This window comes from Cydia splendana, chromosome Z (assembly GCF_910591565.1).
Source record: "Cydia splendana chromosome Z, ilCydSple1.2, whole genome shotgun sequence".
NCBI classification, from domain to species: domain Eukaryota; kingdom Metazoa; phylum Arthropoda; class Insecta; order Lepidoptera; family Tortricidae; genus Cydia; species Cydia splendana.
The window spans coordinates 35181484-35325662 of record NC_085987.1 but is presented as its reverse complement, the minus strand read 5'-3'; the positions used below and the strand labels follow the sequence as shown (position 1 = coordinate 35325662).

Genomic DNA, 144179 nt, shown 5'->3' with positions numbered 1-144179 from the left:
GCTCTTCTGCGTCAAATCCGGTAGTTCTGATTTATTTATGATGTTGGCCCAAGTTTGTGACCTTGAGCGACGAACGCAACTTTGTCAAAAATCGAAAAACCTGCGAAAATTTCGGTTTTTATTTAGTTTTGGGCGATTCTAACCCTAAAGGACTAGTTTTTGATAGTACCTTCCTTAGACGTTTTTAAAGAAGACTATGCTACAATACGAGATTAGAACTGTCTCTGTAGATTGAATAGTTTCCGATGAAAATCATATATAACTTGCCCTAGTTGCTAAGAGCAGGAAGAAATATAGCTTAGATTGGACCTGGGGATCCGACCCTTTCTCCTCCCTTTTTGGGGGGTAGGTACGGTACGATATCGTGGCTACCGCGCCAAATCAGCTTTGTTTGACCTTAGGAATAATCGTGCCAAGCGGCATCGCCTGAGTCAAAAGTGCATACTCACTGCACTCACTTAGCTTACGAGCTCAATTTCAAAAAAATCTAAATTTTGAAAGCGTTTATCTCGGAAACTATTCAATCTACAGAGACAGTTCTAATCTCGTATTGTAGCAAATTTAGTCTTCTTTAAAAACGTCTAAGGAAGGTACTATCATAAACTAGTCCTTTAGGGTTAGAATCGCTCAAAACTAAACAAAAACCGAAATTTTCGCAGGTTATTCGATTTTTAACAAAGTTGCGTTCGGCGCTCGAGGTCACCAACTTGGATTATTCATTGGACCAACATCATAAATAAGTCTGCAAAAAATCAGAACTACCGGATTTGACGCAAACGCTAAATGTATAAGTAAAGTCACGGTTAACCTTACACGCGTTTTACCTAACTGAAATTAATTTTGAATAATTAAGTAGTGAAATCTAGTTTTCACCAAGGTTCTATGAGGAAGTTACTACTACAAAGTTTTGACTAAAAAACCCCAGTTAAAACTAGTTTTCACCAAACCGTTTCGGAAAACTAGTTTTAACTAGGGAAAACGCGTTTTCATTTAAAACTGGTTTTTACGCTAGCATATAAAAAACATTTATAAAAACATACACGAAACGAGTCGTCCTAGAGCGCATGTGCAAAGCAGCGGACATTAGATTGAAGCAACTAAGACCTTCCTTTAAAATATGATTCTACATATAGTCTATGTATAGGCATCCTCTAGTCTTATAATAAATAAATGTTACCGTGTATTAACTAACCCAATATGTGATAGGGTAAAGTAAAAGAAGATTTAAAGGGTAAAGTGCGATTTGCGGCGCATGCGCGCTCTTTAATGATTTGTCGCACCCCAGCGAAACAGTTTCGTGCCTCGCCGACACGTGCGAGGTAAGTAACTATACAGTGCTCACTACATAAGTATGAATTAATTTAGACTAGATTTATGCCCAGTAATGGGATGTGTATATACACTGTTTAGGATCAAACAGACTTAAATGAAGGAGAGTCCATTTTTTCCGAATTAATCATGAGCTCGCCGAAACTCAGTGAAAGATGTCCGAGCAGCATGAGCAATGGCAAGAAACTCTTAACCAACGACTCAAAGGAGGATTCCCTAGATAATTCAGTAAGTACTTACATTATTTATTCTTATTTAGGTATTTCATTACTTAATTAGCATCAGTTACAGACTTATAGAGTATTTCAGAGTTACTAGTCTATTGGACTAATTGATTTATAATCTCGAAAAATTCTCAAGAAGTTTTCATGACTGCGGGGAAAAACACAATAAAAAGGGAACTGTAACACGTTGGCCGAATGGTTCCTTAGATGTGGCCGACGAAAACAATTTACTCCACTGCTATATTTCAATGTCATGTCATGATCAAGACTAAACCCCTGCACTTAATCTGTTCGGAAAGGAAGAGTCGTGGAATGTATTGGACTCCATACATTCCACGACTCTTCTCTTTCCGCACAGACTCTAGAATATTTATATTGCAATCAGGGTACCTATATAAAAGAGGTATAAAAAGAGTGAACGGGTTGCTTAAGCGCAGTAATATGAATTAGCTCATCATTTTCCTGTTTGTTTACTTCAGATTAGAGATTCAATAAAGTCAGAGAGACCGGGGGGCGGAGGCGGTGGGAGCGGGGGTGCATCCAAGAGCGAGGAAGACTGCCGGCGCAGGACTATCATCGTCGAGAAAAAGAACGGCAGCTACGGGTTCACCCTCCAAAGCTACGGAATTCACTACAAAAAGGTAAATAGCATTTGACTTAACAGAGGGACATCGTCACTAAAGTGACAAAGCGCTTTAAATAAAGATTTAAACAAATACTATGGGAAGGTACATTGTACATATATTTCATAGTGCTATTGCGAATGTAGGTATGCGTAGACATCTCGAAATTATAAGCCTGCGGCTAGCTGGGCGCACTGTGCGAAATCTCAAATCAAATATACTTAAAAGAAAATGTAATACAATACCTAGTTAATAAAATAAAATTTAAAAAATCCCCTACGCTATTTGCCAAACAAATCAATTTTTGGAAAGCCGTTGCTGGATCAATTTCTATCAATTAAACATAGCTAAGAATCACCGCAAGAAAAGAATCACTTTCACGTAAAAAAAACGCATCGAAATCGGTCCATCCGTTGGAGAGCCACGATGCCACAGACAGACATCGTAAAGCCGCAGTCTTAGTCCTTCTAAAAGATTCCGGGCACTAAGCTTAGACCTACTACGTACCTACCTACGTACCAAAATACAATGTTTTATATTTAATATATATATACTGACTTCTTTAAAAACATTTTCCATTGAAATAAAGCCCATAAAATGTGTTTCTTGATATGATTTCAGGAACAAGAAATAGAAGTAATAACTTATGTAGACCACGTGGAGGCGGATGGGCCGGCGGCGGCATCAGGCATGCGTGAGGGCGACGTCATCCTGTCCATCAACGGCAGCGACGTGGAGCGCGCCGACCACGCTGCCATCGTCGATGCCATTAACGCCTGCGACTCCCGCATGCGCATGGTCGTCATATTCGAGGACTGCGTCCGCAAGGTCGAGCTCCATCTCAAATACATTAACATACAACGAGCCATACAATCTAAATTGCGAGAACTAGAGCAATTAACCGTTCGTGAGCGCCAGCTGTTCGACACCAATTGGAAGACACACAGTTTACCCTCGCAAAAGAAAAAGTCTTCCCCGACCGACGTTTCTTCCGATAACGAAGAGAACAATCCGACGGACAACATCAATGGCACTTACTGCCGGCCGACGCTTTCCAGCGAAAACGTCACTGCTGCTAAACCTCCGCAGCCCAGTGTGTTTATGTACCAGTACTTGGATACCCGCTATGGTGCCTGTATCATACAACCTAACATAAGGACTGGTAGTTTCGTAATAACGGTCGGCTCCCCTAGAAACAGACGGGAGTGCCATCATTATGTTGTTAAAACTCCGAACGAATGCCATAGAGCGTCCGAGAATCACAATAATGAATATAAATCAGCAGGTGGGAAACATTCAAAATCACATAGAAACAGTCACAGTCACAGTTGTACCCCATGCATGCCTGCTTACAACAATCAAGACGCGAATAGCCTCGAAGCTTATGATTTAGCAAGTCCCTGTTGTGATCCGCATTGCGTGCCAAATTCAAGAAAGAAAATAAGGCGAAAGAAAGAATGCTCCAAGGAACACAAACGTAAAGAAAAATACCAGCAAATAGATAAATCAACACAAAAGCCGGATGGTTTTTCCAACTCGCGTACAAAAAAAGTGTGTTCATCCGGACAGTGTTCGAGTCGTTATCGTTATTTGACCACGGAATCCACACAGACTAGTCAATGTAGCCTGCAGTCATACGCCACAAGCAACGCGACCGCACCATGTGACAATTCAGTCTCTAGTTACAGTACTTCCTTAAGTAGTGACACACTTTTTTGGGATAATGATCGATCTGAAGCAAAATCATCACCAAAGATACAATATCAAAGTTCTCACCAACACGTCAAGCCGAAATCGTGGGACAACCTCACTACGAAAGCTTTTGGTGGCTATGGTTTTGGATACGGTTATTTAGATACAACTGCAAAACATGCCAATCGATCCAAGAGCCACGGGCGCAGTCACAGCGGGCGTAGCACACAAAGCCATCACGAGTACCAACATCAAACACAAGAAAAACACACTCACCGCCAGTGTTCTACGTCTCATCACTACCAATCGTATGGTAGGAATCATAATCACTGTGCGCCCACTAAATCTACTGAGAGTCTTATCGTGGTGCCGAAATATCAACTTGAAAGCAGCGGCTCGGAAAGTCGCTTGGCTTGTGACTGCGGGGAGTCCTTAGAATACTACCGGAAGGTCAGTGCTGCAAAGAATTCTGCCGACAGTCACACTGGATACTATTCCCATCATTTTATATATCCAACCCATTCTTACAAAAAAAAGGACTCAAACGTTAGCTCTGAAATAACCAGGCTTTAAATGTAGCTTTCGTGAGATTTTAGTAAAATTGTACCTCTAGTAATTGATAAAATTAAGTAAATAGACATTAGGAATAGATGATTTGTACTTTGTTAAATATTTACAAGTTAACGATCGAAGAACGTGGTGCAAGAAGCTTATTTAGAACTAGGTATTTGGCGAGAAATTCATGTACCTACTTTGGACTACTCAAACTCATGCAACTAATAACTAGTACATTTTAACTGCTTTTAACTTGTTTACTGTTTGAATAATATTTTAAGTCAAATCGTTGTTTTATTTGGATATTCCACAGTTTAGGCAGGGCGGACACGCCATAGACAATCTACCGTCGCGGGGTAAAGTAATTAATGGGGTAGGTAGGTACATGCACGAAATTTTCGAAAGATGTCAATCGATTCTATTTCCCGTACAAGTGTTTCTAATAAAGCTACTAACTGTTGAACTCCAGATACTTCCAAAATATGAAAAGACCGGGCGAGCTAAAACAGCCTAAGTATACAAAAAGCGTCAGACCGTCAGAGTAAACGGCCTTTATAAGCTTTTTGTTATTAACATCGAATAAAAATGCGTTAAGTGCTTAATTTCCCCACTTCCCACCCACCTAAGGTTCAATATCGTATATACAGCGAACTGTCACCATAAGAGCTAGCTAGAACACGATGTTGCTTTGACATCACATATCGCAATTTTCGACCTTAATGCATTGTGAATAATGTCTAACAACATATCAACGGGCAGGGAAATAAATTCCTTGGCTGTATCTTATAAAAAATTCATAAAAAATATTTCTTAGGTTACAATATTGTTCAATAATACCCCCAAGCAACTAATGGAGCTTCCTTTCCTTCTTTCTTATCGAACCGCACAGCAAGCAAGTTATCAGTTCAGTTCAGTTCAATACCAGTTGCTAGTGCATATAAAAGGGCTAATATTTTATTTTACAGTTTTTTAAGCCAGTTTTTCTTTTTTTTTAGTTAATTTTTATCTAATCGTCATTGAAATACTTACTAAATACCTAAGTCAGTTTAGTTCGGTAGGTACAAGTTCTTAATGTTTTTGGAAGGTATTTTTATCGTTATAAATAATTAGGGCGAGCGAAGCGAGCCCTATCACTATTCGACAATCTATGCATTCTTGTGGTACACTTTACGGAAAAACTACTGCACTGTTAGGTTTGTGATTTAACATAGTAATTCAAATTCATGTCTAGATGTGTTATCAAACATAAAAATATCATTTTATAAACCTAAAAAAATAAAATAAAGGAATAACACTTTGTATTACTACTACCGCCATCTGTTGGAGAAGTGATGAAATTAACATTCGTGCTAATGTTAAGTAATTATTTGTTTTTCTGACAGATGGCATTAGTAGTAAAAAAAATGGACATTCTTACATAAATTGTAAAGCCCCACAGTAAGCTCAAGAAGGCTTGTGTTGTGGGTACTCACTCAAACAACGATACCTAATGTGGTGTTTTCAATTTCAATATTGTCGATGGTGCTTACGCCATTAACAACGATGAATACAAGAGTGGGTTAAAATTTTGGATTCTGACCCACCGCGCTTCGCTCGGATTGATTCACAATTTAGCAATTAAACGTTTCTGTGAATACTAGAACGGAACATTCAATCTTGCTGTATTTTCACTGATGAGCACTTAGGAGAGTACGAGTGTGGTTTGAGAAGTAGCTTGGTTCGATAGAAATTCAGGATCTGATTTTAGCTGGCAGAAGAATAAAAGACGATGAGAATTATATGAAGCCATAAGCATCTCAACTGAGTGAGTTCTTCACATTTTTCATAAGGCTTGGTTTCATAAAAAGTACACAACATTCCTCAACTCATTTGTTTTCAGGTCGAACCAAGTTACTTATCAAACCGCCCTAGTAGCACCCAAGATAGAGCTGATGCTGAACCCTGGCAGTACCTAGTGGAGCTCGGATTTAGTGCAACATAGACATACGCTGTTTTGGACATCCGACTCGTAATGATGATCACTTGGTAGAGCAGTACCCAAGATACCTGATGCTGAATCCTGGGAGTACCTTGTGGAGCTCAGGTTTTATACAACATAGGCACACGCTGTTTTGGTCATCCGACTTGTCTTGATGAGTACTTAGGAAAGTAGTACCCAAGATAGAGCTGATGCTGAACCCTGGCTGTACCTAGTGGAACTCAGGTTTGGTGGAACATAGGCACACGCTGTTTTAGTCATTCGACACGTCTTGATTAGCACTTGGGAGAGCAGTACCCAAGATAGAGCTGATGCTGAACACTGGCTGTACCTAGTGGAACTCTGGTTTGGTGCAATATAAGCACAAGCTGTTTTGGTCATCCGACACGTCTTAATGAGCACTTGGAAGAGCAGTACCCACGATAGAGCTGATGCTGAACCCTGGCTGTACCTAGTGGTTCTCAAGTTTGGTGCAACATAGACATACGCTGTTTTAGACATCTGACTCATCAGGATGAGCTCTTGGTACAGCAGTACCCAATATAGAGCTGATGCTGAACCCTGGCAGTACCTAGTGGAACTCAGGTTCGGCGCAATATAGGCACACGCTGGTCATCCAACACGTCTTGATGAGCACTTAGAAGAGTAGTATCCAAGATAGAGCTGTTGCTGAACCCTGGCAGTATCTATTGGAACTCAGGTTTGGCGCAACATAGGCACACGCTGTTTTGGTCATCCGACTCATCTTGATGAGCACTTAGGAGAGTAGTACCTAAGATAGAGCTGATGCTGAACCTTGGCAGTACCTATTGGAACTCAAGTTTGTAGCAACATAGGCAAACGCTGTTTTGGTCATTTCACTCGTCTTGATGAGCACTTAGGAGAGCAAATTATTTGTGTGTTTATATGCGGAGCAGCGTGATTACCGCCAGTAGGTGTCCAGACGGGATAGTTTTTCGCTCAATTGTGTGGTGTGGACGCAAAAATAAATTCAAGGACATTGACTCGCTGACCCAACATTATGTAGGAAAGCCAGTTGGCTTCCTTACCAAAAAGTACAGGGCGACCGCGTAGGATGTAATAAGCGCTTATGAAATTGTATATTACGTGTGGATGATATTGGCAATTTGATTTTGTCGTCTGGACACGTTTTTAATGGACAAAGTAAAAGCTGTAACAGACAGGCGTACCGTACAGCGACCGGGGTCCGTTTAGTATATTTCTTTCTTGTTCTCATTTATAGCATTACGTACCCACTCGATCGAACATGGAACAAGCGTCGGACTGGATCAAAGTCGCGGTCCGGTACGTTTAGGTAGAAAAACTCCGCGAGCCCTTACAAAGCTCTGCTTTTTGCTAGTTAAAAACTTGCCTATAAATAGTAATTAATCATGAGTTGCCTAATTTCTCATGCGCTTAATATCTAAAACTATTCGCTATCGCCGAAATTGGGTGGGTGAACTTATATCAATAGTGGGTTCATCTTGGGTTGCGGGTCGCGAGTATGGGTCAAACGGCGGACAGTGCGCTGGCACGCGCATTTCGGCAGAGCGTCGTCGCGTCCCAGAACGTCGGCATGCGTCCTGCGCGCGCACCCTACCCGCCGCGGCCCATGCCCGCGCGCGTGCGGCCCGTCTGCGCCGCCCGCACCGCTCTACTGATCTTCGCCACCATCGGCACTTTGAGAGCCGCCCGAATACCACCCGACACCCAGCAAGTATGAATATTTATTTATCCCCTGTAATTTTAATTTCGGTTTTCCGAAATGTCGATTAGTTTGTTATTTTATAATGGTACAATGTATCTAGTCCACCTGTTGAAGTTATTGGCGATTCTGCAATAAGAATTGGAATTAGGGTGTAAAATATTGAGACTCTCAACTCATAGTATGTAAAAAATAAAAACTTACCTACTTCAGCTACTTATACTTAGGTACCTACATACAATTTAATGTGACGCCAACTGTTATTATACATACAAGAATAAGCTAAGCACAAAATTCTCATAAACTAAAATCTATGTTATATATGAAAATAAAAGTTACCAAGGCTGGCAGTGCCCAGGGCTGGGATATAATCAGCGTTTTCTGCATTCTTGGTAGAGGCCATAACCATTAGGCCACCCAGATCACGGCAGTCCCTGATTGATTCCGTGATTTACACATTTTAGGTTAAAATCGTGTGTCAAGAGCGTGTGAGCCAGAGGTGCTGGGTTTGGCAGCTTGCAGTTGGAGACATCCACCTCGCCGAAAAGAAACTACACCGGGTCCCACCGCAGTACGCATGCGGCATAAGCAACTCTCAAACATCTCTTGACCATAAACAAATATTAGTAAGTAACTTTTGACATACCTATATAATTACTCCTAAGCTCTTAACTCACAAAAGAGCACAAAACTGCCATGCGAATTGTGATTTAAGATTTACAGACCTATGGTGCTTAATGTATTTGACCGGTGTTGGGAAAATTATGTCACAGTAAATATTACATAGGTTGGACGCCCATAACCCGATAATCCTGATAGTATTACATTTAAAAAATATCAACATAAGTCCCATTTTGGCTTTACAATTTAGTGATATTGTAGTACAAATCAACTTTTCTTAAATAAGTAGGTTTTTTCACAAAGCGCCTGCCGCGCGAAATTGGCAACTAACACAGCGAGCAAATCCAGAGGTGAGCGGTCAAACCCGATAATTCGAGCAAATGGGTTTTTGTAATTGGACTATATATGTGACGTAATTGGAATTCATATTTAAATGAGAAAATATCTAAGACTTATCGTCATTGAAATTATGTAGTTCGTTCGATCACGTTCGATTGATTAGTACAGAGTTTGCCAAAAGGCGTTTCCACCTCTTTATTTTGAAATATAGGACATTGTACATCTCGTCAACTGAGCGTTTTCCGCCTACACGTTGTATAACTTGTTATTACTTGCTTTTAGGTTCATTTGGCTCCTTCCTGTAATTTAAATTCATGCTCGTTATTAAGGTCGGTATAAAAAATAAGAAACTAATAAATACCTATATTCCTAATAGTTATTTGTTTTACAAGGGGGTAAAGTTGTTGTTTAACCGCTCGTGTTAATATTGACATCTGAGCAAGCGAGATATTCCATAATTGAACCATGAGCGTTGCGAGGGTTTCAAGACACGAGGGTTAAACAAATTTTGACACCGAGTGAAACACAAAAATTTCACCACACCAACGCGAGGAAAATCCTAACCGTAAAATTTCGTACATAATCAAACCAAATCAAATCTAAATTAACGTTATTAACCATTTTTCATTCAAAATCATCATTTATAAGTCAATTCTACCAGCCAAAATAAGGACACAACTCAAATTTGCATCAGATTTCAATGCCCCACGTGTGGACACAATGCAACCTTCTCATAAGTTATTGAACAATCAAGAGAGCCTTTACCAGCTGGTGTAGTGAAAAATAATGCCCTTCCCAGTTCACATTCATAAGTTAAAATAGATTCATACAATACAATTCGGTCGCGGATATAACAAAATGCTGAACGATAAAGTAAGTAACTTGGAAGTGGCTATCTTAGCCGGTGACCTGAATTTAGAGATGGACGTAGTTACCTACATAGAGGGGCGTTATCAACACTAAAACCAGATAATATTTGCGGCAGTTATATTATGTATTTTCTAGATTTCAATAGGTAAGGCATTTATTGTAATTGTAATCCACAAAAATGTATTTTTGATATAATGTAGGAATGTAGGTAATTCTCAACGGGTAGCGATATTTTCGGTACAACACGAAGCAGTGTGAGTATCAGGTACAGTACACCGAAACAAGGTGAATGTTGGAAGGAAGTTGCTTTTAAATGTGCATCTTAGACGTATGTTTGCCTTTACGCGGGAATCTTCTACACTCTACAGCAGCGGTTCTCAATCTTTTTTTTGATGGAACCCTTTTGGAAAGCGAAATACTTGATGGAACCCTACAAGTGTGTTTTTTGCATAGTAAAATTTTTCGAGGCGACTAAAGCATAGTGTTCTAAATTCTTGCGGAACTCCTGCAGGGGTGTCGCGGAACCCTAGGGTTCCGCGGAACACACTTAGAGTATGGCTGGGTCAAACAGATCACTGTGTTATGTCTTTTCTGTAGACATACACAATAGTTAAGGGCTATAAAGGTTAATTTTCTTATTTAACCCTTATCCACGTGAAAAGGTCCTCCTTTTATTTAGATAACTATGATAAAATCATTGCTTACATGCCCATAAGCTGTTAACTATTGCCCACAGGAGAGAAAAATGTGCTGTTCGCGATAACACCCTAGTTTTCTCTCCTGTGGGCAATAGTTAACAGCTTGTGGGCATGTAAGTAATGATTCTATCATAGTTCTTTAAATAAAAGGAGGACCTTTTCACGTGGATAAGGGTTAAATAAGAAAATTAACCTTTATAGCCCTTAACTCTTGTGTATGTCTACAGGAAAGACATAACACAGTGATCTGTTTGACCCGGCTGCTCTACAGTAATAGGTAAAAATCTGTAAAACCATAAAGTAGTATTTTAACATTTCTAAGTACAGTTGGAGCTTACTACCTATTTTAATTCATAGTAAATTATACCTTTTTAGGGTTCCGTACTCAAAGGGTAAAAACGGGACCCCATTACTAAGACTCCACTGTCCTTCTGTCTGTCTGTCTGTCACCAGGCTGTATCTCATGAACCGTGATAGCTAGACAGTTGAAATTTTCACAGATTATGTATTTCTGTTGCCGCCCATACAACCATTTCCAGTCGCCGTTACGACGCGGTGTTGACACATCTTGTGTCGACACCGTCTGTTTCGGTCACAATTCCAGTCGCAGAGTCGTCGCCGTGTCGACACAGTTACCAGAAATGGGGAAGGGTCGACACATGACACAAAGTGACATAAAGTGTGGTCGCCGTGTGCACACATTGTTTCGGGTTTGCGACTACTTTATGCCAAAATCATTCGTTCATTCGTTCATTTTGTTCCTGTCAAATGGAAACTGTCAGATGGAAAAATACTTAAATAAAAATAAGTGACATTAATACGCCATAACGGATTACAAGACGTAATTATATATTGTTTGCATTTATATTACAATAGAACTTAAATTATTATGGGGAATTAAACTGCTCGAGTGATTTGATAAACTAAGTGTAATATAATCAACGCGCCACCACATTGTTTTAGTTTAGCCGGAAATGAAATTGTTTACTTCTCAGTGCCTGTGTTCATAACTATATTATTTGAAGCATTTTTAGTACTTCGATGCGTATACTATACTTAAATAACAGAAATAACGCTTTACATACTACGAAACTTGTTAATTATGATGTATTAATATGGTTTAAGGCTGAGAAATATTGCAGTCACAAAGTAGTTGCAATGTTTCGACTTTGTGTCGACTCTGTGTTGACACATGACACGCGCTGTCAAAAGTAATAACAAAGTTACTGGTATGTTACTGGATTTGCAAAATGGCTCCTTATGTTGATTCGTTTTCAGATATTCTCAAAGTGTAAAAATGCCGTGGTCAGAGATGGGCATTAATCGATTAACTGTTTATTCGACTTCGAATGGAATAAAAAAAGTTAATTCTCAAATTTTAATCGCGATTAGTTTAGTCGACCTAACATAGATTGAAATTGAATTAATCTGAATATTAATCGAATAAATTATCGATTAAATCTCGATTGAAAGTTGACAGGGGGCCATTTTTGTACGTAAAAATAATAGAAATGTCTTGCATGCAGATGGTAGCAAAACACTTTGTCATAAAAGTCGAGATGGGTGTCGATATATAGGTTTTAGGGAGTGCCGATTTCGAAAATAATGACCATTTTGGAATCCGAAATGGCGGCCATGCACTGTGTCATAAAAGTCGTCATGGATGTCGTTTTATACGTTTTAGGGGGCCCCAATTTTGAAAATGATGACCATTTTGGAATCCAAAATGGCGGCCATGCACTATGCCATAAAAGTCGTCATGGGTGTCGTTTTATAGGTTTTAGGGGGCGCAGATTTCGAAAATGATGACCATTTTGGATTCCAAGATGGCGGCCATGCACTATGTCATAAAAGTCGTCATGGATGTCGTTTTATAGGTTTTAGGGGGTCCCGATTTAGAAAATGATGACCATTTTGAAATCCAAAATGGCGGCCATGCACTATGTCATAAAAGTCGTCATGGGTGTCGTTTTATAGGTTTTGGGTGGCGCAGATTTAGAAAATGATAACCATTTTGGATTCCAAAATGGCGGCCATGCACTATGTCATAAAAGTCGTCATGGGTGTCGTTTTATAGGTTTTAGGGGTCGCAGATTTCGAAAATGATGACCATTTTGGATTCCAAGATGGCGGCCATGCACTATGTCATAAAAGTCGTCATGTATGTCGTTTTATAGGTTTTAGGGGGCCCCGCTTTCGAAAATGATGACCATTTTGGAATCCAAAATGGCGGCCATGCACTATGTCATAAGAGTCGTCATGGGTGTCGTTTTATAGGTTTTGGGGGGCGCAGATTTCGAAAATGATAACATTTTCAATTTAAAAATGGCGGCAATGCACTATGTCATAAAAGTCGTCATGGATATCGTTTTATAGGTTTTAGGGGGCGCAGATTTCGAAAATTATGAATATTTTGGATTCCAAGATGGCGGCCATGCACTATGTCATAAAAGTCGTCATGGATGTCGTTTTATAGGTTTTAGGGGGCGCAGATTTCGAAAATGATAACATTTTCAATTTCAAAATGGCGGCAATGCACTATGTCATAAAAGTCGTCATGGATATCGTTTTATAGGTTTTAGGGGGTGCAGATTTCGAAAATGATGACTATTTTGGATTCCACTTTTATGACAATACGTAGCCGCCATCTTGGATTATAAAATGATCATCGTTTTCGAATTCTGCACTCCCTAAAACCTATAAATCGACATCCGTGACGACGCAAGTTATCTTTATTTTCAGATCTAACAAATTGCTACAGAATACAAAGGACAAAAAAGAAGCGAGGAGGTAATGATTAGTAATGAAACAAGCAAAAATACAGATGATTCCTCGACGCAATTGGGTGATTCTTAAATTGTGTCCAGATTTTTTTTGTCATAAAAGTTTTTATTTTTCACATATTACTCTCACAAGTTCCGTGACATTTCGACCTTGTAATTTTTTAAGTAAATGTTTTTGTTTATCTATGAGGATCTCACTAGAATAGTATAATCAAGGTATGTTTATATTTGATGAATGAAATAGTAACGCAAAAAAAAAATATATTTGTGTCTTATATTCCTGCCGAAGACTTTTATTTTACCTTTTCCTTCTACACAAGTTTGGCCAAGTAATAAGAATTTAGGGCTCTCAATTTTATTTTGACTTCTACAACAGTAAAGCTACGAGGCCATGTTTGGTATCGTTTTCGTATAAATTCGCAGTACCAAATTTAGTTAAGGTATCACATTGACACCATTCCGAAGTAAAAACATATAAACTTATTAAAATACTTTCTTTTAAACTCCTCTTCACGCTTAAACTGCTGAACAGTTTTAATTTAAATTTGGTACACATATATTTTGAGTCCCGAGACAGGATATAATAAGTTATCTCAAAAATCATCCTTTAAAGGTGTGAAATGAGGTGTAGGGGGAATTCAGAATTGACTTCTTGAAGTTAATACCGTTTAAGTTTAGGTTTGAAGTCATGTTTTTTCATCATTTTTAACTAAATCAAAGATGTAGACCATCCCTAATTTCATATAAATCGGTTCAGCGGTTATTGATTTCCCGTACAAATTTCCACGCCACTTTTCACACCTTCAAAAGATGATTTTGGTTATAAGATCTATCCTATGTCCTGTTCCGGGACGCAAACTATTTCTATACCAAATTTCAACGAAATCGGTTCAGCGGTTAAGCGTCAAGAAGAGTTTCAAAAAAACCGGCCAAGTGCGAGTCGGACTCGCGTATTAAGGGTTCCGTACATTAAGTCCGACTCGCGCTTGACTGCACATTTCTAATAGGTTTTCCTGTCATCTATAGGTAAAGAACTATTTTGTGTATTCAGACGGACATACATACAGACGCACGAGTGATCCTATAAGGGTTCCGTTTTTTCCTTTTGAGGTACGGAACCCTAAAAAGATTTATTTTTATTTTGTGGAATGGTGTCAATGTGATATCTTAAATGGATTCAGCACCCCAGATTTATACGAAAACGATACCAAACACGGCCTAGCACCTTCACTGATATAGATATATCAAGATAAAATTGAGAGCCCTAAATAAACTTTCAAGAGCGGATATCTCAAAAACTATTCAACATATCGAAAAAATTGACTGAATAAACTTGTAACAAATTAAATTAACTTTCATTTTGTATAAGTGGCCATGTCGCTGAGATGCATAGTTTCCGAGATATAATCGAAAAACGGGAAAATGGGACCTTCAAAGCCCCCTCTCTCCCCCCCCCGCTCAAGGGCTACGGCCGGGGACTTTTGATATGTTCACCTCCTAACTTGTCAAACCGAGTTACGGAGTCAAAAATTGTGTTCCGAGCATTTCCCTCTACAACTTTTGGAGCATTCGTTGCCTGACCTAAGTAGCTTATTGAATTTCTTTAAAAACTTTTCTGTAAAAGGTTGACGGGTGTTGGGTGTTTATATGGTTTCGGTCGATTATTATCATTTGCATTGCCCATGATGACTAGAATTACGAGCACACGAGACACTAATAGTAGTTTGACAAACCTTGGTTTTCAAGAGGTATTTTATATTGACATTTGCTGTCACAAATTTGCTGTCAGATTTAGTCGCAAACCGCACGCAAAGTGCACACAAATGTGTCGACACCTTGTTACGGAAAAGTGTAGACACGGCGACGACACTTTGTTTCGAAACAATTCTAGACACATTGTGTGGACTCTGTTACGACACATCTGACATTTAGTTACCACTTTGTGATTCTGCGACTGGAATGGTTATATGGGCGCTATAACAACAAATACTAAAAAGTACCGAACCCTCGGTGGGCGAGTCCGACTCGCACTTGTCAGGTTTTTTTGAAGTGAAAACTTCTTTAGCGGCGCTGTGCACTTTTTGTTGAAAAAATGTTAAACTCGTAACAGGTGTCACGTGACCGTAAGACGTGACGTCACGTGTGAAGGACACTGTTACAATGAGTTTTTCTTTATTGGTTTAAATGTCATCTAGTGGTATCTGGTTGCTGCTGTTAGGGCTGAACCCCTGGAGCCTGGCTCCCGCGGGCCGGGTGTCGGCGGGCCGGATTGGAACGCGTCGGGGGCCGGATTTGGCCCTGCCCTGGTCTAAATGAATAATGTGATTATTCTTTTAATTTCTTGGACAAAAATAGGGAGTTACCGCTGGCCGTCGCGACACGATAAATAAGAATACTAGCAATAAGCAGAGCTTTGTAAGGGCTCGCGGAGTTTTTCTACCTAAACGTACCGGACCGCGACTTTGATCCAATCCGAGGCTTGTTTCATGTTCGATCGAGTGGGTACAAATAAGTCCGTTAAGAACGCAGCTATAAGTGAGAGCAAGAAAGAAATATACTAAGCGGACCCCGGTTGCTGTCCGGTACGCCTGTCTGTTACAGCTTTTACTTTGCCCATTAAAAACGTGTCCAGACGACAAAATCAAATTGCCAATATCATCCACACGTAATATACAATTTCATAAGCGCTTATTACATCCTACACGGTCGCCCAGTACTTTTTGTAAGGAAGCCAACTGGCTTTCCTAATACATAATGTTGGGTCAGCGAGTCAATGTCCTTGAATTTATTTTTGCGTCCACAGTCCTTACCACACTATTGAGTGAAAAACTATCCCGTCTGGACACCTACTGGCGGTAATCACGCTTAGGGCATGCAGTACCGGTTCCGGTACCAAGAATTTAATTTCCCGGTTCTGGGCATGGCCGGAACCGGGATTCCCGGTTCTTCCCGGTCCTTAAGGCATATTAAGATTATACTTAAGAAATTGTTTGTGTTAGTGTAAAATCTTTATGAATGACTTATTTTCATATAAATTATTACATACGTATTGATAAATGACTTATTTTATCAAAAAATCTAGCGTTCCAACCAGTGGCGGATTTGCAGTCTTTGCCGCCCTAGGCCCCAGGCCCTGTAACTGCCCCTTTCTCAGCGCCCATCATATTGACTACATTTTTAGTTATTTCTTGTTATCATCAGCGAATTTTTTGTCACAATTCGCCGCCCCTAATATCTTGCCGCCCTAGGCCCGGGCCTATTTGGCCTTAGGGCAAATCCGCCACTGGTTCCAACCTATTTTACGAAACCAACCGGCACACGGCCCTCTACATTTTGAGACTTTGCCTATGCTCGCTCACATTTTTGTAAATCTTCCGCTACGCCCCTTTGGAAATTCCCAATAATCACTACAAGTAAATATTATTGCACGCGCTTTCATCGCAAAACCTTGGCTATAGGCTAGACTCTAGCCTATTGCTGGTGGCTCTAGCCGCTAGAGCCACCAGCCCCGCGAATCGCTGGTTTGCCTCCGCCTGATGGGCATGGCTTTACGAGCTACACGGGAGGCCCCGTAGTCGATGCACTCAGCACTATGACGGCACGGCATACAGAAATTAAAAAATCAACCCGACAACGGAATTTTTTCATATAAAACCAACTTCCTAGAAAGAAAGAAGAATATTCGAATATACCTAATATCCTACTTACTTAAGATTAAAAAGTTGTTAAAAAATATAGCTTCCGTCACCGTCCTAAGTCACCCGAGCCAAAACGTAATATCTATTGGAATACCTACTTTACTTGGTTAATTTGTCGGGTTATTTGGGTCCCCCGTTTCATAGCAACATTATTAAATGTGATTTAATGTCCCGAGCTAAAGTACTAGTATTAAAATGGGAATAAATACGCATACTGATGAGAACCGGGAAGTACCGGTACCGGGTCTTCAGTACCGGTTCTTTCGATTCAATGAAACTCCCGGGAATTCCCGGGAATTTGAGAACCGGGAATTCCCGGGAGCATGCCCTAATCACGCTGCTCCGCACATAAACACACACACACAGTTCCACTAGGTACAGCCAGGGTTCAGCATCAGCTCTATATTGGGTACTGCTCTTCTAAGTGCTCATTAAGACGTGTCAGATGGCCAAAACATAATGTGCCTTTGTTGCACCAAACCCCAATTCCGCTAGGAACTGCCAGGGTTCTGGGTCATTTTGTTTAACTGCACACCGACGTTGCTATTGGCGCGCAGTCGGCGTGCAGCTCCCATACAAGTTGCAGTCGTGTATCGGCCCTAAGTCACTGAAGTTTGTATTAATATAGGTACTTATCTTTATTTATAATTTTAGCAGTTCCAAGCAATAGTAACACTAAAAGCGCCATTAATTAATTACGTAAGACAATTTTTGCCAGTTTTTGACCCCCTTCCACCTCCTATATTGCCATATATTACGTAAGAATCTAAAGTAAAAATGAGTACAGGATTGGTTTGTTTTAGTGTGTATTTTTGAAAAAAATATTTTTCTGAATGTTTATTTGTACCTGAACTTTTGGTACTTGAGCTCGTTTAAGCTAACTCTGCACGTGTTTGATTAGCATAGAGTGTGGAAGTATTGTTATTATTTTAAACGTCATAATTTCATATAAATTTAAAAAATCGCATCTTTGCGATCTTACGTAAGAACTATGAAAACCCCCTCCCAACCCCTTGTAAGAAAAAATAAGATATGTTCGACCCCCCTCCACCCCAAAATCGTCTTACGTAATAAATTAATGGCGCCAAAACTGTTTCTCGAACTGAAAATACCAGATGTAAGTTTGCTAACACAACATGACTGAATTGACTGATCAGTTCATCTGCGTTACAAAACATACGAGTAAATTGACCTCCGCAGTGAATATACAGCAAGATTGATTATTCTAGTAGGTATTCACAGAAACTTAATTGCTCAATTGGGGATCAAACTAAGCGAAGCGAGGTGGGTCTGAATCCAAAATTTTAACTCACTTTTGTATTCATCATTGTTAATTAGGGTGGAGCGAAATCCAAAATCCAAATATAGCAATGGAACCCCTCTAAAAGGATGTCTAGTTTTTTATTATTTAAGGGAAAAATAATAAAAAAAATATTGGTATATACTTTTAGCCCTCTACTATTCGATTATATATAGCAATATATGTATATTTTTAATAAATTTAATTTATGCTTATTTTTTTTAAAACAAGTTTTATTCATTAAATAACATCTTTTTCTTACAGATATACTCGATTCCTATACTTATTTTTGTTTATAACGTATATTTTTATGACACGGTAAAACCACGTAAATAGGGATTTTATGGAAAATGCCCTTCAACCCGGATATTGTGCACAAATTGGAGTTTACAACCCATAACAGAATCGTGAAAACTATTTTGAACATGATAAGATAATAAAAAGAATACAAATATAAGTATATATATGCCTAACATACACGTGTGAACATGACCCAAAAAGGGCGTAAGCGACGCCGAAGGGCGAAATTTGACGCTTATTTAAACATATAAGTAACCCTATTTTTGCAGTAAAATGATACTTTTCGTAATCAATAACATCGTTACTTTGACACAAGAATGTCAAAAAAAATAACTCATATATTTTTTTTACACTGTAGCATTTTCCTTGTTTAGCATGAAATTGCTGTTTAATATGAAATTTTGAAATTATATTATTTCATAAATATTGAAAAATGCACTAAAATTTTGGTAATAACTTATTATACGCTTATTAAGTATTATATAATTTCAATAAAATGTATACATATTAGTGAAATAGTATATTTTAATAATTGATGAAAATGTACCTTTATTTTATTCTTTAGCGGCTGAGTAGAGGGCTAAAAGTAGTGTTGATTTTGAAACTTGATATAATCACTATAATCTACATGACAAACTGCAACTTTTGGTACCGGTTTCACATTGATAATCAAATTTTTTTTTTCCATCCAGGACGCTCCACCCTATTGTTAATGGCGTAAGCGCCATCGACATTATTGAAATAGAAAACACCACATAGTACCCACAACACAAGCCTTCTTGAGCTTACTGTGGGGCTTAGTCAATTTGTATAACAATGTCCAATATTTATTTATTTATTTACTACTAACGCCATCTGTTAGAGAAATCAATAATTAACATTAGCACAAATGTTAATTCATTAATTCGCCAACAGATGGCGCTAGTAGTAATACAAAGTGTTATTACTTTATTTTATTTTTTTAGGTTTAAAAATGATATTTTTATATTTGATAATACATCTAGACATGAATTTAAATTACTATGTTAAATCTCAAACCTAACAGTGCAGTAGTTTTTCCGTAAAGTGTACCACAAGAATGCATAGTTTGTCGAATAGTGATAGGGCTCGCTTCGCTCGCCCTAATAATGTTTGGCATTCCGTGAAAGTGCTTTCAAGTTCCCGCACTCATACACGAATAAATTTATTTCTGCAAGCAAGGAATTTGATTTCTGTAGCATTTAGCATCCTGTCACAGCCGGCTTTCATATTGATTGTCACTGTGATAAACTGATAAAGTAGGAAATGATATACACAGTACAGAATTCAAACTTTTTTAGTGTTGGTGCGGTGCGTCTTATCTTACGATTTTCTCGTCATGCAATCGGCGGCAATTAAGTTTCGTTTGAATATATTTGAAAGATAAAGTTCTCTTTGCCAAGGTTGGCCTTATTACCTTGACCTTTTTTGTCGACCTACTAAACCATACTAAACGTTATCGTAAATAGGCCAATCGATATTTGATTGTGGCAACACGTTCCTCATTGAGAAGGCGTACTTATGTTATTTACAAGGTTTCATATAAAACCATATAAATTATAAATTAGGTATTATTTGAATTTTGAACATAATAAAAAAAGCATTAGCACCTATTTCTTTCAACTTTTCAGGATTGCACGCTAACTAATTGAAACAAACTGGCAAAAAGGTAGAGAATTTGTGAAGTTTACTCCTTAAAAATCAATTTTCATATAGGTACAGTGTTGAAAAAATTTTAGGGGCCTGGAGGGAAAGTGCCTTAAAACCTTTAGTTAGCTCATTTTACTTAAAGGAAACATTCTTTTATTTAAAAAAAGAAACAAAACTGCGTTCAAAGGCTTTTACATTCGCTTGTCTCGCCCGGGATTCGAACCGACTAAAAATAAAATAAACACGCGCTATTTTATTCTACTAGTCGATACAGTTAATATTAATGATAACATTTCTCCAAGAAACATTAGGTCTAACACTCGTCTGTCGGACAAAATATCCATAAAATCGAATATTTAGTAACCAAGAATATTTTTAGACAAGTGAAATTGAAAAAATAGTAGTTTGTGTTACAAGGGATCAAAATGATTTATTTCCATCAAGAGCGTACATTGAATCCTGAATGAAGCGATGGATTCTAAAGTAGAATCCTGAGCGTAATGAGGGATTTAAGTGTTAACGCCCAAGACGAAATCATTTTGATACCGTGTGACACATACTGCTTTTTACATCAACTATGAGGAAAATAAAAAAATCTTAGTGTTGACACAATCATATTTATTCAGTTTCCACAGAACTCCGCCATTGTAGAAATTACACTCAATTAATTTGAATTAATTTAAGCTAAAAAAAGAATGCAAAAAATAACAACAACAGTGTCCTAGAACAGAAAAGTGAGCAGGGAGGAAAAGTGCCACTTTAATCCCTCCTAGCGGGGAAGAAAAAGCCCTTTTCCGAATAGGTGATGTGAAAAAATCTTTGAATGCAGTTTTTTCTTTTTAAAAATAAAAGAATGTTTCATTTAAGTAAAATGAGCTAAGGTCCCTTAGAACGCGAGTTGAGTCACACTCTCACACTTGGCCAGTTATTTTCATTGGCGTTATTTATAAAATCTGTCACTTTGACTTACCTATGTATTTGTAAAGGGTAAAAAATAATTTAACAAAATCAGGCCCGTAAAGTTTTATGAATACGGGGGATATAGACAACAAAAGAACAATCCAAAATACATTTTTGATTTCCATATGTTTTTGATAGGTCTATTCACCTGGCAACGATGTTACGGTGACAACATGTAAAAAGACCATACATCTACCAATGGACTCTTTGAGCGACTGGAGCTTGGATTACCAGACAGAATCAAGGCAACGCAGACAGGCTTCGTTCAGGGGACGGTTCAGAGGACAGACGCAGTCTCAATACTTGGCAATCGATCAAGGGTCAAAGGATGACGGCAAAGCTGAAGCTATTTCTGCAGCAGATACGTCTAAAGCTGTTGTCAGTAAGTATCTAATGTAAAATGGTCTAAATTTTATATTAAAGGAAAAAATTGAAAAAGTTAAGCTTCCGGATGGACTAAATAAATAAAAAATCCCGACGTTTTTACCACGGCTCAAGAGAGCATGGAGTCCGGTTGGCAACTAATCCCTAGACTTGGTATGCCAGGTACTAGGTAGTTTTAGCGACTGCCATCTGACCTTCCAACCCAGAGGGTAAACTAGGCCTTATTGGGATTAGTCAGGTTTCTAGACTTATCTTGGTCTAACTCTATCAATCTATTACTAGAACGAAACGGGGATTCATTATTGTTGTTCATTTTACAGGTGGCAAAAGCGGTATGGGACAAGCTCAGAGTCAGTCAATGTATGATCCTAGTTGCGATGAATGTGTTGACCGTTTCGTACCTGGCGCAGAAAGTTTACGACGTCCAACAGGGGGACCTGGTGGTGGGAACTGGGATCAAGGAGGGGGTCCGGGTAGTTATGGAGGTGGGCCAGGTAGCCGAGCAGGACCAGGAAGTTATGGTGGAGGACAAGGTAGTGTAGAACGTGGCCCAGGTAGTTACGGAGGGGGGCCGGGTATCCATGGTGGAGGACCGGGCACTTATGCTGGTGGCCCCGGTAGCCATGGAGGGGGACCAGGAAGTTATGGAGGGGGCCCAGATAGTTACGGAGGTGGACCGGGTAGTTACGGAGGTGGGCCGGGTAGTGTAGGAGGTGGCTCAGGAAGTTATGGAGGTGGTCCGGGTAGTGTAGGTGGTGGTCCGGGTAGTTATGGAGGTGTCCCGGGTAGTGTAGGTGGGCCGGGTAGTGTAGGTGGTGGCCCGGGTAGTTATGGAGTAGGTCCGGGTAGTGCAGGAGGTAGACCGGGTATCCAAGGAGGGGGGCCGGGTAGTTATGGAGGTGGGCCAGGTAGTTTTGGGGGTGTTCCGGGTAGTATAGGAGGTGGACCGGGTAGTATAGGAGGTGGACCGGCTAGTATAAAAGGTGGACCGGGTAGTATAGGAGGTGGGCCGGGTAATATAGGAGGTGGACCGGGTATCCATGGAGGAGGACCTGGTAGTTACGGTGGCGGGCCAGGTAGTGTAGCTGGTGGTCCGGGTAGTTATGGAGCTGGTCCGGGTAGCATGGGAGGTGGGCCGGGTAGCGTTGGTGGTGGTCCGGGTGGTGTAGGAGGTAGCCCTGGTATCCAAGGAGGGGGACCGGGTAGTTATGGAGGTGGGCCAGGTAGTGTAGTGGGCGGTACGGGTAGTATAGGAGGTGGACCGGGTATCCAAGGAGGAGGACCTGGTAGCTACGGTGGCGGGCCGGGTGGTGTAGGAGGCGGTTCGGGTAGTTATGGAAGAGGACCGGGGATACAAGACGGGGGACCGGGTAGTTATGGAGGTGGGCCAGGTAGTGTAGGTGGTCCGGGTAGTGTAGGTGGTGGACCGGGTATCCAAGGAGGAGGACCGGGTAGTTACGGAGGCGGGCCCGGTAATATAGGAGGTGGACCGGGTATCCAAGGTGGTGGACCAGGTATCCAAGGATGGGGACCTGGTAGTTATGGAGGTGGACCAGGTAGTGTAGGAGGTGGTCCGGGTAGTGTAGGAGGTGGACCGGGTATCCAAGGAGGGGGACCGGGCAGTTATGGAGGTGGGCCAGGTAGTTTTGGGGGTGGTCCGGGAAGTTATGGAGGTGGTCCGAGTCTCTCAGGAGGGGGACCGGGTAGTTATGGAAGTGGACCAGGTACACCCTTTTTTACTCCATTCTTTGGTAAAGATTTGTCCCTTATGACAGGAATTGCACCGGGCGTTCGACAAGGGTCGACCATTTTTTGCTGTGTCGTAGGTCCGAATCCTCCCCAATACATAGGAACAGGTGGAGATGGATCCGGCATTAACGTCAACACAAGCCCGACTATATTTAACATGGGAGGGAACAACCAACCAGGCGCACCAGGTAGTCCAGAATGGAATAATCAGCCTGGCGGACAGGGTACTTATCAACCTGGGGGACAGGGTAGTCACCAACCTGGCGGACAGGACGGTTATCAACCTGGGGGTCAGGGTATTATTCAACCTGGGGTACAGGGTACTTATCAACCTGGGGGACAGGGTACTTACCAACCTGAGGGACAAGGTAATTATCCACCTGGGGGACAGGGTACTTATCAACCTGGGGGACAGGGTAGTAATCAACCTGGGGGACAGGGTACTTATCAACCTGGCGGTCAGGGTGCTTATCAACCAGGGGGACAGGGTAGTAATCAACCTGGGGGACAGGGTGCTTATCAACCTGGAGCACAGGGTAGTAATCAACTTGGGGGACAGGGTACTTATCAACCTGGCGGACAGGGTACTTATCAACCAGGAGGACAGGATACTTATCAACCAGGAGGACAGGATACTTTTCAACCTGGGGGACATGGTAGTAATCAACCTGGGGGACAGGGACCTTATCAACCTGGCGGGCAGGGTACTTATCAACCTGGCGGACCGGGTGGTAATCAACCTGGGGGACTGGGTAGTAATCAACCTGGGGGACAGGGTACTTATCAACCCGGGGGACAGGGCAGTTATCAACCCGGGGGACAGGGCAGTTATCAACCTGGGGGACAGGGCAGTTATCAACCTGGGGGACAGGGTACTTATCAACCTGGGGGACAGGGTACTTATCAACCTGGGGGACAGGGTACTTATCAACCCGGGGGACAGGGTACTTATCAACCCGGGGGACAGGGTAGTTATCAACCTGGGGGACAGGGTAGTAATCAACCTGGGGGACAGGGTACCTATCAACCTGGGGGACAGGGTACTTATCACCCTGAGGGACAAGGTACTTATCCACCTGGAGGACAGGGTAGTTATCAACCTGGGGGACATGGTAGTAATCAACCTGGGGGACAGGGACCTTATCAACCTGGCGGGCAGGGTACTTATCAACCTGGCGGACCGGGTGGTAATCAACCTGGGGGACTGGGTAGTAATCAACCTGGGGGACAGGGTGCTTATCAACCTGGGGGACAGGGTACTTATCAACCTGGCGGACAGGGTGCTTATCAACCTGGGGGACAGGGTAGTTATCAACCAAGCGGTCCGGGTACTCCAGGCTGGAACAATCAACCAGGCGGACAGGGTACTTCAGAATGGAACAATCAACCTGGCGCATCGAGTAGTCCTGGATGGAACAATCAACCTATTGGCCAGGGCAGTAATCAACCCGGGGGACAGGGCAGTTATCAACCAAGCGGACCGGGTACTCCAGGGTGGAACAATCAACCAGGCGGACAGGGTACTTATCAACCGAGTGGACCGGGTACTTCAGGTTGGAACAATCAGCCTGGCGGACAGGGCAGCAATCAACCCGGGGGACAGGGTAGTTATCAACCAAGCGGACCTGGTACTCCAGGGTGGAATAATCAACCAGACGGACAGGGTAGTAATCAACCGAGTGGACCGGGTACTTCAGGATGGAACAATCAACCTGACGGACAGGGAAATGAACTGACAGTGAGTGACTATTTTTTCATTGCCTGTAATTTTGTCGCAGATCCGAATAATGTTAATTATAACAATTTACTTACATATTTTAAAGTTAGCAACTTTAACGTTTAGGTTGTGACAACTCAACAGTTCCTACACTAGAGTAATGTAAATTGGATGTAGAATGTTAGCACGGGCTGGTAACACCATGAGAACCACCATGCTATTAAGAGTATTGTTTACTGGACTCCTACTGGTAGTAAATGATATTCAATAAAAATAAGTAGTAGTATTAAAACACTATTTTATAGCTACAAGTAGAAGTCAAAATGATCTATCTCGCCCTAGTAGACTAGGCCCTAGTCCTTTTAGCAACTCTAGAACCTACCACTACGACCCTTTTTAACCGACTTCAAAAAAGGAGAAAGTTATCCATTCGATCGTATTATTTAGTACTTGTAATTGCTCTTCTGTAACAGTTACATACAGCATTGTACAATAATGTTGTTTCTTTTTTTCAGGTTCCTGATACTAGTGGAAACCAAAGTAAGACCATTACACCCTATTTTCCGATACCTTACCTAACACATAGGTACTTCATCAGAAAGGTTTGATGCTCTGAACGCCATGTTTGATCTCAGCTTTAATCGGTCGGCGGGTTGGCAACTCGGGCCCGATCTACAATACTTATTTTTTGCAAAAATAGCTAATTAATTGATTGGCTAGTTTTGCTTTCCGCGTAAATAGATGAAAATAGTAGGTTTACGAAAATGCTACGTTTATTAATATTATAAAAAACAACGGGTTGCACTCCGGGAGTGCCGCCAGAAGTGAAAACTCAATGACATTGTAACAGTTTTTCGACCAGGTCACGTGTCCGTCTTACGAAGCGTCTTACGTCTTACGCTGTCGCGAGGTTAACATTTTTTCCCCATCACAAAAAGTGCACAGCGCCGCTATAGAAGTTTTCACTTCAAAAATCGAATATTGTGGTCTGGCAAATTACTTCCTCAGCATTAGGTACATAATATAATATTTATATCAGGTTAGGCCCAAATAACGAGGATTTCCGTACCTACTTGAACACTAAACATATACTTTTGTTTCAGGTCCACCACAAAACGTGATTGATCCAAATTCTATAGCAGCTGACGGAGATGATTCTCAAGCAGAATCGAGTATTACACAAAACGCAAACGGAACCATGGCTATAGCTTCTTCCAACGGAGGAAATAATAAAGGTCGGGCCAAAACACAAGTCAGCGGGACATACGCAGGAAGTGGCACATTTCAAGCTCAAGCTGATATAAGTGACGAAAGTAAAGGAGCACAAAGTGAAGTATCAGGAGGAAAACACGGCGCAATCAGTATTGCTCAAGGACATAGCAGGAATAGTAAATCACAAGCAAATGTTAATCTTGGCTCTGAAACAGGCTCTTTAACCTCGGGTGCTCAAAGCGATGGAGTAATGCATTCATCTAATACCCAGGTCCAAGGTGGAGTTAAAGGAGGATCAGCGGAGGCCCAAGCTCGTGGTCCAGGAAGTACTTCTTCCCAGGCTCAGATCGGTTTTACCCCATTTAAAGATAACGATAAAGCAAATCATGACCTATTTAAAACCCCATTTGTAGGCGCTGGTAAAGCATCTTCTCATTCTAACGGGCGTATAGGAGAGTCACAATCACAGCTGGAAGGCACATTCAAATATGGAATCAAATATACTGGAGCAGCTCAGTCTGGAGCTAGCTTGGATAAAGATGCAGTATTCGCCAGTCGACTACCTTTCAACAAAATCGACGTTTTTGATAAAAGCGATGTTAATATAAACGTTGATGACACAGAGAGACCACCAGATGTAACACCTTTGCCTTTGCCCGACATAAATGACGTACAAAACAATGTTCTAAATATAACCGAAAAACCACAGGACCAGTCTAGAAGCATAATGGCCAGTCATAGCCACCTGGATCACCATATGAGCAATGAGAACAAAGCAGTTCCCACAAGCCCGCCACCAGCAGGAAACACACGATCGTTCCAGCCGCCATATGCAAATAATAACGATTTCGACTATACGAGTGATAAAGAAGATAATCCTACAGAAGAATACGATGCAGACGGGGGGTTTGGCCCTGAAGGTACTGACCCGGTGGATGGAGAGTACAACTATGATGACTTTGGAAAAGACACCGAGACACATCAATCTCTGCATAGTCCGAGCAGAAAAAGTTTCGAAATCAAACAAAGTACTGGTGGAAATACGCAACACATTGTATTAGGAGCCTTGCATGGTCAAGACGCTGTAATAACACAAAAAAATACTGATCCAAGACCAGACGAAAGCAGAATCTATCTGCCCGGCGAGAGTGTACCCGGAACCGGAGGTTATACCATACCCGTCGGATTTACAGGGAGCGTCAAATCAGTGGCTTCCAAGCAAAACACTTACGTCATTGGTTCGAGACGTTCTCCATCACAAGCTCAAACAGTGTCAATAACTCCTGGAAGTGGTAAAGTGAAATACGTGTATCCTAACCCTAACGTGCCGCCTCACGGGAAATATGTAGCGCCAAAGAACTTGCGATCTTACTCTAATAACAATAAAGATGATAACAACAGATATGTCTCAGTATCAAAGACAATAACCGGAGATTTAGACGGGGAAAATAATATAAGAAAACAATACTCACACACATATTACACGAAATCATCATCTTGCGGATATTTTACTTTTACTTGCACTATGGTCAGTGGACCCAGTGGTAGAAAAAAAGTATGCAAACCTAAAATGCCCACCAACCCCGATGGGACACCCATGAGATGTTGAAAATTCCAGAAATAAATCTAGCTGAATTATTAACTACTGTTTAATTTTTAATTCCGTTCAATGTGTAAAATTTTTACAAAATATTTGATTTTATACATTTATTGTTAAATGCAATCTCACAATATAGAAGCATTCCTTATGCAATGCAATTACAACAGGAATGTTTCGACTATCCAACATTAGTTACATGAAGACAATAAGTCATTATTAGTTTTTTTTAATTTCTGTGGAGTGTAGGCACGTAAATAGATAATTTTAGAAAAACATATCGTTGAAATTTTCAAGTATTTTACTAAGATTTCTATTCAGTTAATATTACAACATTCGTAACAAATGTAACAATATTCTCATCCGTAAGTTTTATTGTATTAACTTAAAGATATACCTATGTAAGTATAAAAGTATATAGTAAGACCTTGTAAGTTAAGGTGTCTTCTGCTCACGGCCCAATTTGAACAGTGCTTGTAAGTTGTCACAGCGATACGATACATCGGTAATCGGTATGTCAGTGTCAAAAATGACCTCTCTTCAACCGAAAACGTCACTTTTGACGGTGAACGATCGGTATCGTGTCGCTGTGACATCTTATAACCATTGTTCGAATTGGGCCGTCGGAGCCGTTGGTCGTTACTGAAAATTATCCAAATCTAAACTTTCCCTACAATAAGGCAAACCGTCTATTATCTTACAATGACAATACTTAATGCGATGTTCTCAACAACAATCATATAACGTGAATGTCATTGCAGAAGTGCTTAGCTGGGTCAAATTTCAGTAGCCGATTAATTAGTTAATTTGTAATAATTTAAGATATGGTTATTGTCACTTATACAAATGTGTTTAGGTACCTACTTTTTAAACTAAGTATTAAAATATATTTTTAACATATCTCAATCTTTAATTTAATTTTGTTGTTGTAGGTACTTAATATAATATTAATAAGTACCTTCTTACTCCTTTATCTCTATATTTTTGGGTCTTAACTTAGGGTTTTAATTGTGAGTATAATAGTAGTTTATGTGACTGCTACATAATGAAAGGCATTAAAACTCGAGTGTGGGTTTAGGAAACGAACGCAGTGAGTTTCATAATAGTAGCACACGAGTGTTTTAATGTCTAATTATGTACAGTTACATACATTGCTTTATCTATACACATGTTATAAACTTTCTATGATATATTCACTAACCTCATATTACAGCCGACATTGGGGCACTTCGCTCTCTGGCGGAACTCGCGGATATAAGGTGGTGTCTCCGAAATATCTATATCGTACATTTTACACGAAACTTTTGTTATAATTACTTTAAAAAACACAAAACAAATTATTTTTTACTTACAAACTAATTAAAATATAAAATGTACGTCAAATGGCGGCAAATGAAAACTTTTTTCACGCACGTCACGCATCCGTATTTTTTATATTCAGAGACAAACTATAGTCAGTCCATGAAAAGTCCTCAGCGGATTTGATAGCCCACGCAGTGCACGTGTTATTTTAATCGTCAAACTTCTATGAAATTATGACGTATAAAATGACACTTGCACTGCGTAGGCTATCAAATCCGCTGCAGACTTTTCTTGGTCCGACTCTAGAGTCGGGGTCGATTGCCATATCGTTCGATATCGACTAACATGCGAGTTTTGTCAATATTGATGACTTGTATGCAATTGTCATTTGATTTCGAATAAAACGTCATCTCGAATGTCGACTGATATTAGAATAGGGGTCAAATCAAATTGCTTTTCTTTTCAAAGATGTTCGAAATTTGAATGCATTACCAAATCGATTTTGATATAGGCCCCGTGCATGAACGGGGGCAGCATAGGAGCCGTCAGATTTTTGGCGCGAGGCGTAAATGTGTCGTTTATGCTTCCGATGTAGCCCACAAGATGGCAGAACCTACTATGCACAAGGAAACGTACCGACTAGAACGGTAGATGGTAGCACTTGCTTTGGCAATGTACATGGGCACATAGGTTTCCGATTCAGGCCACAAGATGGCAGACCCTCCATCGCGCACGGTCCCAATAGTAATGAAGCTATTACAAGATTTTCACAGATAAGAAACTTGCTGCAACAAAACAGTTTATCGTAATGTGGGCCATTATTTACGGATTTTGAAGGCATCATAGAGGGTTTATGATATATTTTGTGTGTAGATAAAAGTACATTATATAAGCATTAAGTAGGTATACTTATTATTATCTACACCGTATAAAACAAAGTCCCCCGCCGCTTCTGTCTGTGTGTTTGTATGTTCGCGATAAACTCAAAAACTACTGAACGGATTTGCATGCGGTTTCCACCTATCAATAGAGCGATTCTTGGGGAAGGTTTAGGTGTACAATTTGTTAAGGTTTTGTGTAACCCGTGTGAAGCGGGGTCGCTAGTTTTCTATAAAAAAGTAAAATCCGGTACCTACCTATCATCACCGCTCGTCTCATTCGTTCGTTTCTTATTTTGTATCATTCTGTATGAATACTCGTACCAATTGCGGTGGTTATAAGCTATGTTTGTTAAATATCAATCCAACAGTAAGAAGAGTATCAGCTCTTCCAAAATGATGTAGGTACCTAAGGCATTTTTAACATAAAATGGATTTTTTGGCAAAATGCGTACAGGGTTTTTAAAATTACTTATTAATTTAATAGTTATAGGCCATAATTGTGTGAAAGGTGTGATAGTATGATGTATTGTAAGAGAGAACTTTGTGGGATTGCTTTATTCTAACAATAAAAAAACAAGTTTATTTGATACAATTTATTGACATGAATTAAGTACATTCATATATGACCAAGATACATTTTTTAAATCACATTGACGTGTAAAATCGATTACACTCAAATACCTAATAGTATTTTTTATTTAAGAAACGTGAGTATATAATGCAATGTATATATTACATGATATTACCAATCGACAATCGTACATGTACAAACAGGTCAAAACAACTAGACGAATAATTGTTCTCTTAATGTCGTCTACAACGTTACAGCCGGCCTAGCCAAGGTTACAATCGCCATCGCTTCGACAACGAAAAGCTTTATGTCTCTCTATCACTCTTTCATATTAGTGCGACAGTGACAGTTGCGTTTCGATCGCTACGGAGCGTAAGCGATTGGCATCTTGGCTACGCGGCCTGATAATCGCTTACGATTTGCAATACATTGCGGCATTTAATCGATCGATTGAATTCGTTTCTCCTAATAAGCCAGCAATTATTTAAAATCGCATGCCATTTGTTGCAACGACTTGTAGAAGCCTTAATAGTGTGTGACCCACCACAGATGACTGCGGTAGTGGGGTGGTGCGAGCGTTTCCAATTGGTGCGTAAAATTTTCTATCGGCTTTCTAATTGGTGGATTTTTTCCTCGCACACCGTTCCACTAACTCGCTCAGTGTTGGAGGATGCTCACCCTTATCGTAGGGAGCGACTCCTCACATTTAATATTACAGCTTGTTAAGTGTATCTATATTGTACAGAACTAGACGCGACTAGTTATGCAAGAAAATATGCCCTCGGCCTGCTAAAGTCGTATATCTAACTATGAGAAGTTTATTTACTTGTTTCAATGAATGGCGAAATACAGGCGTACCCGGTCAAATTGTTCAAGTTTAAATTTTATAGGGCAAGTGCGCCATGGTAGAAACTTAGGAGTGTTTACACAGTTCTGGCTATATATGAACAAAAAGTAAAATAAAGATTAATGAAATGGTCTAAATAAAAGTCAAGAAGACTACCTAGGTACCTCAGATGATTATGTATTTTAGAATCGTCTTGGATATAAGTTGAGCGTGCATTGAAATTTAAGAATGAAATCTGGAGTCACGAATATTTTTGTCGACAAAACCAAAGAGAAATAAATAAGTTTATTTCTCTATGACTAAACGTATTTGTCGTTGCAATTGTTATGAAATCTTACAAATATAAATATAAATTTCTTATATTACAACATGTAAGAAGTAAGAACTCATAATTGTTCGTGAATGGATGTCACAGATATTTAACTGTTAAGTATGAATGACGACTGACGAGTATAAGGTGAATTTCACATTTCAAAACATTATGGAATGGTTACATAAACATTAACATTGAAATTGGAATGCAAGAAGATACAGTACACCGTAGATATTGTATTACAAAGGTAAATGCACATAATAACGATATCACATTTAGGTAAATATGAAATTTGGATTAAAAAAAATATTTCATAATTTCAGGATTCAACGATTATAAAAAACAGCGATCATTCGTAGTGAGGCAACAGTGGGATAACTGTAGGTAGGTAGGTAGTCCAGTAAATGAGTAAAATTTTAGAAAGAGCAGTTTTTTTAAAGCATGTACGTTTATATAGTTGGCAAACCAATTTGTCAGTCAGTAAGAACCAGGAAAACTATACCCATCCTTTTCTTTTGGGTGCTAGTACTAGTGTAAGACAAAGATAGTATGATTCTCTGTCTATGATTGAAATGACACAGACTGTCCTTTGACAAACATTATATACCAATCTATATTTGCCAAAATGAAAACAGTTCTAGTTGTAACCAATAATCATGTTGTTTTGGGAAGAACTTAATGGGACTGCGTGAATACTACCTACCTATGTACATCTTATCCAACTCTTATATTATAGCTTACCATTTCATTCATTTTACGTATGAGGAGTGTCTTTTGAAAAGGAAATATTTCAATTTTTTTAACTACAAATACAGTTCAGATTAAAACAGTAAATTAAGTACTCGCTCACAAAGAAACAGTTTGATAATGGCTACTCGCATTCGTCGGACTTGGACAGCTGCAAGTTAAGGCAACGGGCAACACTGCTGGCTCTATGATGCCGTGAGCCCTGAATACCAACCCTTTATGAAGACCCAGGAATGTTTATTAAATATAAATTATATTACTTACTTATATTGAATTAGAAATATCAGTAAAACATTATAATAATTATTGTAATGTAAATATTATTTTTATCATAGATTAATTTTAAATCTCCAATATTAATATTCATAATTAAGTACGTAGGATCGACTATTTACATGATAAATTAACAGTTTAAAATTTATTTTCTAGCAGTTCATATCACTACTACGCCTAAAAAAACTAAGTTTGTATTATTATGTTATCATAAAATGTATTATTTTTATTTACGAAATTATACGCAGGTGTTTAATTTCAAACATGATTTCAACACATTTATAGGTATAAAAACTGCGCTTCGCGTAGTCATATCATATGTTAACACTAAAATGGCAACACATGTAACGGACTATTATAGCTGAATTACGCTATGGGAACGCATAATCTGGTACACATTCTTATCGACGCAGCGTAACCCTTCCCTGGTGGGAAAGCAGGCGTTCCTGTACGGGCACAGGGTGCCTCTAATAATGTATTGAATCAGTCCTTTTAGAAACTGATTGGAGGATAATTTAATTCATCCCCTACATTGAGCATAGTACATAAAGTAATGATTACAGATTTTTTTCAGTCAGCTTGCCTAACCTAACTAACGTAGGCATGATCTTGACATTAGTTTGTGGCATATAAAACAGATGATTTGATAGTACTAGAACTTTAAAAGGCCGTGCCAGGATAAGCTAAGTGATTCTGCCTGAAATATATCTCCACGTTCAACCACAGCTAAAACATAATATAGCTTGTCGGTGGGTGTATCACTGATAAAAAAATGAAGCGGTTTCTAACGTGGAAGTACATAAAAAATTGAAAAGTAATACATAAGTAATGAAAATATAATTATTGTCATTTAATCATCTTATCTCTATCTAAAATCGGTTAGCTAGAAAAAAAATCTAATTTAGTTTTTGTTACAAAAAACTATAAAGTTTAGGAGGCTGATAAGTTTAATTACTAATCGCCATATAGCCACACCATCCATAAAAATTAGTTTATCAGAATTATTAGTTGTTCAGTAGTTTTCCAGTGTTCTAATAAATTCCTCTGGGGCCCATTTATCAACCGGTATTAGTCTAATATTATTAGTGTGTTGCCATGGTAACTCATACGATTTGACAGTTCATGGACTAATAATATTAGTCTAATACCGTTCGAGAAATGGGCCCCTGTTCTCCTTGTACCATTTTTACATGTCTCTGTTTGGCCCGATAGTTGACTGGTAGAGAATGCCATTAAGTGCGCCATTTGTATATTATTTTTATGTTTTGTGCAATAAAATATAATGAAATAAATAATAAAAATTACAAGCCCAATCTCGAGTGGGGCAAAATCACTTAGAGCTTATCCTGTAACGGCCTTTCCAAGGGCTCACTGTCTTATTTATAGTATTTATTAAGTTCAATAACAATTTAAATCATATTCGTTGGAAACCGAATTGCATTTGTTTTGTGTCGTTCAATTTTTAAACAAAACATAATCAACTAAATTTTCTACAATAATATTCAACACTAAGTTTCTAATTTCACTCTTAAATTTTGGACTTTTTTTCTAGTGTGGTTGGGCCTAACGAGGATAATGGATCTCTAGGAAATAGTTAAGTAAGTACGTGAATAAAAATCAATAATGTATGAAATACAAGCTTATTCGGTGGATGAACAGGTACTTTTGGTCAAAATTACTATGAATCTAGATGACATACCTATATTTAACTACCACAAAAATATAATTTAAAAAGTATGGGGTACATTTGTATTATATTCAGCATCGAATGGCAATTTCAATTGTCGCATTATAGAATCTGCAGAACATGTTTCACATACACACACACTAAAAATACTTACATAGATCACACGAAACGTGTTATATATAAACACACAAGAGTAAACCATAATAACATATTTCAACCTTTAATGAGATCATTTCAAATTACTTAAATAAAAACAAACAATTAAATATACTTATGGAGATTCATAAAATGGCGAGAATTTGTTATTAAATACTGTATAAGGAACTTTTAATTAGTCTTCGGAAACACCCTCTGCATTCAAACCGTAAGCGCAGCACACGGTTGAGCAAGGCCGAAACATTACAAGTATAGGTAGGTACTTGTTGATAATAAGTACATAATAACCATTAAAAGCAAATATTATTTGAAAAAGTTAACTTAAAAAAGGAATGCATATGCTTTTTGGATTGATGTCTACAAAATTAATCTCATTTTAGTGATACTAATCAAATACACACAAAGATATACGTACTTTTACATCAATAGGTACTCTAATTATGTCATTTATGTATTTAGAAAAGGATTAAAATGATTAAAACACTGCCTTCAAAATACTTTTGTACATAATCAGGTAAATTAAATTTGAAACACCAATTCCGTTAGTACTAGAAAAGAGGTCGATAATAGTAAGTCTTTAATCGTGTAAATCTGAACATATATCTATCAAAATTATCCTATGCCCTTTAAAATCACTAATGTGTATCTTCCGTTTATTTTTCATTGAACATAGTAGAAAAAAATAACTTTATTTTTAGGATACCTTTATACATATTGTAATTAAAATAACTGCAGCATTTACCTACTCCTCCTCCTACTACTACAGCACTCGTATCATTCAGAGTATATTGCCAAGTACTAGCTAATATAATATTATGAGCATTTTTGGTTGTAGCTTGTATGTATCTTTGTGTTCCATAATAAAGTATAGTTACAAATATGCGTAATATTTATAATTTGATAAAATGTCAACAATATCAACAACTGATCCATACAGTTCAAAATTCTTGAACAGTAAAAATGGAAGTTGGACAAGTTTTTTCTCAACATTGAATGATAGAATCGTTGGTGAGTAATACTAATCCAATGCTAAAATATGTCATAAACAAGAGCTCAAAAAAGGTCTCATGTTTTGAAAGTTTGCAAACATGGACATACCCTGTAATTTAACTTTCAGTAAATTAAAATAATATATAAATGTTCATAATCAAAAACAAGTCTCCCAGCTCAAAAAATTGTGAGATCTGATATAGGTATGACCAAGTGCATAGCGTAGGTAGACTGACTCAGTAAAAAATAATGGTTTTCTTGAGCCGGTATCATAGAGAAATATGGTAAGACAAGAGTGCTCACTCCATTCATCAGTTTTGGTACCAAAAATATTAGTATTTTCATAGTCGACATCTAGCATCGAGTAGCGGAATTATCAGTACTTTAAGTAGCAGTAGTAGTACTGTCAAATGACAATAGATGTAGCACCGACCGGAAACTCTAATCTCAACAACATAAGACTTTCCGTCGGTGCTACATCTATTGTCACTTGACAGTACTACTACTACTACTAATGCTTAAAGTACTGATAATTCCGCTACTCGATGCTGGATGTCGACTATGAAAATACTAATATATTTGGTACCCTAACTGATGTATGGAGTGAGCACTCTTGTCTTACTATACTTCTCTATGTCGGTATTCATAGTAATCTAATTTCAGAGTCATTTATATGTATACAGATGACATTATTAACATAAGAATAAGAATAGCTCACCCTTTCCGAGCTCTGATTTTAAAGGAAATTACACGTTTGTACAGTCAGTATCAAATAGATAGTGACGGCCAAAGTGGCCAAATATATATAGTAACACACCTTTGTTACTCTAGAAACAATGATATTTGGCCACGTTGGGCGTCACTAGTTATTTGACGCTGACTTTACAAACTGTATACCTAGTCATCATCACAACAGATCAAAAGATTAGTCAAAAATAAATGAACGGAACTTACAAGTGTCATTAGTCAAAGGTATAACCTTTTTTGCTGCGATCACGACTGTACCAACGTGGTCGTAAATTGTTTGAATCGTAAAGAAGACTATAGCCTAAAATAAATTATAATACCGCTAGTTTTAGGTGCTGGAAAAGTTCACTAGTAATTAAGTTTTGATAAGTAGCAATAATATCAGATGTATTAGAATCACAGGATAGTCAGGTTAAGCTGCCTTCAGACGTTTTAATCGTTCCTTCTCCATGTGGTCTACAGGCGGCTCGCGCTCGAATGACACCAGTTCCAGTGCTAAAAAAGGATAACTACATTAATTTGTTACAATATTATATTTACTCATATATGTATAATGTTGCAAGTAGGATAGTACAGTAAAGTGTAATAATATGTGTGTAGACAACTTACTCAAAAATATGTCCCATAGTTCTTAACCCGTGGAGCGCCCTAGCAAGACACGTGTGATGTTAACTCAATTTGGGTCGTAGCGACTTAGTATCAGACGTGTGTTACTAGAGATCAATATGGGTCAAATTGCTTTGCATCAATTTGTTGTATGGTGGATGTTTGACGGGTTAATTCGCTGACATAAGAGCTATGGGACATATTTTTGAGATGATATGTGCATTGTGCACCCATATTTTTACACTTGACTGTACTAGATTATAGAGACTTTCAGTGTGACCTGTGTATGTACAAGGGAATAACTACCGTAATAGGTATTATAGTGTTCTTAAGCCTGTGGCCACAATAGTGCGCGATCAGCGACAGCATCAGCTGATGGCGGCTGTACAAAGAATTATTACTTATAACGGTTCTTAGACCACGTGTTGCGATACCATATTCAATATTTTTGTAAAGAACAATGTACTTACACCTTTACTATTCAACAAGCTTTATAGGTATATTCTATTTTTTTCCATAAGTATCTTGCTGAAGATTTGGCACAACAGTCTTGAAGTAAATACAAAACTTAAACCCAGCTATGGGTACTAATCTTCTTTACAACACCCCGGTTTGGATGAATCGATTGACACCCCAGAGTAAATAACCAATCAATTTAGACGTTACGATCGAACACATGAGACCATACAAAAAACCAGCTTAAACCATAACTCTTCCGGTTTTGGTAAAAATTGCTCGTCTTGTGCATTCAGACTACCTGTTGTAACAGCGCCTACATCATTAGGATAAGCTAGGACGGCGCTTTTTTAATAAGTTCAAAAAAGCATAGCATGGATCTGTCACCGTGAGCTCACGCACCCGTTTCGACTGACTGTCGCCCAGGCCGGTCTATGTGAATCGTACATAAGAAGTATACGCAATGACCCCCGAATCCAAACGTAACGATCAATGACTCACCGGTCTCGGTGAGCGTGGGTGTATCGTTGAAGAAGCGCCAGGCGGGCGCGTGCGGCGGCGGCGGCGCGGGCGCCGGCGGCTCGTCGCCGCACAGCCGCCGCGCCGCCAGCTGCCGGCTCACGTGCCGCGCCAGCAGGGACCACTTCTCGAAGTTCACGCGGTTACCGCCCAATCTGAATGTAATTCCATTACTTACAATCAAATTGCCTCCTAATATTTTCTAACTACATAGTACTGTGCGAAGAAGATGGATAACGGGAATTAATATATTATAACGCAGCCATTCTCTAAGTGTGTTCCGCGGAACCCCTGCAAGGGTTCCGCAAGAATTTAGAACACTATGCTTTAATAGCCTCGAAAAATTTTACTATGCAAAAAACACACTTGTTTTATTGTAGGGTTCCATCAAGTATTTCGCTTTCCAAAAGGGTTCCGTCAAAAAAAAGATTGAGAACCGCTGTTATAACGGATATTAAATAATTATTGTTTGTACCTACTGTTATCATATTTATCATCCTATCATGTTTTAGCAATGTGATTTGAAGTTTGAATTTAGGAATATATGTGTATATACATACATACATAGATATCTATTTGCTCCATATTAGTTTGAAATAGAGATGGGCCCAAAATTCGGTATACATATTTGACAAGTTTTCCAATGTTTCTATTCGATCGAATTATTCGATTAAAGTGCCAAGTATTCGGCAAATATTTTTTATTATTTTTGTCTTGTTGCAATATTGTATAATGTAAGTTCTTCCAGAACTTTTCAAGTGTTCTCATCTATCAGGTTACGTTTTGCCGTTGTCATTAAAACACATGTGAGACATATATGTTCAATTGAATCCATAGGATGTTTAGATTTGGAGAAAATTTGTTTTAGAGTCCTTTGCTTTTTGAGCTGTTTGTTTCCAAGGATTTACCTAGTAGCGATTCATATTTAAGTGTTTTCAAATGGTTTATTATAATGACTCAAATTGTAAGATTTTAACCAAACATTCGGCCGAATATTCGTATTCGACATAGGTACTCCATACTTATTCGGCCCATCTCTAGTTTGAAAGTTCAAACCTAAAACTAATAGTCCAAGAGGAATCAACGAGTTGACCTACCTAAAAAGTATTTCCTCACAGTAAGCATCATGCCAAGGAGGATAAAGTCAGCCAACAACAAAATTCTACGAAAAATAAAGTTTACGTTAATAAGTATGTTAGTGTTAAACTTTTCCCACAGCAAACAAATGTACAGTTGACTTACTTTGATGAGGAGCCTTGATTAGCAAAATGCAGGTCCCTGCAAGTGACGGACAGCAATGGCACGGCAGTTTCAGTAGGTGCAGCCGCTAGCGCTGCTCGATATCTACGGTTAAAATATTCAACTATTTATTTTTCACCATTGTTTTGTAAACAAAATACATTCTCGAGACAAAACTAGAACTAGCAGAAAATAATGGAATAAGAAATGTAAATAGATACAAACGGCTGAGATGGGCGGGTCACTTTGAAAAAGTGTCTGATATGAGAGCTGCAAATATTGTGACTAGATGGACGCCATAAGAGAAAAGTCCCAGAGGAGAGCCAAAGAAAATAAGGGTAGATTGTGTCGAGGAAGATCTTAGCAAGGAACACCAACTCGAAAAAAGCTCTCCAAGGATCCCACAAAGGGCTGCAGCTGCAGCGCCAACGGAAAAAAAACCGGGCAAGTGCGAGTTGGACTCGCGTTTCTAGGGTTCCGTACATAAGTCCGACTCACGCTTGACTGCACATATCTAATAGGTTTTCCTACCATATATAGGTAAAGAACAATTTTGTGTATAATTTCGGAGATAAAGGGGGGGGGGGGGTCATTTTTCGGCTATTTTCTTAAACAACTTCGAACCTATGTATTTTAAAATTATAAAAAAAACATGTCCATCTTTGGGTCACTAATTTACATATGTGTACCAAATTTCAACTTATTCCGAGAAAATAGGCTGTGACAGACGAACAGACAGACAGACGCACGAGTGATCCGATAAGGGTTCCGTTTTTTCCTTTTGAGGTACGGAACCCTAAAAATAGATATAAGTAATTTAAAATTACCTTGCGTGGTTGCCACTAGGTTCAACACATAATTCCAACTGACGCAGTTGCTGGCCGCAGACTCCAGACGTGCGGCTCCACTGTAAACAATTAATTACCAACAAATTAATGGCATTATTCTTAAACGGACCTAACTTTGTCAAAACTAACAAACTGTTGAAATAGTTTGTCCTATCCATCATTTCAACATTTGTGTTTGTACGAGATAACAAGGCTTAGATAAAGGTTTCTCCAGCATAAAGCGCGATGGACGGTAAAATAAATGAAGTCACCCCTTTCTTCTTGCCTTTCGATTTTTTGCTTTGCGTTGCCTTTAGATAATAATCACGTGGTACTAATGCGACAATAGAGTCGTTACATCGTCCGCGTAAGACCAATGTAAGTACTGCAGCTGTCATTTTGTTTTTTCATTTTTATTTCTTATGGCGTTATTCATAACCAGGGCCGGATTAACCCTAAGTCAAAGTAGGCAACTGCCTAGGGGCCCCGCCTCGGCTAGGGGGCCCCGGCGGCTCAGCGCGCACCAAATAAAATGTTGTTCCATAGGGTCAAAATTCATGAGTAAATTTTTTATTCTTATAATAATGAGTATGCTTTGTTATTATTTTTTTTCGATCCATTCTTTAAATTAATGAAATACTGTAATAAAATTGAAGCAATACGTTACAGTTTACGGGGCGTATTCTGCGTACCTGTTGTAAAGTTGTAATAATAGAGGTTTTCAGGAAAAATGGTTCACTTTTTTTCGATCAACCAACAACTTTTGGGTTATTTCGACTCAGAATCACGGGGACTACGGATTAAAACAAAGAAAAAGAAAGAAGACGAACGTGTCCCCAGTTTTTCATAGGAATGCTCGACCTTCGGCCTCACTTTTTACCTCAATTTACCATTGGTTTGTGTTCCACATCTCCTCTACTTCAGCTTAGCCTTTGGCCTCGCTGCGCCAACTTAATACAACTTTTAATACAATGGACATTGGTTCGTGTCTGTGCTCAACTATTTATCCTGAAGCCTATGAAGCACGGCTTTGACTTCGCATGAAAGCTCGCCTCACTGGGGCACTTCGGACTTTAGGTGTAGATGAAGATCGATACCCGGCCTTTTAACACGCTTTCACAATTTGCGATATTGTTAATAAAAAATTTCGCGCTCGCTGCGCTCGCGTTTATTTTTGGTTCTTTACTTGACCCTGCATCATCTACATGTTAGCTTGGCCAAGAAAAGTCTGCAATTCTTTTGATAGCATACGCAGTGCAAGTGTTATTTATATGTCATAATTTCATAGAAGTTTTGACGTTTAAAATAATACTTGCACTGCGAGTGCTATCAAAATTGTTGCAGGCTTATCTTGGTCTAACTCTAGTAATTTAAGTAATTCTAACATACGGAAGTTCTTTATTATTAGGTTGATTCTAATTATGAGGCTCGGCGTTTGGTCTTATGGTCGGACAATCGCTGTTCAGCCTCGCAAAATATTAACTAAGTATTGAGAAAATCAACTTTGCGGCACTAGTTGAGCTTAGCCTTTAGCCTCGCTTAAAATTTGCCATTAGAGGTAGATAGGAAAGTGACGCTGAAGCTCACATCTTTGGTATTCCACTGCGAATTGGCCTTAAGCCTAAAGGGCTCTCCCCACACTTGACGCGACGCGGAATCGGCCAAAACCGATAGAATAAAGCTTTATGTCCACGCAATAAGAGCGAAAAAGACATCGTTCTATTTGGATCAGCTCGGCCGACGCCTGAAGATTGAAATTAAAAACGCAAACTTTTTTCCCTGTGTTGAATATGCTGTGTGCAGAATTGACTGTAGGGGGGCCCGAACCTCGCACTGCCTAGGGGCCCCGACATGCTTAATCCGGCCCTGTTCATAACGCGCTACAAGCCTCAATTAGCTATTAATCGTTTGTCTTAATCTACCATTTTGACTTATGCATTTGCGAGAAATGGATAAAACAAATGAACTAATTGGGGCTTGTAAAGTTTTATGAATAAGGGGGCAACTATTATTCCTTTTCAAATGCAATGGAGATAGAAATAGTCGGGCAAGCAAGTTTCGACAGGGACAGAATGATAAAAATAATCTCCTTCCCCTTTTGGGGTTTACAATACTAGAATAAGAAAGGCAGTATGATCCTCTCTTCTATGTTCCACTGACAAACGACTCTTGCCAAGCTTGTAATGAATAATGCTGTAGAATTTGTTGAAGGTTGTATAATATAATATTACCGTTTTCTTAAGACGTGTTACTGGAGACATATTCAGAGCACTAATGATGGCCATGAGGGAGTTGAAATTTCCAAGGTTGAAACATTCTCTAGCCGTCATAACCCACTGTTCTATTACTCGAGCTCTGTATTTGCTTTTTACGGCCTGCAAACAAATTAAATAATAAATAATATAATTATACTAAACATTTGATGAGAAACTCGTGAAGGCCGAGAACGACAAGTCCAGTAAGTACCTAGACTTGGCTCACGAGATAACCGCCATGTGGGATGTTGATTCGACGATCCCGATAGTCGTTTCAGTGAACGGTCTAATAGCGAAGAGTCTCGACCAACATCTTGAGAGACTCTCGCTAGGTGGTTGGATCATGGGTCAGCTGCAGAAGGCGGTGATCTTGGGTGCCCCTTAATACGCCAAACATTAATTGTCATAATATGAATTCGCATAACAGATTTGGCATAACATAATTGTTCATAACATTCAACAGGCATAATAATAAAAAAGCATAATACATATTGCGCATAATAATGAATCCGTATAATTGAAAAATGCATAACATTAATAACTATAACTGTAACTGTCACAAAATGAATTAGCATAATTTGATATAGCGAGCGAATTAGATGGATCAGGGCAGGGCAGCCTTAGCCTTCGATGTTAGGTTTTTTTCTAACAGCCCTATATGAGATATATTCACATCCTAATTAACTCGTCATAACTAATTAAATACATAAAACAATATATGCAATCAAAATTACATTTGTCAGTACCTACCTATAATATGTAAATAGAACCTAAACCTATAAATCCGTTAGATGGAATAACCGTCCGTCCGCCCAAATTAAATTTAAATTGGCTGCAATTGCTTCCAAATACCGCTTTTTGGTGACAACAATATTTTTACTTCCTTGTATATTTATACCATTTAACAATTATGCAAAGTAACGTTATGCTTATTACAAATATCCCATGTCATCGTTATGACAATTTACGATATGCGCATTAACATTATGCGTACTCAGTTATGCGGAATAATGTTATGCGTCATATATGTTATGCTAATTTGTATTAGGAGTATAACGTTATGCGAATTAACCTTTTGGACGCCAATGACCGATATATCCGCACCGCAGGTCCAACGCCAAAGACGGATTAATCTTTCACAGACCACAGAGCAACATAGACCTACGTGCATATGCATAAAGTTCAATTTCAGTTTTGACACTTCGGTGGCGTCCGAGTGGCAGCTTTTGTGTTTGACATCGCGTCGAAAAGGTTAATATAGACCCGGTGATCTTGGACACGGCGCGGATAGTCCGCCAGTTCCTCTCTCTGCAGCCCTGACCACCGGTAACTTGCGCCTTGCCCCGCATGGTGTATTTTTGTAAGTGTTTTTATATTTTCCTTTTATATTCATATTATAAACCTCTAAGAAATTAAATGAATAAAGGAATAAACATTTAGATAATTAATTGTTTAATTAATATCAAACCTTTAGAATATCAGTTGCGCATAAGTAGCTGAGTCTATTAAACCAGTCAGCGTAAGCTTCCAGATTTCTTGTGCTCTTCATGTCAATGTGGTGCAGATTGATGGGTGTCTTCCCACAAGAAGAAGTTGGTTGTTGTGGCTGTGTCGGAGCAAAAGTTTGCACAAATTCCTCTGGACCAACAAATGACAGTCGATGTAACTCAACTATAGTCAATTGGTTTGCCAGCTCAGCTGGTGTTAAACCAAGTGTAAGAATATCTCCCTGTTAACAAATGAATAAATACTGCTTTTAGAGAAGGTTTAGATAAAATATGCCTATAAGCGTAGATTATGCGTTTTTTTTTTACCTGAGCTAACTGTTCTACAGATGTCACTTGAGGTATTTCAACCAATGTTTCTTCGTACTGCTCAAGTGCTGTTAATTTATCCAGAAGTTTCTCTAGCATTGTTGATACTTCCACCCTTACTGAAGACATGTGTTCTGCTGCACATCTATACAAATAATTTTCTTTACAAAAAAAAAGAAAACTGACATCAAAAAGGATAAAATAAAATATTATTCGTTTTTAAGTACCTATATGCATTACCAACTGGGTCAAACACATCTCTGTGTTCGCGTCTTTCCTGTAGACATACACAAAAGTTAAGGGCTATAAAGGTTAATTTTCTTATTTAACCATTATCCACGTGAAAAGGTCCTCCATTTATTTAGAGAACTATGATAAAATCATTACCTACATGCCCACAAGCTGTTAACTATTGCCCACAGGAGAGAAAAATGTACAGTTCGCGCGAACACACTAGTTTTCTCTCCTGTGGTCAATAGTTAACAGCTTGTGGGCATGTAGGTAATGATTTTATCATAGTTCTCTAAATAAAGGACCTTTTCACGTGGATAATGGTTAAATAAGAAAACTAACCTTTATAGCCTTTAACTTTTGTGTATGTCTACAGGAAAGACGCGAACACAGAGATCTGTTTGACCCAACTGAAATGTTTGAAGTCGGTGCCAAGCCAAATAGTAACAATACAACTATTTAAAAATTATAATTTACCTTTGTGTAATATTCCGAACAAGTGCCATAACTCTATCGTCACGGAAGTCATAGGGGAACATACTGGTCCACTGTGTCAACACTCTCACTAGTGCTCTCATGTCTGTTAACTCTTTTTCTACTAGATCTTTCACTTCCGCCCTTCCCTGTACACATTAAAATTATTACTTCCATCATAAAGTAATTAATGGTATTTGTTAATAATAAAAGGCAAGCCCTGCTAAAATAAAACATATAACAAATACTATTAGTTAAAGGGTGAAATACTCTAGTGAAATATGCTATGTTAAATTTGTGGGATGTTATATTTGATTCATTCATCATTATGTAGGTACTTTGGAATTCAAATAACAATGACACCTCTAAATAATTAACACTTTCGGTGCCGGGCGCACGGTTTCCAGTAAAAAATGAACACAAATACATGTTCTTGGCAGTGAATTTGTTAATTATTATCAACTACAAAATGATTGACAATAGAAAATTTTATCAATAACACTACAACATCACAAGGGCTCATCTTAACTTAAAATGATAAAAAATATATAATGATACTTGCAATCTTGTCATATGTTTTAAAGTAGCGTTTACACAGCTTTCCAAGTAATTCGTGAGGCTTAATAAAAAGTCGGGAACACAATAGGAATGTGAATGTATAGGATTTGTTTGCTCCAGGCCTCAGCATGTCTACCAGTGAATCCAAGGGAGCACTAACAAGCTGCCCATCTTTATACTCAAGATCCGTCTTCTCCACTGGGCAATTCACAAATGTTGTTAGTGTCTTTACACCCACAGCCTGCAACTATAAGGAGAAAGAAGATGACAGTATTGCACATATTAAGCATTTGAAAACAAGTGACAAATATTTATCTACAAATTAATAGTTATTGATTACCTGTGTAGCATCTCCTTTCTGTGTGACAAAATTTAAACCACCATTCATAACAAGATGTTTACAAGAGTTTTCTGTCATAAACTTATTGCCTCTCACCATGGAATAATAATCATCATTCTGTAATCAATTAGTAAAAAATAGTGTTAAATTTTAAACAATGCTGTTTATAAGATTATAATAAATAGATGCAATTGCGTAACAAAATGTTAACTTACATCATAGTAAGAGAGTCCAGTGCCATGCAAGAGAGCTGGGTCAGGTGGAAGAGGAGCATGGTCGGTGGGTGGTGGGGGGACGGGGGCCGGGTCGCTGGGGGGTGGTGGCACCTTAATGTTACACCCGCTACATGATGCTTCATTCAGCTTACTTGCGTAGTAATACATCGCCATTCAATTCCTCAAAAGCAGGCCAACACTAAGCTTCAGTAGCTTACTGGCACACTTTTAGTTAACAGACCCATTGGGCTATCTAAAAGCATAATGCAACAATTACCTCGGCGCAGCACCAATTAGTTACATAAAAACAATTATTAATTATGCTACCATAATAGCACTTATATAATGATTGCAATGCAAATGCGATATTATAAAATACTACACATTTTATCGTTTTTTTCCATTACATACTAAACATTATATTACTTATTAGATATTTACATGTATTAATAAATATTTGTACCTACTCCATCTGGCAAAAGACTAATGATAGAGAAACAAATTCATCGACTAATACATATCGACATAATTAAGCAGTGCGATCAATTTTCTCTGGTAGGTCACTTCAATGAATAAGGTGTACAAAAGAAATATAATTGAAAAAAATGATGATAGTCTTATTAAAGTATATAAGGAATTATTGATAATACAATACAGAAGGTGAAAGTTGTCACCAACTACCGCGACCACAATCTACCTTAAAAATCACGCCTCAGTATGTTTCTTCAAATTCCTCGAAGCACAGATCTATTTTAAATAAACCAAGGAATAATAATTCACAAACAAATTTGTTCACTTTATTTAGATTTCTCTGAATTTAATACTTTTTTACACAAAATAGCGCCAACCGAGAGCACTCTTGTTTTTTTTCTTTTTTGTATTGTTTGTATTAAATGTTGCCATAAGCAAAAAAGCTGAATCATAGACAAAGTAACAAGAACATGACATTTTGAAAACAAGGAATATTATACTACTCTTTGGAGTACCTATAAGTTGAACAACATTATTCGTGTTGCATCTCTTTTCTTTATGGAAAACGAATGTGATGCTGTGATGTAAAGTAGTAAGAGGGAGAAAGAGCTTTCTCCCTCTTACTTATGGGTGCGTCCCACAATGACCTTGGTGCGGTGCGCCACACCCATAAGTGAGAGCGAGTAAGAGATATCTCTTTCTGTGAGACTGTGACAAGCATAGATATAATATACTTAAAGATTACGTCTAAGCGAGCTGTCACTGTGACCACTTTTGTTTAGTGTACGATTAACAATGTAACTCCACCTTGCTGTAGCCATGTCGATAAAGTCATATCGATAAACTATCGACATTTCTTGCAATTTGAATTTTACTTCAAAGGTTTAACGATACCTAAAATTAACAAAACGCTTTTATTCTTTATTGTGGTTATCAGATTACAATTCTATCGTCACGCCCCAGCAGGGAACCAAGGGAAAGTTCAGATATTTAATTAAAATACATATATACCTACTAAAATATGTGTTCCGCAATAATTGAATTATTTTATTATATTCTAATATATTCATTATCCATTAGCATTTCAATTATGTTTATGTTTAACGAAGATATTAAAGCTTCAATTAAAAGCTATTTCGTATATATAACATGATTAAAATCGACTTTTCACATCCCTAAAAGAGCACACATATACGTTTTTACGCACACATACACAACCAGGCGGCTTAGCACGGTAGCGTTTTTATCCCTTGTCACCATGCCTGTCACGTTCTAACAAGTATGTAAGTGCGAAAGGGACGCGCATAGTGATAGTCGATAAAAATGGAACCGTGCTGAGCCCGCTGGTTCCACCTAAAACGATAACACCTTGATTTGAAGTCCATCTTGTCAGCAGTATGGTTGTCCTTTTTTGACAAATGACATTTTTAAAAGAGCGAGGAGAGAGAAATGATAGTAGTTGCTGCGCCGTCAAAGATAACCATAGAGGAACAATAACATAGAGATGACACGGGGGAGGGGCCAAACGACCGAACGAGATGCACTTATGGAAATTTCAGTAGGAGTAGCAGAGAAAGCGGTATTGCTTGTCCTTGTCACAGTCTCACTTTTTGTTTGTTCTCCACCAAAAATTTAGTATAGTTAAATGGTGGGCAACAAATAACCCGACCGAATTACGTAGATTGTTTTTGGTATGTTGTCAGGAATGTGAAAACGTGTTTTTAATATTGTCGCTTTGCTTATGTTTTGTCCCTCACGGAGGCACGCGTATAGCTCATCTATGTAATACTAGGTCTATGAAGATAACAGACAACGTTGGGGCCTTGGTGACAAGGACAAACAATAATAGCGCTTTCTCTGCTACTCCTAATACTCCCACTGAAGATACATAAGACTATCCCATTCGGTCATTTCCCCCCACCGCTCATGCCTGATCCAGTTATACTAGATCATGAATCTAGGATATACCTGGATCTGGCATGAGTGGTGGGGGTAACTGACAGAACGGGATAGTCTTATGTATCTTTCAGTAGGAGTAGCAGAGAAAGCGGTATTATTGCTTGTCCTAGTCACAGTCTGACTTTTTGTTTGTTCCCCACCTTTTTATTAGTATGGAGAATGGTGGGCAACAAATGAATACGACCAATCACAGTGTCGCATTTGCGTATGTTTTGTCCCTCTCGGAGGCACGCGTATACCACTTCTATACGATCCTACCTTCTATGTACTAGATTCATGCTCTGAAGCAAATGGAATCCCTATTTCCCTCTGAAGAATATGCGCATGCTGCTTGTGCAAGTGTGAACCCAGAATTCCAAGATGCACTTTAAATATAGCCGGTCAAACAACTTTGTCAGTAAAAGGCGCCATATCCAAAAATTCTTTGGGACGATAAATCTTTAAAATTTGCCGCTTATTTCTACTGACGGAAATAGCATGATAGACTATAGCAGCAGAGAAGAATCGGAAGAACAATACCATAAATAATATTGGACAAAAATCGCAAAATTCAAACATTGTTTTGAAGTTTCACTCCTCGTACATCGATTTTATGACAAATACGCGGTTGCTATTTGCAACTTGTAAACAACTGAAATATTATATTCTGTTAGTTATTGATTACGTCTAAAGAAAACGAGTTTCAAAAATAATGCGCTGAAAGGCTTTCCTTAATACTTGTATTATTTCGATTAAAAACGTATTTAGTTGTTAGTTTTAACAGGAAGCTGCCGTTTATATCAAAATATGTTGAACGGAGATGGAAAACGTTCAATACACACAAATGTTACAACTTTACCCGCTATTGAAACCATACAAAGGAATGTTCGCCGAGCTCCCACAATGTATACAAGGTATATTTTATCAACGTAACTGTTACTCACCTATAGAGCGTAATTTATTAATAGACTATTACTAGTACTACCTATAGTAGAAGTGGTATTAAAGTAACGTATTCATAGTTCAAGAGCTATAAACATTTTTGGTATGTGTATATACCTACTTAAATAGATCGTCGTCGTCGGGGTCGTCCGGTAGTTTGAAGGCCCAGAGGGCCTATTGCAAAAATTGAAATCGATTTTTCGTTATCTGCCTCTCTATCCCTCGAATATGCAAGAACGATAGAGAGGCAGATAAAGAAATTTGAAAAAAAAACTAATCGCTGAATTCCCTCAAGCATAATGTTGCTCATTTTTATGGTTCCGTAGTCAACTAGGAACCCTTATAGTTTCGCCATGTCCATCCGAGGCTTTGCTTCGTGATCGTTAAGCCCCCCCAGACTATGTGCGTGAATCGCGGCGCGACGTCGCGGAGCGAACATATCGCGAAGTTGACGTATGACTCCACACTCGCACACTTCACGGCGATTTAGCAGTTTGGTTTGCGGCAAGATGGCGGAAAAGCATCAGCTGATCGAGTTTAACTGTTAGTTATCTATGGCATCATATGTGATTTAGCTGTTTTTCCATTTTGTTTTCTTGTGAAACCGTAAAATATAGCTGCTTAATATAATATTATCATAATATAATTAATATTTACCTTGCCACATAAGAGCCAAAATAGTGTGTAATGTGGAGTCTTGCAAGTTCGCGCTTCGCGTCTCCTTTGACGCGGGCCGAAATAAATAAAAAATCGGGCAAGTGCGAGTCGGACTCGCGCACGAAGGGTTCCGTACCATATAAAAAAAAAACAAAAAAAAAGCAAAAAAAAAACGGTCACCCATCCAAGTACTGACCACTCCCGACGTTGCTTAACTTTGGTCAAAAATCACGTTTGTTGTATGGGAGCCCCATTTAAATCTTTATTTTATTATGTTTTTAGTATTTGTTGTTATAGCGGCAACAGAAATACATCATCTGTGAAAATTTCAACTGTCTAGCTATCACGGTTCGTGAGATACAGCCTGGTGACAGACGGACGGACGGACGGACGGACGGAGAGTCTTAGTAATAGGGTCCCGTTTTACCCTTTGGGTACGGAACCCTAAAAACGGAGAACAAGGCGCGAAGGCGTGAACAATCTGCGAAATCGACGCCACACTCGCGTTCGCGGCTTTGCCCGCGATTCACGCGCATAGTCTGGAGGGGGCTTTAGTGCTAGAAAGCTGAAATTTGGCATGGATATATACAAGGTGTCCCAAGAAGTAGTGATATACTGAAGCTGGGAGGTAGAGGACCTAGAGGGCTATCTGAATCACCCCCATGTATGTTCCGCGATTTTTTTTTTTTTTTAAATTCCATTCTTAAGCCTCCTCCACACTCGTGCGCGAATCGCGGCGCAAAGCCGCGAACGCGAGTGTGGAGTCCTGAACGCAGACCTGCGAAATCGACTCCACACTCGCGTTCGCGGCTTCGCCCGCGATTCACGCGCATAGTCTGGAGGGGGCTTTAGGTCTAATAGATAATTCACGTCACCATAAATAAAAATCTCATCGTACTCGGCGATAGGTGAAAAATTAAAAAACTCATAACTCCGAAAATACGAAAAATCGCGGAACATACATGGGGGTGATTCAGATAGCCCTCTAGGTCCTCTACCTCCCAGCTTCAGTATATCGCTACTTCTTGGGACACCTTGTATATAACTCAACCAATCCAAAAAAGTCGTTAAATAAAATCTAAAATATGTTTTTAGGGTACCTCCCATACAAAATGGACTTTTTTGAATTTTTTATCGTCGCTTTAAGATGAAGAACTCGCGAATCGCGGGAAACCGGATTAATCCCAATAATCCCTAGATTTTTATTTTATATTTTATTATAGGATATTAGTACAATAATTGCCTAAGTCCTACAGTAAGCTCAATAAGGCTTTTGTGGTACTTAGACAACGATATATATTAATCCCCCTTATTCATAAACGCGCTACAAATCTCAATTAGCTAATAATCGTTTGTCTTTATCTGTCATTTTGACTTATGTATCTGTAAGAAAGGGAGAAAACATTATTTAAGTAAATCAGGCCCGTAAAGTTTTTTTCATCACACTTGCTCGGAAAAGATGTATTTACACGTAGGGCTTGCGGGCGGGAAATTGAATTTTTCGCCCTAGGGCGGAAAAAATCTTTTCCGAGCAAGTGTGATGAAAAACACTTATTTACACGTAGGGCTTGCGGGCGGGAAATTGAAATTTTCGCCCTAGGGCGGAAAAGTGTTTTATACAGAAGTTTGTTTTTATTAATTCTCCTTTTTTTCCTTACAAGTGTGATGAAAAACATTGTGTGTGCCACGGGCGGTAAAGAAATTCCGAACTCGTGAACATTTTAAGCCCTCGCTTCGCGTCGGGCTTAAAATTGACACTCGTTCGTAATTTCTTATTTCCCGCCCTTAATACACAATGTACTAATGAATAAGGGGGATAGAAAACACCCATGACTCAGGAATAAATATCCGTGCTCATCACATTAAATGTCCTTACCGGGATTTCAACCCGGGGCCATCGGCTTCATAGGCAGGGTCACTACCCACTATAGGCTAGACAGGTCGTCAAAATAGTATATATACCTACCCTCTGTCCTTAGACAAAAGGAAATACTTCTCAATTATAATTGCGGCTGGCAGCGTAGTATTCTTTCAAGAACGTTCAATGATAGTTGTCCTTATATAAAGTAACTAACATAAATCAAATACACCATACTTGCACTGATCTCACCTAGACTTAAGCAAGCATACACCCCTGAGACTCGAACGGGAGCAGGGACACAAATTGTAACCGATAACTATGAAAATAAATAATTCTGATTCTGATTCTGATTATTCTTTCAACTGGCTACATGGTCAAGACGAAAAAAGTTTTCGAAATTTGACCGCAAAATCGTAATTGCTTTAGTAATAAAACTATTGATTGCGCCAATTCTGGCGATTAGCTCCACGAGCGGACCCGATAGGCTCCCCCGGGAAGCTGTGGCAAGGCTAGACAAAACTTGGAAGAAGGAAAGGAATAAAATTTTTACCGTCTGCTGCGACCAAACAAAATGAGAGGTGTATTTTCTGCACTCTAAGTGAAACCTGTTACTTACCTAAGTATAGTCTGTCCGTTTTTCTAATTTCTATGATCAAGTACGCCCTAGTAAATGTATCGAACTTGATCTTCTAAATCGGACGGGTTATACATTTGATGCATACTTATTTTTCAGAAAGCCTCGTGATATACCATTTCATCTGCCACATAGAAAGTTATTGGATAAAATAGAATATGTGAAGCAAGAACCACAACCCTTGGTAAATGTTGGCGATTCATTGAATTTAAAAACTTCATGATTTATTGGATACTAAAATACCTTATTATTTATGGTATTGATTACAGACTGGTTTTGCTGAAGCCCAAGAAGAAAGATTTAGGAGAGAAAGGAAACAAACTACATTACTATTGGAACCTATCAACTTGGATGACGCTATCGGTAAGTTTAATACTACCAAGTAAGTTTTTGGTTAGGTAGTAGTACCTGCCAAAAAGTGTAATGTAGCGGGCTTCTTTTGAAATCAGCTGATATTTAGCTATTTTACGTGCATCTTGATGCTGCAAGATACATTTCAAGCTGACGCTCAAATTAAGAAAAAGAAACCGTAGTTACACAACGACGGCCGCAAAAATATCTGACACGATCTTATTCGTAGAGCCAAGACGTTGCCACATATTTTTGCAGCCTTCGAAAAGAAACATATTATTGCAGGTGACTGTGCGACTAAAATTTCTATCAACACAAGTACAATATAATAAATAACGCACCCTTTTGTTGGTTTATTAGGTAAAAGAAAGAAATTGCTTAAAATAAAGGAAGAAACACCTGTTCAGGTAGATCAGGAGACAGGCAAGACCGAAGACCCTCTAAAGGTAAAACCTGTAGTCAGGTCCCAAAAGGAAGTCATCGACTATGTAAGAAATAACCCCAAGTGTGGGTTCCTTTACATGATATACGCAGTCCACCCTGAAAATGTGTATTTTACACCGTACTACCTAAAGTAAGTATATTTAGTTTTGTAATAGGTATAGGTACCATTTTTGCTTTAAAATACCTTTTCACCTCAGCAGCTCGAACAAGAGTACTTTGCTTCTTAAAAACAGTGAGCAAAATGCGATTTTGCTCACTGAGTCATTTTGTCTCACTCAGTGAGCAAAATCGCATTTTGCTCACTGAGTATGTCTTAGTCAGTGAGCAAAATGCGATTTTGCTCACTGAGTGAGACAAAATGACATTCAAGTGACCTTTATAGTCAAATGTCATTTCAACATGCGGGGTCTAATACAAGTTCGATATACTTGGGTTCTATTATCTCTGTCCCTCTAGGTATGTTCTCACTGCTTAGGGTGAAAAATTTTGTGTACTACACGAGATCAAAGTTATTTACATCTCGTGCGCTTTTGAATCCCTTACTACGCTCAAGATTCTAAATTAGATTCACTCGCTACGCTCGTGAATCTATTATAGAATCTTTCGCTTGCACGGGACTCAAAATAGCACTCGAAGAAATATCAAACTTTGATCTCTTGTTGTACAAATAACTATTAACTGTGCTCAATGTGAAGGAGTTCGGTATATCTGTATTTTACCCTGTTTAATAATAATTAAGTAAATAAAGGTACATATATATACAAGCAAGACATTAAGCCAACACGGGTAACTTTTCCACCAAAAGCGGCCCTTTTTGCTCATGAGTGTAAATAACGTAATTTTGTCATAGTAAATTTTTAGGGTTCCAACAAATCCATATAGTTTCGCCATGTTCGTTTGTCTGTCCGTCCTCGGCTTAGCTCACTGACCGCAAGTGCTAGAGAAAGCTGCAATTTAATAAATTTTTGACCTTCAATGAAAAAGGCAATTTTTAAGTTTTCGGAAAAAGTGATTACTTCTGTAGTAAAAAGACGTACAAAGAGCTGCGGAGGTACTCCCTTTTGCGTGATGTAGGTACCTACATGATAACATTGATAACCACTAACACCCCCCAAGCCAATTAAGAGTTTATTGTGACGGATGGGTGGCTACGGAACCCTATACTGAGCATGGCCCAAGGTGCTTAATGATCAGTTTTGTTTATTTATTATTGTAGGTAAAAGAGCCGTTTATTAGTTAGAAACTAATAGTTTTTCCAATGTGATCAATATTAATGGTGTATATTTCATTTAGCGTGGTCCCTTATGAAGAGATCGACAAAAAGAACTATCTGACGATCAGTCCTTGCGGAGTAACGCATTTCACTAACGAAATGCAGTTCACAGCTCTTCCTGCGTGGGAACAGGAGTACACTATATTCGTTAAACTTACAGACGTAAGAAAATCTGATCATATCTGTCACACTAACCATATCGTAGTATTCAATCATAAGTACCTATCATAACATCATTGTTTAAAACAATATTGTGTTGTAGTTGTTGAGCGCTGGTGGCCTAGCGGTAAGAGCGAGCGACTTCCAATCAGGAAGTCGCGGGCTCGAATCCCGGCTCGTACTAAAGAGTTTTTCGAAATTTATGTACGAAGTATCATTTGATATTTAATTACCAGTCGCTTTTCGGTGAAGGAAAACATCGTGAGGAAACCGGACTAATCCTAATAAGACCTAGTTTCCCCTCTGGGTTGGAAGGTCAGATGGCGTCGCTTTCGTAAAAACTAGTGCCTACGTCCATTCCTCTATGAGCTGTATCAAAATGCTGAGATAACGCGAGGAAGAAGATGATGTGTTGTAGTTGTAAAGTTTGGATTTTGAGTACCTACTTTCCTACCGTTTTGGCTAAAGGTTGTCGCACACCAAAAAGCGCACCAGATGGGCATCGCCTCCAGCTGACCCGCTAAATATTCTTTGTTTTCTTCGCTTCTATACTATAACGCATACTTAATAGCATCGGAACAGCATTGGTAAGCGGTGCATTGACAACTTACCGTAGACTGGCGCATACATATTGCTGTCACTGCGTTTGCGTCTTACTGTCGGCGCGGGGACGGCGCGCGGACACCCATGGCTTCACCCTGCGGCTTAGGCGCCGCTGTCGCATAGGCACTGTCGTAACCGTGCCTACATTTTCCGTTAATTGCTTACGTATGGTTAACAGCCTAGTTGACGGTGAGCCAGTGAGTTGGGGCGGCGCTGGTCTGGTGTTGAACTTTTTGGTGTGCTACAACCACTACAGGGTGATTTTTGGGTCGTGATCCAGAACCACTTTTTCTGACTCTGTAAATGATCCACATTATCATATGGTAGTATTTGATTAAAAGATAATTACTTTAATTATTCTTATTTTTCAAGTAAAATTAATGTTATACTAAGTAATTATGGTCACCCTATGACTTTTGACATACGCTGTATAGAAAGCGACAAGACGTCACATTGAGTAGGGTCACCAAATTGTATGCAAAAATGTTTTTTCCTACTTGTCATCTGGGTAATAATCATCATTATTGGTGATAAACAATAATTAACAACATCATTAGGCTCATCTTTGGATTCGGTATGATGTCTGGCTCTCTTGCTCCACGACCCCTAAATCACCCTGTATATGTGTAGGTAATAGGTAATTGCCTAAATAAGATTGACTTTAAACAAAATTAAGTAGTCACACTTCTATAATTATATAAATAAATTACATGGACGTCGCCAAGGGGAGGGGGAGGGGCATTTTAGTTTAAAATTTCCCATACAACCATTTCCAGTCGCCGTTACGACGCGGTGTTGACACATCTTGTGTCGACACCGTCTGTTTCGGTCACAATTCCAGTCGCAGAGTCGTCGCCGTGTCGACACAGTTACCAGAAATGGGGAAGGGTCGACACATGACACAAAGTGACATAAAGTGTGGTCGCCGTGTGCACACATTGTTTCGGGTTTGCGACTACTTTATGCCAAAATCATTCGTTCATTCGTTCATTTTGTTCCTGTCAAATGGAAACTGTCAGATGGAAAAATACTTAAATAAAAATAAGTGACATTAATACGCCATCTCTTAAACGGATTACAAGACGTAATTATATATTGTTTGCATTTATATTACAATATGACTTAAATTATTATGGGGAATTAAACTGCTCGAGTGATTTGATAAACTAAGTGTAATATAATCAACGCGCCACCACATTGTTGTAGTTTAGCCGGAAATGAAATTGTTTACTTCTCAGTGCCTGTGTTCATAACTATATTATTTGAAGCATTTTTAGTACTTCGATGCGTATACTATACTTAAATAACAGAAATAACGCTTTACATACTACCAAACTTGTTAATTATGATGTATAAATATGGTTTAAGGCTGAGAAATATTGCAGTCACAAAGTAGTTGCAATGTTTCGACTTTGTGTCGACTCTGTGTTGACACATGACACGCGCTGTCAAAAGTAATAACAAAGTTACTGGATTTGCAAAATGGCTCCTTGTGTTGATTTGTTTTCAGATATTCTCAAAGTGTAAAAATGCCGTGGTCAGAGATGGGCATTAATCGATTAACTGTTTATTCGACTAATTAATGGAATAAAAAAAGTTAATTCTCAAATTTTAATCGCGATTAGTTTAGTCGACCTAACATAGATTGAAATTGAATTAATCTGAATAGTAATGGAATAAATTATCGATTAAATCTCGATTGAAAGTTGACAGGGGGCCATTTTTGTACGTAAAAATAATAGAAATGTCTTGCATGCAGATGGTAGCAAAACACTTTGTCATAAAAGTCGAGATGGGTGTCGATATATAGGTTTTAGGGAGTGCCGATTTCGAAAATAATGATCATTTTGGAATCCGAAATGGCGGCCATGCACTGTGTCATAAAAGTCGTCATGGATGTCGTTTTATACGTTTTAGGGGGCCCCAATTTTGAAAATGATGACCATTTTGGAATCCAAAATGGCGGCCATGCACTATGTCATAAAAGTCGTCATGGGTGTCGTTTTATAGGTTTTGGGGGGCGCAGATTTAGAAAATGATAACCATTTTGGATTCCAAAATGGCGGCCATGCACTATGTCATAAAAGTCGTCATGGGTGTCGTTTTATAGGTTTTAGAGGGCGCAGATTTCGAAAATGATGACCATTTTGGATTCCAAGATGGCGGCCATGCACTATGTCATAAAAGTCGTCATGTATGTCGTTTTATAGGTTTTAGGGGGCCCCGCTTTCGAAAATGATGACCATTTTGGAATCCAAAATGGCGGCCATGCACTATGTCATAAAAGTCGTCATGGGTGTCGTTTTATAGGTTTTGGGGGGCGCAGATTTAGAAAATGATAACCATTTTGGATTCCAAAATGGCGGCCATGCACTATGTCATAAAAGTCGTCATGGGTGTCGTTTTATAGGTTTTAGAGGGCGCAGATTTCGAAAATGATGACCATTTTGGATTCCAAGATGGCGGCCATGCACTATGTCATAAAAGTCGTCATGTATGTCGTTTTATAGGTTTTAGGGGGCCCCGCTTTCGAAAATGATGACCATTTTGGAATCCAAAATGGCGGCCATGCACTATGTCATAAAAGTCGTCATGGGTGTCGTTTTATAGGTTTTGGGGGGCGCAGATTTAGAAAATGATAACCATTTTGGATTCCAAAATGGCGGCCATGCACTATGTCATAAAAGTCGTCATGGGTGTCGTTTTATAGGTTTTGGGGGGCGCAGATTTAGAAAATGATAACCATTTTGGATTCCAAAATGGCGGCCATGCACTATGTCATAAAAGTCGTCATGGGTGTCGTTTTATAGGTTTTGGGGGGCGCAGATTTAGAAAATGATAACCATTTTGGATTCCAAAATGGCGGCCATGCACTATGCCATAAAAGTCGTCATGGGTGTCGTTTTATAGGTTTTAGGGGGCGCAGAATTTGAAAATGATAACCATTTTGGATTCCAAGATGGCGGCCATGCACTATGTCATAAAAGTCGTCATGTATGTCGTTTTATAGGTTTTAGGGGGCCCCGCTTTCGAAAATGATGACCATTTTGGAATCCAAAATGGCGGCCATGCACTATGTCATAAAAGTCGTCATGGGTGTCGTTTTATAGGTTTTGGGGGGCGCAGATTTCGAAAATGATAACATTTTCAATTTAAAAATGGCGGCAATGCACTATGTCATAAAAGTCGTCATGGATATCGTTTTATAGGTTTTAGGGGGCGCAGATTTCGAAAATGATGACTATTTTGGATTCCAAGATGGCGGCCATGCACTATGTCATAAAAGTCGTCATGGATGTCGTTTTATAGGTTTTAGGGGGCGCAGATTTCGAAAATGACGACTATTATGGATTCCACTTTTATGACAAAATACGTAGCCGCCATCTTGGATTATAAAATGATCATCGTTTTCGAATTCTGCACTCCCTAAAACCTATAAATCGACATCCGTGACGACGCAAGTTATCTGTATTTTCAGATCTAACAAATTGCTACAGAATACAAAGGACAAAAAAGAAGCGAGGAGGTAATGAAACAAGCAAAAATACAGATGATTCCTCGACGCAATTGGGTGATTCTTAAATTGTGTCCAGATTTTTTTTGTCATAAAAGTTTATATTTTTCACATATTACTCTCACAAGTTCCGTGACATTTCGACCTTGTAATTTTTTAAGTAAATGTTTTTGTTTATCTATGAGGATCTCACTAGAATAGTATAATCACAGATCATATAAATCAAGGTATGTTTATATTTGATGAATGAAATAGTAACGCAAAAAAAAAATATATTTGTGTCTTATATTCCTGCCGAAGACTTTTATTTTACCTTTTCCTTCTACACAAGTTTGGCCAAGTAATAAGAATTTAGGGCTCTCAATTTTATTTTGACTTCTACAACAGTAAAGCTACGAGGCCATGTTTGGTATCGTTTTCGTATAAATTCGCAGTACCAAATTTAGTTAAGGTATCACATTGACACCATTCCGAAGTAAAAACATATAAACTTATTAAAATACTTTCTTTTAAACTCATCTTCACGCTTAAACTGCTGAACAGTTTTAATTTAAATTTGGTACACATATATTTTGAGTCCCGAGACAGGATATAATAAGTTATCTCAAAAATCAACCTTTAAAGGTGTGAAATGAGGTGTAGGGGGGAATTCACTAATTGACTTCTTGAAGTTAATACTGTTTAAGTTTAGGTTTGAAGTCATGTTTTTTCATCATTTTTAACTAAATCAAAGATGTAGACCATCCCAAATTTCATATAAATCGGTTCAGCGGTTATTGATTTCCCGTACAAATTTCCACGCCACTTTTCACACCTTCAAAAGATGATTTTGGTTATAAGATCTATCCTATGTCCTGTTCCGGGACGCAAACTATTTCTATACCAAATTTCAACGAAATCGGTTCAGCGGTTAAGCGTCAAGAAGAGTTTCAAAAAAACCGGCCAAGTGCGAGTCGGACTCGCGTATTAAGGGTTCCGTACATTAAGTCCGACTCGCGCTTGACTGCACATTTCTAATAGGTTTTCCTGTCATCTATAGGTAAAGAACTATTTTGTGTATTCAGACGGACATACATACAGACGCACGAGTGATCCTATAAGGGTTCCGTTTTTTCCTTTTGAGGTACGGAACCCTAAAAAGATTTATTTTTATTTTGTGGAATGGTGTCAATGTGATATCTTAAATGGATTCAGCACCCCAGATTTATACGAAAACGATACCAAACACGGCCTAGCACCTTCACTGATATAGATATATCAAGATAAAATTGAGAGCCCTAAATAAACTTTCAAGAGCGGATATCTCAAAAACTATTCAACATATCGAAAAAATTGACGAATAAACTTGTAACAAATTAAATTAACTTTCATTTTGTATAAGTGGCCATGTCGCTGAGATGCATAGTTTCCGAGATATAATCGAAAAACGGGAAAATGGGACCTTCAAAGCCCCCTCTCTCCCCCCCGCTCAAGGGCTACGGCCGGGGACTTTTGATATGTTCACCTCCTAACTTGTCAAACCGAGTTACGGAGTCAAAAATTGTGTTCCGAGCATTTCCCTCTACAACTTTTGGAGCATTCGTTGCCTGACCTAAGTAGCTTATTGAATTTCTTTAAAAACTTTTCTGTAACAGGTTGACGGGTGTTGGGTGTTTATATGGTTTCGGTCGATTATTATCATTTGCATTGCCCATGATGACTTACTAGAATTACGAGCACACGAGACACTAATAGTAGTTTGACAAACCTTGGTTTTCAAGAGGTATTTTATATTGACATTTGCTGTCACAAATTTGCTGTCAGATTTAGTCGCAAACCGCACACAAATGTGTCGACACCTTGTTACGGAAAAGTGTAGACACGGCGACGACACTTTGTTTCGAAACAATTCTAGACACATTGTGTGGACTCTGTTACGACACATCTGACATTTAGTTACCACTTTGTGATTCTGCGACTGGAATGGTTATATGGGTTTATACTCGGAGGCAGCTGACTCCCCCTGCCACCCCCTGGCGACACCCCTGATAAATTTAGTAACTGAAGTAGATGTCATATATTAAAGAAAAAGTGACGAAGCCTCCATTGGTGAGGGTCGGATCCGGCACTTTTTCTTTAATATATAACATCTATTTCAGTTTAGGTATCTCCTTATTTTTTTGTTTTTTGTTTCGGTTGTCCTGCCCCAATCCACATTTGTGAAGAAGTGCCATTCTGTCATTATTCGTGTTTCAATTGTTACTTCACAGATAAAGTTTTTCCGTGTTTACCGGTATTGGAAAGCCTTTTATGTCTGGAGGAAATCGTTATTATTCAGAAAATATAATAAGACACGGAACAAACTGGCCAAGGAATTATTTACTTCAACACCGGTTCTCGGTAAAGCTCTTCTCAACATTCAGGCCATGTGCTGTGATATGTACATGAAAAGTTTCGCAGATATATCTCGCGACATGGACACTGCTTTTTTCTACTTCATAGAAGTGGAGGTAAGCACAATAAAATGTAGGTATACATGTAAGTGCACAGGGGCGGCGTTAGGCGTAGGCGACGTGGGCCGCCGCCTACGGCCTCGCGGTGTAAGTAACGCGCCCAAATGGTGTATGTGTCGGCGGCCGATCGTAAGATCAGGCATATCGTGAAATTCCTAGGCATATCGTGAAACGTGAAAATATTTCACTCGTTCCCCGAGTCGACGGAGCCCCGCTACGCGGGGCTCCTATTTCTGGGCAGTTTGCCCTTCGGGCATCTGAAGCAACCTAACGAACCTATCCTACCTATATATTGGTTTGATGTGACTATCGTCAAAACATTACACAGGAACATTACGATCTGCCTGATCGTACGATCGGCCTACGACATATGCACAGTTTGGCCACTAGAGGGCCTCGCAAAATTTGCCTTCCCTACATTAAATTTAGTTTTGCGTTGCGCCGCCACTGTACGCCGCCAAAGGGCCCTTTGAACGCAAAGGACCCTTTAAAAATACCTACAGCAACGTTTATAGCTAAATTTGTGTTATGCCCCTGACCCCCTGATAACCTAACTAACGTGCGTAACGTGCTTAATCTTGCTAGCATATGCCTAACTTGCACTCCCACACACTCGTCACCGTCGATGGAGTCTTCTCATCACTTGTTTTTGTTTCAAGTAGAAAAACTACTATATAAATTATAATCTGAAATAAATGTCAATGACTACTAAGAAAAAGTACCTAGTGCCGCGATAGCAGAGGACGCTGGTCGCTGGTTCGATTCCAGCCGGGGGCACTGGAGGCCTTGGTCACTTTTTCTTAGTATATGACATTTATTTCAGTTTATAATTCCTTATTAGTTATAAAACCTAAGGCTACACGGTAAAAGCTACACGGTAACTGGTAAAAGTGATCGATACGATAATGAATGAAGATAAAGCTCATTTAAGGCCAGTTGCACCAACCACATTTAACGGACTGATTAACGTCCATCAGCAGTGTAGTTAGTATGAAACCTCCCATACAATAAAATTAAGAAACGCTTTAACGGTGACAGACGGTTTGGTGCAACCGACCATTAGTTATACAATTCTCACTAATCAATCGTTACCCACTGTTTGACAGGTGCAAAGGCTCGAGTATATAAGAGGGAAGCTAATAGAATACAGAGCAGTTGTATTGGACATTTTAACCCAAGCATGTCATGCTGCTCTCTACTTGAAAGGCTTCGTATACGACGACAGGAATATACCTCCATTCCAAATTATCAGAGGCAAACCCACAGGCGGCATGTCGTACACGGAAAAAGCGAACAAAAGGAAATATTGCGAACGACTCGCATGGTAAACAACAGTTTTGATTCTCAGTTGGAACAAGTTTCCCGTATAGGATGAGTACCTTTTCCCTATTATAAATGTAGAGAGTATGAGTAATAGTTGCGCTTAGTTTATCAGGTATGAGGGTGCACCTTTTCGTTCTGATTGCAAAAAATAAATCGGTCATATTTCATCGGATAGAGGTCGTTGAGGCACTGGATCCGATGGAGCCACTTGCCCCACATGTAACGTGAAACGTGATTTCCATTACCTATGATTATTTTTAAGGTTAACCGACCTTGTAAAAATGTTCCAGTTTTATAATGTTATCTGACTATATGACTAACTACATGCTGTATCGTCTAACTAAGAGATCTAATGACATGATAGCAAGTTTGCTGCGAACCCATCTTGAGTTTACTCCCAGTGAAGACCGGTTATTGGGCAGCGAGGTGGATGAAGTCCTCGAAGTTATACCAAGAGTAACCAATACATGTAAGGTGTGTAATAGGTAAAATACATTATCTCAATTGCCCACAAATCCAGTTAAGCCAATTTTCCATCAAACGGTAATAATTAATGCATGCGGCAAAACAAGGCGGTTACATGCTAAATAATGTTTTAACTGAAAAGGGACCTCATTTGCCGTAATTTTTATTGGAAAGCAGAATTATCTATCTGAATCTATTGATGCAATACATTCACATTTAGGGTTCCGTACCCAAAGGGCAAAAACGGGACCCTATTACTAAGACTCCACTGTCCGTCTGTCTGTCTATCTGTCTCATGAACCGTGATACTTAGCTGAAATTTTCACAGATTATGTATTTCTGTTGCCGCTACGAGTATAACAACAAATACTAAAAAGTACGGAGCCCTCGTTGGGCGAGTCGGACTCGCACTTGTCCGGTATTTTAATATAGGTACTTACTTCAATTTAACTATGTTTTAGTGGGCGCTGTTTCAAGTGGACGCTTATATTTTGCCAGACGGAACATTTGAACTCAATCCTAGTGAAGAAATTGTATTCACACATTTTGAGAAAATCACTAACGCGTGGGATGAAAGTGTTCGAACTTTTCACAATTATTTAAATGAGGAAACCTTGCAAATATTCGTCCAGCCCACAATTATGGGCAAGCAAGTTGAATGGTCAGCAGGAGTTTCGCCAAATTTGTATTTCTTAATGAACCAAGACAAGAAGATGTTGGATGATATCACTTATATACCCAATTCCATTCGATCTGCTTACGCCCACGTTGGGAAATTCCTTCAACGATTGGTACCTTTTATGGAAAACTTCAAGGAGGCAATTGAAATGGATACAGATCTGATAATGAATGAACGAGATCTCGAAGCATTTAGAAAACTTGCCGACAGGCTTAATAAACAGATGGAGGTCATAGAAGATGTCGTCAGTTACCAACCCCTGGGGATGATATTCTTATGCTTGTGTCCATTCCAAGAGCTATTTAGACCTCAACCACGAAGACTTTTCGATGTGATCGTTGCTACAACTCCAGAGTAAGTTTATGATTAATAACAACTGTAGATACTTATACAAATTGCAGTGTACACTTGTAAAGGCAGGATCTGTACTGAAATAATTGTCTTTACAGTACGTCTGGTGCTCCATTACGACACCCTGTGTTATAATAAGCACAATACGTAACTACGTCGAAAATTTAAAGGGCCATATGTACTGTAAAACGTTGTGCGATACACGTGCGAATAGGTAATTCGCAACTCGTGTCGATTTAAAAACTCCCTGCAGTCGTGTTTTAATAATCGCCATTCGTTGCTGATTCCATATTTTTCGCACTTCTATCGTAAATATAACCAGTGATCGGAATTGGGTGAGCTAAAATATCTATTATTCTTCGCAAGAGGACATAATATAGAGTATAATTACAACCGGGTATAAATATATTTTTCTTGAATACCGGGTATTCGATATTTATCCCAGTACTCTAAAAAGTCTAAAACATACATGTATCTACTTAACAAACATATTCTGAAACATTGACATGATCTATGAGAAAATCCTAAAAGATAAAAAGTTTGACGAAAATGCTACCCAATGTAACTAAAAATAGTTGTAGCTTTTAGATTAACATGTAACATCCCGTACTGTAAAGGGGCCCACTGATTAACAGTCCGCCGGACAGTATTGGCCTGTCAGTTGTTCGGAACTGTCAAAATATTGTTCTAACTGACAGGCCGATACCGTCCGGCGGACTGTTAAGTACAAACATGTATTTTTAACCCTTAAGTAAAAACATGTATTTTTAACAATACGACTATTAAGTACCCGGGTAAATGTTGAATACCCGGTATTCATGAAATAAAAATATTTTTCTACTCGGTTGTATGTGGTTGTATATTATGTCCTCTTGCTAAGAATAGGTATTTTAGCTCACCCAATACCGATCTCTGTAAATAACTATTGTTACAGAATCGGTCGTGCGTGTATTGACGAAATAGTAGCTGGAGCCGAGAGTATTAATGAAGACATATCGAAGGAGCCAGAGACTGCAGCGGAGCTGGTTGAATTCAACTTCATGCTTGACACCTTGGAAAGCAGGTTGGCGCACCTAGAGGAGCGGCTGGAGTATCTCCGTGAGTTGTACGATCTCATGGGAGAGTTCAACATCCCCATCGCAGCTGATGATATGACTGAATATCTAGGTAAGTAGTCTACTATTATTCAGAGTGTGTATATAAACTATTTCTTGTTGTTATTCTGTCCCATCGGCCAGGAGTAGCATAGTTTGTTAGAAGAACTGCTGTACCATGTTCTACAAATGTGCTTGGTAGATGTCCCATTATGGAAAGGCCATATAATTACCAAAAAATTCAATTTGGTTCATTTAAAATACGAAAAACTAGTAATTTAAGAGTGACCCAGGAGACCGTAACCATGGCAACTAGTGACAAGAAAAAGTTGATTCACCCAACGCAGGCAGAACTATTGAAAACATCACTATTTTAAGGGTTAAGTGCGACGCTCGTAACATTGCGACAAAACGTGGACCTCCAAGTAGAAGCCCGAAGCAAATTAGCGGGCATGTTTGCCAGCCAGATCGGGAAGGATATAATGGACCTCATGATGGATGTGAACAAACTTAGAGAGGAAGTCTCGGTAACAACTCTGTTATAATAATTCTACCAATAACACTAATACTTATAATACTTTACACCATGCATGAAATAAAGCACCAGATAATTATTAGAAAAACACAGATAGGAGTTATTTTTAAACACAAGTTATATTTAATAAATCGGATAGAAATATAAAAAGTAGGTGAGTTGACCGTGACGTCACGATGTAATGTTTCATATAAATTCCACATTAGCAAATCGTTTTGACAGTTCTAAAAAAGTAACTGATTTGACTAGTAGGAAAATACCCTATAATTAAAGGTTGTCTGTTTAATGTTCGGCGTTAGTTGTTGGTACTCAAAAACAGCTCATATTACCTTATTCCGAAATCATTATTTCCGGCAACTCACTCCTTAGCTTCTTTTCGAATTACGGCATTAAATAATTTTCATATATATGACAAACGAAAATGACAAAACACATGCAGCACATAGCGACGCAAAGCAAATAATACTCGTAAACCACGAAGTAAATTAAGTAAGAACAGGGGTACCAAGTTCCGTTAAACGACATTTACGCGGACAAAGTTGCAACCAGCATGATTTTCGGATTACATACCTATATATAAATAAAACTATCTTAAATATTTATAGCAACCGTGGTTATATGACATTAATTCTGACATGGATCAAGTAATGGAAGTACTCGATGACTTCACCGAAAAACTAGCTGTCTGCACTGCAAGAGACAAACAAATGCGAGAGTGGCAGAAAATTTTCAAGGTAAGGTTTTTTAACAGGAACGCTATAGAGATAATTAATTTTAGATTCTACCAAAGAGTTATTGATTATAATAGAGAGGTGTTTATGAAAAAAACGTGACCCCTAGTTTGACAGCCGAAACAGATGATTTCTGTACTGGGCCCCACAGAAACTGGGTGTTGAATGTGTGTTGTGGCCACTAAATTGTCAAACATTAATTTATGACAATCAGATTTACCGCATCATGTACGAAGCCGTACAGTGCCATCACGAATAGCTGTCAAATTCAGAATAAAAATCGTCTGAAGTACGATTTTATACGGGTGGAGTCGGAGCGCATTTCACTTTTGTACGGCCGCAAGCTGGTCGGCTCCACTCGGACTCGGTCGGATCGGGGCGGACTCCATCGCTTCCGCCATACATAATGTCGGTATAGGCATGTTGAAAATGCGCTCCAGTGCGGCCCGACTTCAGCCGATCATTATTAGACTGCACATCCAAATCAATACTGTTGATGCTATTCAACTAAGTAACTAACCAGCAATAGAGAGTTGAACCTTATATTTTTTAGATTCCGCCAGCAAGAATGGAGCAACTCGAGGAGGCTATAAACGATGTCAAGCTCAGACAGTTATTATGGAAATCCTCTAAAGAATTTAACGAATTTTTCACACAATTGTACGTTATTGTTTCACCATATTTTAAGTAGATAGCTTTTTGAGATGTTAATGAAATGAGTTCAACAATCTCACAATAATAGGCACCTAAGCAGATGCCCCGGTTTTGGCCACCTTAGCACCCTCTTTGCCCAGTTGGAATTTTAATAAATAAATAGTAAACTATAATATTTAGAAAAAATACGTTTTAAAGCGTTGTATGTTGTATATTTAGTAACGAATTGAGCTTGTAATTATATATTTAAATGTATTTTATTTTACGTATTACTTGTTTGATTGTAGGTATGAACAGCCATTTAACACGATCAACGTCGACGATGTGCAAAACACAACAATCAACTTTGGAAAAATTTTCAATCAGCTGGATAAAGGCTTACCTCCTAATAAAATTCTGCCGACTTGTAAAGCAAGAATAGATATAGTAAAAGAAAAGGTTAACTTACAAAACATAATTTACGTATTGTAAAGATAACTAGTGTTAGGTTTTAATTTACCTCGATATACAAAGTTCACAACTGCGTTGGGAGCTTAATATACCTACGGGATATATTTTGTTTACTTCCACTTCCGACTTCCGAAAAAGAGGAGGGTAGACGACAAATGCCGTAGATGATTATAGTTATGAAAAAAAAAATACTGAATGTTCATTCTGTACATGACCTCAGGTGCATGTGAGTACCGAAACCAATTTCAACACTTACGTTTTAGCTGCCTGTGATGACTTACCTACGCAACCCTGCGCTTAAACCACGCCATTGGGTTAAAATTGAGGACATACTGAAAGTTCGCATCACACCAGATATTGTCATTACGTTAAATAAACTAGAAGAATGGAAAGCATTTCAGCACCCCGATGAACTGATGGAGGTGGCTGGCCAGGCTAGCTCGGAGGCCGGGCTCGAAGCTTTACTTAAGAAGGTACTCTATTAGATATAATGCTTATGCTTTTATTATATCGAAGTTTAATGGATCTTAAATATTTTGATAGCTCTTGGTAATAAATAATAAGCACTAGAACATTACCTTTGTTTTGGATCCGACAATAGTTCTGAATACATATTATTGGAAATTATGATAATACTAACGGAGTTTCATTATCATTACTCATATTTACAATTGAAGTGCTCTGGCGTAATAAGAAACACGTACAGTCAACGGTAAAAATATGGGTGTACAAATCATTTCAAAAATATGTCCCATAACTCTTATGTCAGTGAATTAAGAACGATGGGACATATTTTTGAGTAAGTTGTCTACACCCATATTTTTACCGTTGACTGTACCTATGAATCTATCTATACTTATCTATTATTTGTATTAAACTACGAGTATCAGTGATGGTTCATTGGTCCTACTGATGTAGCTAATTTAAAATGTTTTATCTTATTCTGTGATTTAATTTTAGGTGGAAGACATATGGCAATGCCTGGAACTGCCTGTGTTGCTCCACAAGGATGCACGCGACGTATTCGTCCTTGGTGGTTTAGAGGAAATCCAAGCTGCTGTGGACGAGAGTAACATCCACATCAGTACTATCCTGAGTTCAAGGAATTGTGGTCCTATAAAAAGTAGAGTCGAAGAATGGGCCAAGAATTTGGATATATTCGCGAAAACATTGGTAAGTATGTTTTATTCTTAATAATGTAAAACAGTACAATCAAGGAGAACGAACAGAAGAAAGCCGAATATTTTGGAATTGTTTCGTAATCGATTTCGAGCTACATTAGATGTAAGATCGACCACGCCGCTGCTAAAGAAGACGTAGACGCACCGTTGACGCCGCAAAATAGGTATATGACGTAAACGCGGCGTATGCTCCGCGTGAAGTTTACTGTGGCCAGTCCTTAACTGTGAAAATAAAGAGGGGTGGGTATTTTATCTTTTGTACTTTTTCCTAACTAGAATTAATATTACAGTTATTGAGAGCTGGGTTTGAAGTTAAAACCTTCCGTGTTTTGTGTCTAAATTATAACCAGTATTGTTTACTATTGGATTGAATAATATTATATTATTCACATCAACTTGGAATTTATGTTAATAGGAAGAATGGTTCGCATGCCAACAAACATGGATTTATTTGGAGGTTATCTTCTCCGCCCCCGATATCCAAAGACAACTGCCCAATGAAACTAGGCTGTTCACTATTGTCGACAAATCCTGGAAAGACATTATGCGTAAAACTGCCAAGGTAAGCTAAATTATCAATGGCTGCTATTTAACTGATCACCAGATTTAGTAAAATTTAATACCAAAAAAATCTATTTTACCACACAAAATTATAACACCATTTTAATGTGAAATGATTACCAATTTTATTACATTTTACTATCCTATTAAAGGAAATGACACCAAACTAATCATTATTAACCCAATAATAGTAAATGATTACCAAATTTCAAACCCCATTTTAATGTGAAATGATAACCAAATTTTTACATCTTGCTATCCTAATAAAGAAAATGACACCAAAATAATCATTGTAAACCCAAAAATAGTAAATGACCACCAAAATTAGAACTCCATTTTAATGTAAAATTATAACCAAATTTTTAAATCTTGCTATCCTATTAAAGCAAATTACTCCAAAATAATCAGTGTAAACCCAAAACCGGGCAAGTGCGAGTCGGACTCGCACACGAAGGGTTCCGTACCATAATGCGAAAAACGGCAAAAAAAAAACACGGTCACTCATCCAAGTACTGACCCCGCCCGACGTTGCTTAACTTCGGTCAAAAATCACGTTTGTTGTATGGGAGCCCCACTTAAATCTTTATTTTATTCTGTTTTTAGTATTTGTTGTTATAGCGGCAACAGAAATACATCATCTGTGAAAATTTCAACTGTCACGGTTCGTGAGTTACAGCCTGGTGACAGACGGACGGACGGACGGACAGACGGACGGACGGACGGACAGCGGAGTCTTAGTAATAGGGTCCCGTTTTACCCTTTGGGTACGGAACCCTAAAAATAGTAAATGACCACCAAAATTGTAACCACATTTTAATTAAAAATGTGCAAATATTTAATATATCGTTATCCTATTAAATTAATTAATCCACTTCGTCACCTTTTTCTAGTAGCATTTCATTTCTGTAACAGTCGCAGTTCTAACCTAACCTAACCCACTTTTGTAGTAGCATTTCGTTTCTGTAAGGGTCGCAGTTCAAACCTAACCTAACCCACTTTTCTAGTAGCATTTCTTTTCTGCAAGGGTCGCAGTTCAAACCTAAGCTAACCCACTTTTCTAGTAGCATTTCTTTTCTGTAAGGGTCGCAGTTTAAACCTAACCTAACCCACTTTTCTAGTAGCATTTCGTTTCTGTAAGGGTCGCAGTTCAAACCTAACCTAACCCACTTTTCTGATAGCAGTTTGTTTCTGTAAGGGTCGCAGTTCAAACCTAACCTAATTCACTTTTCTAGTAGCATTTAGTTTCTATAAGGGTCGCAGTTCCAACCTAACCTAACCCACTTTTCTAGTAGCATTTCGTTTCTATAAGGGTCGCAGTTCAAACCTAACCTAACCCACGTTTTTAGCAGCATTTCGTTTCTGTAAGGGTTGCAGTTCAAACCTCACTTTTCTAGTAGCATTTCGTTTCTGTGTGGGTCGCAGTCCAAATCTAACCTATTAACCCACTTTTCTAGTAGCATTTCGTTTCTGTATGGGTCGCAGTTGAAACCTAACCTAACCCACTTTTCTAGTAGCATTTCAGTTCTGGGAGGATCGCAGTTCTAACCTAACCCATTTTTCTAGTACCATTTCGTTTCTGTAAGGGTCGCAGTGCTAACCTAGCCTAACCCACTTAACTGATAGCAGTTCAAACTGATAGCAGTTTAACCTACTTTTCTAGTAGCATAACGAAATGCTACTAGAAAAGTAGGTTAGGTTAGGTAGGTATGCGGTGCGGGGTACGGGGGGTTGAGCGGGAGGGGCAGTTGAGTAATTTTGGCATCAGTTCACTTTATTTCGTAATATGTATACATTTTTTGGTAATCATAGTGGTTTTTTTAGGTGAAAATATCGCATTAATTTGGTCTTCAAGATTTGGTGATCATTAATGATTTTTGGTGATCATTAATTATATTTGGTATTTGAATACAATTTGAAGTGCAGTCGTAATTAAAACGGTGGTACTTTTGTATTTTTAGGCCTTATTTTTTTGGTGTTCAGTAATTTTTTTTGGTAAGCATGATTTTTTCATTTAGGGTACCAAAGTATTTTTTGGTGGTCATTATATTTGTAGCCATTATTAATAGATAGGTAATCTACTCTAATATGCAATACACAACAACGCAATAGTGCTGCGTGCACCACAGTTAGTAACAGAAGTAAAAAATCGATAGAGGTGTTCAAAATTATCAGCCTCATATTATTGTTAACAGGATAAGAACATAATTATTGTGCTTTTGAACATTTCGCTTGCTCTAACTGTTTTTACTGCGATAAAACGATTAGATTTTCTAGATGAGATTTTTGACTAGGTGGTACCTAGTAGGTACCATTAAGAAATAAAACTATTGAAACGGATTATATCACGTATATTGAATTCATAGTATTCATACTACATCCCGACGTTTCGAACCCTTTACAGCGTTCGTGGTCAACGTCGTGGAAACGTAGTATGAATTCAATATACGCGATATAATCCGTTTCAATAGTTTTATTTCATGAGTAACTATCGCGGTAACCGGAGACAATATTAGGTACTATTAGTTAAAATTAAAAACATTTTAGACCCAAAATCTTTAATAACATATGTGCACAATAACAATCTGTAATGTACCTATGCGTAGGTCCCATTGGCTATGCCAGCTGCCACTCAACCAAACCTCTGCGAAGAGTTTGTGCGAAACAATGAAATGCTTGACCAGATCATGAAGTGCTTGGAGGCGTATTTGGAAACCAAACGTGTTGCGTTCCCAAGATTTTTCTTCTTGTCCAACGACGAGTTGTTGGAAATTCTGGCACAGGTAGAGAACTACAACTATCTTTTTTCACTAGAAGGATTTTATATATTATGATATTTATAATTGAAGGTTCCAATAACATATTTATAATCTCTAATTAATCCAATATAACACAATTATAATCTACTGACCTACGTTTGCAATAGATCTTATGTGCTGACAAGGTCATCCCACAATGCCAAAATGTCACTCACTCAATGATAGGTGTAATTTGAATACCTCTAATTCTAACAAATAAATTTGGTAAATTAATACGATCGATAGATGAATAATTGTACTTCATCAGAAAACCTTGTATATAAAACCTAATATATACATTACTCATACATCTTTCAGACGCGTAATCCACACGCAGTGCAGCCACACTTACGCAAATGCTTCGACGCGATGGCTAAGCTCGAATTCTTAGTGAAACTCCCAGAGAGCGAGATGGAAGTAACAGAAGACGGTACTCTTGTGGAGAGGGAGATGTCTTTCCAAACTCGAGACAAGTTGCAAGCGCAACTCGCTAAGACAGCCAAAACAGATGACCTCACCACCGACATCATTGCGATGCTGTCACCAGAAGGAGAGAGGGTTAACTTGGGCAAGGTAATCACTAATCAGCATACCCCGGGGTTTGGAGTGCGGGAATTTATACTAGCCAAAACATAGTTAAAATCACCGTCCTTTCGCTTAAACTACGTCCAAATTTAGGTACAACCCACAAAAATGTGTAATTTTTTTACATACCTTCTGTCAAAAAGAAAAGTAATTCATTTGAATGAAAAAAGTTGAGGATGGATCCTTTTTTTTACATTTACGTACGGAAAATTACGTTTAATTTACCTAACTCTAAGAATCATAACTTTACAGGGTGGCCAAAAAATGGGTGCATTCCCGTTGCCAGGGAAGTTTTGATATTATACTGAACAACTTTTACTATGGAAGCAACCCCGAACCGCGAAAAAAAAATATTTTTCACATCACCTATTCGAAAAAGGGCTTTCTCTTCCCCGCTAGGAGGGATCAAAGTGGCACTTTTCTTCCCTGCTAGGAGGGATCAAAGTTGTACTTTTCTGTTCTAGGACACGATTTTTCTTTCTTGCATAAGTACTATTTTTTGTGGTCAAATAATACATATTTTGGAACATAACAATTTCCTCATAGTTGATGGGAAAAGCAGTATGTGTCACACGGTATCAAAATTATTTCGTCTTGGGCGTTAATGTACGCCCTTGACGGAAATATATAATTTTGATCCCTTGTAACACAAACTACTATTTTGGCCACCGTGTATAAAGACTCAAAACTCAAGACTTGTAAATACAGGGCCTAAAGGCGCGAGGAAACGTGGAAGACTGGCTGGGCAAAGTCGAAGAAGCCATGTTTGCCTCTGTGAAACGATCAATGAAGTTCGCCTTGAAAGACTACCAGTTGCGCCCTCGCACTGAATGGGCCGAGTTACATCCCAATCAAGTAAGTAGCCGCCTCCATGGCAGAAGATTTCAAACGCCGTAAATATGCCACCCTTGGTAGTAAGTAGTTACATTTTTGAGGCGTTTGTGGTCGAAACGCTGGGGCCGTGGGGGCCAAGCGCGCGCCATATATACAGGGTCTTAGCGGAGCGCCTTATAGATGCCGCAGGGGGCCAGAGGGCTTGGGCAGTATTTTGCTGAACGCATTAGTATTGCCATACAACGTGGCAATACGGCCAGCCTTCTGGGCACAGGGGACGTTATTTATTTATAGGTTCTTTATTTTAAGTTTATTTCGTTTAGAGATACTTTGTATTATTATTTTTAAGCAAATTTAATGTTTTATATTTATTTAATAGTGTTGTAGTAAGTAATGATCATACGTGTATTTGATATCGGTTTTAAATAAGACGTCGCTATACATATACATGCATATTTACCTATGCATGTGCTCATTGAAAATCCTCTATTACTACACAGAGTTTCAATATTATGTTTGATTTATTTGAACAAATACAATTAAACTAGGCGTCCAAGTTAATTTCTTCGGATGTATAATAATATTAGTCGTTTATGTTACTGCTACATAATGAAATGCATTAATATACGAGTGTAGGTTTATGAGACGATCGAAATGTGTTTATAATAAGATAACAATGCTTTATATACACACATTATTACATTTAATTTAAAGAGACAAAATAATTCCTATTTTTAAATTTAATTATTCATCTATAGAATTTATCACAATTAGTCAATCATAATCATAAATACATGTATGAAATAATGCTTTACATCCAATATCTCACGAACTGTTTAAGATCTAAGACTTAGACTTACTCATATACCTCGTTTTTTCATCATTAGAAAAAGGGTACTTAACGTGTGTTTTTATTGAAGTTTCTTTTAATTGGAAAATAAGTTATACCAAACATGTATCAATTATATATTATATATCAAGGATATATATTTACATTATTTGGTTTCATGAGTAATAGTTACTTTTTTTAAAGCGTTTTTAATAAAAAGACATGTCAATATTGTTTACCATATTTCTAATGCAAAAAAAACGAGGTAAAAACTTACGACTCTATGTATTACGTATTGTACAGGTGATACTAACAGTATCTCAGATAATGTGGGCCCAAGGTGTCCACGCCCTATTCGATCTGGATATCCCGCTGCGCATAGACACCGCGCTACTCGGATACGAGAAGAAATGCATAGCGGACTTGAACGATTTGGCGGCTATCACTCGCAAAGATATCTCATCGTTGTTTAGAAAAGTACTCTGTGCACTGATCACTGTTGATGTCCACGCTAGGGACACAATATCGCATATGGTGGAAAAACATGTACAGAAAACGTTAGTATTATAAATTATAACAAATTGTATTCATAGTTACAAATACGTGGACATATTTAATTAACCTACAATAAGTTTGTACCTACTTAGTGATAACTGGAAGTACTTTATGAAACTTATGAAAACCTCATAAGAATCGACTTTTTGGCCCTCGTTTCCTTCAATTTTAATCTTATTTGTTTAGTTTAGGCTACAACCACGTTTTCTATAATCAACCATGTACATTGTATTATTTACTTAACCCACGTAACGTTATTTCAGGACCGACTTCGAATGGCTTAAAATGATTCGTTACTATTGGGAAGAGGATATAGACAACTGTGTGGCTCGCATGTCGAGCGCTATGTACATCTACGGGCACGAATATTTGGGCGCTGGGGGTAATTATTACTGCTAGTGGCAGTGTTGGCCGAAACATTAATGCAATTTAACAATATACATTGAACCGTAAACTGTACCCGTCCGTTACGATTTACGGTTCACTTTATAATTGTTAATGGTTAATTGCAATTAACGTTCGGCCAACACGGCCGTAGAGCCTGTATAGCTCGCGTGTATAGCTTAAAACTGGATAAATAAATGTATTTTCATCACATTATCACCATAAAAAAACAGAATCGACCCAATAACCTATTTAATCATCGAACTTGCTCACATCATGAGAATCTATTGATAATTGCGACCTGTAGAACCAGAAGGGAACATCATATGAAAGCATTTTTACCAAAGCTTACTATTTATAAAGTAGGTACTAAATAAGTAGTGGGTTTTCATTTTTTTATTTTTGATCACGTTTTTATTTTTTTTGTCGTTCTTATCATCTAATTTATGCCTATGTGACGTGACTTACCTTACTTGCCTGTTGGGCTTGTCTTTCGCCAGACGCTTTGAAGCGGCCTCACGTTCCCTGTGGGCTCCCCCTATATGGGGTCATGAATCTTTATTCAGGAGTCCGTGCTTCCACTAAGGGTACACAACTTCAAAGTAAGCACACTTGGACGTGTGACTTTGTCATATCATTTTGTATGGGGACAGCGAACGTGTTAACTAATCTTATCATTATAGGTGTACTGGTGATAACGCCTCTGACAGACCGCTGTTACTTGTGCCTCATGGGTGCACTGCAGTTGGACCTAGGCGGCGCCCCCGCCGGCCCGGCCGGGACCGGAAAGACGGAGACCACGAAGGATTTAGCCAAGGCTCTCGCTATTCAGTGTGTCGTGTTCAATTGTTCTGAAGGCAAGTGTATCGTACCTATAACGGTTTTTCGACACTACTTAAAGGTTCCCACTCATAAAAAAGCATTCGGAGGCAATCATTTTACCATGCCTAAATTAAAGGTGCTAATGAACTATATAAGCCTTTATTACGCGATATTTTTTACAGATTACTCTTTTATTGACAATTAAAAACATATTACAGAGGTACACAATAATACCTAATACAGATTAATAAACAAGTGAAATTGATTACAGGTCTTGATTACAAAATGATGGGCCGTTTCTTCTCCGGACTGGCAACATCCGGCGCGTGGTGTTGCTTCGACGAGTTCAATCGAATTGATATCGAGGTGCTCTCAGTTATTGCTCAACAACTCATCACTATCAGGAATGCGAAGGTGGCAAAACAAAGCCGGTAGGTCTAAAAGCTTCTGGGAGCAAAACTAAAACATCTACGACCCCCAAATATAAAGCTTCACGTTTGCGGAGTCCCTGCGCAAAATCGGCCCAGTAGTTTCTTTAGTGCCTATGGGTCGAATTAAAGTGGATCGTATGCCACATGAAACAATGGCGGTTGCCTAGCGTAAGTTAAATAACCACTGTATACCCTAAGGTATTCTCCTATTGGTCAAATTCGTTTCTTTTTTAGAACTGTCAAAACGAGTTGGTAATATGGAATATATATGAAACTTTACACAATGACGTCACGGTCAACTCCCCCACTTTTTATATTTCTATCCGATTTATTAAATAGAACATGTGTTTAAAAATATCTGCTATCTATGTTTTTCTAATAATTATCTGGTGCTTTAATTTCATGCATGGTGTGAAATTAGTACATTATTGTCGAGGCTCGGAAGTAGCTACTTGCAGGCTGAGGATTTGTTTTAAACGGACGACCTTGGGAGTCCGTTTAATTGAAGCCGAAGCCAGCAAGTAGCCTTCCAGCCGAGTCATATATAGTGCTTTTCTCAAAAATGGTGCAAGAAATATAAATATCATAGAAATATTTTACAAAAGCAACTTTCTTACGTATATATTTTCACAGAAAAAAGTAGAAACAATTGAATAAATTAGCTTTGCCGCCTTTTTATTTATTTAATAAAAAAATAGAAGTGTATTTTTCTGCCGAAAATACGCCAACCTATTTGAGACAGCTAAATAGTCGCGGTACTAATCATCTGTTTGGCTGTTTAATGGGCCTGTGCCTTCATTTGATATGGCCATTTCAACTTTTAAAAAGTTTGGAACTCGACAAATAATGGAATTTGTATGCAACATTGCAGTCCCAAAATCGAGACTGCAATGTTTTTAACTTTTTAATTTTTGACTGACCATAAACTACGCACTTCGCGACCTATTTTTTAAACGGCAAAGTCGACTTTGCCGTCCATTTTTGAGAAAAAATTATTTTAAATACAGTCAAATACCCTATTCTGCAGTAAACCCAAACAAAAAGGATTTGACATACTTGCGTCCTTGTAAATTAATTAGTCTTATTTTTACAGGTTTATGTTCGAAGGACGGGAAATCAAACTGGTCCGGTCCTGCGCGGCTTTCATCACCATGAACCCGGGCTACGCGGGCAGGACTGAGCTGCCCGACAACCTAAAGGCTCTCTTCCGGCCCATATCGATGATGGTGCCCGATTACGGTAATGTGTCTTTTTCCAGACGCACCTTTGCTACGAGATGCTACGTCGTAGCCCGTAGCAAATGAGTTTAATATTTTGCAATTTTTTTGTCGTAGAGGCATGTCGCATACATCAAGTGATCAGTGTTTTATATTGAGATGAGAATTTCTTAGCCCGTAATCTTTATATCACATTTTGAACATCCTCTATAAAATGTACATATGTATAATTTGACGTATCATATGTTTATGTGTGTTCACAGCCCTTATAGCAGAGGTGATATTGTATTCTGAGGGGTTTGAATCATCGAAAAGTTTGTCTAAAAAGATGGTACAAATGTACAAGCTATCCAGTGAACAGCTTTCTAAGCAAGACCACTATGATTTCGGGATGCGGGCAGTCAAGAGTGTCTTGGTAAACTTTAAAATATACGATAATTGATAATTTACGCTTGATAGAATGGGTATACGACGCAGACCTCTGGACAAAGGCTAAGGCTATCATCTAGAGTTCCTTCTCAAAAGTATTTCATGACTTTTTTCTGTAGGTGATGGCCGGTGCTCTGAAGCGAGCCAGCCCCGACCAGCCCGAGGAGATGACCTTACTATGTGCTCTGAACGACAGCAATCTGCCAAAGTTTCTAGCAGCCGACGCTATTTTATTTGCCGGCATTTTGTCGGATCTATTCCCTGGAGTCGAATTGCCAATTCGAGATTACGGAGTTATGCAGGAGTGTATCAGTAAGTATTTGTTTGCGTGTGGTTTTGCAGGGGAGCTCGAACGTAAGCCGAATTGTACCAAGTTGTGAAAATTGAAGTAGGAGATTATGTTAATATTTGGATTACTTCCTCACTGAGTCACTTTAGCAGCACATTTTGCAGACAACTAAGTATCACTAATAGTAAGTAGCCTTTTAATCAGCTTGACTTGTACAACGCTTTGTGATACCAAAGACATATTCAAGAAAATGTCATTCTCGGATAGACGGCGCACACACCTTTGGCCTATGCTCGGCTAGATGGCGTTGACGACACCGTTTCATATTTAACAATTTTAACACATAGGTATCAGTGAAAGAACATGGGTTGAAATGATATAAAAATAATAAAATCATTTATCCATATATATAGGTACGTTTTTTTGATGGTTGTATACAATTCCATTTTGAGTTTTAATCGTGTGTCGATACTTGGCAGTAAAGGCCATAGTCGGTTTTCCATAGTAAGTTGGCTCTTAAGTCAATTTGATTTGGTTTTTTTTTGTGCGTACCTCTTATGGTGAAGGATATTTTTGCTGAGTATCAACATCCTACTAGTGACAGTTTTTGACTTATGATTTTATTTTATTTTTTCTTTAATGTGTTGTTTTTCGGGATGTATTCAAGCGATTTGCTTCAATTTTTTTAAATAGTGTTCTTTATTTAGGTATGCATCGATACCCAAAAAAAACAAATACCAGTTAATAAAAAAAAGGAAAACAAAAATAAAACATTTTTTTTATGTCGTGGTGAAGTAGTGACACCTCTAATTTTTTGTTTCTAGTTGTAGGCCAGACATCTCGGAGTAATTAACAATGGAGCCGACATTAACAGGCGTTCCCCTCTGGAAAAGTCCGCGGCCGCCGGTCAAGGAGGTTATATAAAACTAGTTGCCACACGTCATACGCCATTTAACAAACGTCAGTCTAAGCGGAATGATGGGAGCTGAAAATGCCGAATTGCAGCGTTTTCTCGTGCAAAATGAGATCGGAAACGTCTAGCGTACAAAAAGAACACGTTTATTTTCATATGTATGCACTATCACATCTAAATATTATCAAATAGTGCACAAACTTTGGAAAAAACTAAAAAACATTGTCAATCTGAAAGTGATACCACTTAATGATACTAGATCTAATTTAGGGTAATTTTAAAGATGACTTTCTAAAGATTAATTAGGTATAACTTCTAATAGGAAACATTACGCGAAACTCTGCGAAGGGGGCGCTACTACCACAATCCATCACAACATTCACAACCTGGGGGTCTACCGCGGAACAAGAAAATTTAAATTTCGTTATCTAACCTCTCTATCACTACTGCATATTCGAGCGATAAAGAGGCATATAACTAAATTAAGATTTTCACATTTCGCTTGTTAACAAACCGCTTTCATGCATCAATGCATAGATTTAATATATAGAGATCCCGTCTCAGCGAGCTGTCACTGTTGCCACTTTTGTTTAGTGTACGATTAACAATGAGGCCCACCTTGCTGTAGCCATGTCGATAACGTCATATCGATAAACTATCGACATTTCTTGCAATTTTAATTTTATTTCAAAGGTTTAACGATACCTAAAATGAACAAAAACGCTTTTATTCTTTATTGTGGTTATCAGATCACAATTTTATCGTCACGCCCCAGCAGGGAACCAAGGGAAAGTTCGGATATTTAATTAAAATACATAAATACCTACTAAAATATGTGTTCCGCAATAATTGAATTATTTTATTACATTATAAAGCCTGACAACAGTTTATTTAACCCTGAGATAGTGTCGCTGCAAACAGCTTACGTATGGCAATAATGTGCGTACGTCATGTATAGTCGGGGTAGTGGGCATTGGCTTCATGTTGATACGTGGTTGATACTGGTATAATGTCAAAACATTGCTTACAGAGAATTCGGTTCTTTCAATTTACCTATTCGTCAAAATCTGATTCTAAATATTCAATATTATTATATTTTTCGTTTTCTTACTCTGACGAAGTCTGATTTTCATCAGATGTTGTGTCGCTTTCAGGACCACCAACCTCGATTATAAAACGTTCAGTCTCCAATTCGATTATAGGATTTTTATCGTCGATCTACATAAACCTTAAATGAAATATTAAAGTTTAAACCTAACAACTAACCAGTTCAATAAAACCGCACTATAAAATGTCAATACCGGTCATGTCTACAACCAACTTTAAAACATTGTTTATTGGAATGCTATGTAATCCTTCGTCTTTTTTAAGCTGTAAGTATTTGATTGCATTCACTACAAATTTTTTCGCATCTTTGGTAATTTTTTTTGGCATTTTTGTAATAAAACCGTTTATATTTGAATTGACATTCGATGACATCCAACGTTCGTTGTCAAAGAGTACTTGTTGCCAGTAAAAGAAATTAGTACCATTGAAAATCCGCAAAATGGCGAGGGTCAAATAAACTGTTGTCAGGCTTTAATATATTCATTATGCATTAGCGTTTCAATTATGTTAATGTTTAACGAAGATATTGAAGCTTCAATTAATCGCTATTTCGTTCCGCTCTGTAGCGTTTATCGATATATAACATTATTAAAATCGACTTTTCACATCCCTAAAAGAGCACACATATACGCTTTTACGCACACATATACAGCCTGGGCGCATCAAAAAAGGCAACACTTGATTTGAAGTCCATCTTGTCAACAGTATGGTTGTCCTTTTTTGACAAACGGCATTTTTAAAAGAGCGAGGAGAGAGAAATGATACTAGTTGCTGCGCCGTGAAAGAGAACAGAAAACGTTGGGCCCTTGCATCAATGTCATATTTAATTGTCTGTGCAAAACTTGTCAAAAAACAGTTTACTCGTAAGGCACAGTCAGTATGTATAAGTGACTCTATGGTTTACTAGCTAGCTAGCTGGCGGCATAACATTGTTTATATAACACATTATTTTTATATACCTAACACCTTAGTTTTATATCAACCTAATCTATTCAATCAAATAAATAGTATTGATCATAAAGGCTTGTGCACTATTCAGGCGAGGTTCGATAGGAGGGAAGGGGGTTTTAGAAAAAGTTGATCACGTTGGGGGAGGGGGGTATGTTAAATTACCGATAGACTACTGTTTGAAAATTCATTTTTTCTTTAGTTCCTACATATATTTTTATTTCACATGTCAAATATTTTATTTATTTTAAGGTATTTACGGCTGTCACTTTCCATAAATAGGCACTTTTAATTTATTACTCTGGTATCACCGTACCAAAGTTAGAGATGGGACACCATAAAAACCAATATCGATAAAATCGATATAAACGTTATGAATATATTATTATTTTTATTTATTTTTCTGATTTGACTTGCAAAAACAGTCACACAAAAGTATACCAATATTAGGATAACTTATTTATCTAAAAAGACTGACCCTAAGAAATGCATTAGGCACATATACACAAAACTTATTCATTTTAAGTATCAATAGAATTTCGTTATAATATATACAAATAAAAGATTTTATAAAAGTTATTTTTTGTTGTTTTTTAAAAGCTGTTATTTCTATAAAAAAATGTGTAAAACTGTTCTGCCTGAGCTTAGACTGATTCAGACCAATCACCCATGTGAAAAAAATGATTCTTTTAATAGTCTTTACAAGATCGTTTGTTAGAGGTTGTCCTTTAATTAGTGGAGGGGGTCTGAAATAAACAAACATTAGAAGAATTAATATTTCCATACAATCTTGTCGTATTAACCGGTTTAGAACAACAAAAACCGGTTTCTTCCTATGTCGGTGTCTTTGTTTCCGCCGCACACCCAGGGCTCGGGAACCATTTTATTTTTCAAACCGGTTTCGTTCATTCACCCGGGAACGAAAAGGATATCGTATCGTATACTACATTGAAAAACACCGAAAACAGAACTTGACCACACACATTGCTAATTTTTAAGAAGAAGTACCGTTTGGAAAATTTTGATATTTAGGCAAGTAGTAGGTCAATGTCAGGCCTACAACTAGAAAAAAAATTAGAGGTGTCACTAGTTACTTCACCACGACATAAAAAAACTGTTTTATTTTTGTTTTACTTTTTTTTTCCTTTTTTTATATGACCACTGGTATTCGTTTTTTGAGTATCGATGTATACCTAAATAAAGAACACTATTTAAAAAATTGAAGCAAATCGCTTGAATACATCCCGAAAAACAATACATTAAAGAAAAAAAAATCATAAGTCAAAAACTGTCACTAGTAGGATGTTGATACTCAGCAAAAATGTCCTTCACCATATAAGGTACTCTCAAAAAAACCCGAATCTAATTGACTTAAGGGCCAACTTACTATGTAAAACCGACTATGGCCTTTACTGTGAGTACAAAGTTTACTATAACAGGACCCCTCTATACTATCTATTCTCTTTGGTGATACTAAACTACTTAAATGATTTTTAAATAACTCTGTTCAATTGTTGCCTTTCTTGTTATCAGTAAAATGCCTTCTGGCGAAGAAGTTGCAAGTAGAAGCGTGTCAGATTCGAAAAGTAATTCAATTGCACGAGACGATGATTGTAAGATGGGGTGTTATGTTAGTCGGTCCGACGGGCGGAGGAAAGACCGTAGTTTTACACGTGAGTGCCGTTTTTACCACATTTCTAAACTTTACAAATATAAAATCAGCTGATTTTGAGATATGGACCTCCAATAGGGAGTATTACTGCAATGTTCTGCCGCTAGAGTGCAGCACAAGTGCACATCCTAAGCCATGGAGTTATTTATAGTATTTATACACACAGTTATTTGACAAGTTTTCACTATGACATTGAAGCACAAGGCGGTTTTTTTACATATGGCCTGCCGCGAACCGCGAAAATCAAAATTTCGTTATCTGCCTCTCTATCGATGGAATATGCAAGAGTGATAGAGAGGCAAAAATCGAACTTTCGATTTTCATTTTACGGTAGGCCCTGTGTTTGTGCTAGTGACGCCTTCTACGCAGAGTTTTGCGTAATATTCCCTATTACATTTAGGTAGTTTATTACTAAACATGCCATGCTGCCATGTACATACATATATGTTTCTTTCTTTTTTACCTAATTTCTATGAAGTAATATACCTACTGTGTATAATTGCATGAATTCTATAATAATTTAAATTGTATTTTCTTATTTACTCGTAATGCATGTTAATTATAAGATGTAATAATGTTTTGAAAAGATGTGTCCCGCCGAGTTTGTTGCCGGTCCCATATTGGGATACCCTCCTCCAATTGAGGGGGGATTTAAATCGGCTGCTATTTAACTGATCACCAGACTTAGTAAAATTTAATACCAAAAAAATCTATTTTACCACCCTAAAATAATAAATGATCACCAAAATTATAACACCATTTTAATGTGAAATGATTACCAATTTTATTACATTTTACTATCCTATTAAAGGAAATGACACCAAACTAATCATTATGAACCCAAAAATAGTAAATGATTACCAAATTTCAAACCCCATTTTAATGTGAAATGATAACCAAATTTTTACATCTTGCTATCCTATTAAAGAAAATGACACCAAAATAATAGTAAATGATCACCAAAATTAGAACTCCATTTTAATGTAAAATTATAGCCAAATTTTTAAATCTTGGTGTCCTATTAAAGCAAATTACTCCAAAATAATCATTGTAAACCCAAAAATAGTAAATTACCACCAAAATTGTAACCCCATTTTTATTAAAAATGTGCATATATTTAATATATCGCTATCATATTAAATTAATTAATCCACTTCGTCACCTTTTTCTAGTAGCATTTCATTTCTGTAACAGTCGCAGTTCTAACATAACCTACCCCACTTTTCTCGTAGCATTTCGTTTCTGTAAGGGTTGCAGTTCAAACCTAACCTAACCCACTTTTCTAGTAGCATTTCTTTTCTGTAAGGGTCGCAGTTCAAACCTAACCTAACCCACTTTTCTGAAAGCAGTTTGGTTCTGTAAGGGTCGCAGTTCAAACCTAACCTAACCCACTTTTCTAGTAGCATTTCGTTTCTGTAAGGGTCGCAGTTCAAACCTAACCTAACCCACTTTTCTAGTAGCATTGCGTTTCTGTAAGGGTCGCAGTGCTAACCTAACCTAACCCACTTAACTGATAGCAGTTCAAACTGATAGCAGTTGAACCTACTTTTCTAGTAGCATAACGAAATGCTACTAGAAAAGTAGGTTAGGTTAGGTAGATATGCGGTGCGGGGTACGGGGGGTTGAGCGGGAGGGGCTAGTAATTTTGGCATCAGTTTAAATTATTTGGTAATATGTATAAATTTTTTGGTAATCAGAGTGGTTTATTTAGGTGAAAATATCGCAATAATTTGGTCATTCATGTTTTTTGGTGATCATTCAATATATTTGGTATTTGAATACAATTTGAAGTCCAGTCGTAATTAAAACGGTGGTACTTTTGTATTTTTAGGCCTTATTTTTTTGGTGTTCAGTAATTTTTTTTGGTAAGCATGTTTTTTTTTTATTTAGGGTACCAAAGTATTTTTTGGTGGTCATTATATTTGTAGCCATTTAAATCTTCTCGAGGCAGAGGTGTACGGTTGGAGCCGGTATAGCTTTATTTGACGTTCATAAGCGCATTGTAATATGCCTACTTGAATAAACTATTTTTTTATCTTTATCTTTATCTTTAAAAATACTTGAAACTACCGATGCAATATAGGTATGTACATAGGGTATGTAGTGTCAATGTGTTTTAGATACTGGCCGATACATACGAAGCTTTGCATGAAGAGGGTGTGATAGGCGCACAAAACCAGCCTGTGCATAAATACATTATGAACCCTAAGAGCTTAACTATCGGCGAGTTGTACGGTGAAGTTAATCTACAAACCCTCGAGTGGCACGATGGGATACTTCCGCTTAGCTTGAGAACTGCTGTGCAAGTATGTCATTTGCTTGCGTATTTTATGTTTTAAATACTACTTAAGTAATATTTTATTTTGGCCTCTTCCAGTAAATATATTGTAAGATTGGTTAATAGAGACAGGTTATTTTTGTATCACCTGTCTCTATCAAGTCTTACCCGCCAAAAAGGGCTGTGGACGTCATCGGAAAGTCTCGCCAAGGACGCCAACGACGGCCACAACGACGGTTACTTCGCCAATGCAATAGAGACTTACGCGGGACTCCGTAAAGTTCAATTTTCCTGAAATAAACGTGATCGCCTGGCGTCCGGGGCACGGCATAATCGCCGTCTGGCGTACAATATTGTATGCGTTTTTACTGCCAAGTTTGTGCAAAGTTAGCGTGGTCAGGGTTTAGTTTCTTCCCACTAAACTATTATTTTTAAATTTGTCAGCTCTTCACTCATTTATACACTTACTTAGTGCGTGGAAATGGATCATCAATGGTTGATCTGCGACGGGCCAGTCGACGCCGTCTGGATTGAAAATATGAACACCGTACTAGACGATAACAAAATGCTGTGCTTGTCCAACTCCGAGAGAATCAAACTAACGCCATACGTACATATGCTATTCGAGGTATGTTTTTCTAAAGATTCAGTCATAATTTCGGTACAATAAAAATCGGGGAATAACCAATTTTTTTTTGCTTGGATTTCAAGGTGGCGGATCTGGCTCAAGCTTCGCCAGCCACTGTCTCGCGCTGTGGCATGGTTTACATAGACCCACACGACATGGGGTACCTGCCATACGTGCGCTCGTGGCTTGAACAAGGCGTAGAGAATAATCTCTTCAACCAAGAAAACTCGGACTTTCTATACGAACTGTTCCAAATGCTGGATGTAGGAGTTCTCCACGTTAACACTAAATGTTCTGTTGGAATAAAACAGGTGTGACAGATTGTGTACTTAAATCGTGATTTGAGTAACGTGGAATTTTATACTCTGTCAAGCCATTTCCGTCAGTAGAAAAGAGCGACATAATTAGAAAATGTAGGCACAAGGGTTATCGCCCCATAGAAAATTTGAATTTCGCGCCTTTTTCTACTGATAAACTTGCTTGACCGGCTATATTTTAATTTTAAAAATCATTGATTGCAATAAAACGACAAATATTTTTACATCAGGTTGATATAAGCAAGGCGTCGGCACTTTGCTACCTCTTGGGAGCTTTACTGAGTGAGCCCGGAGAGCGATTTCCAGACAAGGCGGCTATCAAAACCTACATAGCCCACTGTTTCATTTTCTGCTACATTTGGTGCATTGGAGGGAACATCTTGGAAGGAAATCGCAAAGGATTCGAGGAGGTGGTCAAACGACAGTTCGAAGAGTTCGAGGAGGCCGAATAGTACGGGTCCAAGTAACGTCCATGGGCGACCTATTAGTGTGATTAGTGATAACGTTTAGTACATTCACTGTCAGGAACCGCCTAGCTAGTGGGCACTCGTAACTTTTGCTCAAATGCCAGACAACCCTCTAGGAGGGTTGTTGCTGAAGGTAGCCATAGATAACAACAGACTAAGCCAAAGAGCAGGCAAGGCAGTGGCGTCGCAAGCAGAGCAAAAATATAAAATAAACAAAGTTTTAATTAGGTATTGTTATTATTTAGGTATGCATCAATATGTTTAATATGTCGTAAAGTACAAAATTCATACGGGATTGTGAATGTATGTTTTACAAGCATTATTTCAAAAACCAATTGGAGCCGCTTCCAATAGTTACGTTATTTATGCTTAGGTACTTTAAAATTGCTTTAATTTACAAAGCATGTAGTGCATGTAGGCGAAACTAACCCCCATATTCATAAACGCGCTATAAACCGCAATTTTCTAATAATCGTTTGTCCATTCCATATCTGTCATTTTGACTTATGTATTTGTAAGAAAGGGATAAAACATAATTTAACTAAATCGGGCCCGTAAAGTTTTATGAATAAGGGGGTATGAACTTGCCTTACTAACCGAATAAAAATAATAGGATGTTTGATTATGGAACTTGCACAGCCCTGGAGCACCAGCCTAGTGGGCGCACGGCGCACGCTCTCCAACCCGTTTAGCAGGCGCCTATAGATACTGCATGGTTTTTGGAGTAATTTAATTGTTTTTCTGGCAGTGAATGTGTGAACGTGCTCAAATATTTTTGTGCACGCTGCACAAATTAAACAGACAGAGTATGGTAAATATTGGTTAACTTATAGACAGTATACAGACGCCAAATATTATGAAGATGTCATCCCATGAAAGATCATATTTTTCCCAGGCAACAGTGGCGGATTTGCAGTCTTTGCCGCCCTAGGCCCCAGGCCCTGTAGCCGCCCCTTTCTCAGCACCCATCATATTGACTACATTTTGAGTAATTTCTTGTTATCATCAGCGAATTTTTCGTCATAATTTGCCGCCCCTAAATATCTTGCCGCCCTAGGCTTGGGCCTACTGGGCCTTATGGCAAATCCGCCACTGCCAGGCAATATGCAATACTAACTACCTAATCAGGACTTGCGCGGTAACAAGTACCTACTCCTCTTGCTGTAATACTTAATTAATATATGAATAGTTCACGTTAAAACAAGGCAAACCAGTCAAGTATTTGGAAAGAGTAATTATTATATTTTGTCAAATATTTGTTGCAGTTTTCCGCAAGGCTTTAACTTTTTTGACATGTACATGGACACAAAACAACGTCGACTGAAAGTGTGGGCCGATATCATACCAATGTTTGTGTATGATTGCGACAGACCATTTTTCGAAACGTTGGTGCCTACCATTGATACTGTGCGATATGGTTATTTGAGCCAGAAGCTTCTTGGAGTTGGTAAACCTGTCATGTTCACTGGAGGAACAGGTAAGAAACTGATGAATCGTAATACCAGTTGTAATACGATTGATACCTTACTCCTTACTGGATAGTTATTAGGGCACGTTCACAATAAAAGTACGCACATGTAATTATCTCAAAATTGAGCTGGTCTGTGTCTCAAACATAGTTTAAATCTAAGAACACGTACTAACTTTCGTTATGCTATGAGTGCTATGCTATGACCTTAAAATGTCATGATATCATACTCTAGTATCTAGCAGGTAGTACTATTAGGTACTCAACTTAAGAATATTGTCTTCATCAGAGTGCCTTTTCGCCTCTGAGTAAAGTACTAAAGATTAGTTGTGGTTTTCTGATCTGTACAATTTCCATAGGTACATATAATTAATGAATAATAATTAATAAACAGGCGTGGGCAAAACTGTAATTGCCGCGGAGACCCTCAATAAGATGGCAACTTCTGGGATCTTCATACCCGTAATGATGAGTTTCTCAGCACAAACGAGCAGTACGCGGACACAGGTAATTTTTTGTAAAGCTGCTAAATTATGCTTTATTTGCCGATTATATTTTTTATTTTTACAAAATGAACAAATTATTAATTTATTTTACTTATAAACCATACTTACACGTATATTTACAGGTTATTAAGCCTAATACAATAAATACGAGTAGTGTAACTTTTCTATTAATCTTTTTAAGTCCTTCAATATGTATCGTGACTACTTTGACAAAGAGTCGTACAGATGTAGGTAGTGCTTAATCATTTTCCTTAGTCAGACGGTAACGGTCAGAGTTCAGACGGTAGTTTTAGTTTTCGCGGGTTCGAGGTTGGCCTCATATTAAGAGTTTTTAAATTACGACCTACATATTCACCCCTCAGAGCTTGGTGAGAGATAAGATAACAAATTCCCCCTGTATTATTACGCCTATATTAACCTCATAACATATAATGAATAATGCTGAATGGATGTATTCATTCATAGAATCCGAAAACAAGTCAATATTTTCGGCTATTAAGAGCCCATCAACGTGCACACTAGCGCCACTGCTAAATAATCGTGATTATTTAAATTTAACGACAGGTATTTAAAAAAGAGGGCCGCTACGTACTGTATTGTGTATTTAAGTACTTTTTGAATACACCAAACTAGTTTTTTCTACTCGTCGACTGTAATTCTTGAATTAAGATTATTTATACCAAACTGCAATTGGGTATTTTTAATGTATGGGCTCCCAACTCGACTATAATATTCATTTCGATACAGTTTAGTCAACTATAATGAAATTGACCAATCACAGCTCGCCGCGATCAAGAGGACGAAACAAAACCATAGCTCAAATTAATTATTTATTTTAGGTTGTATTGTAGAAACAATTGCTTCATAAGTCAGAAACGCGCATGTGACACCCTTAATATAGCAACATCCATAGACTACGAAAACAACTTAGCGTTGCTTGTTAGTCTCCATAGGCTACGGTGGCCGAAATCGAGAAAACAACTGTCTAAATATTGAATTTAGCGCGGAGCAAGTACCAGGGCCTCAAGGTGTCGTTGACCAGACCGCCGGGCCGCGGCGGCCGAGCGCGTACCAGTATGAATGTATCGCGGCTGCTCGCGTATCTTAGCTGTATACGTTTGGTTTGGTTTGTTTGTATGATTCTACTAGAGTCTAGAATCTCGCGAACTAAATTGACATGAGTTTGACAAATAAAATGATACCAGGAATAGCAAAGAAAAAATAGTTACGAGTATATTTCGATAAAATGATATCGATATAAGTAAGATATTGCACTTACTACACATGTGATAATTGTTTAGGGGTCACAAACGATTTCGATTTATATGAATGTCACGAGAAAAGTGGTGGATTCGATTATTTCGAGTGTAAGATTGTGACGTTACCAATCAAATCAGGAGGTGCGGATGCGAAATTGATAAATTTAAATGTTAGTATGCAGGTTTGGGGGCAAGTTGTTTATTTCAAGAGCTCGGTTGTCGCCATAAATCTAAAATTGGTGATTTAATTTTGTACATGTGGCCGGTAGATGAGATTGGTCCATAATTATTTAAATTCTGACCTAATTGTCAACTTGAATGTCCACTTTAGGGACTGGTCTTTACAATCGAAGCAATAGGGATCACCGAGACGATTAAATTTTTGCGTCCACACCACACAAATTAAATGAGAAATTAATCACATTGTACGAAATATCTCCCCGTCTGGGCTGGCCTTATTTGTATTTTGAGCCAAAATCACTGTTTCTATGTTATCACCTAACTTGTTCTGTTCTAGCTGTAAGTATTCCTAACAAATAAAACAAAATAAATAAAATAAAGTATTTATTTAATTACAATATGTTTATCTTAATATCCTTGTCTCTATTACTATAAAATTGCACAATTTTCGAAATATCAAATATTATTTGTAAAATAACTTAACAAAATTATTTAAAGATACATTTAACTGACTGCGCAACAGTAGCGCCCCTAGCGGTGAATTCTCGCGATATTCTCTAATTCAAACTTTTTTGAAAATATCGATATGAACAGCACTGGCCAAACTGTGGTATCATTTGTGCACATTGACCTGTCAATTTAGTTCGCGAGATTCTGGAGGCAACTGTACCTAGTTTAAAGTATTATTTTTGTTGTCTTCTTCTTCTTCCTCTCGTTATCCCGGCATTTTGCCACGGCTCATGAGGGCCTGGGGTCCGCTTGACAACTAATCCCATGATTTGACGTAGGCACTAGCTTTTACGAAAGCGACTGCCATCTGACCTTCCAACCCAGAGGGGAAACTAGGCCTTATTGGGTTTAGTCCGGTTTCCTCACGATGTATTCCTTCATCGAAAAGCGACTGGCAAATATGAAATAATATTTCGTACATATTAAGTTCCGAAAAACTCATTGGTACGAGCCGGGGTTTGAACCCGCGACCTGCGGATTAAAAGTCGCACGTTCTTACCGCTAGGCCACCAGCGCTTTTTCAATCTCGTACCTCACTTAGGCAACGGTAGGTACTCGACTGAAAAGCTCTCTATTATATCACGATTGTATAAAATACTATTTATGTTGCTGGATTCGTCGAACTAGGACCTCAAAACCAAAACGGCCGTTTTAACTTTGGACGCATAGATATTCAAAAGGTACTGAAATACACAATATAGTACGTAGCGGCCCCCTTTTTTAACCCCTTACTGCATGTAATAAAAAATATTTGTTTAAATTTGAACTTTAATATCTGTCAATAGAGTTCAATATCATATCCGCCATATATGGCTTCGTATGCGGTAAAGGTACCTGTCGTAAAATTTAAATAATCACGATTAATTAGCAGTGGCGCTAGTGTGCACGTTGATGGGCTCTTAAGTTGAAGGTATGAAGGTGGGTTCAATTTTAAACTCATAATTACCTACTTCATTATAATTTCCTACATTAAGTTTAGTCTTTTTTAAACGTTACTACAAAAAACCTATAAACCCTATAGATATCCTTTGTTTGTGGTATCTATAGGAAGTAATTGAGCTGCGATTGGACAAGCGGCCTCGTAAAGCAATTGGAGCACCGCTGGGCAAGAAAGTTATAATATTCATCGACGACGTCAACATGCCTAAGTTAGACGTATACGGCGCGCAACCTACCATCGAACTATTAAGGTACCTACCTGTAAAAAATATAAGCATAGATCGAAGGAAAAAAACCTTTAAAAACAAGCTACAAATAACGTTCCTGACATAAAATATCTAGGTGCCCTACTATTATGAATTGGCAGGCAATTTCTTGACTTCGGTGGTTTATACGACCGTGACAAGCTGTACTGGAAGGAGATCCTGGACGTGGTGCTGGCCTGCGCGTGCGCGCCGCCCGGCGGCGGCCGCAACCCGCTCACGGCTCGGTTCACACGCCACTTCGCCATGTTCTACATATCGGCGCCTAACGCTGATGCTATGAAGACTATATTTAAGGTAAGCCACTGACCTTTATCGTCGCTGTGTATCGGCAACACATATGAGGTCATGCACACAACAACATGACATTTTAATGATAACGATATTTTAAACTAGCGTTTTTTAGTTTCGTACAAATATCTAATTGTACAGCAAATTCACCAAAAGTTTCTTTTAGCTAAAATTTCGCTTAAATATCGGACACTTACAATTACATTCACTAATTCGTTAATTACAACCATCGTAGATGTGTAGGTATGTAATCTTTTACCTGAACTCTCCTGCCAACACCAGGTGGTCACATCTAGACCTGGACACCTGGATTTTGACTTTAATATAATAATATTATTCTAACATGTTGTTACATAAAGTACTTGTCTTTATAATCTGCTTTAAATATCGCACGTATAAATAGGAGTGAGATGCAATGCTAATAGTAATACCAAATTAAATTCAGGTCTTCGTATTTTTAAAGGGCGCAAAAGTGAATTTAACTCTATGCTACGCCGTAGCTCGTAGCGGTAGCTTGTGCTACGGTGCGCTGTACGCTCGGGTAGAAAGAAAAAAGTGTCTTAGCAGAATAAACGCTGGCTGGTCATGCGCTAGTACATCCTGTCAACAACTTCCGTTGACTGATGGTGCTGTAGACTAAAGAAAGTTCCGGTTTGCGGTATTCACTTGAGGTTTAGTATGCCGTTCGATAACTGTTGATTGGATAGGATGCGTCGTTTTCATAAAACTAAGGTCTAATTACGTAATTTGGAGAGTACCAAACTTTTTCGTATGTAACCGAAAAATTCTACGAATTAATTTTTTTAGGCTATTCTATGTGGGCACATGGAGGACTTCGTATCGGAAGTCTCCTGTTTAGGTGAACCTATAGTAAACGCGTCAGTGGAAGTATATCTGAAGATTTGTGCGGAGCTGTTGCCCACGCCAGCAAAATCGCATTATGTATTCAATCTTCGTGATTTGTCCAAGACCATGCAGGGATGCTTGCAAGCAGACGCTGGTTATATGCGAATGCCACAGGGAATGCTAAGGTATCCATTTTTTGCTAGCTAGTTTAATTGTCAAGTACCATAAATAGTCTGGTAAAAAAATACAAAAGTAACATCAGTATGAAAAAATAATGTTTAAGTCCGACTCACTACGCTTGATTGCAGACGACTACTTATAATTTTACTTTTAATCTATAGGTAAAGAACTATTTTCTTTGTTTTTTCCATCATTTAAGGCCCAAATGTTTGCCTACATTTTTTTAAACAAATCTTTGTTATATATTCCTATTTCGGACGGACAGACGGGTTCGTTTTTTTTTACATTTGGGGTACGGAAGCCTCTAAAACAATTATCCCTTTTTTGGCGTTTAAGAAAAAGAGCATGATTCTCCCTGGCTACATATCTACTGTGAATACTGTGATACTCCACTAACAAGTGACTCTTACCGAACTATATTCTATCTATAGAGACGACGGAAATAATGCATCAATTTATTCACAAGATTTTAAGTCTTGCTTTTTTTCCAGATTATTTTACCACGAATGTCTCCGCGTTTTTCATGACCGCCTTATCAACATCCAAGACAAGAGTTATTTCTTCCATCTGATGAGCAAAGTCTGCCAAAAGAACTTCCAAACGTCCATATTAGAAATACCAGACGATGACATCATTGAACACCCACCTATGCTCCTTTTTGGCGACTTCCTCAACTCTGCGGTGCCTAAAGAAAATAGGAAGTACCAGGAGATACCAGATATGCAAAAGCTTATGATAGTTCTGAATGTACGTGATTCTACAATGTGTTTGGAAAGCTATAGTGGAGCCGTTTATTAGCCCCTTAGCCCCTTACCACAGATTATATAATAGTTCTTACGACTGCCCTTACACCGATTTATTTTCTCAACTGTTTTATGGCGCCAAACACGGGCGCACTTGGTAAATTAACCATTATCTGTCCATTTATTGGTAGCATACCTACTTATTATTATGTGTAAAAGAAATGTCATTCGGCAGCTTTTTAACTATGGCATAAATTTCAGTCAAAAAAATCATTAATCAAAGAGAATTTTTATTTTCATATCAAAAATTTTTCAACAACTAGGTCGTTGACCTGCACTTTTTTAATTGTTTACAAGTAGTACATACACAAGTTACACGAATACGCGACTGTAAAAGCCGTAACACACTACCGCACCCCACCGAGGTCGCGATGCAGTGCGGTAATATGTTTCGGCTATAATGATTTGGCACGAGCGGAATCGATTCGGTTCGGTCGATAAGTACTAAGTAGAGTCAAACTCCATTGCAATTGAGTTCCGTTAAAAAGGATTGGTATGAAACGTCAATGGCATGGAATGAAAAAAAATCGAAATGTCACCCTACCCTTCCCTTTTGAAAAACACTACTTATAGGGTTCGTTTACATACTGATTAGTGTTTAGTAGGTATGAGTTTATGCATTTGCTACTAAGTTATCTCGGACGATCGATGTTCGAAATTATATCTTATGTCAAAGTTTTCAATTGTTTGGTTAAGTTAAATAGCATGCCCATGTTACAACAACGCAATATGCAGATTACGAGAAATAAAAAAAGTAAATAAAGGAATAAATACCTACAGTTAACTATGCCATTCAATTTCCTTAAATGTAGGTACTTAGCCATTCCCCGAAGTTAACGGAGTTTAAAAAAAAACGACAGTATATTAACGGCTCCACTATGACTGTCCAAAGACAGGAAAATTCTATGTAGCTGGAAACATGTGACAATATGACCTTGGAATTTGTATGGGTACCTGATAGGCATGAGTAAGGTATGGTATGATATGGTACGGTAGTGAAGCATTTAGAACTTTAGAGTAACTCTTCTTTCGTATTGTATTTTTCCTTATATGTTCGTATACTGAGGTGAAAAGTGAAACTTTATATCTTAGAGGCAAGCTCAATATTAGCACTCGCAGCAAAAACTAACTTTCATGTGTTGTTGCACAAATAACTATTCCAACCTCGTGAAAACGTTTGTTTCTAGGAATACTTAGAAGAATATAACTCGACTGCGCGTACCGAGATGCGCTTGGTTTTGTTCACGGACGCCGTGGAGCATATAGTCAGAATTGCGCGTGTGCTGCGAGCGGAGAGAGGGCACTGCCTCATGGTGGGGCCGGGCGGCTCGGGCCGTCGCAGCGTCGCCACCCTTGCCGGCCACGTCAACGAGTGCAAGTAAGTTACGGGGGAGAGAGAGAGAGAGAGAGAGAATAAATACTAAATAATTGGGGACAATCTTTCACAGATCGACCAGGCACCAAACTAAGCAAACCTGTGGATACTAGGCGACGATATACATACGTATTTAAGATAAATACATACGTGAGCGTTTCTTTTATTTTTTGCCATTTTTATACATGGTGTGTCTGACCACGGGGCTTTAAATCCAGGGTTGATTTTACTCGCTAAACTGAGCTACTTTTACTATGGGACCAACCCTCAAATCGGGGAAATTTTTTTGGCTTTTCCATAGAAAACGTCGACATCTGATCAGCCAAAATGTATGAAAAAGTAAAAAAAAACTTCGGGATATCGGGGTTGGCGCCATAGTAAAAGTAGCTCAGTTTAGCGAGTAGAATCGAGCCCTGGATTTAAAGCCCCATGGTCAGACACACACTATATATTGTGTCTTTTTTTGCCACTTTTGTGATTTGGATTGCGAGCCCTTTTCATCCTTATAGGAGAAAAAAGCGGCCAAGTGCGAGTCGGACTCGCCCATGAAGGGTAGCAGCAAGTAACATAATAAAATTGCGGTTTACGATTTATGACGTATTAAAAAAAAACTGCTTACTAGATCTCGTTTAAACCAATTTTCGGTGGAAGTTTGCATGGTAATGTACATCATATATTATTTTACTTTTATCATTCTCTTATTTTAGAAGTTACAGGGGGGGGGGGGGGGACATTTTACCACTTTGGAAGTGTCTCTCGCGCAAACTATTCAGTTTAGAAAAAAATGATATTAGAAACCTCAATATCATTTTTGAAGACCTATCCATAGATAGCCCACACGTATGGGTTTGATGAAAAAAAAATTTTTGAGTTTCAGTTCTAAGTATGGGGAACCCCCAAAACTTATTGTTTTTTTTTCTATTTTTGTGTGAAAATTTTAATGCGGTTCACAGAATACATTTACTTACCAAGTTTCAACAGTATAGTTCTTATAGTTTCGGAAAAAAGTGGCTGTGGCTATGTCCGGACGGACGGACGGACGGACAGACGGACAGACGGACAGACGGACAGACGGACAGACGGACAGACGGACAGACGGACAGACAGACAGACATGACGAATCCATAAGGATTCCGTTTTTTGCCATTTGGCTACGGAACCCTAAAAATTCCATACTTTTTTCAAAATTTCCTTTTTGTTACGCCATACAAAGTATATGGAGAAATGGTAACACAATATATAAAAATGGCAAAAAATAAAAGAAACGGTCACTTACCTACATGTTATATGCATAGAAAACACCTCTGACTCAGGAACAAATATCTATGTTCTTCATCACACAAATAAATGCCCTTACCGGGATGCGAACCCGGGACCATCGGCTTCATAGGCAGTACCCACTAGCTAGGCCAGCCAGGCCGGTCGTCCTTTTGAAAGAAAGTTTGTTTCCTGTGCCCAGCTAGGGTATGTTTGATATTAAGTTTATGAATTGCGTTCAATAACAGATGCATGGGCATGGAGCTGAAGCGTAACTACGATACTCCGGAGTTCCACGACGACCTCAGGCTCATGTACATGCGCGCGGGCGTCGCCAACGAGGACACTGTGTTTCTCTTCACCGACACGCAAATCACCAAAGAGGGCTTCTTCGAGGACATTAATAACATGCTCAACTCCGGTTAGTTGTGTGCATCGATTTTTAATCTATGTGTAAGTGTAAAGACAATATGTTTTAAAATTGAACAGATCCTTGAATTTAAACTCTTAATCAGGTGAAGTGCCCAACCTATTCGAAGGCGATTCATACGAGCAAGTTCAGACGGGGTGCCGGCCCGACGTGGCGAAAGCCGGATTGAACCCCTCAGACCGCGACGGCGTCTACACCTTCTTCATCAACCGAGTGCGCAGCAAACTGCACCTGGTCATCTGTATGAGCCCGGTCGGCGAGGCGTTCAGGTTGGAAATATTGTAAATGGAAGGTTTGGTCGCGTACCTAGTACCAACGACAGTTGGTTGCTTTAGAAGAGTGCATGAACAGAGAGCCTTTTACCGATCCCACTTAACCGATGCAGAACACTTATTGTATTTCCTCTAACTTTTGGCTTGCAGCTTTATAAATGCTTATGCTGCACATCCGTTTGTTACTCTCAATTAAGTACTTACCTACATAAATACCCAATTGAATAAACGATCCTAATAAAGGATTGCTAATAAAGGTCACATGATGCTTTTATAACAATACTAAAGTACCTATTCAACATAAATTGCTGGTAAAATAACAAAAAAGAAGACAATTTTGTTCTCGTACCTAATTCGCGTTGCATACGTAGTTACGTAGTACGTGCTTACATATAGATATTTATAAGGTATCTATATAGGTACTAAAATACTACATAATATTCGAAATAAGGGTTCCGTTTAGAAACATTACAAAACGAAACATATTTTCAAATGGAAAGTATATTTGGACAGACGACGTTGCCGCATGTTCCCGTCACTGGTGAACTGCTGCACGATCGACTGGTTCACCAAGTGGCCGCCCGAAGCGCTGCTGTCTGTCGCGCAACTGTGCCTGGCGCCCGCGGGCAACAAGGAGGTCATCGCGAAACTATCTCAACTTTGTGTCATCATGCATCAGGTTTGTTTCAGGTCACATATGTATCATATGATGAAATTTGTCCGTGTTAGTTAGGTACCGCCGATGTGACTACATGGTATCGACTCATGTTTTTTTGTCTTTTAGGATGTAGACATTATGACTGACAGATTATACAATGAGATGCGTCGTTATTTCTACACGACGCCAAGCAGTTACCTAGCTTTGCTGCACCTGTACCTTGGACTGCTAGACAAAAAACAACAGGAAATAATAAGGGCAAGAGACAGGATATCTTGCGGTTTGCAAGTAAGATTATGCGGCTTTAATAACTATTTACATAAGATACCTAATTATTTTAATGAGCCTATGACATAATTAATAGTAAGGACGTTGACAATGTTTCGTACCCTGGTCCGCCTAGCCCGGCAAACATATATTTTACCTAGTAATTTAAGTTTAGTCGGTATCTCACGTCAAGCTTGTTCGGTTCCGTCTAGAAACTGTACGAAACGTACGAAGTAGTAGGGGTTATGGAACAACAGGTCCGCGATATGGAACCGGTGCTGGCCAAGAAGGCAGCGGAGGGCATCGCGCTCGTGAACAAACTGAAGGTGGAGCAGCAGGCCGCCGACGTGGTCAAACAAGCTGTCATGAGGGACGAAGCGGAGGCAAAGGTATTTTCACCAAACAACACTGTATACCTAAATCAAATTATTTCATACAACTTACAAACAATTGGCAAGATCAATTGTTCAACGTATCTGCTACGAAACTGATCATAAAGGATCATAAAGGAGGAGGAGGTGACGGAGAGCATTAGTGCTCATTTAGACGGCGCGAGAACTCGCATGCGATTTGAGTTACATTGCGGACCATTGAGGTTACATCGACTCCACCGACCGATCAAGTAACGCAATGTACTTAATGAAACTCGCATGCGACGTAAACGAACGGGTTGTGTAATCCAAGCGAGCAGACGAGAGGGAAAAACGGGACATAAAATTAATAGTACATTACTATAAGTACTAATGCGAAAAGTAGGAAATTCGCAATGAGTGGCGATAAATTAATACACGACCTAAGGGAGTATATGCACGTAAATAGCTAATTACCGCACGAGTGCGGTAAAGTAGCACCATATGTACTGTAAAGAAATATTATTACTGTACCTATACCTAGTAAAAAAACTGGTTACAGGTTCAGGTAGTTAAAAACTACAGGCAAGTTTCTTATTTCAGATCAAAGCCGAAGAGGTAAAAGCCATAGCGGACGAGGCAAAAGCTGATCTAGCACTAGCCATGCCGGCAATGGAAGCAGCGCAGACCGCCCTAAAGGCCCTCAACAAGGCGGACATTAACGAATTGAAAGCTTTCCAGAAACCGCCTGCCCTTGTGCGATTCGTGATGGAGCCGATATGCATTTTGTTTAACGCCAAGTGGGTGTAAACCTTAAATTTTTATTGACCAACACAATAAGAAATATTAGGCAAAGCTCTGCGTAGGTGACACTATTAGCACATACAGTAAACAAACTTCATTGACATCATCAATGACACATCACACGGTCGTCACGTCAATCACATGGCCTACCGCGAAACACGACAATCGAAAGTTCGATTTCTGCCTCTCTTGCTTATTCGATCGATAGAGAGGCAGAAAAAGAAATTTAGATTTTCGCGATTCGCGGTAGGCCACCTGTAAACAAACCGCCTTGGTGCATCAATGTCATAGTGAAAACTTGTCAAAAAACTGTTTAAGACCTAGTATGTATAAGTTACTCTATGGTTTACAAAACAAATTAGTGCTGCACTCTGGCGGCAGGACATTGCAGAGATACTCCCTATTGGTACAATTCGTGGAATCTGTTTCAATACCGAATGTTAATGATAATGACGCATAAGCGTATTAAATCAAGGACAGGAGAGATAAAATAGATCCCTTATTTTAAATCCCTACTTTTACCTATAATAAATGCGATAGTAACTCTGTCTGTCTGTTACCTACCTCTTCACGCTTAATCCACTAAACCGATTTAAATGAAAATTGGTATGGTGAATTGGAGATAGCTTGAGGATCGAATAGGAAGGACATAGAATAGTTTTTATCAATCATCATCATTCTACGCAGACGAAATATCCACAATCTTACATTCGTATCTGCCTACGGCACAGCCACAGCACTCAACCTATTGTTAAGGATCGCTTACCTTCATGTCTCCCATTTAACCAACATCATGACCACCTATGTTACTTTGTATTTTAGAGTAGCAAATCTAATAATACATATATACAGGGGGGCGATTTTTGAAATTCGATCGCTCGATTTCGTAACTCGAAAATCGATGGAAAACTGCGAAATGATAATTTTTGAAATACGAGCGATAGAAATTTGGAATCGAGTGGTATTGACCACTCGTTTTCAATTCTATTAGTAGAATTTAAATGCCTAGTAGTGGAGAGATATTATTCAACGAAATACACGAAATCGAGCGGTCGAATTTCAAAAATCGGCCCCCAGGCCAGACTGGGATAGCACAAAGAAGTTATTAGCGGACGTAAACTTCATTGGGAAACTGGAGGACTACGACAAGGACCACATACCAGACGCTACCCTCAAAAAGATTAAAGCATACCTCACCCACAAGGATTTTAATCCCGATACTGTGGTGAAGGTTTCGAAAGTAAGTTTTTCCAATTAAAATGTATCATAAGTCAACTTTAATCGTCCTCGCTATGCAAGTTGAAAGTTTCCAAAAAGGAAAAGTTCTCGGAAATTTTGGAATATTTATTTGGATACCTACATATTAGTGTGTAATAACTGTGACGTCATAACGTCGGCGGCAGTGTTGGCCGAAAGTTAATCCAAATTGAAAATGCTGGCCATTAACCATTATAAATTGAACCGTAATCTGTAATCGTCCGTTACGGTTTAAGGTTCAATTTATAATGGTTAATGGCCAACATTTTCAATTCGCATTAACTTTCGGCCAACACTGGTCGGCGGTACAATTTTTTTTTTAACATCACTAATGGGGTACCAAATGAAAGGGTTTTGTGAGTAGATTACAAATATATAACATGCGTGGAATATTCCAAAATACATAACAAGTGACTGTGAATATCCTCTATAATATAACGTTTAAAAAGTTATATCAAAAATCAGAAAACTGCATCAATCGAATAACATCATAATTTTCTGTTTCAGTAGACTACTATAACATTTTTTTATTCTGAAATCATACCATGTGGAAATTTTGGTTTTTGTAACATTTGATATCTTTTCACAGTGATAATCAATATGAATACCGCTGAGCGTCACTTGTACCATCCCACTAACCCGGGGTTAACCGGTTAAACCGTTAACCCCGTGCAAACCCAGTGTCAAAATGTACTGGTAACCATGGTAACTCCAGGTTTAACCGGTTAACCCCGGGTTAGTGAATGGTGCAAGTGGCCCTATTAAGAAACTCATATAAAGGTCACTGTGACAAAGTACGAATGTTAGATTATTATGTAGACTTATGTTACATCAATCAAATTCCTTGACTGTACCTAAGGTCGATGAATTTCCTTAGAGGCTGTTACGTTTTCTAGGTGTGTCGTTCTATGGTTTTGTGGGTGCAAGCTATTGATATGTATGCTAAAGTCTTCAGAGTTGTCGAGCCAAAAATAATCAAGTAAGTATTTTGATATCACCATCTGTAATTGTTGTTAATAATAAATCGAGTTAGGTAGGTAATCATTACTTAGTATGTATTTATGACTTATTTGATTTATTCAGACATAAGGAGGCAGCTGCAACACTAAAAGGCGTAATGGCAGTTTTAAGAGCTAAGCAGAAAGAAGTGGAGGCCATCGAAGCGCAACTCGCTAAAATGTTGGACGAACTGAGGGTAATTAAGTACCTACTAAAATCTAAACATATTACACATAGATTTGTTGTGGGTTGTTAGTTAAATATTGGGATAAAAAGGTTCCCTTCGGTTCCGTCACTTTCAGAACCGTCAGATAACCAAATTTTTAGAAGAGTTTAGAAAACAAAATTATTTTCTTCTCATGTCATAAGTTAGTATTTGTCATAGGTATTTCTTATACGGGCTATGGACTGAGATCTAATAATCTGGAATCCAAGTGAATAACAACGCAACTCTTTTTATATTATGGGTGGGACTCATAATATGGGTGCGCGTTTACTAATACGGACTTTAATATTGCTTTGAGCACCTAGTCCACAATATTGCACCCGTAAATATGGCGTTTGAAGTGGATGGAGCTGTAAGATGTGCCCGCATTATGCGGTAACTTAAGTTGTCAAACCCTTATATAACTTGTCTATCCAGTTAAAGAAAATATCGTATCGCGCCGTACAGAGCAACAACAACACATTTATTTACGGTAGTAATATTTTACACTCGTTTACCCGTATAAGGTAAACGTACTAGTGCTCGACATGCTAATGCCCAATAGATGGCACCTTGCTGTCACATCTATTGACAATGACTTAAGTTTCAATATGACATGTACTGGGACCGCGTCGAGCACCAGTACGTTTACCTTATACTGTCGACAGGTGGGAGTTGCCATACATTAGTGTGTTTAGTAGGTAAATACCGTGAACATTTGTTATGGCAGGTGGTCGAGGAAGAGCGTATAAAGCTGCAGGCTGACGTGGATCTGGCCGCCGCCCGGCTGTCGCGCGCCGGCAAGCTGACCCAGGCGCTGGCCGACGAACAGACCCGGTGGGAGGACACCGTTAAGGTACGTCACTACTCTCCTGCCCATCAGGCTACTTACTTACCCACTAAAAGAACCTACTATCAAAGGATAACCTGTAGACTTAGCACGAGTGCAACGCGACAGTGTGATTGATTATTGTTTCATATTCGTAATACACATAATAAGTAAGCATATGCATGTTCTACACATTCATATACTTTATTATACACATTCATATATATATTACCTCTATTTTTTATATAATTTGCGCATCGTCAATTTTCATACATTCCGTTAGCTCATACGTTTTTCCCATAAAACAATACCTCCCATTAATACCTACTATGTATGTGCGCGAAATACATGTAAAAAAAATGTAATTTTACGAAAATACCATACTTTTTCGTAACTCAGTAGATGATTACGACATACGATAATATTGCGCTTATAATATATAATAGGGAACTCTATCAATCCCCCAAAAGTTATCGAAATGTAACGACGAAATAAATTCGACAACAAAATAAAAATATCCCTACAACAACACCTAACCCTATGGCTAGCACGGCGTTAATTTATCCCGTATACCGTATACGGGATTTTATCGAATACCGTAGTGACAGCAAAATTTGTACGGCAACGTTCAAAATCGTTCACACGGCGTCTATGCGGGAAAGCCGTCTAGCCATGTGAACGATTTAAAAAGTTGCCATACAAATTTTGCTGTCATTACCGTTACGGTATTCGACAAAATCCCGTATACGGTATACGGGATAAATTAACGCAGTATGAAGCTAGCCTATGTTATGTTATGTACGAAATTATAAATTTTAAACACTTTTTTGCAGTCAGCAACTCGACAACTGTACTGTACAACCGGGGACATCATTATAGCATCCGGTTGCATCGCGTATTTTGGCGCGTTTCCAACCACTTACCGCCGAGAGCTCGAAACTAAGTGGGTTTCACAGTGCAAGGAACTTGGGATACCGGCTTCTGACACTTTTGAGTGAGTCTATAATTTTGTTTGCTGCTCTGGTTGTAAGGCTACTACTTAGTCCCTAAAGACTGATTTAGATGGCGCGTGAACACGTATTCGATTTTAGTTACATTGAGGCTATTGGTTACGTCCAACCACCGTCCAACTCAGCCGACCAATCAAATACCGCAATGTAATGAAACTCGCATGTGAGGTCTCGTACCGTCTAAATGAGCCTTAATAGTACATTACATACCTAGAGAGGTGAATTCGTAAATGCTCCAGATCGCAGGTGTTTGTGGCCCGAACCGAAGGCGAGGGCCATAAATATGCGATCTGAGGCTTTACGAATTACCGCCCGTGGGTTGTCTAAAGTTTTACGTCTTGCCTTGGCCAGGAAGGGAGATTTTCTTCTCACGGAGCGGGAAGAAAATCCCACTTACGGGCCTAGGGTGACGTAAATATATTGATACTTTTTCTTTTCTTACTTAAATCATCATGTAATCGTGGCTCGCGTTACGTTTTGTGGAATGACCCTGCACCGTATTCACGGCTCGCATGTAAATGCACAGGCTTAATAGACGTGTATCATGTTTCCAGTTTGATCACTGTAATGGCGAACTCGTACACGATCCGCACGTGGAACTCGCAGGGGCTGCCGCGCGACGCCATCTCCACCGAGAACGGCATCCTCATGACGCGAGCGGGCCGCTGGCCTCTCACCATCGACCCCCAGGAACAGGTCGATATGCCGTCAATGTTCATTTACATACTGCTAAGTTATACCGCCACTTTATTCGGTTTTCTAAATATAGGTACAGTACCTAGTTAGCTCGAGAGATAATCGTACTTATCGAAAATACACGATTTGACCTGGAATTAGGTTCATACCTACATAGGTAGGTACCTCGTCTATGCTATTGGTATTCTATTAGGAATCTCTACCTAAAGCGCAGTCTACGATTAGTTTTTACCAGCCAGCTTAATTTCAAATACCTAGAGCCAATAAAGTTGCCTATCCTGGAGAATATGAAAACGTTGTAACGACATCATTGAATTTCCAAGTTTTATAAAATGTACAGTTACATCACGCAGAGTAAAATATACAGGATGTCGCGTTTTATGTAGGTATCTATCCAAATAATATAATTATTAACAGGCAAATAGATGGATTAAGAACATGGAACGTGATAATGGACTACAAATAATGAAACTGAACGACCCAGCGTACCTCCGAATTTTGGAGAACTGCATCCGCCTGGGTTGGCCTATGCTCATTGAGGACCTGGGCGAGACGCTCGAAGCCACGCTCACGCCCGTGTTGCTCAAACAAACCTTTTTACAGGCAAGTACTTAACTGCTTCGAACAAGGCTTTACTTACGTATTCCGTACGTACTATATTTTACTTAAGTATTGTACTTTCCATAGCCCACCTATAACTAATGCCAGGCCTACAGTTAACCCTTTGACCGGCGTTGTCCTAATATACGAAGATAAACTGTCGGCGCCGTCTTGTAACATACAAGGGACAAATTCAACCGCTCAATAATATGAAATGAAAGTAGCAATTGCAATTTATTTAATACTCTTGTTTCATTTGTACTTATTTAAATAAGCCACATAAAACCATTCTTTTATAATAAGGCTATCAAAAAATTTGGTCCAAAATTTCAAACTGTTGTCGTGTTCCTCGTCGCCGTTGTCTTGTAGGCTGCTTGTAGTTAGATATACAAGACGAGGCTAGGAATGGGAATTAGGAATGTTAAGTCGAGCGAGATGCGAATTGTACGAGTATACAGCCCAATTTCGAGCTTTGTTCCTTAATCTTTGTGTTTTTCATTCCATGACAAAGATAAAGAAATCTTTTCGACGATCACCTTCTATATTAGTTCGGGGTTAATTGTCAGTGTATTTATGGCGTTTGTGTAGTCATTATTTTTTTCATCACACTTGCTCGAAAAAGACCTTATTTCAGGCAGGTGTACTGAAGGACAAAGGCTTTTATTGTTGCCTCGGGAGTTATGGAGTGTGGAAAAAAAGCTATAACTCCCTAGGGTGTTACAGGTCTGTGCCTTCGATGCCTAACCTATCAACAATATGTAATATGGCGGATGAATGTTTAAAATGTCACCGCATTTAAGAATGATTTAGCTTAAAATTTCATTTTATTTCGCAAGTGTGATGAAATACATCATGTAACTCCGGGGGTAAGAATATTGTAAACTCGAGTCTTTAATCCCCGACCGCCGCAGGCGGGAGATCTCGTTTACAAAATTTCGCTTACCCCCCTCGTTGCACAATGTAGTTAGAACAGTCCTTAAATACTGATGTTAGACTGTTACGTTATAGCTTACTTTTTAAAATAAAATAAATACATATTATAAGGACATTCTTACACAGATTGACCAAGTCCCACAGTAAACTCAAGAAGGCTTGCGTTGTGGGTACTCAGACAACGATATATATAATATATAAATACTTAAATACATAGAAAACAACCATGACCATAGAATAAATAATAGTACTAGGTACAGAAGACTCACTCGCTAACAAGACGTGTCTGTTACGATCAGGACAGATATGGCCGCTAGGTGGCGACAGTGCCACGCGCGGCTTATGGCTAGCCACCATAATAATGGTGTGGTGTGGAACGGATGTACTTTTAGCTACCTGTAGCAAAGCGACGAAATCGCGGTGTGAGCCACGCCTGCCATGACTCAGGAACAAATATCTGTGTCATCGCAAAAATAAATGCCCTTACTGGGATTCGAACCCAGGACCATCGGCTTCACAGGCAGGGTCACTACCCACTAGGCCAGACCGGTCGTCAACCCGACCGGCCGACTGGTGGCCGGTTTTTAAGTAAACGAAAGATAGTTTATTTGAAAATAATCATACGATATCCTTGGATTGTGGTCCGAGTAAGTAATAAGTTTGTTGTATTGAGTCGCTCGAAGATTCGTATTTTATATTAAGGTATCGTCCTCAGTTATTTTTAATTTAAAGTTTTAATTAGATATTAAATACATTTTCATTTATGTTGTACACAGGCCGGAAGACTTCTCATACACTTGGGTGACAGTGATATAGAATACGACACCAATTTCCGTTTGTACATGACGACCAAACTTGCCAACCCACACTATATGCCCGAAATATGTATTCAAGTGACGCTAGTCAACTTTACAGTCACTTTGTCTGGATTGGAGGATCAGCTCTTGGCGTTAGTGACTTTTACTATATTTGTTACACCCCATTATTAATACATCATCTCTAAAGTCCGATCTTGATTTGACTCAATCTCAGGTGGTCTCCCTCACTTAGTCTGATGTAAACGAGCTGAACTGAGACTGTGCAAAATACAATTGTACGTAAGATACAATGCGAGTAATCAGATTCAGATTGCTAAGACGAAAGGAGATGACGGCTTCTCCATGCAAATATATGCCACATTTTCCTCTCTGGATATTGACATCATAGAAAATATTTTTAAGCAATTTGATGTGTAGTACAGATGTAGTGCATAATTGTATTCCTTCTTATTTTCACGGAAACGTACAAACGTGTCTTGCTATTTCAGTCAGTCACGAGGGTGACTGAAGTAGCATGACAAAAACGTTTCTGAGAGAATACGAAGGGAAACAATTATGCACTACATCGGTCACCACAGCAGTGCCCTGCTAAGCCAAAGAGCGCTATCTCAAAAGAAAATTCATTGCTAACTTATACTTTAGTTTCTATTACTGTGAATTCCATTTTCAAAATCATTTGTATTTAAGATAGCGCTATTCGGCTTAGGAGGACAGACTGCTATGCGTCTTCGTTGTTTTTTAAATTAATTATAAGAGTTAGGAACTGTTCAATATTTTGTATGGAATTGTTTTTGCTCCTAATTCTTATAACATAATAATAAAAAATCTAAGAATATAATATGAGAATCTCGTGAAGGCCGAGAAGGACAAGTCCAGTAAGTACCTAGACTTGGCTCACGAGATAACCGCCACGTGGGATGTTGATTCGACGATCATTGTCCCGATAGTCGTTTCAGTGAACGGTCTAATAGCGAAGAGTCTCGACGAACATCTTGAGAGACTCTCGCTAGGTGGTTGGATCAAGGGTCAGATGCAGAAGGCGGTGATCTTGGACACGGCGCGGATAATCCGCCGGTTCCTCTCTCTGGAGCTCTGACCACCGGTAGCTTGGGCCTTGCCCCGCTGCTGGCGGCACCCTAGGTTAGGTTTTTTATAATGTGTTTATATTTTTTTTATCGTTTTGTAAGTTGTTAATTTCATCGTAACCGCTACACCGATTGTTATGATATTTTGTATACTGGTTCTAAATGCCCTAATGCATTTCTGTTTTGTAAGTGTTTTTATATTTTACTTTTATATTCATATTATAAATAACCTAACTTAAGACGAAAAATAAATAAAGAGAATAATCTAAAAACAAGTCAAACGAAGGACCATACGGAATATACAATAAACTGTGTATTTCTTTTCCATAATGTCTATATCCCCGGAGAAAAATGGGGACTACGTTTTATAGAGAATCGGTCGTCCACTTTCCTCTTAAAGTTCGGATGCCGCTCCTGCCAAGCATGCTACGCCGTAGCACGTAGCAACGGTAAAGCGTTACCCGCTAAGTTGTAATCATACTGATCAGCTAAACTCCAATGTTATTATTTTAACTTAATGCGCTATTTTTAAGATGAACTTCATTTGTATTCTAAAAGTATTTTGTAAACTAGTGATGTGGTGAGACTAGAGCGGCCAGACTTAGAGTTGGTGCGCACAGAGCTAATAATTCGCATCAACGCCGACAAGGGTACCCTGCTCGAGATAGAAGACAAGATATTAAAGCTGCTCTACGCCTCCTCGGGGAACATTCTCGACGACGAGGAACTTATCGAAACGCTCAACGAGAGTAAGGTGGGTGTGCTAGGTAAATTATGTTAATATTTAACTTTTTTAACGACGTTGTTAACCCTAAAATACGAGGAATCGTAGGGAGCCTAGTTTTGCTCATCTTGCGCCCGGCGCGCGGAGCCAGTGGAAGGTGGAAGGGAGCGCTTCCTCAGTTCGAAATCTCTCGTAAATTGGTATGAGCCGCAGTTAGAGTTAGTCTATTTAGGAAGCTGTGTATAAACCTTCACATAATTATACGTAACAGGAAACGTCGGAAATCATAAACGCCAGACTGGAAGAAACGGAAGCCACTGAGATCAGCATTTCTGCCGCGAGAGAGAAATATAGACCCGTGGCGACTCGGGGTGCTGTCTTGTATTTTGCCGTGGCTCAGCTGGCCGACATCGACCCCATGTATCAATTCTCCTTGAAGTATTTCAATCAGGTAAAATTATTTAAATATACGTACTACTGGTTGTTTAGCTAAACAATAAATATATCAAATGATTTTATTCCAAATAAAGAGGGGAAAGGCCTTTGCCGAGCAGTGGGACACAATGATGATGATTCCTGTTATCCCTCGTTAGAATTATTTATTTGTCGCGATCTTGAGTGGCTACTTCCAGCTCTTTCCAGCCGAGTTGAGTTGAGCCAGCCTCCTTCTCAACAACAATATGGACACAATAGGCTCGCAATAAATAATACCAAATAATGACTTCATACATAACCTTTAACATACAAATAAACGTATTTTATATAAACACAGATTTTCAATCAAGTAATAGAAAGGAGCAAAAAAAGTGACGTGCTTGAGACGCGGCTACAAATCCTTTACAGCGAGATTACCTTAAGCGTCTACCAAAACGTGTCTCGCGGGCTGTTCGAGAGGCACAAACTCGTGTTCAGCTTCCTGCTCAACACGGCCATATACCTTAATGCTGGCTTGATTCGTCAAGATCAATGGAACTTCATTCTGAGAGGTGCAGCAGGTACTTCAGTGGTAAGCCTGATTTTAGTAAATATCTGATGTGATCAGTAGGTCAATACAATCAGTAGGCTTGGGCAAAGTGGACAAGAGGCATGTTGACATGAATCGCGAATATATAACATGTTATGTTTTTACTATAGCAGGGAATATTAGAATGCTGAAAATCATATTTTGCAAGTGTAAATATGCGTAATAAATTAATTCAAAATAATCAAAATTATTTAAAATAATGCCCAATATCACGTGACTGTAAACGCCAATCGGAGCGCGTGACGTCATGACATGAGAAACACCACAGACAAGTCAAACCTGACCGTAATCCATACGACACCACCAAAGAGTTTGGATGTTCAAAAACTGTAAGGTGTATTCGGGTATTGCCGAATGTGAGATAATTCCGAAATTCAGATGAAAATCACCCTTAATTCCATCATAATAAAAGTCTCTTTTCGGAATTATCCGACAGTTTTCAAATTTGAAAAATGCAGGCGCGAAGGGATATCGTCTCATAGAAAAATTGAATTTCGCGCCTTTTTCTACTGACAAGACTTGCTTGACCATCTATAATACCATATTTCACCAAAATCTTTTTAATAATGGCTGAATGGAACTATAATTGCCACGTTGGCTGTCGGAAACAAAAAAAATAAATTTTAAAAAGTTATATCTGCGCCCGCTATATTTACATTCAAAATTTTAGTTGTATCATAATAATTCATCTTAAATTGTAACTGTAAGTGTTTTTATGTGAAATCAGTTATTGTGATTCATTTTTGAAATGTTTTTCTCATCGCTGAACGTAATATGTATACATATAGTATATAGTGCGCAATTAACAATATCATTCAAGTCGAAATTCGTAACTGCAACGTAAGTATCATGTAACAAATATTTGTTTTATACTCTTGTTTTATAGTCTTGTTGATTGTTGTTCTTTTACACATAGGCACTGCATAAGACATGTAAAACTTGTTATTCATTATTTTAGCTTATATATTTACGGAATATTTATCTTTTAGAAAGAGAAATAAATTAAATACTACAGCTTTTGATCTAAGCTAGGACTGACATTTTGGCAGCAGTTTGTTTATTTATCTGTTTGTGACGTCACGTGACAACTTGAAGCGTTTAGGCTCAAACTTTAAACACTAAACTAATTAAGCTCTATTTAGTATTTAAAATTAATGAATAAAAATTTTTAATATTTTTTTTGTAATAATTACGTGTCTATCTATAAAATTAATACAGTTCTAAAAAATTGTCAACATGCCTATTGTTGTTAAAAAACAGCGTAATCTGTGAAAATGAATAGTCACGTGACTTTTCGTAGCATTTGACATTTCGATAGGTATAATTTCTTTTCGTGTGGCGTTAATTGTAGATTTACGATGGTCATCTTTGCTAGGACCCCTGAACTGTACATAGGCGAATATATACCTATATATTATTAGGTAAATAATGTTACTCTAAAAACCCGTTTTTAATGAAAACGCGTTTTCACCGAGGCGATACGGAAAAGTATGTTTAACTACGAAAACCGAGTTTCCACTAAAACGGGTTTTTACGGTAACACACTTATATAGTAAACTAGTTTTGTACTCTACATATGTGATATACATAATTATGTAGAGTACAAAACTAGTTTCTGGGCCATAATTGCTCAGCTGCACGTACACGCGAATTTAAAACTTAAATTCAAGTTTTATAACTCCCCTAAAAGTTTTATCAGAAAAGACACGTTGTCAAAAGACTCAAAAGATATATTTAATCAATGTTCTCTTTTAGGTTCCACCAAAAAAACCATTAATCGAATCACTGACCGAACAAATATGGTTGCAAGCTAATCACTTGGATGAAATGGACCCTAGTTTTGAAGGAATCGTAGATGACTGTCTCAAGAACATCCATATCCAAATAGGATCTTTTGAAGTGGTAATTTATTAAGTAACTTATAAATACGGTTAGAATACCTAAAATAAAATATTGTTGAAATACGAGTATGACTCGGTCATTGTATAAAAAGACTGAGCGAACTAATAGGTATCTATATAATCATAAACATACCTAATCCTAATTATTAATTTGACAGGACATACACGTAGATAGAAGCAATAAGCGCCCTCCAATCAAAAAGTGGAATGAGATATTGGAGCCATTTGAAAAGCTGATGATAATTAAATGTCTCAAAGAAGAAAAACTAGTGTTCGCGATTGCTCAATACGTCAGCATTAGCCTTGGAAAAGTGTTCATAGAGAGTCCCACCGTGCAACTACCTACTCTGTAAGTAAACGAAAACTGCTTCTTGTTGTGACAGGTACCCTTGGAGACGGCTGCGTGGCGGTATCTCCCATTATTTTGTGTTGGTAGGTACGAAGGTACATTGATCAATAAAATAGTCAATAAAAACATAAAGTATAGGTACGTATTCGACCCATTTTACTTAAACCATGATTCCATCAACCGCAAAAGGAATATATAAAATAATAACATCTAATAAAGCGACTGGCAACGCGAACGGCTTCTCAATTTTCTAGAGGCATGTACTGAATATTGAACCTTGTTAACTCATTACTAAATATAATAACTTCTAAAATTATATCTAAATCGATATTTTAGTTTTAGGGGGTTGTAAATTATCTATCGATAGCTGTTAGGAAATTAAAACGTCACCATTTCAAAATATTTTCGATTTATTTTTATCAACCAATACTATAAATTGCAATACATTAAATTTAAGTAAGTTATTTTAATTTTCAAATTGACGAAACTCACTAAAGAAACAAAACTTTAATACTTAAAATAAAACCTAAGTAGGTATCACAGTAACAACGTCAACGAGATAAGAGATAGTGATATTGGCTTGGATTGCATCTTAAGGCGCGGTGTGTAGTAAAATGCACTTTTTTGTCACCATATTTACAGACTTTTACAAGGATTTCATGCATTATTTTCTAGTATGTATAACTTCAGTCCTTGAACTACGTTATTGCTTGTCAGAAACACGACGGCTCATTATTTTCTCGATAGAATCTTAAGTTGAAAACATGCCTAACACTGTCTTTATTTCCTTATGTTAGAAGTACTAGGACGAAAATGTATATGAAACTTACTTCAGTCGATAGCTTTTAAGTAAATCTTCATCATTGCTTGTCCTTTTATCGATACGTTAATTTTTTCATTCATCATTTGATGAATTCATCATTTTGCCTACTAAATTACACCCTACGCGGCAATACCTTGCGCCTATTCCTCACGCCAGTACGCCCGTGACCACTGTCAGCGTCGGATCTGTGCTAGTTTAGCGGACGTTTCATAAAATGGGTAATCACAGTATAAATATGCAAATATGTTATACACACAATGTTTTTCAACATACTTGCGAAGAAAAGCAAAATAATTCTTAAATACGGTGACATTTCAGACATTCGTCCGTCATATTGTCATTTTATAACAAGTTGGGCAGCAAAGGCACACACCCATCTAACCAATCCGGAATTCAGTCACGATTGATAAATTGTGTAAACATATTTTAAAAGGCTATAAAATTAATCAAATTGAATAATTTAGACTGGTCACATTTTTGTAAAAATCGATTTCTTTTGACAAAACATATTACTTCTTGGCAACCAGGTTTTTTAACCTAATTAGACCCCGCTGAATCCGAATTTGCCGGTTGCTTGATCGAATTCTTGACTGGAAGTGAGATATTTGATATTAACGGTCCCTTTTTTAGTTTTTCGTAAATAACTCGTAAACGGTGGCCAATATAAAAAAAATGTTGTAAACAGTAATAACCTACACAAAATTTTCAATAAAAAAGATTCAGTACATTTTTAGCAGGGATCAATATTTAAAAAGATAATAAAGAGGGAAAGTTAATTATAATAAATTCTAAGGTTCCTTGTTTTTATTTTTTCGTTAATAATTTGAAAAGTATGACTCATAGCAAAAACAAATCTTACACATAAATGATAAACATAAAATATCCTACAAAAAACATGTAGAACACTTTTCGCTAGGATCAATATTTAAAAAGACAAAGCAGCCGGTAAGTTAATTACAATCAATTTTAAAGTCCCTTTTTAGTTTTTTGTAAATAACTCGTAAACGGTGTCCCATAGCAAAATAGGTTTTTATTAATAAATAATCTACATAAAATTTCCTGCAAAAAACATCTGAACACTTTTCTCTAGGATCAATATTTAAAACGATATCAAAGGAAAAAAGTTCATTACAAACAACTCACATGTCACTTTTTTTAGTTTTTAGGGTCCCGTACCTTAAAAGGAAAAAACGGAACCCTTATAGGATCACTCGTGCGACTGTCTGTCTGTCTGTCCGTCTGTCACAGCCCATTTTCTTCAAAAGTACTGGACCAATTAAGTTAAAATTTGGTACACACATGTAAATTCGTGACCCAAAGACGGACATCTTACGTAAACAAATGAATTTTAAACATGGAGGGCACTTTTTAGCCAAGGGGGGTTAATTAACATTAAGAACCTATTTTGCTATGGGCCACCGTTTACGAGTCATTTACGAAAAACTAAAAAAAGAGACCTTAGAAGTGACTATAATTAACTTTCCCGCCTTAATATCTCTTTGACTATTGATCCTAGCGAAAAATTTTACGGAATCTTTCTTGTAGCCAATTTTATGCAGATTACTTATGTTTAAGAATTTCTTTGCCATGCGCCACCGTTATTTACGAAAAACTAAAAAAAGGGACCTTTAATATCAACTATCTCACTTCCAGTCAAGAATTCGATCAAGCAACCGGCAATGTCGGATTCAGCGGGGTCTAATTAGGTTAAAAAACCCGGTTGTCAAAAAATAATATGTTTTGCCAGTCGAAATCGATTTTTACAAAAACATGATCAGTCAAGTACACACTCATATTGTATATAATTAATAATTATTTAGGTACACTCACCGTCTTACCTACCATTTTTAGGGTTCCCTACCCAAAGGGTAAAACGGAACCCTATTAGTAAGACTCCGCTGTCCGTCCGTCCGTCCGTACGTCCGTACGTCCGTCTGTCACCAGGCTGTATCTCACGAGCCGTGATAGCTAGACAGTTGAAATTTTCACAGATGATGTATTTCTGTTGCCGCTATAACAACAAATACTAAAAGGTACGGAACCCTCGGCGGGCTCGGTGGGCGAGTCCGACTCGCACTTGTCCGGTTTTTAATTTCATTAAGTACTCATCAAAATTCGAATTTACTAATAAATCTTATTCAATATTAATTGCCGAACTAAAAATCCCGGAACTGTCAATTCAGAATACCGATGTCGTCAGAATAAGGACGTAGACGTGTTGCGCGGGAATGGTGCGGTGCGCCGCGCGGGGCGCCCGCCTACCCGTTCTACCACGCGTCTGCTTCACCCCCTTGAAAACGTAAAACTCGAGTATAAGAGCGCCTTAACAAACTTTTTAACTATAGCTTTTTAAACATAATAACTGCCGTATTCGAACTTCAAGATATTCACAAGAGACAACACGTTGTATGTGTTATAACTCAAACCCGGAAATATCTGTCAAAGGGTTCTCAATTTTTTCTACTTGCATTCATTATTTATCAATTTTTTGCCCGCCGAAATATACCCTATATTAGACTACTCGCTGAAAATTCCCAAGTCAAGTTATGCACAAGTTTGGTATATAGTTTTGTCAGAAATATAACCTATTTTCTACTAAAAATAGCAGGGTGGCCATAACTATTATAAATTTTTCTACATTAACGAATTTGTTTAAAATTGTCGTTTTGGGCAAAGTTTCCCTGGAGGCAAAGTTGGCGCTAATGACGTAACATATTATTGCAGGTGACTGTACATAAATGTTTCGGTGATTTTAAGATTATTTTCCAGGTTAGTTAAGTAACAATCAAGTTATGCAGATACCGATTTCGTGAACGTATAAGTAGTAAGGTACCGCTATTGTTTAGCGATACCGATTATTTTTAAAGGTAAAACTATACCGGTTTAAATATAAAGATATTAAAATTACAGCAGGGACAACCATTTTTTATAGATGGACCTACCTAAACCATCATTGGCCGAGCGTTAGCAAAGGTCTCCGTTTCAGCTTGGGCAAAAATGCTTTTGTATGTTCTCCTTTGCAGATCACATTTCTGAACTGATTCTCGTGAAAAATTGTAAGCAGGTTCGATAGAACTATTGCTGTCTCGCTTTATCCGCCAAAATGGAATTGCCACCCTGTCGAAACTTTATTTATTTAAATTCCCATTGAATGGATTTTTCGCCTTATGAAAAACCGTATAGAGTAGTAAATAACCTTTTACATCTGACTTAATAACATCTTGTTTTATTCGCTTTAATTGTACAAAACGCGTATCTCGACAAACCAATATTAGGTAGTAAAACAGTCAACAATCAAATGAATTAAATAGGTACGTCACCTGTGACATGAACAGACACGGAAAGCAAGATTAAATGCATTGTTTCTCTTTCATCTTTCAATAGAACGCTTTTACCCTCAAAGGAGGCTAGTGGTCAATACTAAACTAAAAGTCCAATCTTAAAAAAACATGATGGGTCACTGACCTGTCCCAGTAAAGTGAGGTAGTGTGCGTGAAGTGCGCTTGTGTGTGAAATGGGGTAAATTGACAGAATCTGAAATTTTACCCACCGCTACCGTCGCCTTAACCCTTTAGTGGGTAACGGCAAGATATTTGCCGTCATACCACTCAGATATTTTAATTTTTTTCTCAATGAACGTGTTGTTAGTTAATATAAATTTTGGTCCGCATAAGAGATATACTCGTACCAATCTACGAAATAAAGGAGAGCTGATAAATGTTATTCCACCCCTTGTTAAATGATGATTCTTAGGCCTGAACTTAGATTTTTAACTATTGCCTACATTTGAACAAAAATGTTTGTAAATAAAATTTTCTTTGCTGGATTTATCCGATAGTCACAATTCTCTAGTTTCAGGGACAAGTTTGGCGATATAAACTTTAAAGAAAAAAAAATCTGTTATTTGATAATGTAAAAAACTATTGTTATTGATTTATATATGGAGCAATAGCTTAATTCAATACTTCAAATTATTACATGCTAGCAAACTATCCACAATTTTGCTGGGATTACAATACCTACTTGGAAATAATATACAATACCTACATATAATAGTATAATATATAGATATATTAAAAATATTATAAATAGAATAAACAAAACTTATTAAGTTAAATAAAGGTTTTAATTATTTCTTCTCATTCTATTGGTTTTTAATTTATTCATTTTAGATACTTCATGCCACCCGTAGTTCCCCCGGCAAACTGACATGACGGTCTTGTCACTTACTGCCCTTGGCTGATAGTGGCAAACATATTGCCGTCTTATAATTCGGAAACCCCGAAAAAATATATATATTTCTCTTTCTCAAAAATCATAAAAAAATAATTCATGCTGTGCGTATCGTAAAAGTTCTCGTTTCATTGCTATAAAAAAATAATGGTCAAAGGGTTAAGACTCACATGAGTCTTCTGTAAAGACTTAGTTCCTTTCTTTGTTATTACTCATTATGACAACATAATCTAAGAAGCCATTAATTGGAAAAGCGGTAAAATGAGGACTGAGAGCGTATATTTAAGAACCTCCTCTTAAGTAAACAGCGCACACAACTACCTAGTAATTGTCTAATTGTATCATGTTAGGTACATCTTTTGATAGATTTTAACATCATAGTCAAGTTGTCTGTAAATCGTAACAGACAAGCGGCTGACTAGCGATTTGTTGATTGATAACTTGATAAGTTAAGCAACAGTTGATGGATCCCAAGCATATTTTGTGTTTTTGGCCCCAAGTTTATCTAACGCCTTCATATATTCATCGGGTATTTTAAAATTAAGAGATATATTCTCTTTGATGCGTTCCGCGTGAGTTGATTTGGGAATGACGCTTATTCCTTGCTGCGTAGCCCAGGCTAACAGGAGTTGCCCGCTACTGACGCCTAGTTTTTGGGCAGCATTGATAACCACAGGATCATGGAGTAGTGTAGCTGTACCTGATGAGGTGCCTCCAAGCGAGCAATAAGCTTGTAGCGCGATGCCAGTTCCTTGGCAATATTGTAGCAGTTCTTTTTGTGGAAAGTATGGGTGACACTCAACCTGTGAAGTAAAAGAGCAAGTTATATTAAACCACATTTTCTTGTTTGTAATATGGATGATGAACTATCCCTCGTCAGAAAAAGAGCAATTATCTTTTTAACTTGTATTAGTAATGTGTATAGGTACATCTCGGTTAGATTTTTATTTACCTGATTTACGGCAGGGACCACTCCAAAATTATGGACTTCTAATTCCTGGAGATGTCTAATAGTGTAATTTGAGACACCTATGGATCTAACTAGTCCTTCGTTGTAGCATTCGACAAGAGCTTCCCAAGCTTGAGAGCGTAATTTTATGTTCTGAGTATCAGCTGAACTCAAATTCGCCATGCCCGGAAAGTGAATCAAATACAAGTCAATTGTTTCAAATCCTAAACTGGCTAGTGACTTACGGCAAGCTTCCTTTATAATTTCTTTAGTGTGAGCATCTCTTGGTGCTGCAATGAGAAAAAAGTTATTTAGTTCATTTAAAATGGTTGAAATATGAATACAAACCAACATTCTAATTACATGGGATGTTGTTCTTACATAGCTTGGTAGTTATAAAAATATCTTGGCGTGTCAAGCCAAATTTTGGTAGCAGCAACCGGAGAGCATTTCCTAGGTGTTTCTCATTGCCATATACTGTAGCTGTGTCTGAAAAGAATAAAAATTATATTTAATATGTCACTATAAATACGAAAAACATTGAAACAAACACCACCCTACCTGTACTATAAGCCATAATCAATTAATATTGACATAACACGCATGAATCACATGATGTAATTGTTGAATTTAGAAAAGAAATCTTTATAATATTTATTTATTTGTATGGCCCCTTACCAAAAAGTCTGTAACCAGCAGCAAGAGCACTCTCAACAACACTCATTATGACTTCAGCAGACTGTATTCGAAAAGTACCAACTGAAACAATAAAAAAATTTATATCAGAAGATTTTAAAGGAAGGAAGAACATACATCCCTCATTGTTATTCAAAATTCAAAACAAACGATATGAATGTAAATAGTGAAAATACAAACGATAAATTAATTATATTGAGAAAATATAATGCAATGAAGAAATTGTCTATGTAGTGTGTTAACCCATTCAGGGCCAGCGACTCAGCGTATGGGTCATGCTCAAACAGTTCCGCAGGGCCAGTGACTCACATGTGAGTCCTGAATAAATTCTGATTTAAACTTAAACGAAACGTAATTTGATGTAATAACGTAAGTATCATATAAGCTAACAACCATTTCTATAAGGCATATTAGGATAAAAAATTATAAACACGTTTTTTTTTAATGAAAACGGTCTCGAATATTCAAGTTTGATTTACTATCAGTGCAATATAGTAAATATACTGAAATTCTAGATACATAATGCGATGCAAGCAAACAGAAAGATCTATATTTAAAAAATACAAAAAATATATATATTTCATAAGTTATTGACATGGCTCAAGGTATGGGTCACCGTGGCCTGGCGCTACTTGTAAAAACTACTAATGTTTCCGTGGCAGGCTAAAATAAACTTTATTGGCTGGTTTTAAAGCTTATTTCATGTTGAAGCTGTTTGATATTGTACCATTTTACAACTGATTACTGTTTGGATGATGGTAAGCAACAATTTGTAGGAACCAAGCCGTAGTATAATAATATTTTGTTTTGTATGAGGGGTAAGGCAACGAGGATTTTCTCCCACTGTACTTTTATGTCATAATATTTGGTGATCGTTGTATTGTATCTTAGGCAATTACCTACTAACAATGATGTTAAGGTTAATTTTTTTTCGTTTCAATATAGAACAAGGCGGTTGAGACAGTCACCACTAACTAATATGTATTGTATTACAAATAGTTTGTGACAAATATTTACAAGTTTTTTCAAACATCGTGGTTTCTACGGCAGATTAGAAAGTAAGTACTATAATACATTTTAAGTTGTCTATTGTTACTAATATAATGGCGTTCACCAAAACAAAGATACATGACCGACCAGGTGTAAGCTTATCGGACACACTTGGACAATAAACAAGGAATGCATCCGAGCGGCGGCGGCGGTATTATCTTTCATGTGGTATTTGTCACAAGAGTTCAAGATGTGATTCATCCCATCCCCCCTATTAGAGATATATTTTGGAGTAACATGGAAAATATTATTTAGTCACGATTTATTCGTTGGCGACTTTATACTCCTCCTGTGCTGTTTAGTGATTTCGTATTTTGTGACCATGGTTATGGATTACCGGAATTTGAACCCGCCTAACCTGACCGACTGTGCTATGAACCAGTTCGGGATATCGGGAAACGGGTCTAATTTAACTTCCAAGATTTGCCCCAAAAAACAACAACAAAAAACACGGCAAGTTAAATAGAATCAGACCAAGCTAAGTTGGCAGCGATTTTGATAGCACAGGCTGAGTACCTAAGTGTAATTTAAATGTCAAACTTATATGAAATTATGACGTTTAACTTAACACTTGCACAGGCTGGGCTATAAAAATTGCTGCCAACTTAGCTTGGTCAGACATTAAAAGCTTGTAGAAAGTAAAAATATTCACTCCTACAAACTGCAATAATTAGTTTCTTTTTTGATAGGCACAGAAAATCGGTGGTTAGTAAAAATGTTGCATAATGCTGTCCAACTGGCCGGCTTCATAAGCGGCGATTTATTTACCGTTCGCGCCAGGCTCGAGACCCATAAGCTGAGTCATACGTTTTAGCTAAAAACGGTTTGTATGGTGGCCTGGCGTATTGTGTACGCTCGGCGGTTCGTGGCCATGAATGGGTTAAGGTGAAATGAATTTTTTGGCATAAACTTATTTGTACTTACATCCAACAAGTGGCATTTCAACACCATTGTTCAACATCACTTTTTTCTGGCTGACTATCTCCATTTCTGGTGAATCTATTCGGCTCCTTCTACGATGTCGAGGTCCTGGCGGTTTGTATAACATTAATAAATGTAATTTATTCTTACAGTTTATTCCAGTTTCAAGAGAACTTTAAAAACTTACTTGTTCTTTCATTTTCGTCTGTGGAGACGAAAATGAAAGTTTTTGTCAACGATGAGTAACATTGCAACTTACTCACCTAATCATTTATGAAAATAGGGCAGTATAATACTCGTAGTAGGTACAGAGGAATCAAAGATACAAGTACACGTAGAAAGTTGCGCGCGTCATACAATATACAAAAACATTAACTATTTGTTTTGTGTGCATTCACTGATTTGATTTCATTCACTGACACTGACTTCTCTTGATTCTCCACTGTAGAGTAGAGGGCACTGAAATATGAAACCTATGGAAGTGAAACGTCAACGAATAATGCGTGCCACTGTGACGTCATCTTGGAACTAAACATGGCGGTTTTAGTGCTGCCCAGAAGATTGTTACTGTTACTGGGTTTTATCGATACATCGATAACTTTTTAACGTTCTCGGCTCATTTTATTTAAAAAAATACTAAGTATGTATTATTTGTGGAGTTTATGTTTTAATAGGAAGTAAGTAAATAAATAAAAATTCTTTATTAGCATATTGTTATGTGAAAAGATACTTTGATTGAGTAAGATGTGTGGAGTCTAGGACAATTTCGTGCTTCAAATTTGACAGGTAAACGTGATGACGCTGTACTACTCAATACATATTGCGATTTTTGCAGTAACTCTGATTTTCAAAAGTTGACGTTTGACAACTTAGTGACCGCATAACACATGGCGCAGTACAGCGCCATCTGTTTTGGATGTCAGAATAAGTGTACGTGTTTTTCTTGGACTTTACCTCTCCATTACAATCAATTTTGTTGTGTTGCTAACCCTAAAGTCTGTAACACACTACCGCACTGCACCTCGACCTTGGTGCGCCGTATCTATAAGTGAGAGCGATACAAAATTCAAGCTTATTAAGCGACGGGTGAAAAAAAACAAAACCCCTTCAGAACATTTTTTTTATTACAAAAATAAGGAATGACTTCCGTTCTTCAACTTCTTCAACATTTATTCAGCAAATAGGCCACAAGGGCATTTTTATACGTCAACATTGAATTTACATACAAGCAAAAATAATAACAATACATTAACCATTTTATAAATTACAACTATATGTAAGTATATGTGACGTTCCACGGGAAAAGGTACCTTATGAGGGTTTCTAGTTTCGGAGATATGAAATGTTTTGTAAAGAGGTGAAAAAATGCTCAATTTTTTTTTATTGTGTGATCTGAAACCTTAATGCGTAACGTTTGTTTACCTGTTTTTATTTTTGTTATAAGTTAGTTATAAGCCTAGTAATGTCGTCTCAAAGTTTAGTAGAAAAGGTACCTTATGGAAAAAAGATTGAAAATTCCCAAAAAAACTAGTCAATACGGGAAAAGAAGTTTGGTAGAGAACTGTATTAGCATTCTGCAAAACTAATTTGATAATTTCAGTTCTGGTTGGGGCGCCTCGCAAATATTATAACCGTACATCGACCGACATTACAAATCCAAGTAGCCTGCTATTATACCAAAGTTACTCTCGTCAAGTCTTTCTTAACTAGAATAATCTTCATTTGGTTTGGTCGCATGCAGTAAATCAGCCATTGGTTGGTGCTGAAAAATGCCAATATCCGACGCATTACCTTATGGAATATCTGAGGTCATTGAACCTCAATGCCGCTTATCTTCAATAGCAACCGAAATATATTATTGATAGGAAATAGACGATTTATACCATCTTAACCCCAAAATATTATTAGTTTATCCTAACTGTTCCATCATCATCATGCCTCATCATGTAACTTAATCACAAGGTACCTTTTCATTACATACAAATTATTGGTCTTTTTTAAGATTATTATGACGAAGAACTAATTAAATTTGGGGCAGTTTAATGTAAATTAATATTTTCTATTCATAAAAGATAAACTGTAATATGATTGATATTTTGTAGTGATGTATTATTAGATTTATTTCCATAAGGTACCTTTTCGTAAATGTATGGAGCAAATACTGTTATTGTTATGTAAGTTTAAAGTGGCATAAGGGGTTTAATATAGTATTTAGTTGCGGTTTTAGGATTTATTTCATTTGAATGACATAATTTCTTTCATATGTGCTCAGAAAAATTGATTGTGTGTCACATTAAAAGTAAAAATATTCAATTTTGTGATTTTATATGAAAAAGTCAGAAAATACATTTTCACCTCTAAATCGGTATTGTTTTTTGCTTAAACTGTCTGTCAGTGTCGTTTTCTAATAGATAAAATTTAAATCTTGAGAGCTCATTCCAATCAATCGTGAAAATTAAATAAAACTTTATTTTCAAGAGATTGGTTAGTATACACATAAATCAGTCGATATCAAAAGTTTCTATTTGCATTACAGAACAAGTCGCAATATTTTTTTAATCTCAGATATATAAGGTATTATTATTTGTAGTCAACTATGTAACTTACTTCAGGAACATAGTTTTTTAGGCGGCTAAACTTAAAACTTCTCTATCGTAAAGTTGCTCATTTCACAACATTATTTTCAAAAAATCATATCTCTGTAACTACGCAACCTAGAAGGTTGATCTTTTGTGTTATCGATAGCTTATTTATTGTAGATTACTGGGGTATGCATAACTCCATACCCGCCATAAGGTACCTTTGACCGTGGGACGTCACATATGGTCTCTTAATGTCGAATTATATAAAAAAAATATAATAATGATATAAAAAAGCCCGCAGGGCAGCTTGTGGAGTAACGACCCCACGGCCCCGAGTTACCCTAGTGCTACCGAGAGTCGGTCAGGATCTCCATCTCCAGGCACTCTTGCTTTGTATGTTCATTTCTTGGTAACCTATAAAAAAAAGATTTAATTATTAAATTAAGATAATTTAGTTGGTTTGAAGCGGGGTAGCATGATAAAATAAGAAAATATAAATAGGCAATCATAATATATCGATATCAAAGTCGATGAATAAAGTACAACCCTAGCTGAAATGTTTACATTATTTAAACGTAAAAATATAGTTAAATAAATCCAATCACTTCATGATCTATAACTGCACAGAAGAACCTTGCTATTTATAACGTGAAACATCCTTACATTTCCCAGGAACATTAACAATAACCAATATTTTTCATGTAAATGATAGCGTACCTGTGTAAGGTCAAAGATGGCTGATTTGGTGGTTTTCCTATGCCGCACCCTAATACACTACACACTGGCATATTCGCGACGTAATTATTCACATTTGGCTTCAATTATTTTCAATCACAAGCAAAATATTGAAAGATAATTAATAATTTTAATTTTCACCACGACTTTTTGACAGGACAAGTACCGGCTGAACTGACAGACAATGACATTTGGGTAACTAAACATGGCGGATTTTCGGCCGCATTAGGTATTTACGTATTTTCATGAAACACTTTATGTACGTACTGAAATACTGTCATCTTTTTTTGCTATGGGTTACAGTGCTGAGTAAAAACGAGACAGATATATATTTATGTGTGTGCCGTCAAAATGGGTGCTATTTCTATAAGCAATTGTACGTATAGAACAATATGTCTTGTCCCTATTATATAGGTCCATTGTAGAGGGAGAGCCACAGAAGCAAGTAACGTATGACAAAGACGTAAGCGTGACAATGACAGCTTGGTGGCAACACCTATGTATAAATAATGGGCTCTACACACGGTTGCGTTTTAAGGCGTGTCCAGACGGGAACAATTTTTCGCCAATTTGATTAAATTGTCCGATCAAATAAGGCCGTGAGGACGCAAATGCAATTTCCACTGCGGGATATGAGTGCCATATATGTCTAGCTAGCGAAAAAGATGTCTTGTGTGTGACTCTAGTTAGTGTAGTTAATTAATAATGTTAACCATGGAAGATATTTCGATTAGTTGAAATTTCCCCACAGTCGAAATTGACCCCCTGCACCTTATGCTAGGTTTCGCTTTTTAGGGTTCCGTACCCAAAGGGTAAAAACGGGATCCTATTACTCTGACTCTACTGTCCGTCTGTCACCAGGCTGTAGGTATCTCATGAGCCCTGATAGCTAGACAGGATGTATTTCTCTTGCCGCTATAACGACAAATACTAAAAAGTACGGAACCCTCGGTAGGCCAGTCCGACTAGCACTTGTCCGGTTTCTTTTTTTTAAGTAGGTATAGATGGCCAAGCAAATCTTGTCGGTAGAAAAAGGCGCCAAATTTAAAAAATGTAGGCGCGAAGGGTTATCGTCCCATAGAAAATTTGAATTTCGAGTCTTTTTCTACTGACAAGAAGTGCTTGACCAACTTTTACATACATCGTTTTTATAAAACAAACAGCTGAACTCGACCAAGTTTTAATCACAAAAATTTAGTTTACAGTCCATATGGTCCTATTTTCCGCACTAGTACGTAAAATAGCACTTTTCGTGCGTATGTCAAAAGTTTAAAGGGCCATATGTACTGTAAAACGTTGTACGATACACAAGCGAATAGGTAATTCGCAACTCGTGTCGATTTAAAACACTCCCTTCGGTCGTGTTTTAATTTATCGCCACTCGTTTCGAATTTCCTCTTTTCCGCACTTGTATCGTAAATAACTATTTTGTGGTGCCTATAAGTTTGAATCTATTGCAAATTTAGAAAAAAAAGGAAAACCTCCTACTCATAGCAAAACAACTTAGCTCTCTTTTTGGACGTAACAACTTTTAACAATAAAAAGCTTCCTAAGTATCTCATATTAATTTATATTAACGATTACAAAAAAGATAAAATAAAATACAGTTTATACATGTATAAGCAAGAATACTATACGTACTCGTCCCGTAATATTTTTCCACTTCTGAATATTTTCCATTCTCCATGATTTTTTTTTTTTTAGGTACCTACTTAATTTCCCGAGTAAGCGATATATTCTAGTAAAAAAATACACGGTGATGTAGGTACCTATATAAAACCACCTTCACAAATATAAAATTGGTACGCAATCCCTCGTGCCGCCCAATGTGCAACACATTGTACAAAGTGACACTCAGCGTAACTGCCCAGACTTTAGAAATTAAATTCAGAGTTAAACGCCCAGTGTACAATACGTTGTACATAAAACTTTATCACATATACCCAGAAAAAAGTAAAAAAAATCCTGCTTGAGTTTTTCATTAAAAAAAATGTTTGAAGTGCGTGGGCAGTTACGACTTCTAAATATTATGGCTATTATATTGCACACTGGGCGTTTAGCTGATCATGCGTTTTTTTTTCTTGGGCGGCACGAGGTTAATAAGAAGTTTGATCCTGCCCTTTAAAAACTGCAACCTTTGTGAAACCAAGTTAGTTATTAAATATATTAAGAACGGGTCACTCACGTATTTTTAGTCGAAAAACCCTCGACATGCTGCACTCCTTACCGAGGAGTGTCATCAGGAGCTTGCGTTTACGTAACGTTGCGTTTAAAATACGTGAGTGACCCGTTCTTAATATATTTAATATGTCTGTGTCTCACGGAAGTCAAGTTAGTTATTATTCTTGAGAAATCTCACTTCACATTTCGGGTTATTCCCACTAGTTACCACCAAGTTTTTACCAGTGGTAACTACTGGGAATTTTTTTCCCACCTTTTACCACTGGTAACTACTGGGAATAAAAATTCCCAGTAGTTACCACCAACTCGGGTTAGTGGTAACTACTGGGAATTTTTATTCCCAGTAGTTACCACCAAAACTTTGTTACTGTTAAATACTAATAAAAACAGTAGGTATGAATAGTATAAATAGAGTTATTTTGAATTACCTAATAAAATCACTTGAAAAATCATCTAAATGGATTATTAAATTTATCCTTAAGTACATATATCATAGTTTTTGTACTAGTACCGGTTAAACTGTTTCAATATTTTTGGTCACTTTTAAGGGAGTTTACTAAAACACTAATCGACTTATAATTATTTATTAAATTACTCTATATATTTATACTACACTATTTATAGTGTTTTTATTAGTATTTAACTCTAACAAAATTTTGGTGGTAACTACTGGGAATGATAATTCCCAGTAGTTACCACTAAACCGAGTTGGTAAAAGGTGGGAAAAAAATTCCCAGTAGTTACCACTGGTAACAACTTGGTGGTAACTAGTGGGAATAACCCCACATTTCAGGTATGCAGACACAACATGTTCGATACCCCTCGTGTTCGTACTGAGCACAGGGTCAGATCCATTTGGGGCGTTCCAGAGATTCGCCACTGAAATGGGCGTACGAGATCGTGTGCATTCAATTTCTTTGGGCCAGGGTCAGGGGCCAGTGGCTGAAAAGATGATTAATGGCGCGAAAGTTAAAGGCGACTGGGTCTTTTTGCAGGTCAGTAGTTTATTCAGTACTTATTTATTTCCTACGTACTTAAAATACTTATTAATTAACTGTCCGCTCCCAATCCACCGCCTACTCCTTCACCGCCGCTCTCGAAAGATTACGAGATTATGAGGACTTATGTGGACCTATATTCGATAGACTAGTTGCAGATTCTACTAAGCCCTGCTACTAAAGCATCAATAATCACATTATTTTGTTACGATTAAAATTATTATACTTATGTTTGGGCATGTTTCTAAATCCGTAGCATAGCATGACTTGCGTTGCGAGTCACAACGCAAGACATGCTCGGGAGTCTTATTTCAATCTGGCTGCGAAGTCGAGGAGCGTTAATTTAAGGAGGGGAAGGGAATGGAATGTTATGAAATTCCTCTTATAGTCGTATTTAAATCGTCGGTTTTAAAATGTCATTGTTATCTTTTGTTAAACCAAGCCTCTAAATACATACGTGTGCAAAATGAAATGCAATAATAACAAGAGATTACCGCAAGTGGATCCCGACATTTTAAAACCATATGACCAGTGGCGTAGCTAGGGGGGGACCTAGCAGTGACGTAGCGTGAACTAAACTATCCGTGGGCGAAGTCGCATCTGCGAAGTAGACTAGACAAAAAAATTCAAAATCGCTCTCCTTCTTGATGCGACTGGCAAATCATATTACTTTTAAGCAACCGGGTTTTTTAACCTAATTAGACCCCGCTGAATCCGGTTGCTTGATCGAAATCTTGACTGGAAGTGAGATATTTGACATTAAAGGTCCCTTTTTTTTAGTTTTTCGTAAATAACACTTAAACGGTGGCGCATAGCAAAAAATGTTCTATTACATAAGGGGTCATCCATTAATTACATCACACGTTTAGGGGGAGGGAGGGGGTCAAAAAAATGTGACATGTTGTGACAAGGGGGAGGGGGGAGTCATAAACTTTGTGACGTCACTTTAACTTCATCAGTAACCGAAAATGTATTTAAATTATTTTATACGCTAATTATCATTTAAATAACAAGGTTTTGAAACGATAATCGTTTTTATTCGTTTAATTTTATTTCTTAATCAGTTTTGGGTTATAAAATTACTAATATTTCTTTTGTCAAAAATATTTTGATAAAATATTTAATAAATATTTGCCGATTTCGTTGAAGAAATGTGACGTCACACCAGGGGGGAGGGGTTTGCCAAATGTGACCAAGTGTGACAAGGAGGGGGGGAGGGGTAAAAAAACCTAGAAATTTGTGTGACGTAATTAATGGATGACCCCTAAGTAATCTGCATAAAATTGCATACAAGAAAGATTCAATACAATTTTTCGCTAGGATCAATATTCAAAGAGATATTAACGCGGAAAATTTAATTATAATCACTTCTTAGGTCCCTTTTTTGTTTTTCGTAAATAACTCATAAACGGTGGCCAATATCAAAAATTATAATAAATTCTACGTTTCCTTGTTTTTATTTATTCGTTAATAATTTGAAAAGTATGACTCATAGGAAAAAAAATCTTATACATAAATAATAAACATAAAATTTTCTTCAAGAAACATGTAGAACACTTTTCGCTAGGATCAATATAAAAAGACAAAGCAGCGGGTAAGTTAATTATAATCAATTTTAAAGTCCCTATTTAGTTTTTGTAAATAACTCGTAAAAGGAGTCCCATGGCAAAATAGGTTTTTAAGAATAAATTATCTATATAAAATTTCCTCCAAAAAACATCTTGAACACTTTTCTCTAGGATCAATATTTAAAGCGATATTAAAGGAAGAACGTTAACTACAATCAGTTCACATGTCACTTTTTTAGTTTTTCGTAAATAACTCGTAAACGGTGGCCTGTTGCAAAACAATATTATACATGAATATTAAACATAAAAATGTTCGCAAAAAACGTTCCGTACACAGAGGCGTATTTACAAATTTGGCGCCCCGGGCCATTTTGATTTGCCGCCCCCCTTCATCAGTGACGATAAAGTATTTTATTTAAGAAAAAAAAACCTGCAACAAGTACCTTTAAGGTGTGAAATAAATAAAAACTAAACATTTACCATTTACTCACATAGGCATTTACATTGTTTTCCTATGTACAAATTGGTTGACAAAATCATCAATGACGCTGTCGTAATTTATAACGTTTGTCAGCTCAGCTTCTATATTAAGAAGAGCTAAGCTATTCAGGCGCTCTTCGCTGATAGTGGAACGTAGATATTTTTTTATTCTTTTGAGTGCAGAAAGGTGACGTCACTAATGTCACTATTCTAGATACAGATTTATATGGGCCGTTTTTGTCACTCAATGACGATGCGACCTCGTTATATTTGCCTGATCTGATCGGTGACCGGTGGGTACTGCTGGGTTTTAGCCATTGAGAATCAAGGTGAGGCATTGGCAGTCAGGCTGGATATAGCTAAGGAGTTCGGTCGGGTCTGGCATCGCATCGCATATGCTCGAGGGACTATGTTATACAAATGGATCGCTAGCTTTTTTTCCGGTAGACACATATGAGCCGTATAGTAGACGGAAGCTGCTCCGATTGTGTGGACATTACCGCTGGCGTTGCACTAGGTTCTGTGCTGTCATTGCTGCATATCAATGATAATCATTGCTATGCAGACGACAGTAGTAGGGATGCGTATTACACAGGCCGTGCCATTATCCCTCATTCTGTGGTGCTGGAAAGTCATGAAAAGTATTGTATTTGTATCTGATATCGAGAGCACTCTATCTATAGTGAGTTTCGGCATGGGATCGGAACAATTTAGTGAGATTCAATACCACGAAGACACAAGAACCGCCCAATGTAGTCAGATTGGTCACAAATAATGTAGGTACGTAAGTGAATACGCGAGCGTAGCGAGCGCGAAATTTTTTCGAGAAAATAGTAGGTACATTTTTAGGGTTCCGTACTTCAAAAAGAAAAAAAAAACGGAACCCATATAGGATCACTTTGTTGTCCGTCCGGCCGTCTGTCTGTCTCAACTCAATATCTTGACATGACAGAGGGCGGCAAAATCGACAAATAATGCTTGTTATTTAAATTTTACAAATAAATAGGAGAGCGACAAAATTCTGGTCGACCCTATCTCAACAGCAAATAAAAAAAAATTGTGACCCAAATTTGCCGCCCTAGGCTTCAGCCTACTCAGCCTAGTGGTAAATCCGGCACTGCGCCGTACTAATACTTCTTGAACGAAAATGTTGCTTAATTTAGGTACTTGTTGGTAGATATTGAAGCGTCTATTGTTGAAGCGTTCGTTTGTTTATTAATTTAAATGGCAATTAAAATATAATAAAAAATATAGCTAAGTTTGATTATAAAAGGCGCCCAGAAAAAGCAGCGAGGGGGCGGCTTCGCCGCCCCCCCGCGACCTGCCGCCCCGGGCCATGGCCCCCTTGGCCCTAGGGTAAATACGCCCCTGTCTGTACACCTTTTCGCTACGATCAATATTTAAAGAGGTATTAAAGTGGTTAAGTTAATTATAATCTATTTCCAGGTCCCTATTTTTAGGTTTTCGTAAATGACTCGTAAAATAAGGCTCATAGCAAAATAAGTTCTTAATGTTCTTGTAAATAAATAAGGCACTTGTCCCACCAAGAGCGAGTAAGCGATTAACTATCGGCGATTTTCTCGCCCAAGAAACGAACAAAAGATTAGGATCCTGTGTTAGTAAAAGAGACACCGATAATAGTTCGTCGATGGCTGTTCACACTGCCGGCGAGAACACTCGCTCTACTAGTTTGTCGCCGCGATAAGATAAAACTAGCTCAGCGGTACTCGCTCGGCGATGCTCGCTTCGTAGTTAGAACTCAAGCTATGAGATCAATCAGTCTGCGTGTTCGGCTACGCTGCACCGCCCGAGCGAGTGACGCGAGTAATAGCCCGTCGCACTCGAACACTCGCCTATAGCCGACCGACAAAACTATTGGAGCTAACACTCGCTTCTCGCCGCTCGCCCACTCGTTTCTAGTTTATCGTTCTACTCGCTTATCGCTCATCGTCGGCGGTGGGACAAGTGCCTAATTGGCATAAAATTTTCTACGAAAAACATATTGAATACTTTTCTCTAGGATCAATATTTGAAACGATATTAAAGGAAGAAAGTTCATTACAATCAATTCACATGTCACTTTTTTTAGTTTTTCGTAAATAATTTGTAAAGTATGACCCATAGCAAAAAAAATCTGATACATAAAATATTTACATTTAATTTCCTATAAGTCACATGTGGAACACTTTTCGCTAGGATCAATATTTATAAAGCTATTAAAGCGGGAAAGTTAAATAATGTGTAGAATTGATTATAATTAACTTACCCCCTTTAAAACCTCATTCAATATTGATCGTAGTGAGAAAGTGTACAGAACCTTTTTTGTGGACAATTTTATGTCTAATATTCATGTATAATATTGTTTTGCAACGGGCCACCGTTTACGAGTTATTTACGAAAAACTAAAAAAAAGTGACATTTGAACTGATTGTAATTAACTTTCTTCCTTTAATATCGCTTTAAATATTGATCCTAGAGAAAAGTGCTCAAGATGTTTTTTGGAGGAAATTTTATGTATATAATTTATTCTTAAAAACCTATTTTGCTATGGGACACCGTTTACGAGTTATTTACAAAAAACTAAAATGGGATTTTAAAATTGATTATAATTAACTTACCCGCTGCTTTGTCTTTTTAAATATTGATCCTAGCGAAAAGTGTTCTGCATGTTTCTTGTAGAAAATTTTATGTTTATTATTTATGTATAAGATTTTTTTCCTATGAGTCATACTTTTCAAATTATTAACGAATAAATAAAAACAAGGAAACGTAGAATTTATTATAATTAACTTTCCCTCTTTATTATCTTTTTAAATATTTTTCCCTGTGAAAAGTGTACTGTATCTTTTTTGTACAAAATTTTGTGTAGATTATTATCGTTTAACAACATTTTTTGATATTTGCCACCGTTTATGAGTTATTTACGAAAAACTAAAAAAGGGACCTTAGAAGTGATTATAATTAAATTTCCCGCGTTAATATCTCTTTGAATATTGATCCTAGCGAAAAATTGTACTGAATCATTCTTGTAGGCAATTTCATGCAGATTACTTATGTAATAGAACATTTTTTACTATGCACCACCGTTTAAGAGTTATTTACGAAAAACTAAAAAAGGGACCTTAAATGTCAAATATCTCACTTCCGGTCAAGATTTCGATCAAGCAACCGGCAAATTCAGATTCCGCGGGGTTTAATTAGGTTAAAAAACCCGGTTGCCAAAAAGTAATAAGCTTTGCCAGTCGAAATCGATTTTATGAAAAATATGACCAGTCTAAAGCCCTTTTCTTTCACTGTGCCCAAAGGGGCATCCCGGGGGCGCGAGGCCGTGGGCGAAGGCCCACTTCGCCCACGCCTAGCTACGCCACTGGGACCTAGTCCAAATATCCTTATTGATAGAATGTAAAAAAGTGACAAGTACACTTTGCAAAAACTAGGTTTTACAAAAAAAGTTAAAATTCTTTTTGAGTGATAGTTTTACAAATAACATTTTATATTTTATCTACAAATACGTACAAAAAATCGAAAAAAGAAATGTTTTTTCGCGAAATTGACGTAAACATTTTTAATATTTTTTTCTTCTTTTGGCCTCCTTATGAAATGTGGGTTACACCGAGCGGATGCTGTCCTTGCCCGTGTCATAGAACGCGCGCAGAGGCAACACCCGCCAGGGGTGGACTATAGAGAGTTCATGGAATCTAAAATGAAAGCGATGGAGTCAAATTGTGAGCTATGGAATATTAAATATATATTACTATTAGTTTTTTTAATAATTATATTTTAAAATTTTGATTGAATTTTGGGGTGACACCCACAATTTCCGCCCCGGGTGCCACCCATGCTAACTACGCCACTGCATACGACTATACCATCCACCTCTTGCAGAACTGTCACTTGGCTGCTTCATGGATGTTAAACTTGGAGCTGATCGTGGCTAGACTAACCACCGACCCCGGTTTGCTTCACAACGACTTCCGCCTCTACTTGAGTTCGATGCCAACTCCGAAGTTCCCGGTGTCGGTCCTGCAGAATTCTGTCAAGGTCACCAACGAACCTCCGAAGGGACTAAAGGCGAATGTGAAGAGAGCACTTATTGAAATGGAGGAGGACTTTTTTGAGAATAACGGTTGGTTGTTAAGCAAAGGATGACACTTATCGGGGTATTATAGATAGTAGAGGATTCCGAAGGAACTTTTATTTTATTAAATACATAAAATAATTCCTGAAAATAAATCAATAGGGTTGCCAAAAATATATATATATTAAAACTAAATAATATTAAAAAAAAATTACTGATTTGTTAACCGAACGAACTATTACATTCCAATGGAAAGCTTTTTTTATTGTCACCAAATATATTTAGGTACATACGTATACCTAAATATTTTATTAAATATACTTATACCTATACATATAAAATATTAACTGAAATACATGCAGTCCCCGCGTTGCGTGCCTGGCTCCGCCGTCGCCATTATTTTACTCCAACAGGCCAATCTGATGTAACGACTAGGCTATAAAGGGTCCCTATATTTCTAGTGCTCGGCCAAGACTGGCGTACGATGTTATTCGGCATCTGTATGTTCCACGCGATCATACAAGAGCGCAAGAAGTTCGGCCCGCTGGGTTGGAACATCACGTACGAGTTCAACAATAGCGACCGCGAGTGCGCCATGCTCAACCTGCAGATGTTCTGCGAGAGCGGCTTCATTCCCTGGGCCGCGCTCGAGTACATCACCAGTTAGTATCATGCCAAGAAGTTCGGCCCGCTGGGCTGGAACATCACGTACGAGTTCAACAATAGCGACCGCGAGTGCGCCATGTTCAACCTGCAGATGTTCTGCGAGAGCGGCTTCATTCCCTGGGCCGCGCTCGAGTACATCACCAGTTAGTATCATCCCAATTGTCCGTCGCGTGCACCCTCCGCAGATATTCACTCTACCTCAAACCTTTTTTCAAAGGGTTTTGACACTCTCCTAACTCCATGACCAAAGTCGAAAATTACCCTTGCATAATATTTAGGTACTTATATTTATTTTCACTTTTTAAATTAAGTTTTTTCTTAATTATCAATAGAATTGCATCCGGTAGGTACGTTTGCATTTTATCCACATGTGAGACAAAGTAGGTAATCAAATGCAAATTTTGAGTTGTTTCCTTATGTTGGCTGGAAAAATTAATTTTAAAAAACCATGATTTTGAATGACACATTTAAAATCATTTATTTTGAATTGTTTTGATTTTGTATATTTTACAGTTAGTATTTTCCTTGTGTTGTGGTGAAAAATTTTGTGTTTCATTCGGTGACAAAACCCTCGTGCCTTGAAACCCTCGCAACGGTCGAGATTCCATTTTTCGAACCACTTACTACGCTCGTGGCTCAATTTTGGAATCTTTCGCTTGCTCGGGTATCAATATTAGCACGAGAGGTTAAACAAAATCTTTGCCCCCTTGTAAAACAATGAACTATTCAAGGTTTGATCACATACGGCGGCCGCGTGACGGACATGTGGGACCAGCGCTGCCTGACCACGGTCCTGAAGAAGTTCTTCTCGCCCGTGACGCTGGAGGAGGGCTACGCCTACTCCAAGTCAGGCATCTACTACTGCCCGAGGGAAGACAAGCTGGAGGTGTACCGCGAATACGTCGATAACCTGCCGGTCATCGAGAGCCCCGAAGTGTTCGGAATGCATGAAAACGCCAATATCGCGTTTGAGGTTCGTGTCTTACCTTCTTCTAAAAACATACCTCACCGCACATTATATGGCAACTAGATTATGAAGCAGTATAAGCGGCTACAATGCGCTTTCAACAAAATGATTAGGTACCTAGTAATATACGAAGTAAAACTGGCTCCTTATTGGCATGATGTTTATTGTTAAGTTGAAATTTGAAATTAGGTAAGTATTGGATTATCAGACGTAAAAGACCAGGGATGTTGCGGATGCAGATTTTTTGACATCCGCGGATGCGGATACTTAAAGCCTCACATCCGCGGATGCGGATGCGGATGTGGATGTCAAGATTTGGTACTTTAAAAACGTCAAAGATTACATTTTTAGTAATTTTTATTAAAAAAACGAAACGTTTAGTATTTGAGCAAGAATATAGGTGCGTTTTATTTAATAAACAGTAACTTGGCCGACTTTTCGGGATCTAGACGATTTCAATTTTTTATCAAGCAGATACGTCTGCGAGCGATATTCCAAATTTTGTATTAAAGGAAAAAATGGAAAAATTTACGCTTCCGGCAGGACTTGAACCCGCATCCTCCACAATCCGTGTGTTGCTCTTAACCAATTGAGCTACGGAAGCCTACCAGGACATCGCAAATCTTTCCATTCCATTCTTTTATGTAAACACGCCTTTGGGTTCTTCGGGATTGTGGAGGATGCGGGTTCAAGTCCTGCCGGAAGCGTAAATTTTTCCATTTTTTCCTTTAATACAAAATCTAGACGATTTCGTTATATAATATAATGACAAAATTGCCTAGCACTTACTTACGCCGCCGCTAAGACGTTCCTGTTACCGACTTGGTCGACATCCGCATCCGCATGAGCTCCGCATCGATTTTATGCGGATGCGGATGTTGAAAATAATGCGGATGTTCCGCGGATGCGGATGCGAATATTCGCAACATCCCTGGTAAAAACCATTGGCATTGGCAGAACACTTGTAATGGTCAAGTTCAGTAACCTAAAGCTGTCCTTCTTACTACGCCCAATAAAGCTGTAGGTACAGTTTTATGCGTCACTTTCGCCAAAAATGATAATTTTTGCTGGCTTTTATCATCGGCAATACTTACTAGACACATTTCTGTTGTGTAATACCAATATTGTGAATGTGAAATAAAAGTCACTTACATACACTTTTGGTAACAAAGTCTATCACTTACAGAACAAAGAAACGAATACACTAATAAACACGATAGTGGACGTCCAGCCGCGCATGGGCGGCAGCGGCGGCGGCGAGACGCCCGACCAGATCGTGTGGCGCATCTGCGACAGCACGCGCGCCACCGTCTCGCGCGGCATCGACAAGAGCACCATCAACCCAGCGCTCATGGAGTTGGACGACATGGGCCAGCTGAACTCCCTCACCACCGTGCTCATTCACGAGACCGACCGGTTCAACACGTTGCTGGGCCTTATACACTCCTCGCTCACAGAGCTGCAGAAAGCTATAAAGGTAGAGCACCTACATTTTATTTATATTTTCTTTGCCGGATTCGACTAGGCAGAAACCATCCTTTTTGAAATTCGTACGTCATATGCTGTGAAGTTGCAAATCGAGACGAAGTCGAGTTTTGTAAATACCTACCTACAGACAGACCTAATTATGTACTGTGCACATACTTAATATTTCCTAAGACAGCTCCAGACACCTAAAATAACAAAAATCAAAGTAAGTACCTGTACAATAAATTTGGTTTGTAGGTATTTGCTTAAGACGTATTAACCCATTCAGGGCCAGCGACTCAGCGTATGGGTCATGCTCAAACAGTTCCGCAGGGCCAGTGACTCACATGTGAGTCCTGAATAAATTCTAATTTAAACTTAAACGAAACGTAATTTAATGTAATAACGTAAGTATCATATAAGCTAACAACCATTTCTATAAGGCATATTAGGATAAAAAATTATAAACACGTTTTTTTTAATGAAAACAGGGTCTCGAATATTAAAGTTTGATTTACTATCAGTGCAATATAGTAAATATACTGAAATTCTAGATACATAATGCGATGCAAGCAAACAGAAAGATCTATATTTAAAAAATACAAAAAATATATATATTTCATAAGTTATTGACATGGCTCAAGGTATGGGTCACCGTGGCCTGGCGCTACTTGTAAAAACTACTAATGTTTCCGTGGCAGGCTAAAATAAACTTTATTGGCTGGTTTTAAAGCTTATTTCATGTTGAAGCTGTTTGATATTGTACCATTTTACAACTGATTACTGTTTGGATGATGGTAAGCAACAATTTGTAGGAACCAAGCCGTAGTATAATAATATTTTGTTTTGTATGAGGGGTAAGGCAACGAGGATTTTCTCCCACTGTACTTTTATGTCATAATATTTGGTGATCGTTGTATTGTATCTTAGGCAATTACCTACTAACAATGATGTTAAGGTTAATTTTTTTTCGTTTCAATATAGAACAAGGCGGTTGAAACAGTCACCACTAACTAATATGTATTGTATTACAAATAGTTTGTGACAAATATTTACAAGTTTTTTCAAACATCGTGGTTTCTACGGCAGATTAGAAAGTAAGTACTATAATACATTTTAAGTTGTCTATTGTTACTAATATAATGGCGTTCACCAAAACAAAGATACATGACCGACCAGGTGTAAGCTTATCGGACACACTTGGACAATAAACAAGGAATGCATCCGAGCGGCGGCGGCGGTATTATCTTTCATGTGGTATTTGTCACAAGAGTTCAAGATGTGATTCATCCCATCCCCCCTATTAGAGATGTATTTTGGAGTAACATGGAAAATATTATTTAGTCACGATTTATTCGTTGGCGACTTTATACTCCTCCTGTGCTGTTTAGTGATTTCGTATTTTGTGACCATGGCTATGGATTACCGGAATTTGAACCCGCCTAACCTGACCGACTGTGCTATGAACCAGTTCGGGATATCGGGAAACGGGTCTAATTTAACTTTCAAGATTTGCCCCTAAAACAACAACAAAAAACACGGCAAGTTAAATAGAATCAGACCAAGCTAAGTTGGCAGCGATTTTGATAGCACAGGCTGAGTACCTAAGTGTAATTTAAATGTCAAACTTATATGAAATTATGACGTTTAACTTAACACTTGCACAGGCTCGGCTATAAAAATTGCTGCCAACTTAGCTTGGTCAGACATTAAAAGCTTGTAGAAAGTAAAAATATTCACTCCTACAAACTGCAATAATTAGTTTCTTTTTTGATAGGCACAGAAAATCGGTGGTTAGTAAAAATGTTGCATAATGCTGTCCAACTGGCCGGCTTCATAAGCGGCGATTTATTTACCGTTCGCGCCAGGCTCGAGACCCATAAGCTGAGTCATACGTTTTAGCTAAAAACGGTTTGTATGGTGGCCTGGCGTATTGTGTACGCTCGGCGGTTCGTGGCCATGAATGGGTTAATATTCATTAGATTATTGCTGGCTGCTAATGGCTGGCTGGCTGCATTGTGCTATGACTTGTGATCCTATCTTAGACAAGCGCTGGCTGGCCCCACGCGCCGCGCTTCTAATGAAATTGATTTTAGATGTCACTGGCAGTCATTTAATTGATAAATTGAAGCGCTGGAATAGAACAATAACTTTTTATTATTCTAATAGTGTTGTCTTAGGCCCACATGCACCATTCCACTAACCCGGGGTTAACCGGTTAAACCTGGAGTTGCCATGGTTACCAGTACAATTTGACACTGGGTTGACGGTTAAACCGCTTAACCCCGGGTTAGTGGGATGGTGCAAGTGGGCCTTATAGGAGTTGTACAAAATAAAATAATAGAACTAACCTAACCTAACTGTAAGTACCTAAACACTGTATTAAATATTACAGGGCATCGTAGTAATGTCTGAAGACTTCGAAGAAGTGTTTACGGCTTTCATTAATAACAAGGTGCCTGCGATGTGGCACAGAAAGGGGTACAACTCGCTTAAATCGCTCGGCAGTTGGATACATGACCTCGTACTTAGGGTCGACTTCATCGAGGCGAGTACCATACCCCTTTACGTTTAGCTTCAAGTACCAGTCAGCAATACTATTCACTTAGCACCTTTGCATACAAATAATACACACTTCTATGCAGGGCGGGTACCTTCTCTCTGCAGCTGACTGTACCTAGTTTTAATTACGTCCTTAGTGCTTACTTACAAATAGCAAATGAACTAGTAAAGCCATAAGCAGTAATCGAGTGTACTTATGTAAATGTCGAGTTTTAGGAAAGAAAACACTGATGGTACAGTGAACTTGGCGAAATTCATCAGCTCACTGGGGTTCGATCATAAATAGAATTTCTAGAATTGGCACAGGCACTAATTTTTCCGAAAGACTCACCATAAAACCTTCCTTCCAAACCAGAGGAGAAATAAGGCCTTATTGGGATAGTTCAGTTTCCCCACGACGTGCACTTGGTGAAATGATTTAACATTAAAAAGTCGCTTGTGTCAGAGATGGCTGGTGGACGGGAGTCAGCGCAGCAGCTGGGTGTCGGGGCTGTTCTTCCCGCAGGGGTTGCTCACGGGATCGCTGCAGTCGTACGCGCGCCGCTACCGCGTGCCCATCGACGCGCTCATGTTCGACTTCGCGCCCTACGGCACCTTCCTCTCGCAGGAGGACGTTTACAAGGAGAACAAGAAGAAAAACAAGGTACACCTACACGCACTTTTACGACCTCATAAAGGTACCTACACCGATGCACCGTCACCATCCGTCTTATCCCATCAGTGGAATGCTGATTATTATCATTATTACGTGTTTGATCTAAAAATAATCTATGCACAACAAATTCTATATTTTTATATATAATTTTGGTTAAGTCTCTGCGAGTAATAGGTACGCGATAGGTATGGAGCAATATGTAGGCCATACTGAAAATTTCTGGATTCTGATATATGAGAAGACTTATTTTTTCTAAGTGGCCAGTCCAGGAATTTTCAGTATGCCCGAAGTACTCCTCTAAATAATAGCGTACCTATACCTAATTATTAGTGTGCATAATACCAGGATCCCGACGAGGACGTGTACGGCGTTCTGCAGGTGCCGACGGACGGCGTCAACATACACGGGCTGTTCATCGACGCAGCGCGCTGGGACGTCGAACACAGCTGCTTGGTCGATGCGCTGCCAGGTATATACGTTTTCACATCACCTAATCAGAAAATGGATTTTTCTTCCCTGCTAGGAGGGATCAAAGTGGCACTTTTCTGTTCAAGGACATTTCATTGCCAGTATAAAATATTAATATAATTAACTATGAACATCGTATGTACAGCCTGGCAAAAAAGAGTAGAAATTAAAAAGTGGCAACACTGTAGTGTCAACACTGAGATTTTTTTATTTTCCTGATAGTTGATGTGAAAAGCAGTATGTGTCACACGGTATCAAAATTATTTCGTCTTGGGCGTTAACTCTTGAATCCCTCATTACGCTCAGGATTCTACTTTAGAATCCCTCACTAAGTTCGGGATTCTATTGTAGAATCCATCGCTTCATTCAGGATTCAATGTACGCCCTTGACGGAAATATATCATTTTGATCCCTTGTAACACAAACTACCTACTATTTGCTAACATGGAAACGTGATATGACACGATTGATCATACCTAATCCAGCCGGCCGCGAGACTCCCGGCGAGCAGCGTGGTCAAAAGTCGGAAGCAGATGGTCGGAGAGCGATCTCTCGAATGAACTTACTGACACATTACTACACACTCGAATGACACACATTACTACATAGATAATAAAACAAAATGGAGTTGACTTATTGTCGTTGTGTGGCCTCCATGTTAAAATAGGTACCCAGTTCATTTAAGGTCCTAAAACTATTTTTTTATTTTTATTTTTTAATCTCAGGTCAAATGAATCCTCCTCTACCCGTGGTTTGGTTTAATCCGGTTCTACAGCTGCCCAAACCGGATCCACGCTACGAAGCACCCCTCTACAAGACGTCGGAGCGCGCCGGCACTCTCTCCACCACCGGCCATAGCACCAACTTTGTGCTGCCGGTGTTGCTGGCAGCTAACGCTCCTTCAGACTATTGGATCATTCGCGGCACTGCTCTGCTTACCCAGATAACTGATTAAAGAACGACATCAACTCTAATGTCCATCGACGAATCGATTGTTCGATATGGTACTTACTTATCTTTGAACTTAGCGTGTATTTATCAAAAAGGTAGAGCCAATAAACACCATCCGTATTTATAGGATCGACACGAATAACGAATTAGCGTTACCGTACCGTATACCGTTGATTGCGATTTATGACGCCCAACAGAATCAATTGTCATCATTCAGTGACCTATGGAGGTACCTAAATATTCTAACAAGTTGAACTTACAACCACAGAAAATATTGTCAATAAAATACAAATACGGTTGGGTTACTTTGTGTGACAAATAATTTTATTTGACTTACAGCAGGTGGTTGCTAATTTAACGTTACCCATCCTTATGACTTCATGGACCGAAACAACCGGCTGACTCTTGTCATAATAATCAGTTTTAAGAAATTCAACCTCATAAATTATTCAGTTAATAGTATAACTGGTGAGGTGTCCATAATAATTATTCCGTCATGGCTAAACATTATTTCTAGTCGTTGACGATGTATACCTATATCTAACATTTGACATCATGTTTTATACCTATTCTGATTTCATTTCACATGGTTTGTTGTTTTTGTAATTGTTAATTGTAGTTCATGATTTGTTTTTTTTTTAAATATGTGTATAAATAATAAATGTTAAAATAATCACCTTAAATTAAGTTCTTTCATTGTATATTTTTAGTGCCTTGTGAAATAGGTACCTAACTACTAAAATTACAATTTGATCTGCCTGTTTACTACCCAATTAGAGTCTGTGTGAATTGGTTCCTATACATTTCACGACTCTTTTCTTTCCGCACAGACTCCTGCATTGTACAGTCGCCATCCGATATATCGGAGCGGCCAAGGTGCTCAAATATCTGAGCACGCACTCTAACGCCTTGACAATAGGAATAGGGGATAATACTGCAATGTTCTGCCGCCAGAGTGCAGCACTACCGACTCAGTAAATTCATAGACTAACTTATACATACTGTGCCTTAACCCTTTATAAGGCCCCAGTTATACAGATATGCTACGTGAAAGTTAAATACACTACCATGTTTGTAATGCACTGGAGAACACATCTACGGCAAAAAAAAAACGAAATCATTAAGAAAAACATGTGGTCAATATATGCACTCAGCCTGTTAGTGCACTTGAGTTTGCAGATGATCTGTTTCCAATACACCTATTCATTGACATTGACATAACAAACATAACGTGCTCTGTACAGACTGGCGTTTAATTGACTACATACGGTAAATCGAACATTATTGTGTATCTTGTAGTGGGTAGGATTAATATACGAATATCACTGAAAAAATTATAATCTGTGGCCCGTTTCACGATACAATTTACAAGCGGAAGTCTCTTTCTATCAAGGAGTTAGAAAGAGACTTCCGCATAAAGTTCTAATTACAATACTTATCGATGTAGCATGTAACCTTTTATAATTTTATTAATCTTAAAGTGGCAAATGATACACTTTCCTGACACTACAAACAACGTAGTACAGTTATTGCAATTCACGATGGAGAGTGGATTTATCAAAATTAGACCTTGTCATCATACCAATAAGAGTCTCGCCACTCGCCATCGTGAATTGCAAGAGCTATAATTCAAATTATTAGATACAGCGACGTGTATATTTTTAATAGTATAATGGAAACAATGACGATAGCTTGCTTCCCTTGACAGGCATAGTGCATAAGTTGACCACATACTATAAATTAATTAATTACACTAAAATTAAATACTGACCGAAAAAGTATGAATGAGGAAAGAAAGCCTGATGTACTCGCTATATAATACCATTATAGTTAAATAAAAAAGAGGATGTTCTTCTCCGTAAATGTTTATTAACTAAGTGGTTTCCAAATCGTCTCTGCCTTATAAAGGGTTAAGAGCGCTCTTACAAGAAAAGTCGAAATAATGCAAAATTGATGATATTAGGTCATTACCTATGAAATTGGCGTTTTGTTCGGAGAATTTCAACGAAACACGAATTTCCATACAATTAATTTTGCGGATATTTTTTTGATGGCTAATTCAAACCAAACAAAATTTTTCCAGTAATTTTTGACACCTTTAAGGTATGTTTTCAATATCTCCATTTCTTGAAAATTGGTACCATTAGAAAAATATAAGTAATTTTAATACTCGAACCGACAGCACATGAAAAGACCTATTTTCAAGGCTTAATTCTGAACACTTAACAATAAAAAATAACAATTAATTGTATGTAAAATCGTTGTTTATTGAGTGCACTGTAGTTTTATTGTAATTGTGTATGTACTTTTGTAAAAAAAAAAAAACTAGGATCAGACTTATATCTATGAACAAAAACGCCAATTTCATAGGTAAGGACCTAATACTAGTCGACGAAATTCAGGACTTTGCGCTCATTATTAGAAACAATGAGTACTTGTTCCAGTAAAAGCGTCTTCTTATCTTTATAAATATCGTTGTAAATATTAGAAAAAGGACTTATTAAATTAGTAATGATTTTTTTTCTGATGGTCGTTTCCGAAAAACCCCGTGAAGCACTGAATGGCGAGCTCTTATTTGGAAATGTTGAGAATTTTACTCTGCTAAACCTGGCTATTTTGTATTACTAATACCCTGTACTTTAGGCATATCAAACTATATTTTTCCTACATACCTTTGAGAAAGAGAAAATCAAAGTAAAACGAACTCGATTTTCTCTCCGAAACAAGTGTCAATTCCTACGAAAATCTACTTAATATCGAAGTCATTTTCATACTCAAGCAATCTGCAACGTTTGCTTATACTGTTGGTATACATTAGTGTTTATGAAATTCTACTATAATTTTTTGGCAATTTTTTGAAAACTACTCTATATTACCGATGACGCGCGCTGCGCCAGCTCAGTGCCGCGGCAGAGCTTGTAGAGGCAGGACGTGTGTCGGTCGGCTCCGCACATTTTCAACGGCGACGACGAGGTTTTTTATCATTGTGTGCGGCGGGCGCCGTGTAAAACGCTATACTGTGTGCGTGTAAACCGCAACGAGAGACTTTGATCCTAGCACTGTTTTTATAGTATTATAATTTATAATGGTACAGTTTAATAAACTACCGGACAGGATTAAAAATATTTGAAACGACCTGACATTCTAT

General features: G+C 38.1%; 5 protein-coding genes across 5 annotated transcripts; 3 read left to right on the top strand and 2 right to left on the bottom strand.

Annotated features, from left to right (window-relative positions):
• The first annotated feature begins 1246 nt into the window (after positions 1-1246).
• On the top strand, positions 1247-4661 carry LOC134805331 (uncharacterized). The gene is made up of 3 exons (XM_063778660.1): positions 1247-1557; positions 2033-2194; positions 2798-4661. The coding sequence occupies exons 1-3, from the start codon at positions 1459-1461 to the stop codon at positions 4439-4441; spliced, it is 1905 nt and encodes a 634-aa protein (XP_063634730.1). The 5' UTR covers positions 1247-1458; the 3' UTR covers positions 4442-4661.
• A 3197-nt stretch (positions 4662-7858) lies between these two features.
• Positions 7859-28100, top strand: LOC134804000 (uncharacterized). The gene is made up of 8 exons (XM_063776855.1): positions 7859-8118; positions 8571-8732; positions 21482-21725; positions 22048-22221; positions 23351-23451; positions 23578-25164; positions 25709-25733; positions 26291-28100. Exons 1-8 carry the CDS (start codon positions 7906-7908, stop codon positions 28012-28014), a joined length of 4230 nt encoding a protein of 1409 aa, XP_063632925.1. The 5' UTR covers positions 7859-7905; the 3' UTR covers positions 28015-28100.
• Positions 28101-36739: 8639 nt separating this feature from the next.
• Positions 36740-46921, bottom strand: LOC134805259 (ras-GEF domain-containing family member 1B-like). Its single transcript, XM_063778572.1, has 12 exons — positions 46748-46921; positions 46051-46303; positions 45836-45952; positions 45500-45742; positions 44941-45086; positions 44233-44377; positions 43887-44147; positions 42395-42538; positions 40164-40243; positions 39340-39441; positions 38080-38252; positions 36740-37011 (listed from the first exon to the last, which is right to left on the bottom strand). Exons 2-12 carry the CDS (start codon positions 46222-46224, stop codon positions 36929-36931), a joined length of 1668 nt encoding a protein of 555 aa, XP_063634642.1. The 5' UTR covers positions 46225-46303; positions 46748-46921; the 3' UTR covers positions 36740-36928.
• Positions 46922-49166: 2245 nt separating this feature from the next.
• On the top strand, positions 49167-141080 carry LOC134803983 (dynein axonemal heavy chain 6). The gene is made up of 67 exons (XM_063776840.1): positions 49167-49373; positions 52653-52737; positions 52823-52916; positions 53265-53478; positions 54642-54783; positions 61147-61386; positions 62496-62713; positions 63003-63186; positions 63639-64210; positions 65142-65374; positions 65680-65828; positions 66442-66570; positions 67121-67227; positions 67509-67659; positions 67935-68144; positions 68632-68844; positions 69268-69414; positions 72017-72193; positions 72527-72781; positions 73502-73648; positions 74760-75013; positions 75275-75393; positions 76079-76252; positions 76489-76648; positions 77742-77887; positions 78129-78280; positions 78414-78606; positions 83085-83224; positions 85344-85529; positions 85974-86129; positions 86213-86440; positions 86677-86897; positions 88179-88390; positions 88776-88888; positions 91884-92026; positions 92143-92335; positions 93137-93360; positions 93847-94102; positions 95346-95536; positions 97039-97211; positions 97306-97489; positions 98006-98171; positions 98277-98438; positions 98630-98806; positions 99371-99567; positions 100649-100811; positions 101725-101807; positions 101912-102023; positions 102763-102888; positions 103695-103855; positions 104426-104567; positions 104985-105170; positions 106877-107049; positions 108577-108757; positions 108999-109178; positions 109500-109733; positions 111507-111653; positions 111811-112001; positions 126965-127166; positions 133103-133343; positions 133757-133957; positions 134693-134934; positions 136115-136405; positions 138791-138943; positions 139403-139600; positions 139958-140081; positions 140806-141080. Exons 1-67 carry the CDS (start codon positions 49267-49269, stop codon positions 141033-141035), a joined length of 12255 nt encoding a protein of 4084 aa, XP_063632910.1. The 5' UTR covers positions 49167-49266; the 3' UTR covers positions 141036-141080.
• Positions 117457-120796, bottom strand: LOC134803973 (uncharacterized oxidoreductase YtbE-like). Its single transcript, XM_063776819.1, has 5 exons — positions 120677-120796; positions 118685-118765; positions 118388-118495; positions 118010-118296; positions 117457-117860 (listed from the first exon to the last, which is right to left on the bottom strand). Exons 1-5 carry the CDS (start codon positions 120738-120740, stop codon positions 117507-117509), a joined length of 894 nt encoding a protein of 297 aa, XP_063632889.1. The 5' UTR covers positions 120741-120796; the 3' UTR covers positions 117457-117506.
• Positions 141081-144179: the final 3099 nt, after the last annotated feature.

What these genes read in the sequence shown, in the direction of transcription:
- LOC134804000 (XM_063776855.1), top strand. Translation starts at nt 7,906, where the DNA reads ATGGGTCAAACGGCGGACAGTGCGCTGGCACGCGCATTTCGGCAGAGC. An exon ending in TAGTTATGGAAGTGGACCAG is followed by an intron (nt 23,452 to 23,577) that starts GTACACCCTTTT and finishes CCCAATACATAG; the next exon opens with GAACAGGTGGAGATGGATCC. An exon ending in TAATCAACCGAGTGGACCGG is followed by an intron (nt 25,165 to 25,708) that starts GTACTTCAGGAT and finishes TCTTTTTTTCAG; the next exon opens with GTTCCTGATACTAGTGGAAA.
- LOC134803983 (XM_063776840.1), top strand. Translation starts at nt 49,267, where the DNA reads ATGTTGAACGGAGATGGAAAACGTTCAATACACACAAATGTTACAACT. An exon ending in GCTCCCACAATGTATACAAG is followed by an intron (nt 49,374 to 52,652) that starts GTATATTTTATC and finishes CTTATTTTTCAG; the next exon opens with AAAGCCTCGTGATATACCAT. An exon ending in AGCTGCAGAAAGCTATAAAG is followed by an intron (nt 136,406 to 138,790) that starts GTAGAGCACCTA and finishes TAAATATTACAG; the next exon opens with GGCATCGTAGTAATGTCTGA.
- LOC134805259 (XM_063778572.1), bottom strand. Translation starts at nt 46,224, where the DNA reads ATGGCGATGTATTACTACGCAAGTAAGCTGAATGAAGCATCATGTAGC. An exon ending in CTGGACTCTCTTACTATGAT is followed by an intron (nt 45,953 to 46,050) that starts GTAAGTTAACAT and finishes AATTGATTACAG; the next exon opens with AATGATGATTATTATTCCAT. An exon ending in TTAAAACATATGACAAGATT is followed by an intron (nt 45,087 to 45,499) that starts GCAAGTATCATT and finishes TAATGTGTACAG; the next exon opens with GGAAGGGCGGAAGTGAAAGA.
- LOC134805331 (XM_063778660.1), top strand. Translation starts at nt 1,459, where the DNA reads ATGAGCTCGCCGAAACTCAGTGAAAGATGTCCGAGCAGCATGAGCAAT. An exon ending in AGGATTCCCTAGATAATTCA is followed by an intron (nt 1,558 to 2,032) that starts GTAAGTACTTAC and finishes TGTTTACTTCAG; the next exon opens with ATTAGAGATTCAATAAAGTC. An exon ending in ACGGAATTCACTACAAAAAG is followed by an intron (nt 2,195 to 2,797) that starts GTAAATAGCATT and finishes ATATGATTTCAG; the next exon opens with GAACAAGAAATAGAAGTAAT.
- LOC134803973 (XM_063776819.1), bottom strand. Translation starts at nt 120,740, where the DNA reads ATGGAGATAGTCAGCCAGAAAAAAGTGATGTTGAACAATGGTGTTGAA. An exon ending in TGCTGGTTACAGACTTTTTG is followed by an intron (nt 118,496 to 118,684) that starts GTAAGGGGCCAT and finishes TATTCTTTTCAG; the next exon opens with ACACAGCTACAGTATATGGC. An exon ending in TTTTATAACTACCAAGCTAT is followed by an intron (nt 118,297 to 118,387) that starts GTAAGAACAACA and finishes TTCTCATTGCAG; the next exon opens with CACCAAGAGATGCTCACACT.